General features: G+C 36.3%; 1 protein-coding gene across 1 annotated transcript; it reads left to right on the top strand.

Moving 5' to 3' along the window:
- Positions 1 to 2,751: 2,751 nt before the first annotated feature.
- tcerg1l (transcription elongation regulator 1 like) lies at positions 2,752 to 86,316 on the top strand. The gene is made up of 14 exons (XM_052571499.1): positions 2,752 to 3,279; positions 4,047 to 4,374; positions 8,150 to 8,296; positions 8,868 to 9,048; positions 26,791 to 26,967; positions 71,324 to 71,449; positions 75,890 to 75,972; positions 77,262 to 77,350; positions 79,391 to 79,542; positions 81,324 to 81,399; positions 82,636 to 82,744; positions 82,959 to 83,048; positions 83,379 to 83,497; positions 85,165 to 86,316. Exons 2-14 carry the CDS (start codon positions 4,117 to 4,119, stop codon positions 85,319 to 85,321), a joined length of 1,764 nt encoding a protein of 587 aa, XP_052427459.1. The 5' UTR covers positions 2,752 to 3,279; positions 4,047 to 4,116; the 3' UTR covers positions 85,322 to 86,316.
- Positions 86,317 to 123,844: the final 37,528 nt, after the last annotated feature.

The following is a 123,844-nucleotide window of genomic DNA, read 5'->3' as shown; positions in this document are numbered from 1 at the left end:
TCAGGCATTATAAACACCAAATAACAAAACAATAACAAAAACTCAACAATATACCCATTATACACCATTTCTTGTTTATCTGCTTGGTTGCAATTTTTGTATTTGTTTTAATGAACAAACTACACAATAATTATCTTTAAATAAATTAATTTACAGCTGCATTTTAATTAAATTATTTGAATATGATTTACTTTAAATAACTTTAATCATCTGTATAGGAGGCTCTCTTCTTTAAATAATTTGAATAATTAAAACTTTATCTACTGGAAGCTATTCAGCATGTTCTGTTGACACTGACACTTGTTTTTTTTTTAATGTTTGGAGTCATAGAGACCTCAATGCTATATTTCCAAAACATATTTTCCATCGATCCTTTCTTCCTTCCTTCCTTTAAACCTCTGTTATATTCTAGCAGACATGCATTTTATTTTTCATATATATGACTCAAATGCCTGACAGAAAAAACCTTAAAGGTTGACCCATAATACACTTTCTTGGTCTTATTGTGAACTTTTTTTTTTTAGATGATGTCATGAAGATAGTTTACGTTTAACCCCTTCTCTACCACGCCATATTCCACACCCACTTCAAGTCCCATCCTACATTTTTTTTTTCCTCATTGAACATTCTGTTTACCTAAACCAAAACAACACCAACAACAACAACAAAAACTCATGCTAGACTTATTTTGAGGCTAGACTTTTTATTTATTTATTTATTTAATGGAGAAGTATTGGGAAACCTGCTCAAAAACAGTTATTTTTCCAATTCCAGTTGGTGGCGTGGATTGCGCAGAAACGACACATTTCAGATTTTATTTTTACATATTTTGTGTAATCAGTAGCATTATTGACTGATTGATAAATGTCCACTAAACACATAAGCATTCTCAAGAGAATGTTCCGCTGTGCATTAAAGAATCTTAAATTGTACAAGAGTATGTAATCGGAGCCAGGGCATAAATACACCAGAATGACCCTGTAATTAACCTCGCCATGTGTTCTGTCTTAGCATAATCATTCGTCCAGCTGTGAGGGCATTACCATTCATGTTTTCTCTGAAACAAATAGCCCAAAGCCTTTTAATGTCAAGGCAATATGTTTCAATAGTCTCACGGGCCCTTACCAAGCCGATTCCTCTGGGTAAGACACCATTTACAATGGATTGTCTCTTTTTAATACTATTAAAATATAAATGAATGTCCATTCGTTTATAATTTTGTTATCAGCCTCTGCTGTTGTTCAGGTAACCAAGGTGGTGACTGTTGCACCTGCTTTCTAAATATTATTGTAATGCTCAAAATATTCTGACACGCTTACCCCACGCTCACAGAATCTAAAGTAAGACCGGCCTCAGGCATTAGACACACTGTGTGATTGAGAGTAAGGTTTTAACCAATCAGAAATGGATGGAAAATTTCATTTCTGCATCCAGATTTTCCCTTCAGAGAAATAGCGGCGGATGATCCAAACAACTCCTACGGCAGACCCCAAAACTGGAATATCTCAAAAGAACAGCCCCAGTCAAATAATCTCTATCACCACAGCTCTGGCAGGGCCATATTCTGTGCCACGGACAGCCGCGGGTATCCAGCCTCTCTCTCCAACCAATCTAGGAGGACGAATGAAAGGGGCAACAGTCCTTAATTATGAGCGCAGATCCATTTTTACAAGGACATGAAACAGAACTGCTGGAGAGCCTCGGGTGTGAGACCACACAGCTATGAAAATCAAGATTATTGTTGGAGAAAATGAAGAAGTCTTGGCCGAAGGGTTCCCTCAATGTCAAGTCAAATTGTTGAGTTCTCACTTACTCCAAGTTCTCGAGAACCTACCCCAAATAGAAATCGATTTGGACCATTTATCACCTTAAATGAAAAATAATTCACAAAAGCACCATTAGGAACCAAGGGTTATGTGCATACTTCAGGGACACAGTGGTTTGGTTCATACATTATAGACTGTGGAAACCAGTCCCTATCCGTGCGCCACTACACCATTTCACTCCAAACTAAGACTTGGCTGTCAGATCCACTTACAGTGTAATTTTTGTTTGCACACAGCGTTTTATGACATACACAGGAGTCTGGGTTGATCACTCACCAGGAGATGCCCAGTTGTGGGCAAAAGAGATAAAAAACTTTGTATAGCCTCAGTTTGCTTCTGTATGGCTGTTCAAACATCCCCCTTGGCGGTATAATACAAATATGATGACTTGTGCTTCAGAGTCGCCATAGAGGATTGATTGATAAGGAAAAAAGAAAAGAAAAGAAAAGCTCTTTGGCTCTGAGGCCCCTTTCATTGACCAAGGCAATATTCAAATGTAGACTAATATATTTCCTGCTGTAATGATGACAAAGCTGCTTGTGTTATGGCTTTTATGACCAGAAGCACTTACAATAGATAAAAATAAATAAATAACCATGATCATTTATTTATTTATTTTTAAGTTTTATTATTCAGCTTAATTAAGTATTTTGAAATACTAATAATATTATAATAGCCTTTATTAATTAATTAATTAATTTATTTGAATGCTAGCTTCAATATGTCATGAACTTTTCAGATATTTGACTGTTGTTCATTTTAAATAAGTTTATATATATTTAAAAAAAAAAAATCCAAATTGGTTTTAAACCAGGTAACTCGTGTCACTTAGCAGATTAAAACAGTTGTCGCAATATTCTAATCATCCCAAATCATCAGAGTGCGAGTTGCGCGTCCTGACGCACTGTGTTGTGCTGCGCACGGCGCCATCAGATCCGCTCAGAAAGCAAATGCACCCGGTCTGGACTGTCAGGAGGACTTTCAGCAGAGCAAAAACACAGTCGAATCTGTTCATCATCGAGGATTGTCTACATAACAGACACAAGTTCTACAAGCATGATGAGAAACAGGGGATTATAATGTAATGAGGGGTGATTTTGCGATGCTCTACGAGGCACCACTGCGGGAGGCTGGAGAATCATCGGCTTGACAGTGAACAGATTTCCACGAGATTCCCACGGAGCTCTTGTAAGCGAGATGAGCAACCCGCGGGTGTAATCGTGCACATGGAAAGCGCGATCCACGGCGCGTGAACGCACGCACGGTGATCCGTTTATTCTCTGCGCTTTGGACACTTAGGACACCTTTCTCACCGGATATTCTTAGAAATCTTCGACTGTAGATACGTTTCGATATTTAACTTATCTGTTTGTATTGTGCATCATTTATTTATTTTTATAAAGCGACAGATTATGTTGAACTAAAAGGATTTTCCAAACCCATCACACTATAGGTGAGTTTGCATGTTTGGTGCATCTTAAAAAAATAAAATAAAAGGGCCAGAATAACTTTTTTTTCTGTTTAAGTTACACAGCAAAGCTCTTGATTAATGTGTAAGTCCATGCACGTGCTGCAGAATTTTAGGAGGGGGGTCTGTTTATTAGATTTCGATGTACTTTTTAATTTGTATTTTATCAGATTCTGATTTCCGTGATAGCAGTTTGATGTTTAGGATTATCTGTGGAGAAAACAGGCAAGTTCTGCTTATGTGGTTATCATAATTTATGCATATGCGTTTTTGTGCTTTTGTTATGTGCTAAAATAAGCATAACTTTCAGAGACTTTTGGACAGTGCATTAGAAAAAAAAACAAAACACGTTGGTTTATTTTAGTGAACGAGCCAGAATAACTTTTCCATTTTCGCTTTTTTTTTTTTTTGATAATGCGTTTCGCATCCACCTGTTTTAGCCCTTGAGCACGCATGTGCTGCAGAATTTGGGAGGGGAGTCTGTTTATTATGTTTCAGTGAGCATATGTTTTATTCATATTCTGATTCTCAAAGTAGGCCTAACATAATGAGTTTTGCATGTTTACAGCAAGATTGTCTGTGACCAGTGCACACGTTCGCTTATACAGACTCTTACAGGATTCTCTTGAGTTTTTACCATGCATTTAAATAAATAAATAAATAAATAAATAAATCCGTCTATTTTTGTCGCTGGGGTGCGGCTAAATATACGATATCTAGTTATATTTCTGATTTTGTTTTTGTTTTTCCAGTGTCACTGCACAGACAGCTTTCTCGGTATCCATCCATCCTTTTTTTTGAGCTGTATATGATGCAGCAGTAATGATCCCGGTCCAGCGCGTTAAAGCTCAGCCTCAGCTGTGGCACGTGAGCGCCGAAGCTCCTCCGTGGCTATGGATGGTCCCAAACTCCTCCGGACTGTGTCGGGCGGCTCCTCCCGTGCTCATCTCCTCTCGCCCTCCTCCGGTGATTCAGACGGTCTCGGGATGGCAGATGTCCTGCGATCCGTTTGTGCCCGTGATGCGCGCGGCCGCCGCGGAACCCGCGACCATCAGTCAGTTCAGTCTGCCCAGTGTTCAGGTAACAGGGCTTGAAATAAAAGCCTCGCTTTCTCTACTCAACATTTATATGAAACTGAGCTGATACATATATAACAGTAACGATAATATGATATGATAATACAGATAGCAATATGTAGAATATAGACAGAATGTTCAGTCCCCCATGTTTTTGGAGACCATCATTACTTTTCAAAGACCTATGCCTTCAATTATTAATCTGAATCAAATTTTCAGAATATATGTAGATGTTTGATATGGTGTGCATGACACAATGAAAGTGAATGTTTAATAAATCACATGCATCAGAAACATTTGCTTCTATCAAATCAACTGAAAACTCAAAGGGACTTCATTTCACTATGACTTTGTTTTGTCTTAAAAGTTTTTGACTTTTACTCTGTTGCTGCGGGGTAAAGTTTGAGCACCTCTATGGAGTTATAAGATGTCAAATAAAACATACAGTATGCCTTTAATTTAAATTCTGTCAGCCAATGTCCTGAAAAGTAATGAGATTTTACCTGAACTTAATGTTTAGATACAGCACTATTCAACTTATTACACAATACCCCGTTGATTATTTGTATAAGTGAATATAAGTACTGAAATTGCTAACGAAACAAATTTTGCCTCTCTCATTAAAGGCTTTAAGATACCATCTTGATGCATTAAACACCCCGAGTACTATTTTCTTTTTTGGTGTTGATATGATGACGTGTGATTTGGTATTGAAACAGCAATCTGGGGTAAAAACTGAAGGACTCGTGCTTATTTTTAAATAGCCAGAAGCCTTTAGTTTGCATCACACCTTCGCTAATGATTAGCTTGCTGTTGAGATCTCAGAGAGAGAAAGATTCTTATTCTGGAAGCATTTTATTGGGGGAAATAAAGAAAATGTATACAGCCCTGTGGAAAAAGATGAGTCATACATATTTGTGGTCAATTTTCTAAGAAAACAGAATCAATTTTACATGTGTATATTTTGTTAACTTGTAGGAGAGCATTTGGAAGATCTCAGAGGAAACAAACAGACTGAAATCCACAAAACTTGCATTTTGATCTTAGTTTGTTGCTGCTGTCTTCACATGCTGTCTGGAAATTCTTATTTCTCACTTCTGAAGTCATAGGCGAAGTCAAGGGCTTTCTTGTTGGAAGGAATATGAATGGTGGAGGACACTAGGTTGATTTTTTAAACATATTTCATATACAATGGATTTTGAAAAAAAAAATCTTCAAAAAGTCATCACATTCACTGACAAACATATAAAGATCACCCACTCTATTGTAAATATTCACATCTAGATAGTAATCTAGTCATAAAGTTTCTGTAAAATAAGTGTTGTTTTTGCTGTGTAAAATACAAACAAAATTCATCAAATGGTTATTTATATATGTAAATATACATGACTGTAATGGCAAGAAAAATCAGTGAATATGTTGTTGGAAAAAATAACAAAATGTAATTCACTAAAGCAATAGTTATTTTAGTAAAAGTTTATGGTTCACCTAATTCACATATTCAAATTATGTCAGTTTCCCAGTTGTAAAGACAACTTGAGCGGCTGTTCATATTCAGTTTCCAACTGGGAAACTGGCATTTATGATAATAAAAATAAAATGTAAAGGCAGTATATCTGGCTTAGGTCGAAGATCATATGTCACCTATTAGTGTGTGCATGCGGTGAGTAATATTTTGCTATCTTAATCTATTTACTTTTCCTTTTTGTACTTTTTTTTTTTGTGGTCAAAAACATTACTTTTCTGTGGTATTAGACAGTGATCCTATAGTAATTTTTGCCTAAACATGATGTGCATCTGCCATTGTGCAGTAAATATAAATATACTGTAAATGGCTACTTTAAAATTTAACTTTCAAAATGAAATATCTTCATTTGAGCATTTAGAATTTCTGTTGTAATGAATTAGTCAAGGTGACAAGGTCAAGGTCTTGATAAAAACTTGAAACAGTAGTTCCCTTTTTTTTTCAGATGGAGTGGCAGCTGCTAGAATATGCCTATAGTAAAATGGCCAGGAAGGACTGAAATGTGCAGGACAATATTTGATTTTGATAACATCTGATCACTTTTTTTGAACTGATGCCACCCTTAAAGCAAAAAAATCCAAATACCTCCCTTCATCTCCACTGCTTCACCACTAGAGGTGCTGCGCTCAAGATGACCCTCACATCCGCAGTTGGTTCCCCCTCACGACTCAAACTCAGCGTGACATTTAATCTGTGTGCCGGGCAGAGGCATGATCACCACTGCTCCACAGCCCTGGCATTGAGCACTTTCACATCATTAAAGTACCGTTCAGAGGAGGTGGCAAGCATGAACTCAGTCGCACTGTACTGGAACCATAGAGAGAAAGAGAGAGAGAGAGAGACAGTGGGAAAGAGTATATTATTTAAACAGAGACTTCAGTTGCAGACAGCCTTCAGAAGCATTTGATTGACTGCTACTGCAGAGAGGCATTGACGCAGAGCCGAGCGTGATAGAACAGCTGAACGCAGAAGAATACAGCATAGTCTGCAGAGAACTTTCCTAGCTTCAAAGTCAACATGTTATTATGCCCACAACCCATTTTTCCTTGTGATATGATGTGTTTTTAGGTGTTACTTATGAAAGTACTGAATGAAAGGTGGTTTGGATCAGGATTGGGTATTAAAAGGCTAGTTTTGATTTCATATTGAAATAACTGTTGTGTGTTTAAACTGCGTTTGAAGGGCAGCCAAAAACAACAGTATCTGACAATGAAGATAATCTTGAATACATGGCCTTCAGATCATCACATTTCACATTCTTGAAAGTAAAAGTTGGCCATCAAAGTGGCTTATTTTCCACAAAGAAATTCAACAATTTATTTATTTGTTCTTTAGAAAAAACATCTCTAAACTGGTGATTTAATGAACCTTTTTTTAGGCCATTTTCTTTTTGCCAAACAAAAAAATGTTAAAAAAATGAATTTTTCAGTAAACGATCAATTAATGAAAATGTTTTTTTTTTTTTGTGTGTGATTTTTATGTATTTACCAGTACCATATTTTTTATGTAAAATATGCATATTTTTAAGTTATATTTAATATTTCTGATACTTTTAAAGTATAAATAAATAAATAAATGCTAATAATACTAATAAAAACCCAGTAAATTCGGACAGCCAAAACCTTAAATTTTTGGATGAGTTTGGTGACATCTGGTGACATATGATGGTATAAAAATATAAAAATATAAAAAATATCAATAGCCACTACAGTATATGGCTGTAGAACTCAATGTGTGTATGTATGTTTATTTGTGTGTTTGTCTGCATGCAAAGTGGCTCAGTTGCACACACACACAAAGCTATTTTTTCTTAGTATTAAGAACATTTAGAGGATATTTTTAGATCCTTTAATAAAAAGGTTTTGAAAGGTTCCATGGATGTTAAAGGTCCTTCATGGAACCACTGATGCCAGCAAATGAAGTGAATTTCCCAATCATCCCACAGTAAAGAACTACTAACAAGAGGTTTAGCGGATTCTCTGTTCCAGAAAAGTCTGCTGCCATAAATGTTATGAGCGAAAACCATTTCATGTTTTGTGCTGATACTTGGGAACTTCTCATTTCTTCTGTTGCTGTTGGTGAAGAACAGCAGGTGTTATTCCAAAAAGACTTCCAAAACATAAATGACTGAAGTGATTTCTTAACATCTTTCATTCCAGCCAGGCCCGATTCAGTTCTTCACTTCTTCTTAATGAGATGATTCAGAATAGATCTCAGCGGTAATTTGTTCTTCTCTTCTGCTTGGCTGTCCCAGTGGGAGATCCCGTCCAGGCCTCATGTGTTGGGTTTCCAACCTTCTGCAAGTGTGGATCTACTTCCAGTGTTTCCTCATGTATACCGGACGGTCCTGCCTCCACATTACGGCAAGGGCTGGGTGGAAAAACGTGTGCCTGACTACAAGGTAAAAAGAAGCATTCATGGGATTTGATTATATTTTGTGAATCTCACGAAACCTGTAAAGAATGCCATATTTCACCTCTAAATCAAAACAAAAAGTTGCATGGCATGCTATTTTTTTATGATTATTCAGAATATTTTCTCCTAATCTTACTGTTTTACTGATTATTGATGCAAAGAATCTCATCCTGTTTAATGCACAAAAAAAAGAAGAAGAAAAAAAGTATTTATTTATAAAGTATTTATTAAATGCATAGGTTTTGTATGTAATATAATGTATTGTTATATAATATGGGTGTGATTATAAATGTAATTATAGAAATTAATTGCAGATGTAATTACATACAAGTATTTAAAAATATATAAGTACAATGTAAAAGCATGCATGTAAACAATAAGTGCATTGTATGATTAATTTAAATGTAAGTACATAGCCACCTAATATAAAGTGAGTCCATGCAGTGTATATTTAATGGAAACCTCATATCCGCTCTTGGACACATAAGAACAACTCTTCTGGGGAAACTCCATTTTTTCATCATTCTGTAACTGATTTCTCTTTTTCTTATTGACAGTTTTATCTAAACAACACTTTAGCTCTTGAGACCACCTGGATCAGTCCGGAGGAAATGGGAATTTTCCAGCATCAGGAAAAGCCACTGCTGCGGACAAATCAAACAGCGTTGAGCATATGTAGGCCAGCTGCAGCGTCCAGGAATATCCACACTCTACTTTTGACACCCAGGCGCGTTTCAGGTAGGAGGGAGAATATATGATCCCAGCACCCATTTTCCTACCTTTGTGATTCTGGCTCGCAGTTTGGCTAACATTCATCAGAGGGCTTTATAAAAATGCTTTCTGTTTCCTGTTTAGTCCCTAGACTCTTTCAGGTTCTGCTTCTAGTGCATCTGCTTTTCCTTTGTAACTTTAATCTTCTTATTTAACTTGATATAACAATATCAGAGGATTGTCAGCTGAGATTTTACGGAGCAAATACCCGAAGCGAGGCTGTCACTCCCTCCGTCTGTGTGTTTGTGTGTGGGAAGAGAGGGGGTTTGATTTGAGCTTATGAAATGAATCCAAAATTAGTTCAAATTTCAGCTCTTTTTCAATCATAGTTTGGTTTAATCAACCAGAGCGTGCACTGAAGTCTGCTTAAGAGGGCTTAATGAAGACCCATAATGAGTATACAGTACAAGCGAATTATGCTATTTGATTCTGGTAATCTGACTAATGTATACTACACGCTTTATATACCAAGGATCTTAGGGTCATTCCTGTTTTGCAGAATCTTGTGAACTCTGAACCTTTGAAATATTTAATAATGCATGTGTTTAAACTAAAGTGTTTCTATAAATGAGTGTAGCTGACCCTTTTATCCCTCTGTGACTGTTAGTATGCATTATACATAAGTTTTAAGACATTTCCAGAGTGCAGAATTTGCAAAAAAATGCACTTACACATACATTTAATCACACAATGGAAAGAAAATGAAGAGAATGGAAACATAGAACTAAAGTTAATTGAACACAGTGATTTACCAGCACAATCCAATTCTAACTACTTTACATTTTGGAGGCTTGGGATTTGAATTCTATTCTTTTTTTTTTCTTTTCTTTTTTACGATTTCATTCAGCATTCGTTTTACAGCCCAGTGATGTTTTGATTAGCGGTGGACTTTTATGCTTAGATCGATAAACCCTGAACTAAGCAAGAAGCGCCATTTACATATTACACAAAAATGGTGGCGAATATATATATATAAAAAAAAAAAATTTGGGGTCCAATTCTCACTAATAATTAACCATTAACTATGACTTTTGCCTCAATTAACTCCTTATTTGCTGATTATTAATAGTTTATAAGTTAGTTGTTAAGTTTATGGTATTGGGTAGGATTATGGATGTAATGCATTATATGTACTTTATAAGCACTAATAAACAGCCAATATGTTAATAATAGACATGCTAATTAGCAACTAGGTATTAGTTTGAATTGGACCCTATACTAAAGTTTATAATGTCATAAATGAAGTTGCTTGGATATGCATTAATCAATGAATTTGCATTGCATTTTTGAATGCAAATAAGAGCATTTTGTGTTTATGAATTATATTTAGGCCATAACTTGCATAAAATATTTAGGCCATGACCATGTTCAATCATGGTGCCACCTATTGATTTTTGATTTGATTTGATTTGAAGAATTTATTTTACACACTTCATCATTTTTAAAGACAGAATTAACAATAGTTACAGAAAGGTTAATGTGTGTAAAAAGGGGAAACCCCAAAGAAGCTACTAAAATCTTGTAGGAGGGGTCCCAATAACACCATACGACATATAACATACAAGAACAAAAAGCTGTACTGGTGTACATGTAACAAAAACATTTAATTTACTTGAATGCATTGAGTTCAGAAGTGGGAAATTTCAACTCAGGTATTCTCATTAAAAACTCTCGGCTGTTTATAATAATAAAAAATAAATAAAAAGTAGAGATGTATGATTGGGGAAAGGAATCTGCTCAAACAGGTTAACAGTCTGAGAAACCCAAACCTCAACAAAAAGCAGCATTTATGTAATTCGCAAAGATAATGATGAATGAGTATAGTGCGATATCAAGTTTATAGTATGTTATGCTATAATGCTATAATAGTATATGCTTTAACAAACTATTTTAATAACTTTTTTCTAAACTATTTTAATACTACTGTTTTTTTTGCGATTCTTTTAAATTAAATTTAATAAAATGTTATTATTTTACAAAGTAATAACAAACTATTCTTTGAGAAATGAAATCTTTTGTTGAAAAAAAAAAAAAAAAATTAAAACAAGGTTATAAGCTTAGATTTACACCACATAAACTTTGCTCTTTACAAAAGAAACCTCATCATGGAAAAGTGTGTGAGCTCCGCAATCCAAAAATGAGCGAGCACGGGGATACTAGATCAGATCCATTGTGTGGAGATGCATTTATATGGCAAAGTGTGAAATCTACACACCCAGCAATCCAATCAATCAAAGAGCATGAAGTGACCCCTTAAAATATTACATTTACCCACAGTGAACAAGTTAAATTGAAAACAGACCAGGGATCCAGATGCAGCTGAGCGATGTTTCATATAGCGCTGAATTTAATTCCAACCACTCTTGCCCTCCAGCAGAGCGCCAGTCTGCTACACCTGTGCTCTTCCCTGATCACAAGTCTTTAGCTACAGACACTTTCAGGTAAGCAGTGATGAATTAGATTGCAGATGCACTCAAGTGCCGTTCAAAGATTAGTCCTTGTGAGATGAAAAGTTCACTCCTGTAGAGGGTTTTCTCTCTTTCAGATGGCAAAGTCTATAATGAGAGGAAGTGAATGGAATATCTTAGCAGCACAGTTCCTGCACAAGCTCTGTGAGACTGAGGCTGAACTGACGATAAAGATTTGACCTTTGCTTCTATGCCTTTACATGTTTAACACTTCAAGTGTGCTTTAGAATAGAGTGAAGTTTTGAAAAGTATTAATAAAGACAATAGATATTCTGAACAATGTTAATGTTCTCCTGGTATGCTTCAGTTCATCTTGACTTCTGAAATATAATCAATATCACTTGAAAAGCTCAACTTCTACTCAGCTGGAAAAACATGCTAATACTTCTTGCTGTGAAAAATTTTCATATCTTAATGCCTATACAATTATTTAGCAAACGAATGTGGCTGTCTTATGAAGAATATATGAATGCAGATACAAATTAGACGAAATATGACTGTTTATATTTTTATTATATATTTTATAATGTATTTATAAATGTTTAGTGGTCTGTTTAGACAGGATTTATTTAGCAAATTGTGCATATAATAATAACAATAATAATAAGTGCATAAATTAAATATTATTATATATCTATATGGTTATTTATAAATATTCTTTACATTAAGACATTGATTTTGAGGTTGAATATTATATTTAAAAAGAGTAGGCTTAGGGTTAAATGACCCTAACCCTAACTTATATAAAAAAAAAAAAAAAAAAAGCAGCAACAACAATATTAATAATAAACACATATATAATTATTGCAGACGTTAATTGTAAATATTTTTCAATCACGACATTGAGGTTTTTTTTTTTTTTAATAAATATTAATAATATTTTAAAAGAGAGTTATATAACCATAAAAATAAGTAAACAAATATACTTTCAAGTGAACATGCAATGATTATTCATTATATTTGAAAGCTTTTCATTATTTATCAGACATATTTCAATTTAATGTATTTTAATTCAGCTTATAAGACTGTAGTTATATCTCTTTAGAGTCCAATCTAAAGATGCAGTATTTTGTTTTGTCTTGTAAGAATGTCATTCACTCAAGGTTGTCTTGACTGTTGTTCTCGAGCTCTTTTGTCAGGGTAAGTTAAACTGTCTGAAAAGAGTTTCTCTCTAAATACTGTCTTAATTTCTCTGTCTCCGAACAGCTCGAATTTGTCTAGCCATTTGGACCGTAATTAAATTAGGTTAAGAAACTGTACATCAATGTTACCCTGCTGTAAATGTGCCTTCGATGCCTTAACTTGCAGTTTAGATAGGAAGCTCATTCAGGGAGCAGAACTACTGAGTAGTATGTGTTTCTGTAGTCCACCCAGCTATGTCCAATATAGTTTCATTCAGAGAGTTCTTAAGAGGCTATGAGAGATGTATTCCTGACAGTATGAGAGAGAGTATGTGTGTGTGTGTGTGTGTGTGTGTGTGTGTGTGTGTGTGTTTATAGAGGGGGTTGAGTCACGGTCAATATACTTTTTTAACACTGAAAAACACTGGTGCATCTCGACTAGCAACTGAGCTTTGACAAATGGTCTCTTTCTATAGCTGATGACAGTTGTTAGACGTATACCACCCTGAATAATCTCTCGCTCAAGTTCAGACTCTCTCCACAGGCGGAGCAGTAAACCAGTTTGAGTCTCTCCAACCTGGAATGTATATCTGTACCCTACAGTAACTGTATAAAGATGTAAAGCCATAGAAAACGCTGATTTAAAGTTTTCCTTCCGGTCAGACAGATGAATCATACTTTTGACTAGAATCAGATGCAGACTCTAACTCTAGAGCATTATAATGCTACAAATTCAGTTATCAAACTTCAAAATCAATCAAAATGAATTTGAAACTTCACTGTACTAAAATCTATGTCCATATTTGTGCTGTCATTGCATGTTTTAAAGGAGCAATGTACCAATTCTGTAAAAACATGCCAAAAATAATTTGTTATTTACGAAATCTCACTCTTATTTTGTCTATTTAGAATCATACTGAGTTAATACATTCAACAATTGGTGTAAATCTTCAATAATTTTGAATTTGAATGTGGACACAAATGTGATTTAAGGTCTTCCATAGAGCAAAAGATCAGATATATGATTAGATAATTAAAAAATCATTATCTTGCACTGCCACTCAAATGTTTGGGATTGGTGAGATTTTTGAGATCTTTTTTAACTATAGATGCTTATGCTCACCAAGATTGCATTTATTTGATTAATCTGATTTGATTTATTTTGAAATATTATTATAATTCAAAATAACGGTTTTCTATTTGAATATATGTTAAAATATTATTTATTCCTATGATCGAAGATTAATTTTCAGCATCATTACTCCAGTCTTCAATGTCACATAATCCTTCAGAAATCATTCTAATATGCTAAAATGTTGTGTAAGAAACATGTCTTTTTTTAAGCAGTTGTGCTTCTTTATATTCAAGAAGCAGCGTTTATGTAATTTGTTATTAAATATAATTTGATGAATACAAAGTTCAAAAGAAACCATGAATCTCTACACAGGGGCAGGTATTGGAGCTTCAGTGTAGCGTGCGCTCAACCGAAACCATCAAGGTTTATGTGGTTTTGAGGTAATAAAGAACATATTATGATGGAAATAACAGATGTGGGTGTGAAAGTAAAGTCTGCTGCCATCTGTCAAACACTTCTATGGTTTGTGGTTGCGTCTGTATGCTTCATAAACCAAAAATCATATCTCTACACCCCATCACCCAAAAAGCACCAGGAGCCTGTTTCTATGGCTGAAAAATGTTGAGATGGGAGGAAATTACTTGTTTCTTTTGCATATATCGATGTAAATCCGTTTGTTGTGACTGATGTTTTTGTGATGTATCTGGAGCATCTTATTTAGAGTTGTGCCTACTGGGTTAAAAATTGAGGTATATATTTAAAGTGAGATTTATGAGTAATGTTACATTATTGCATGCTATAAAGGTCACGAAACAGCTTACATTTTAAACTTCTATTTAATGGAATGGAAATTTTTCTGGAAGCCCATAAACTATTATTTTTACGTTCAGGAATAGGTTATGAACATCTACATGGAGTTTGACAGGCAGTGTGTGATTGAAATGTATGGAAACTTGTTTCCTCTACAGGATGAAAAAAAAAAAAAAGGTAATTTTGTTTATCTCACAATTCGGGGTTCTTTTCTGAGTTTGTGTGTGTGTGCGTTTACTCCACACACACAAAAAAAAAAAAAAAAAAAACGGAATTGCAGTTTACATCTTTTACATCTCACATTTACAATTCACAATTCTTACTTTATTTTTCTTTGAATTCTGAGTTTACATCTGGCAAATTCTAAATTTTTTCTAATAATTCTGGGTTTACAGTACATCTTGTAGTACTGACTTTTTAAATGAGAATTCTGTTTAAATGTAGCAAATTCTCAGAATTCAAAAAAGTCAGAATTCAGTTTACATAGCAATTCTTACTTTTCTTCAAAATTGTGACTTTGAATCTTGCAATTCTTACTTTCTCAGAATTATGAGATATAAACTCTACAGAGGCGCTAAAAAACGCTAAAAAACAAAACTGTTTTTAAATATGCAAAACTTTCCTTTTATGACTCTTTTGGGGAAAAAAATAAGCATTTACTCCATCTGTTGCCTGTCTTTTTCTGTAGGCCACAGGCAAGTTGCCTGAGAATTTAAAAGTTAATCTTTGATCTGGAGAATTACAAAATCATCTTTATATTTGTCTTCACCTTTGATGAGCTTATCTCGACATGAAGGTGAATGGATCAAACCATTTTCTTAAACACACCTCGGTGTCAGTTACAAGTGTAGTTATTCACCCTCAGCACAGCAAAGCTTTGGGAAAAATCTGAACTTCAGAAGTTAGATGTCTGTGTCCGGGGATCAGCTGTGGAGTTGTATTGAGAGTTGTTCTTACAAAGACATCCTCACGGGCTCGAACCGTTGATGAGCGTTAGCCGAGGCAGTAATTGGTGCCAGAGGGTGTGCGGCGTTCTCACAATCGAACAGTGTGAGGAAGTCCAATTTGTGTCCTCGTAGTCACACTGCCTTACCGCAGGGAGAAGGAAGTTCTTGACATCTGCAAACACATCCACACAGGTCAGCAGCAGTTAAAGAGCTTTTTCCCTGAGGTAACAGCTTACTTTATTAGGGGTGCTAGATATTCTCAAGATAAATGGATGCGGCACTTATAGCATTTCCCTGTCTAAAAAAAGGATTGTGTTGTTCCTGTCATAGTGCTGATGTCTGTCATAATGTGGTGTTTTCCTCAACTTTCTCGATTTTAATAAGCCTGCTTCTACAGTCTTAGTCTCACGTCACGCCCACAGTTCTTTAACAGATTGTCTGATGCACATTTCGTACAAAACTGCTAAATACAATTCAGTCGGAAGATGCGATCTGCTGTCTGGTATTGGGTTGATATGAATGCTCTGAAGAAGAACTAATCACTGGATTTACCAAAGTTAATAGATGTATCACATTTGGCAAAGATATCATTATTTTAAGATACTTAGCTGCAAGTAGAAACAAAAGTCCACAAGCAGAACTGTATATTATGCTTTTACTATCCAGATATAATCATGCTGAACTTTCTCATTATGATTCTCTTCTGGCTGTTTGACAGTTGGCTGATGTTTCACCTGAAAATACACATGCAAAAAGATAATTGGTAGACTTTTCAAAACAAATTTCCTATTAGCTAAACTGACACCTTTCACTCTAGTGTGACCACCTGACAATAGATATGTTGCGGGACAATAGATGTGATTTTGTGGGACAAAGCGGAATAAGATAAATTTACTACTGGTAAATACTGATTTACAGTGTAGGGCTGCCAACTCGCATTCGGCATGAAAATCACCCAATTGACACTTTTATCACCCTCTCACACTCACACCACACGTGTTTTCTCATGCAGTGAAAAGCACCCTCAGTTTAAAACTTTAATAATAGGATACTGGTGAAACAGATTTGGTAAACGCTCTAGTGGGCATTTGTGTTTGCGCTCTGGAAAGCGCCAAAAGATTGTATTCACAACGTGTTTTGTAGTACTGAGCACAGTCATAACTGAAAGAACATTTTCTTTTTTTGTTGCTATTATGATGCCTTGTGAAATATCTTTTACTTTACAGAATTATCCAGAACATGGGCAAGTTTGTTTTCTGACAGGGAACACAGGGAATCACCCGCTCCATATTTTGATTGACAGCCATCACAGCCTTTTAGTGGCCATGTTTACTCCCTTCTTTTCAACCATTGGATAGGATTTAAAAAAAAATATTTTGTATTTGTGTGAGGTGGGTTGCTTCTTCTGAATAATGTTGTTAAATATAGGTGAAACTACGTTGCAAAAAGAAGAAATAAAAAGCTTTCTTAAAAAGGCAAAAGAATACATGCATGCTTTCTTGATATGACAATTAAAAACCAACAGACTGATGAAAATGTGGGATATTTTCTCAATATGTGACATGTGGGACAAGGAGGCAAAGTGCTGTGCGGTATAACACAAAGTGGGACGGGTAGTCACCCTAATTAAAAAAAAGGATACAAATATTTTCCCCTTCAAAATTCGCCTGTATTAGGCAGTTGGCTTTTTTTTTTACCTGGAATTTTGCCTGAAAGAGATATTTATCTTATTTTTTCACCTGAAAATTCAGATGAAAGAGACCATTGGCTAAATCACATCATACTTTCCTGTAGCTTTGATTCCCAGGGGCTTGGATGAACTTAATGGTTAAACCTAAATGGTTCAAAATGTAACTATAAAAACAACACAAGTCCAATTTGGATAAAAGCATCTTCCAAATGTATAAACGCATAAGACAACACTTCACTCTTTAATACCTCTTGTGGCAGCAGTAAGAATTACATGTTCACCTACATTTTTTAATGAACTTCAGTTTGACATCTTGGAATGATGTACAAAATACTGTTTGCGTAGCTTGAAACATCTGTGTACACATACTCAGAGTATGTTACAGGCTTAAGGGATTAAAGTAAATAAAAATACAATTTGCTTGCATAATGTTATTGGAGGGAAATAGGTATTTGCCATGTGCTGTTCAGATGTAGCCTTTCATTTGCATGTAATATTAATTATAGGTTTTTTAATAATATTCTTTTTTTTTTTTTCAATAATGCAAAAGAAAATTAAAATGCTTTTAGATTCAATTTTGTTCTGAAAATGACTGGTGAAGCTGCAAGCCTGAAAACTCCAACATTAAATCGTAGCATAATGAAAACACAGCAAATCAATATCTGAAGCAAATAATTTCCTGAGATTCGGGCATTCTTCATCCACCCAACACAGAATCTGCCGCCAGCTATGCATTCCAGGTCCAGCATTAATAATCTGTGCTCTACAGTGTTTACATCCAACCAAAGGAAATAAGAAATATGTTCAGTACAAAATAGAAGCTGTAATAGCTCAGACTTATATTTCCATCTTCAGTGCAGTTTCATCCCCCGGGGCCAACTCCACCAAACTCCACCTTTCGAAGGTTCACATGTCTGTTCGGCGGAGTAAGCCATGTATCAATCCATAATATTACTCGTGCTGGCTGTCGTGTACCGATAAACCAATATTTTATGCTGATTTATTTGTCAAATGTTCATCCTTTTTTTATTCACATTAGCGTGAAAATCAACCCTAACCCTAACCCTAACCTAACCCCGTGCATTGTGAAAGTATTTAATCCCCTTCGATTTTTTTTTCTTCACATTTTGTTATGTTGCAGCCTTGTGTTAAACTGCTTTAAATTATTTTTATTCCACATTAATCTACACTCATACACCATAATAGCAAAGCAAAAACAGAACTCTCACAACTTTGTACATTTTTAAAAATGAAAATCTGAAATAAGTAAATTGATTAACCCATTACTTAGCTAAAGCACCATTACAGCCTCAAGTTTTTGGACTATAATGCATCAAGCTTTGCTCATCAGCATTTGACAATTGTCTGCCATTTTTCTTCTTCTCCTCTCAAGCGCTTTCAAGTTGGATGATTGCAGATGCACATGTTTAGGTATCTCCAGAAATATTTGATTTGGTTTGACATTCACAGAGTAGTCTATAAGCCACTCTTGCTGTGTGCTTAGGGTCACTGTCCTGTTGAAAGGTGAACTTTCTGCCAAGTCTGAAGTTCTCAATGCTCTGCACTGGGTTTCCAACAGGGCTATCTCTATATTTTGGTGCATTGAGCTTAACTTCTACTCTGATGAGTCCCTCAGTCCTTGCCGCTGTAAAACAGCCTCATAGAACAAGGCTGCTCCCAGGACACTTTATGATGTTCTTGTTAACAAGGTTCAGGAGGAGCACATCAGATACTTAGTCTAATCAACACAGGTGGACAACAATCTAGTAATCAATCCCACAATATAAATATTGCTGACTTACCTCTATCCATTGACGATTAATCAGTATTCGATTTGCTCTGTCTGTCATCCTATCACAGACCCAATCTTCCTTCTAACAAAGAGATCTGTACCGGGGATTTATCAGATCTACCACTTTTTCCAGACCCACGATCACTCGTGCCTCACCAAGCACTTGCTCGCCCCAAGCGAGTCTCATCCATCCGATGTCATGAGTATCGACCTCACGTCGGATGTCGCAAGATTCTCATTGTCGGTCAGCCCAAAAATCTTTTTATCTGCCAAACCGAGAGGACCTAGACGTCCGTCATCCTGAGTCTTAATTTCCAGTCAGAGGCTTCATGGGCTCTCTCGGTCAGCCATTTGTCCTTCGGCCTCTGAATAGCAGGTGCTTATCAGCCAGTAGGGCCCGTATGCCGACACCATGACCTATTCCACTCGAGGCAACCAGGGCCCTCCTGAACGGGCTATAAAACCACGCCGTTCCTCCTCATCGCCTTGTAGGACTCACCATTCCAACGCTGTGAGCCCCCATTGAGCATCGTTGTCAACCCCCCATTGGAGTACGTAGGCTCTTCTGGCCCGCCAATGAGATGACTTCTCAGAAAACAAAATCAGCCCCCACCAGAACTCAATGCTATTTTGGGGGGTGCTCTTAATCTGGCGGCTGTCCTCTTGTCCATTTGCTTTTTGGGGGGTACTCTAGGTTTGGATCATTCCCGAGCTCGGAGCCCTTCCCCGGACAGCACGCCAAATACGCATACCATACCTCAGCTAATTATATGTAAGCGTGAACTCTTGAAACTTTTGGGATGTTACTCTGCAGGTGATGAGCAGAACTGGTTTCCTTCATGTGATTCCTTTCCTTCACATGATGCTTGGAATCGAGGTTCATCAGACCAGAGAATCTTGTTTCTCTCAGTCAGAGGGTCCTTTAGGTGTTGTTTTTTTTTTCTTCTTTTTTTTTGCAAATTTAAAGTGTTTTTATGCATCTTCACTAAGGAGAGGATTGAGTATGGCCACACCACCATGAAGCCCAGATCGGTGGAGTGTTACAGTGATTTGTCCTTCTGTATATTTCTCCCATCTGTATATATGATCATGGAGGTCAACTAGAGTGACCACCAGCTTCTTGGCCACCAGTCTAATCAAGGCTCTTCTCCATCAATTGCTCAACGAAGAGTTCTGGTTGCTCCAAACATCTTCGATTATGGATAATGGAGACTACATGCTTCTGTGAACCTTCAATGCAGCAGATTTTTTTTCTTTCTTCTTAACTCTTTCCCAGATGTGTAGTTTGATGTTATCCTGTCTCTGAGATCTATAGGCAGTTTTTTTTTATGTTTGGACCTCAGGGTCAACATTTCAACAATCAAATTTAATATATGAGAAAGTATATTTTCACTTGTATGAGGATTTTATTATATTCTAAAATAAATAAATAAATAGTAAAATGTGTAAAAATGTATGAAACTATCAAATTAAAATAATAAAATTAGATAATTATATATCTATATACAGACCAGTTCGAGTCACTAACTCAAGATTTGATGTCAGTTTTGTGAATGTTTTTGATTTATTTTTTTATTGCAATCAAGAGAAATATGTGTTTTCTTTTTAGTGTCTGTATTTCTCAGTGGCCAGTCTTTTGTTGTTAATTTTGCTGAATCACTGCAGAGATTCTGTATAGATGCATAACACTGCTGAATAATGGTGCAGGAAACATTGAAATTTACATGAAAATTATTTGGTTCCTGTATTTATTATTATTATTATTATTATTATTATTATTATTACTATTATTATTCCTTAGACTAAGCAATCAATCCAAACAAAATACGTTTTGTAGCAATTCATGAATAAAAAAATTGGAAATTTGAAAAATGCCTCCAAAAAAAGGTGATTGAGGCTACCAGACTAGTTCAGGCTTTATTTTAGCTTGCTCGCTGTCATTCATTTATCATCTAATGGGTGGAAGCATTAAAATACTTCCTTAGGGCTTTCTGAAAAGGACTTGTTCTGTTGTGTGCATTTTCAGGATCTACAGTGTGGTTTCTAGGCCAGAAAGTCATTTTTACTTTAACCCACCATTCCTCTGCTTCACAGACCTGCTCTGAAATCTCATTTTTCATCTTCATGAATTTTAGCCTGGTCTTATTGACAGGACCTAATGGAACGTGAAAAGTCACTTTGGTTGCCTTGTCAAGAAATACGCAGCTTCTGGAAAATAGAGTTTAAAAGTTGAGCAGGCGATTTAGAAGAGCGCAGTGAAGCGTTTTGGCCCACCTTGAATGGATCACGCCGAAGCTCTCGTGGGAGCTTTAATGAGGCTTTAAACACCTTCACCTTCACTTAAACACCTGGAACGTTTCATGCTTTCATTTTGTGCCACAGTGAGATTCATAACCAAGACTTTAAATTTGAGAAATACTTCTATCTCATTAGAGATAAAGGCTGAAATCACTAACACCCCATTCATGCTAGCAGATCAAAATATGTAGGAAACAGAAAGCAACTCTGTTTACTTTATCTGTGCCAGAAGAATCCACCGCAGTGCAACAGTCACACGCTCCTTCGCATATGACTCCAGCTAGTTCAAACAGAATCCTTCCCATTTGAAATAAGAAACATTGATTTGTCTGACACACTTTCACTGCAGACTATGTGTGAATACTAATTATACACTGTGGAACTCTGTTGGTATATTCCAGGATGTGAATGAAAGAATGATTGTGAATGAAAATAAATGTCTACAAAATAGTTTTTAGGTCATTTTCAAGGACATAGCCTGTTGAGCGGTGTCTGAAGCAAACCCATAGGAATTGAACTGATAGTTTGCTCTTTTATATTTTAAGAGACATAATGGAGCTCTTAAAGTAGTTTTATTTAAGTATATCAACAGTTGTTTCTCTTTAAAATACTTGGAAGTAAAATAATGAAAATGTATATGCAGAGCATGCAGCAATACTTTTGCCCTCCATTAAGACAAATCAGCCAACCAACACAATTTCAAATCAACACATATTGGCACCTGTTCATATCCCGGCAATGCATTTTACCTCAGCCAAGACCCCTAACCCTTCCTGGGATTTAATTTTATTTCAAGTTTAGCACTTTTTATGACACAAATCATTGCACAGCAACTTTACAGAAAATTACGTTTCTACAAAACTTAGTTGGAAAATGTATTTAATTCGGGTCAAAAATGACCAGAACACAACATAAGGGATAGTGTGAAAATCAGGTTTGCCATCAGGGATTTTTAAGCCTCTATGTCAATGGAAAGATTAAAACACAGAGAAAGAGCTGATCAAACTGTCAGAGCTCAGCAGAAACAGTGGAGCGTTAGTTATGTATGAGCAGGGTTAGATGTTGGTTATTAGATTTCCCAGTATTACTGGTATTAGAGCTGTAGTCAGTGGTAAAAGACAGAGAAATGAACACGTGTTGGATTTGCCTGACTGAAAGACATTTCAGAGTTATTAGATTAGAAAGGCAAACGTTCTTTTTATTCTAACAAGGGCAGATTAACTGTACAAATTATGATCAAGAAAAATGAGCATTCAGTATTTATTTTCTTACACTTGTCTTTGTTGTGCTTCCACCAAACTTCTTACTCAACTAACTTTATAAACGACTGGTGCTCAGCATTATTATCTGGCCTCTGTGTTGCAGGAGGAGTCCGGGGAGACAGGTAGCATAATTCAGCAGAATAAGATGTTTTCAGGGAGAGGGTATGAAGTAGGTGGTTTGTTAACCAGTTAAATGAGGGAACAGTGGGAGGACAGCACAGCGAGAGAGACAGAAACCCCAACACTGAGCCTCTCTGTGAATCAAGATGATGGCACTGTACTGTGAAGCACACGTAAGTAGCCGAAAGTCTCACAAGTGCAATCACTCGCCATTTCAGCTCCGCAGCAGGACGGACATCTCTAGAGCGCTGAAGGCTCCCGCTACACTTACCCTCGTCTTGGCCTGAATCTTTATGCTCAATTTCTCTGAAACAAGACCCCCTGAGAGAGAGGGGAGAGACTGGTAGAAACATGTCACACTCAGACATGAACACACACACACAAATAAAAGGGTGTTTCTGCACCTTTTTGCAATTTTGGCCCTGTGGACTTTTAGAAAGTAACCTCTCTTAAAAGTTTGCAGGTTTTTCTTAAAACACTTTTTACACTCTCACTAGTTTATTTAATTTGTCTACTGACAAAGTCCAATAAATACATCCATAACAGGAGTATTCTGTCTTTTTTCTGCTACATTGTCATTTCCACACAGTCATTTTATGCTTATTTATATACTATTTTAGTATTTATTAATATTCTGAATTATCTTACATTTTTATATTTCAGTTTCATTTTCATTTTAGTGTAAGTTTTAGTAACTTTGTTTGTATATATTATCTTTATATATTTGTATATATATATATATATATATATATATATATATATATAGCTGTAATTTGCTTTAATTTCAGTTTGTAGTACTCCAGCTTCAACTTTTTATCCAATATTTACATTTAATAATTCAATTAATAGAAACAATTATTATTATTATTTAAAATAGAAATGTATTCATTATAAAAACAGCACAATTTCCACTGAATCCATAATTATGTATTAATTATGCTATGGTGAAAACTTAATTTGAAACATTTAAAGTTCATTAGGTTTTTATTAATTTAAGTATGTGTCTTATATTTTCACATGATATTGTATATTTTGATCTTTAATCTTTTTGTTGTCTTGATGCATGCTCCTTGTAGTTTTTGTACTTGTGCAAAGTTGATATAAATATGTATACACAAATATATTAAAATGGTTAACATGTTTATTGTTTTTTTTCACTTTCTGTTCAGATTATCATGTTTCATAAACATAGGCCTTCTAATTAATGTTAGATGACAGACATCAAATGTTACTATTTAAATATTACAACATTTGAAGTATCTGGGACAAGGCTTAAATCGTAAAATCTAAAGGCTCATATATATATATATATTCACATTTCTGGGACAACTCGTACTGTAGCTTGAAGGATCTCCATAGATATACTGTATATTATCATGAGGGGGATGTCAGAACAATCATTGGCTGTGGTTCAATGTTATTTGTTAAAGCATAAATTGTAAGGACTTGTTTTGGGCAGGTTTGAGGACACTTAAAGGAGCACAGCAATAATTGCTCCCCTGGAGACTGGAAAAAAATGGCCTCATTCCTGCAGCCTTTGGCCACAGCAGTATTTATAGTGTATCTCCCTCTTTGTTAAGGCAGAACCCAGCACCAAAATAAAGAAAGATGTTATATACTTTATTAATATACATATACATATAAATACCATGAGTGCTATTTATTGACCTCTGTGTTACTGTTTAGGATTTACCTCTGTTGAAGTCACATGGTGTGCTGGGCTGGCTTTCAAGAAAAGCTCCCGGTGGATGTGTAATTCAAGGTTTCTATTTCATGTCATGTCCGCAGAGAGCATCTCTTGATGAACGATGCATTGTTTATGTGATCTGTGCACCTGTCACTTCATCTCCAGCGGCTAGGTGTTTAAGTGAAGCGTTTAGATCCACATTTATCATTACTATCAAGCTAAAATGTTAGTAGAGTTTAATCTGCAGTCCCCATACCCTTTGCTTGGGCTGTCAGATGACAGACTATTCCTTCCCCCCAACCCTCAGTTGTTTTTCGCCTTCTAAAGCATTCTCGCAGTATGGGAGAGTCGATGTGCTGGAGCCGTTCCATATGATATATTCCCCAGTGGCCTGATTTCCAGTCCAGTACATGTACATGCTAACTGTTCTGGTTGGCTGTGATTCGCCCACTCAGTACCATTAGATAAAGTGTTTCTGCTGCTTATCGTGGAAGAAGCACCCGCCTGCTTACTCCAAAGATCTCTTCAAGGTTTCGTTAAATAGCATTTCCCTCGCTCAGGGAAGGCAGGAGCTGAAAACGGTGGAGATGAGACGGGCACATGTGTGTAAGCTCACCCAGGTGACTAATAATGGATCATCATCATGGTTTTGACAACACAGTGATGTTTGGTGCATTTAGAGCATGACTGTTACCATTTTTGAGCTGCCTTATTTTCCTATTTTTCTCCTTCTAATGCTTTTCAAAAAGATCTGCAATAACAAGCTACAGTATGAACCAATGCGGCTAGATAAATCACAATGAAATCTTCATCTATAGTGAAAATAGTGCAAACAATGCTGTTTCTTTGTCATTATTGTATTTGTGAAATTGACTGGTAATTTCTGAGTGAAAATTATTGAAAATAAATCACCACCATTTTTTTTTCAATGCACTTATTGTGCAATTTGAAAAGATGTGCACTCATTTAAAGCATGAACCAAAGCAACCAGATTAAACCTAAAAAAAGGGAAAAATCTTGAAAAAGTTATGTTTCAATGCACGAGCCCTTTCTCTAGATCTTTAGATCAAAAATCCATATGCTGAAAAACAAAATTGATGTAGAAACAATTTTCAGTCTGAAATTACTACTAAATTTAATATATTATTACAAACTGCAAGTGACACATTGATTTAATTTGAAATATTGAAATATTTGTATTAACAGTGTAGTTATTAAAACCATTTTACTTCTGCCTTGTACAGGATATAAGGAGATGGTAGAGCTTGCAGTAAGCAACAATAAGGTCATGGCTTTGATTCCCAGCAAGTGCACATACTGATAAAACACATAACTGGAATGCCATGTAACTTCATCCACATTACATTCATGCATTTGCTACAAACTATATCTGTCAAAAGCATAAATGCATTTTTGCTTGCAGTGTGTTCCTAACAATACTCAGTTACAAATCACATCTTTTCTAATGTGTCTAATGTGCATTTATAGAGTTTGTCTTGTTCATGCACTCACATATAGTAGATATTAGTGTGTGTGTGTGTGTGTCGGGGGGGATTGCATGCTCAGATTTGATAAGGCTTCGATGAAACACAAAGGCAAAAGCCCATGAAAATGTTTGGTAGCCAAGAACCAAGACATGCCTGCTCTTAGTATCCAGTGGGAAGAATACACATACTTTATGTTCAAATCTCCAATGATACAGATCATGGAATTATCTCTATTTATAGGACTCGTTTTTAGCATTTTTTTAAACTTTTTTTTTTTTTTTAGTTTTGTAGAGTTTAAAGCCAAAATTGACCCTCTTTAATTTCTCACAGTAACATATTATGTTTTTTAGGCATATTATAGATTATAATGATTAAAACTGATTAAAGTCACTTCAATATACCTAACATTAACACCTCCAAAAACATGTATTTAATGTCTGCGTAAGAGTTTGTGATCATCTTTTCATCCCTACAATGATGTATATGCAAGTGAAGTGAATTATTATTATTATTATTATTATTATTTTTTAAATGAGAAAAAAAAAAAGTATGGCGGGATTTGATTTTGTCCATTGCGAACTGAATGGACTGTTATTTGTTATTTGCTGTGCTCTGATATGATTATGCTCTGGTATAATTTGATTAAAGTTTATGAGGGCACATGAATTTAAAATAACAGTTATGTGCACACATAAATCCTAAACAATGCAATATTCCATTACAAAAAAAATTAAAAAAATAAATTCATTTAATGGTAACTTTAAATAGTCAGCATGATGGAATAAAAAAAATCCACATTGACTTTTTCCATCCTAGTTCCCAAGCGTAGCCAACAAAATAAATATTTCTCAGCACATTTCATTAGAAAAGTTCTAGCAGAAAATACTGTTAGGCATTGTTCTGCAAAGCACAGTAATGCACTTCTTTTATCAATCTTTATTTCTCTTTTCAGGTTGTCCCATGGCCATTAAGCGAGTAGGAAGTTCTAAACGGATCGCTCTGGCAGCAGCAGCCATGATGGCGATGGATTCTGACGTGACACAGGGACCATCTGTCTCTTCTGCTCACCCTCTCCACCTGCTCTCGCTCTCACCCCTCAATCTTCCCTTTCTAACGGCACCTCACACAGGTAGGAATACGAAAGAAAATGCTTTCATTAGTGTCCTTGTGCTTGTGAAAAAAAATCCCCAATGGTTGCCTATCAAACACTGCCGCTGTCCCAAAGGATTCTATAGCTGCGGTTCTGGGGAGTAACCAACTAAGAGTTGCAATCCTTTTAACGCAATAATGTTTTGCAAAGACAGAAGCTTGGCTTTTTTCAAATCTGTGAAGCTTTTCTAGTAACATATTGTGATATAACGGTACAGTCGCAATGATTGCGAATATTTTATTGTTCAGACGACTCGGGTGAGTGGACAATTCAATGACTTACTTGTAAGGACACATGTTTTGTAAACCGAAGTGAATTAGGGATTCAGTCACTTTTTGTTACCGACTGTGACATAATGATAAGACCAAAAGAAAGAATCACAAATAGAACAAATTTTTGTTTTTAATTAATGTACTCATGATTTTGCATAAACCAAAGATTACATAGATTGTCTTGACTAAATGATACCAGTAAATCTCTTTCCTCATCTTTGCTTCAGCTTTTTTTCTTCTGGATCAGGTTTAAACTAACTTGCTTTGTGTTGTTTTGTCTGACCCACTTGGTATGATTCTTGGGTTCATAATGAGGGCCTGCTTTCTCACAAAGCTTCTGATGTCCTAATTGGTGAATTGTAATTGCAAATGCCTTTCGTTATGCAAATATCACAGTTTTTTAGTCAGGGGTTGTCAGAAATAGTCTTTTTCCATCACTTTAAACTCAGCACGCATGAAAATCAAGGTTTTACAGTGCATTTCAGTAAAAACAGAGTTAGTGTGTTTGCGTACACTGCTTTGATGCAGAGATTTAGATGAAATTTGAGGGTTTTATGGTTGTCGATTTGGACTTCCCCAAGCAATTACAAGAAATGTTGCTGCTTGAGCACCTATCTTCTTGCTGAGTTTGTTGTGGTGTTGTTCTTACCATAACATTCCCATTTCTCTGAAAGGAGTAAGAGTTTCTCTTTGCTGAAGTGGACATGTTTAAATCAAGGGTCAGTGCATAATGACTGAACTGAATTCAAGTACAGCCGTGAAACAGACAGAGCGTATCCTTTTTATTTCCCCGTCTTTCTTTTTCTCACTTTCTCTGCCTTCATGCATATTGATTAACTGTTTCCTTCCTTTGTTGTTCAGTGAACTTGTTCAGTCCCTCTTGCGGCTGGATTGCCTGAGGTGAAAAACCATGCGCGGGTGTCAATAAGAGTGTGTGCATGAGTCTTGAGTGCAGATCTATATATTTTATGAGCAAATGTATTTATTTTTCAGCTCTGGTCTTGTACTGTATGTGGGTGTGAGGGATGAATTCTCTGCTGTGAATCAATAGGAAATGTGGCCGTGGTTGTCAACATACCCTGTATGGATGACAGGAATCCTCCCCTGGAATTACTTCCTTTTAGCCAGGCCTGAAAAGCAACATTAAAGCAAACAGGCCAACAAACCCCGAAGGGCTCTTAATTTAGCTCTAACGATGTATATGCATGTTTGTCTGATGTTGTGGCAACTGGATCACTCTTCATGTCTGGTCCACGCAGCATCAGCCCACTGCATGTGAACTCTAATGATGCTTTAAATTATTCTGATTGCAATGTAGTAGTTAAGGCAGAAATTATTATCGTACACTTTGTGTGAGGGGAGATAACGGAAGTGTATTTCTCTCTCTGGATGCAGGGTTTAAGGATGGTATCTTACATAAGACACAGAAGGGAGCGAGCTCAGTAGAAGGTCTTATTTATTTACCTACAGTACAATCCGGCTGAAATACCACTGCACAGTAATTACTTTTTATATTATCAATTCTCATGTATCATGTATTATATTATACAAATAATATGTACAATTATTTTACAATGTCTGTGAATTATGGAGCCAGAAGAGTCTCAATAAAGATAAATGCACACACTACAGTCACATATGCACACACAGGATTCATAGATGCACACACATGATTCATAAATACACACACAAGATGCACAAATGCGCACAAAATTCACAAATGCACACACAAAATTTAAAAAGCACAGAAGATTCACAAATGCATACAAAATTCAGAAATGCACACAAAAATCAGAAATACACACACAATTCAGAAATGCAAACAACATTTACAAATGCACTCAAGATTCACAAATGCACAGGACAACATTCACAAATACACAGGACAAGATTCAGAAATGTATTTCTGATGCACACACACATATATCTTGATTCACAAACTGCTTGCGGTCTGTGAACTTCACTGCATTTGTGTGTGAATTTTGAGACTCCCCTGACTCGGCTCGACACACAAATGCTTTTTTTTTAAACAGGGAATGATCAGCAACCAATCAGATATCTCCCTTCTTTTAGCCAATCACAAGAATGCACCCCACGTGGGGGGATTGTTTACTTATAAGCCAATCACATGAACGTGTTCACACAGCAATTGTATTAAATTGTATGAAAATACAGATGTTTAGATTACAATTCAGGTTTATTTTTTATTATTTTTTACTAAATATAAATTTAAAAATGTCTCAATACATATAGCCCAGTGACTGCAGAAAAAAAGTTAACCATGGATTCATAAATTTGCAATAGGCAATTATTTCATTTTATTGAAATATTTTAATGAAAGTAAAAAAAAAAAAAAAATGTTTAAACCTTTTTGAATATTTAAATATATCTAAATATTCTTTTGGATGCAATATAGAAGTCACTTTAATTATAATATTCAGTCCCTACATGAAGAGAGAGTCAGTGGTCCGCTGCGAGAGGAAAGTGGCTCTCTGGCTGCGAAAAGTGGGTCTCCGGCTGTCGTTCGCTTAGGAAAGTGAGTTGATCGCTGCGGGAGGAAAGTGAATCGTTCGCTCAACTTCGCTGCTTGAGGAAAGTGAATCGTTCGCTGAGGAAAGTGAGTCGCTCGCTGGGTGAGGAAAGTGAGTCGTTCGCTGCGTGACTCGTGAGGAAAGTGAATCGTTCGCTGAGGAAAGTGAGTCGCTCGCTGCGTGACTCGTGAGGAAAGTGAGTCGTTCGCTGCGTGACTCGTGAGGAAAGTGAGTCGTTCGCTGCGCAAAGTGGGTCGCTGGCTGCGCAAAGTGAGTCGCCGGCTGTGTGAGGTAAGTGAGTCGTTCGCTGAGGAAAGTGAGTCGTTCGCTGTGTGAGGAAAGTGAGTCGTTCGCTGATTGGCTTATAAGTAAACAATCCCCCACGTGGGGTGCATTCTTGTGATTGGCTAAAACAAGGGAGATATCTGATTGGTTGCATATCATTCCCTGTTTAAAAAAAGGCATTTGTGTGTCGAGCCGAGTCAAGGGAGTCTCAAAATTCACACACAAATGCAGTGAAGTTCACAGACCGCAAGCAGTTTGTAAATCAAGATATATGTGTGTGTGTGCATCAGAAATACATTTCTGAATCTTGTCCTGTGCATTTGTGAATCTTGAGTGCATTTGTGAATCTTGAGTGCATTTGTGAATCTTGAGTGCATTTGTAAATGTTGTTTGCATTTCTAAATTGTGTGTGTATTTCTGAATTTTGTGTGCATTTCTGAATTTTGTATGCATTTGTGAATCTTCTGTGCTTTTTAAATTTTGTGTGTGCATTTGTGAATTTTGTGTGCATTTGTGTATCCTGTGTGTGTATTTATGAATTATGTGTGTGCATGTATGAATCCTATGTGTGCATATGTGACTGTAGTGTGTGCATTTATCTTTATTGAGACTCTTCTGGCTCCATAGTGAATGGCTATATATTATGCACAAGTAAAAAAACATGTACTCTATAAAATATTTATTAACGTTTATGAAATAGAATTTTTTATGTTACACATTTGTAATGAATTTTTAAGTTTATCGTTCATTTTAAATTCATATATTTGAGCCACGATTCAGCCACATTGCAGATATCGTGCTGTCTACAGCCTACAGTTGACTTTTAAGTTAGCATCTTAATGGAAATGGAATCTCAAGTTTGTGCATCATACAAATAGCGGTACTCATGCTTTATCGATTTAACTAAACTGCATTTGATGAGAACAAAATCTGAATTGAAAATGGATAGTTACACTAACTTGCAAAATCCACACCATTATTAAATTGAATTGAAACAACTTTGAACTGACTTGAGGTGGCACTATCATTTTCTGTTCTGTATTTGTTTCATAACTGATGAACATTGACATGTTATTGAACTGAATTTTTACATTATTCTCTTCTGTAGAACTGCTTTATAGCTAAAAAAATATTTTTATAATTGATTCATTATAATACATTTATAACATTATTTTCCTGTTTATTAATGTGAAGCTGTGCTGAAACAATCTGTGTTACTATTTAAATAAATATGAAAAAAAAAACATGTTCCCAATCTAATGATGAAGCATAAAAATACACAGCACATTCAAATACAGTCATCTTTTAATCACGAGATGAATTTTATTAATATTTTTATTTTATTTTTTAATTCTTACAAACATATATCAAACGATTTCTCCACTTTGTCTGGCAACTAAAGTGCTATTATTTCCATCCTAGATGGCAAGCACAGTGCATGCTTTTCATGCAATGATAACTTTTAAAGCCAATCTGAAGGTATTTTAGAATAATATGCTGCCTACCTTTTGGAACAACCTTAATGATAGGAGCATGCTTATGATGCCTTAAGTTGTTGCAAATGTATGCAGCTCACTAGGTTTTGAAACAGAGCCAACAAGGAGTTTTGTGGATGCTGAACTATGTCATAATAGATGCATGATTTTGAAGCAGATGTTGATATTATATCAATATGAATGAGTTGAGTTTGATCTCCTTATTTGAGTTTATTATGGTCTCTGTCAGTGCCAACGCTGTGAGGAGTCTTTTAATGCCAATGGAGGCGGATTTGAGCTCCCTTCAAATGCCTGAATTATAGGAGTCCTACACATCTGTGCTGAGAGATTAGGCTTTCAACCGATGCCCTGAATGCGACGCCATTGTTGCCAAACCAATTTTTTCCCTGCAAGTAAATGATAGAGGAATAGTATTGTATGGCCAAAATCATGTATCACAGTGTGAAAAGTTTTTGAGCAGGATAACAGTATCAGCATGAAGTTGAGTAAATAGAGACAGAACTATTTCTGTGTTTGTGTCAGAGGCTTTTTGTCTATTTATGTCGAGATGTTGCAAAATAAGTTGAACTAATATGTTGTCTGCCAAATTCCCAAAGCTCATGATGTCTAGATGCCTTGCACTGATGTGGGAGAAGTTGTTCTTGGCTCAGACAAAAAGATGTGTTTCTGCAGTGATAAAAACGAAAAGAAACAAAATATCTGAGTCATAATTACAGCACATTACATCATATACAGCTGTGATCAAAATTATTCACACCCAAGGTAAATATGATCAAAATAGGTTTTGAAAACAGATCTGCATCGTTAATCCTTTTGATCTTTGATAAAAAATATATATTTTTTAATAATTTCAAAATATTTTAGAATCAGAAATGTTTCTTGAGCAGCAAATCAGAATGTAAAAATGTTTTCTGAATGATCATGTAAACATAGAAAAAAGTAATTTGAAATTGTAATGATTTCATAATATTACTGGTTTTACTATGTTTTGGATTGTATAATAGTGTTAGTTTAAAAACTTTTAAACGATGATGTAATTCTGTCTCTGACTTAGAAATGTGGATGAAGTTTTGAGTCTGTGTTATGCAAATGCCACTCGTGGAGTTTTTATGACTTACACAAGGTGTGACCCACCAAAAGCCAAAGGCCGAAATTTAAACAAGCTGGACTGCTGAATGAGGGGACAATTATGCAAATTACATTATGTCTGATAACAGCAGCATTAGTAGGTCATGATTTACATAAGAAGGGTATTCACTGCTTGGGAGATAACACTTTAGAGATTAATTTGGAGTTTTCTGAGAACACCTTCAACTGATAAATCATTACTGTGAACGACAGAGATAGAGGGGAGGAGTCTATGCTCTCTCTCTCTCTCTCTCTCTCTCTCTCCTGCTAATTTCCTAATTACAAACTTAACTCAGAACAGTAGTTGGTCAGTCCAGAGGGTCAAGATGTTTAAATACCATAACTACAACATTCTGCAGACAAAACATGTGACATTATATTTATATGCATATTTTAGGGGTGTAATGGTTCACAGAATTCACGGTTCGGTTCGATACAATACAGTGGTACATTTTCAATATGGAGGTGGGGGGATACATCGCAATGTTGGAAATATTTCATTCCAACATTCACCAACATAAACATTATGGTTTAAAGACGTTTGGAATGTCTTAATCTCAGTCAATTCGCTATACAGAAAGTGAAAGAAAAAAAATGGAATGAAAGAGTAATGACAGTGTAATGCTTTCGGCATCTGAAACCACATATTCTCTTACGATGACGAAAGATTAATCTACTTCATTACAGTAGGCTATATGATTAACTGTTTTAATTTATTCTCTTAATATTTCTCTTGTGGCCTGTACATAGTGAAAACAATTATAATTTGTATAATAGACTTGTTATAAAAGACCTTAAAAGAAAAAATTAATTGAGGTGTAATAGCCTAATCGTTTGTTATCCTTGCAGGAAGTCAATTAATAGTAGTAAGTAATAATTATTGTGTGGCAAATTAATTGCAATGTTAATTTAATAATAAAAGTAACTTCATAATATTAATAGGCCTAATAATAATAATAATAATAATAATAATAGTAATAATAATAAAGAATGTAACAGGTCTACATTAATTGGAAATGCCAAATGATACAATGCTACAAGATCACCGTCTTTTGAGGCAGTGGCACTGAGAATATTCTATTTCACACACTTTAAACATGTTTGTTGTGAAATTACCTGATAAAAGTTGACTATGACTATAAAAGTTGACTATGGCGTGCTAATATTTACTTGAACTAGATTTACAACACTTTTAAGACATAAAAAAGTAGCTTCTTATTACATAATAAAAGTTGTGCATGGATGTAGATGATTAATAAAAAATATTTTATATATATAGAAAAAAGAAACGAATCACATTTTTTTCTGAAATAAATCACAATTCATTGCAATAATTTTACTTTAAATCTTCAAATTTACGTACAAAGGACATAAAGACAATATGTTTTTAATATTTGTTTAATGTCATCTTTTTTTATGACTGAAGGCCAGTAACACTCATACCAATACTACTGATCTCTCTATAAAATAGTTTTCCCCCTAATGTTTAACCATATAGCCATTCAGCATTTAAGTATAATTGAGCCATCAATTGTAACTTTTTTGTTTTACTTAAAAAATGGCTTCTAATTTAATTTAACTTAAAACCATTTTCATATAAACGGATTATAAGAAATGTCATATAACCGGTGAATTTCAGCAGAAATATACAGAAATTTACATTTAAGTTATAAAACACTAATTTCTACATTAAATATAGATGAATCCTAAGCTTTAAAAGTTATTGATTTGTTCCTTGTTTTTCTCTTTTTGATGAACAGCCTTCCAGCAGCTGGTTATTAGCTTGTTTTGGCTGCTATTTCTTTAAGAGCTGCCGCTGCTGAACGTGACACGGGTCTGAAGCGCATCGTATTTTCTCTCAACTATCTTTACATTTTCTCACTCACTCACATCTCTACTAATGAACTGACGAGTTAAATCAGGTGTGTAATATGAGGGCGACAGTGCAAGGCTGCTCCAGGACAGTTTTGAAAACCATTTCAGAGCCATGTTCTTAAATGTGATTCATGTGAATTATATTACACGCGTGCACAGTTTTAAGGTACTTTTAAACACCTTTTTGGTAACTTGAATTAACTGACCATGACATGGCATGCACGTAGTTTAATGCGTGCTTTGATATGAAATGATAAAGACTACAGCGCGCATCAGCGCCTTTGTGCTTGAAATGGAAGATCACGCGCTGTGAGCACAGTACCGTTTCCACACTAGTTTGAATAGTGCCTGTCACGAATGAAGTGGAGAGTGTCTGTATGTGTATATATATATATATTCATAGAAATGCATGGCTAAAGTAGTTGCATAAACATATAACTTCGCCAAATGATTTCAGTTATTTAAAAGGTCCGTCCAGCCTACAACAACAAAATAACCAAAATCCATAACAAAACTGATTAAGCAACCATTTTCATTATAAGGAACCTTTTATGCAATAAAAAGATTCTATGAACGTTAAAGGTTCTTCAAAACTCTTAAAGTGAAGCATGGACTTATATTTTAGATAAGAGCATCTGCTAAATGAATAAAATTACATATTTTTAAGCAGTGCAAAATGTTATTAAAACTGTTTCTTGAGCAGCAAATCATATTGCAATGATTTCTGAAGGATCTTGTGACACTGAAAACTGTAGTAATGATGCTGAAAATTTAGCTTTACCATCACAGCAATAAATAACATTAAATATACTAAATATACTAAAATAGAAAAGTTTAAATGGTTATAATAAATGAAAATGTTTTTTTTTTAAAAAGTAGAGAATCCAATCTTTTGAATGGTAGTATATATATATATATATATATAAACACACTGTATATATGGTAAAGGGGTAAAGGCTTTTGCTCAGCTGCAGCTCTCAGCTCTCCCAGCTCATGGACTTGTGGACTGCTTGTGCTACTCTTGTTCACACTGATCAGGTCAGCCTTACAGCTTTAATTGATTGAAAAGGTCACCGGAGAGTGATAAAGAGCGAGAGAGGGAGGATGATTAAAGTGGAGAGGTCTCTAGCAGAGCTTTCATTAATATTACGCACTCAGACCGAACTAAGAGAGATTCACTAATGACTCTGAGGATGCTTGCTATGAATTTGGTACCACATTTAGATGAGCGCTTTGCCCCCTGGAAATTCCCTGCATGGAGTCCTGATTTAGCAAATCTATCAGGCTTGCATGACACCTTACAATTGCTCTAATCTTAAATACTTCCTGCTGTTCCAGTTACATTTACATAGACTATAATAAAACAATTATAGGTTGATTTCAATAATAGTAATAATTATTATTATTTTTATTAGTATTATTACTAGTATTAGTGGTATATAGTAAAATGCAGTTGTCCTCAGGAAAATAATGTGTAGTAATAGTAGAAGTAGTAGTAATAATAAAAAAATAACCTGATGATAACAATGATGATAAACAACATGTTGTTATTACTAATACTTTATTTGTATTTAAATTATCATTAGTAATAGTAAATAGCAAGTGAAGATATTGTGAAGCAAGGGTAGCTGTGTATTGATTTATTTATTTGTGTTCTTTTTACAGACATCTTTTAAAATTACAAAAAGTTTAATTATATTTTTTAATGAATCTTTTTTATTATACTTTTATTATAATTTTTATTGAACAATAATGTGGCATAAGGCATGATTTTGATGCTTGTATACTGCAAGGCAACAAAGGTGTATTGTTGTCTATCAAATGATATATTATTAGTATATGTGAGATATTTATTTCCCGGTCTGCCTATGACATCTTTGAATAGTAATGCTAAGGGTGCAAAGGTACAGTGCCCGTAAAGTAACTTGTTTGGTTTACTTAGTTTTGTTGTAGCCACGAGATATGAATTTGTGGGAACGTCATATTAACTCGTGGGAACGTCGTGGCCTTGAGATGCTATGTTGAGGGAACGACATCCAATCAAAATAAAATATTAATGATTCCATCTCTGATAATTCTGGGTTGCTATGGTCACACAGGTTTGTTGTTGCATTAAACTCGTGGGCACGAGAAAAACATGACGTTCCCACAGTTATTATGTCATGGCCATGACAAAACTAAGTAAACCAAACAAGTCGCTTTATGGCTACCGTACAATGGAGTTTTATTGTTTTTTGTTTTGTTTGTTTTTTTCTCCAGATTATTGACAGCGTGAGCATCATTCACCACCAGACTGAGAAGAGATGAGGTGCAAATGGCACATTTGAATGTGTGCCAGTCAGTTTTTCACAGTGTCGCTCGGTTGTAATTTGGGTATTTTGGCATCACACACACTCACGGCTTCATTACCTGTGATTTGTTTCTGAGCAGCTGCACATTTGTGTCACTCTGGCTTCAACACGTTTTGTGTTTTATTAATAATTGAAGACCGGATTGAACTGCTAATTTCACAGGTAATGTGATTCACTTAAACAGAATGAACATAGACAGATAAACTATTGAATCCTTATGTCATATTCAGGATGTTCTTTTTTTGACAATCATGTCTAGAAATGGTACACTAGTTATTATCCAAGCCCTGGTTTGCCGTCCTATTAAAATCAAGGGTCTGATGTATTTGCAGACTCTTTTCACGAGATGTATGCCACTGAGCCTTTGATATATGAAATCTTCATCATTAGCTTCATTCGGTTTGCAGAGTAGGAGCCATTCTTATTCCAGGACAGTGGCTGTACTGTCGAAAAGACTAGATCAGTACAGTGATAGAGTGATTATGTGACAGAAAGAAAGAAAGAAAGAAAGAAAGTCTGTTTAGCAGTTCTGAAATTGTCACAAAACTGTTTTTGCACTGATGCCATTAATATGAATCATCTTATCCCTCTAATTTGCATCCAAAATAATCAAGTGAGTTGAAGTTAAATTCATGTGTGAAGTTTTAATTTAATGAATTATCCAATGAAATAGGCATTTCCAAATCATGGTTAATACTAACCCAGTTTTTATCTATTGATTTATTTATTGATTGGTTGATTGATTGATTGATGTCAATTAGTAGCCAAGGCAGTATTTCTAATTTCAATTTAAGTAAAAAAAAAAAAAAAAAAAAAAAAAAATCATTTAATGTTTAATTTATAAGTCCACTGAGGTATGAGGTATGAAAGGCCAAACGATGTGGAATATTATTTATTTATTTATTGGCATGAAAAGTAAGTTTCTTTTTTGACAATGTCTGCTTTATTTTTGCATCCAAAATAATCAAACGAGAAATGAAGTTTTAATTAACTGGACAATCCAAAAATGAGCCATTCTTACTTGGTCATTTAATACTGAAACTTTTTCAAATCTATTTTCAAAGAAAATTGAAGCAAAAATAACTACTATTTTTCATTTTGCTTTAGTCATTTTGTCATGTCCTTTTGTATTTCTATTAAAATTTTTGATTAAGTTTTAGTTGTAGCCATTTAATTACTTCAGCTTGGCTATTAAATGTTTCACATTTTTTTTTATAATTTTTTTTTCTTCACATTTTCATGCAAAAACAATTATATTGTCATAAAATGACTCCTACAATGGAATCAGATTTTGGTCGTTTAGGTGTTTGGATCTTCTAAATGGCTGGTCATCATGTTTGATGATATGTTATTTTCTAAACACAGCACCAGATTGTCTTCCAACAGAGCCGATAATTACAGTTTTCTCTGAAGGAATATTTTATTGCTTAATTGACAATTCAAGAAAACCCTCCTGTAGATCACTGGGACATTGATTCTCACATTGCTATGCTGAACAGTTGGAGATTTTGCAGATTTACTGTCTGCAAACCAGTTTCCCATAGCACAGAGAATTACTCACCAACACCGAAATCAATTTAGCCTGTCAAGTTCCCTGCTTCCCTGAGCCGCTGAATAAAACTCTTATCGTTTTCCCATTCCTACTGTCTCCCTGTTTTAATATGGGCTCATATCTTATCAGGATAGATGCCCCCACAATTTCTAAAATGAGTGAACTTCACCAGTATCCTATCGTTTGGATGGAGAAAAGAAAGCTATTACCAGTGGCTCCTGGACGGCTGAAAGAGTTCTGAACTCTTCCTCAAGACTTCTGAAGAGGGTCACTCCTTTCCTCTGTATCTGTCCCTTTGTAAGCCTCCACATTAAAATTCCCTTTCAAATTTTTATCATCAAAAGGTAGGGAAAAAACTCTCAAGTCTTCAAGCTGTGCTTCTGATTGGTTGTCAGAGTAGATGAGGGTCTAATCTCTGTGGGTGATGTCCTAATCTCTGACCTCTGTTTAGCTTTCACTCGGGTCCCTCGGCGGAATATACTCAAGTCCGCTTCAAGGAGAGTCTTGAGCCCACCGCGTCATGACCCATCGGAAAGTAAAATCAAGAATGATGTTTTAATAGCTCAGTTGTTAGTCCTAGACAGCAATGGGTTCCCTGATTAGGTCTCCTGAATTTTTTTTTTTCAGAATAGTTCCCATCATAGTCCACAATCCAAAGTCAAAGATTTCAATATAAAACTTTTTTTTTTTTTTTATTGTAAGTTATTTGAAAATGCTTCCTTTATTTTTGTGTATATGATAAATACAGTAGGACAAAATTTTTTGCATTATTTATAGACTAGTTAATAGTATGCTTTCATTTTTATAAAATAAAATTAATTAATTTTATGTGCTTTTTGTTATTTTATATTAAGATTCCTTTCTTTTTAGCTTTTATTTTTATTTCAATTTTAGTTTTAGCCATTTTTTTTTTCACTTCAATTTAAACTAACTTTATTTCAGTTAGTTGCCAAGCGAATACTTATCATTTTCATTTAAAATCCAGTTTTTCATATAATAATATTTATAAGTTCTCTGATGTATAAAATATCAAGTTTTTTTCTGCAGGGATTTTTGTGATATGTATATCATAAATACAGTGAGCAGTTTCTTTGTATTATTTATGTACTGTTATAGTATTTGTCATTTTATTCATGTTTGTTGTTGTTCTAGTTAGATCTTGTTAAAATCAAAATACAAGATTTATTAATTAATTAATTATTTTTTTGTTCCCCCAGGTAATTGCTAAGGCAGATATTTCTGATTTCTGCTTTTCGTGAAATGTATATATTTTATTTAAGCTTTATTTATAAACATAAATGAGTTTGAAGTTTTAATTAATGATAACAACACTGCAGTAAATTCCAAATCTGTGACCATATTGATGATATTATTATTATTATTATTATTTATTCAAGCCTGTAAATAACAGAACATTTTAGGATTACAAGAAAGTTGTGAGATAAAGTTTGTGAGTTAAAGACCTTTTTTTTAGGTCAGTAATCAAATGTAAGTAAATTTGGGACACTAGTCATGTGGCCTTAATCAGATTTATTTGCTGCCATTGAAGCACAGGAGACAAACCATTGACTAAAGCATTTTCAAATGCTACTTTTCAATTCAACATTTCACACAGTTTGTTTTTGTGCCAATAATTTATAAAAACAGGAGGAAAAAATATTTGCAAAACAGTAGCATTCTCATTTGTGGTCTCACGCTTTTTGGATCCCATGCACTATATATGCATTTATGCTATATTCTGTGCTCATATTTTAAAGGCAGGATCATGAATAAAAACAAGCAGGCACAGAAAGAGTTGGAGTTAATAGCAGAGTAGATGTTATATTCAGGAATGGACCTTTATCTTTACATAATGTGTATGTCATTTTATTCAAATAAAGCACCATAAAACACTACTGTGATCAAGTAGAAGTGTTGAATAATGTATTAAATGCCTGCCATACTCTAGAAAGAACCGACACACATTGCTTTGGAGGCTTGAGTTCTCACTAGGAGTCTGTGCTGATGGTGAATATGAAATCTCATGCAACCAGAATATGAATAGTTAAAAAAAAAAAAAAAAAAATCATCTGTAATCAGATTACTGTCATTTAAATCAGGCTGGTTTTTCCTCACACCATTAGCGTCAACCCTCACCCTAGTTCTGTGCAATTAAGTGGGGAGCTGAAGGCAGACTAATTATATTAATTTTAATTATGTAATATGTCATAATTATTATATTTTAATATTTGTTTCATCGTACTTGATAAGTAGATTGGGTGTGCTGATTATGACAGACAGGATGCTTGGTGTGGCACTGCTTTCTCTCCAGAAAAGGCCAGCTTGAATTCCCAATGCTGGTTTATGCAGGTTAGCGCTGGTTTATTGAACCAGAACCAAATTTAAATAGTTAAAGGAGGGATTTAATTAGGATTTCTGAATTCTGGTGCCCTTGGCAGGAAACGGCAGTTCTGAGTGTCATTCTGGGTAATTCTTACCGCTGGCTGTAAGATACTTTTTTACTACACATAAAATGTCCTTGCAGCTGACAGATATCACTGAAATAAGTGTCCTGAGAAATCACACCTGTCTCTGTGACAGAACCAGATTCTGTTAACAGCAAACAGAAGAGTCAGGGGAACAGCCCACACTTTTTTAACCAATCAGAAACACTTACTGCCTGTTGAATCATTTTGTGCATTGGAGCTTCTGACGTCTGACATGTCAGTTATCAGACTGGAGGAAATTAGTAAAGCGGCACAAATTGCTTTCAGCATGGTAGTCCGGCCTGCTGTTTTTTGTTTTTTTTGATATAGTATTATTTAGAACAAACTGCAGTATGTTTGTGTCTTTGAATATGAGTATTATGGCAGCTGTTCACTGCTGTATGTGATGACCATTTTCATTGTAGTCCATTTTAATTTTCATGTTTTACAATTCAAAAATTTTACATTTATTTGTGGATCGTAATCTATTTATTTGGAATTAAGCAACAATTCTATCTCCACAGAAATATGCCCTACACCAAACTCAACCCTAAACCTACCCGGTAGTGTTAACAAAAGCAAAACTGATATAAAACACATTTGTTGATGCTTCCGTGCCATTTGAACTTCCTTATATGCAGAGTTTTACTGCCTCTAGTGTTAATTTCTTTTGGAAAGTAGTAAGCTTTTAAAAGAGCCAGTAAGATGAAAATTCTAAGCTTCCTATCACTGTTTATAAGTCCTGTACAATAGGTTTAAATCCATCCAAGGTTAAAAAACATTGTCATTTTGTCAAAATATAATTTTAAAATTACCTAAATTCTCAGAGATCCCCAAACGGTTCGCGCGAAGATGTTCAAAAGATTCAGTTTCCTTAAACCCCACCTTTCGGTAGCATACTGTGTTCTGATTGGTCAACTAACATAGTCAGTTTTGATTGGTTGTTCCGCACACAACGTCATGGTAAACAATGCGTTAGCATTTTTTTGGGGTGAATTATGTCTTATTTCTCTCATCGCGAAGCAAACAGTAAAATAAAAAACTTTAACAGTCTCGCTGCTTTTTCTTCTGTGTGTATTCAAGCTGCGCGCTTCAGTTTGAGTCTAAATAGAGCGTTCAGCGCGGGGGCGTGGTCACATTAGATATAATGAAGGGAGACGTGAAAAACAGACATCGCGTTGTTTTCATATGGATTACTTTATCACAGAATATCTGTTAGCAGCAATTGTTACACTACATTTTAATGACGTGTTTGTAAATAAAGACCAGCACAGACAAAGTCTGCAGACAGCACACATACTGATAAGACGCTCGGGAGAAAACAAACACATAACTTCATAATCATACTTCGCATTGTGATTCGGAGATGCTCATTGTTCTAAATAAATTTGGTAATGAACCCTCTTTTATAGCCAAACACTTTGAAAAACCCGCTGTACTCACCAAGATTAGAAAAGCAGTCATCAGTGAAATGTTGTGAACACAACAAAAGGGATTTGTTGTGCTGCTCTGTTATTGTGGTAAAAATGAATTTTAGCCATTGGTTCTTCTGATCTTCATTCTTTGGCAGTGAAAATAAAACAAACTTGCCTTTACAATTAAAAACACACTGATCTCCTCGACATGATGCTCTCACACCAACCAGAGCCTCTGTGTGTGGGGGGTGGGGCAGGTCAGAGTTCCGTTTCTCCCAAGACGGTAGGCGGAGATTATTATGCAAAGTGCTCCTAGTGACGTACATAGAGATGGGCAAAAGATTTGAAATCTATAACGACTTGTTTCAGCGATTCAGAGTCGACGCCTTACTTTAGAAGCCAATAACTTTATAAATCGTGTACTTCTTGGTTTAATTATTTTGCACATTGTTTACACTGATGGACAGCTACATCACACACTGTAATACAGGTAATTTTTGATTTCCCATCTGTGTGGCTCTTTAATGTATAAATTACAATGCATTAAAGTCAACACAAAAAAGCTATAATACGTTACTTCAGTGACATCACTGAATTCAATGATGTATGCCTTTAATGCCTTTAACAATGCCTTTAACTGTCATTTTGCATTATTGACACACTGTTTTTCTAATGAATGTTGTTCAGTTGCTTTGAAACCATGTATTTTATTTAAAGCGCTATATAAATAAAGGTGACTTGACTTGACGTTACAATATTCATGTATTATAGGTCAAATTTTAAGTGCAACTCTGTTCTATGTAATATCTAACTGCTTTGTTTTTCTGTCCACCAAGGTCGAAAGCAAGCAGTGTCCATCAAATCCTTTTTATGCTCTTCTTTTTTAGGCTCCTGCAGTTTCTCCATGAATAGCAACACTCATTCATATGTAGTTTGGTCCCAAGAGTCACTTTGCCGTTTTTATTTTGGCTGTTTTTAGAAACTATTTCCACTCCGGCTCGTGAATGGAGCAGCCAGCGGTGACGCACATTATGTTTAATTCACAGAGCAGTCAGACACAAAGTGCTGAGATAGTGCTCCCACTGAATTCTGTTTTGATACCAAATGTATCACAGCTTTTCTGGCAGGCCTATTGTAAGTCTCTGAAATGCCGGTGAAGTCCTGCAGCCCTCATAAATGGATATTCAGAGGTATGCACAGAAACGGCTGTATTACACGTCTTTGTGTGTTATGCATTCGATTGATCTGTTCTACATAGGTCTATTTGCAGAGCCACAGAAGACTGGTGTTGTTCTGAAGAGATAGGCTTTTGTGGGCTCTGATAAACAGCACTATGTATATCTGCTTCTGAACCCACGCCAACCCTGGTGCTCCGTATCAGACAGGATGTCCTGATTTGTATCTGCTCGCTGTGAGTGCTTCTTTAGTTGGCCAGGTGAATGACAGCTCTGCTATGCTCTGAAGCGACAGCTGTTTTTAGACCTGTGCTGGGAAGAGCTCATTTTTTCCACAGTTAAGTTTGAATGGAAGAACGATAGAGAGACATAAGGAGAATCACAGCTAAACAGAGAGGCTTTTAACTGATAAGTCATGCGTCTCACACTCTGGGGTTCGTGAAAAGTGCGTGTTGGGTCACGGAGCAGAAACGCCATCCCAGGTGCATTATGAAAAGGTCTTCTGCAAATCTGTGTTCGTGTGGTGGGAAACAACCTCAACTGACCTTTTGCTTTGAAAGAAGCTGAGGTTAGCATGTAGTCTCATTGCTACAATATGTCTGCGCTGGATTGAATAGCTTGTGGATTTTATGATTGATGGATTCATGTGGTTAGGGCACTTTTTTGAGAATGCCTAGTTATACACAGAGTACCTTTCTAAGTTTGCGGTAAGATTTTTTTAAATATATTTAATTGATCAAAAATACAGTACAAACAGTATTATGAAATGTTATTACAGTTGGTTACTGTGCTGAATTTTCAGCATTATTTCTAGTCTTCAGTGTCACAATATTCTTCAAAATAATCATTCTAACATGCTGATTTTGTGCTCAATAAAATGAATGAATGAATAAAATAAATAAATACTTTTGAACACAGTGAACATTATGTGCTTTATAAGTACTGATAAATGGCCAGTATGCTAGTATTATGCATGATAATAAGCAACTAGTTAATATTGAGAATTTTTCCTTAAAATAAAGTGTAACCAACATTCTAAATGTCTTAACTGTCATTTTTAATATAATGTGTGAATAAGTATTAATTTCGAAAAATTAAATACTGATTGCTGATGTCTGGATGTATGTGTATATATTCACTTATATTTTTATATATTCAGTCATTCAGACAGTAACTTCTATTTTCTGAATGAATCTACAGTATGTTTGTGAATAAATTAGCTGAGTCAGTGTATGATTCTTTGTCTCATACAGACATGGATTATTATGGTTATTGCTGGTAAAGCTATTTAGAAAGCTAAATGTCTACCAAACCACAACATACGATCGTGACCAGACCGACATGCTTTTAAATGTACATCATGTCACTACATACAGTATTCAACTGTATTATGTACTCTACTTCCAACCCTGTTTCATAAAACATGCCTCACAGTGGACTCTGTACGGCCTCCAGCCAAACCCACCAGCTCGTTTCATCCATTTTTCTAGGCCGAGATCATTCCGTCCGCCACATGGGCATGCTCCTGAATTTCTCAATCAAACTCGGGTCTGATAGTCCCTCCGTTAGCATGACTGCAGATGGATGACTATGCCACGAGAGCCAGCCATTGGTCCATGATGGAGTTTGAATAATTTAATGGTTGGTTTAAGGTCAGGCTGGACTGGGCTTCAGGGCTTACTGTTACATATAATAAGGCCACTGTTGCATTATATTATTGAATATTGCAGAATCTTCCTTTTGAATAACTGCCAGCGCTGGGTTGATTTAGCACAGATGCTATAATTCAGACAAAACACTCAGGATTTGAGAGCGAGTTAGTGTTAGCATTAGGCTGTGGAACTGTGCCATGAATGAAAGCTTAGGGGGCTCATGTAACACAGCAGATGTGCTCAGTTGAAGAACCAGTGAAAGTTCAAAATTCTGAAGGTTGCTGCTGAATGAGACTTTGGAGGATGATTACTATGAATTTTAGCTATAAATACATGGGATATTTCTGTAATGGTATACTGCCATACTATAACATGATGCAAAGTACACTTTGTTTAATACGGTATCCCATATAGTGCACCTGAATTCACCTGGCATTTGGTGATCAAATACTTTTTAAAATGTTGCTCAAAATTGGAATATATGCAAAACAGTGAAGTCATGTGAGTAAAATATACAATACAACAATCTTAGCGCCGGTTTTACTAATGTCTGGATTTACTAAAGATGACCAGTGACAAATTAGTGCTGAAAAAGCATTTGTATGACTTAAGATACATAATTTATGGGATGAGATTAATTAAATGAATCATGCAACAGTAGCTGAAAAGTATCTGGATGGCTTACTACTTCAAGCAAGATTCTGAAATGCGCATTTGATGAACACTTTACAGTCCCATGAGGCCATGCAATGCAGTAATGCAAAAGCAATACAACTGGCACTGGTACGTCACATGACAGTAACAACATGCCTGATGTACGGTAGTACATCCAAATTTCATTCATACTACATAAAACATTTATTTATTTTTTAACAGTCACAAAACAAGTTTCAAACCAAATGTAGTGCATAGACAGTAGTCTACTTTGGGCACAGCCTTTTTGTTTAAGTAGTAGAATGCATAGTGTGTTTTACATGGTATTTTTAGAATGCAATACACTAGTATTTCTATTTCAAGCATAGCCAACACACTGAAGCCAGTGTAAATATGTGTACGAGTATGTGGGCGCATAATTGGCATACAGCCCTTAAGTAAACTCAAGTAAAATACATTTTTTAACAAATGTTGCTGCATTATGTAAGATGAAGAGTGAGAACTCATGTTAGAATGCACAGTACAATCTCAGAGACAGATACAATGTGATCAAGATCTTCTAAAAGGGATAGATCACGTAATATTATAATTCTGATGTGATTTACTCAAACCATTTATATATGTATTTCTATTGTGGAACATTTGGTCTGATTCATTCCTCACACAAAGCTATCACATGGCTTCGGAAGACTTCGAAAAACATGTCATGTTATATTTTACTGGATTTAAATCAGAAAAAAAACTGCAATTACAGTAACACTTTTTTGGCATTACAGTAATCGAAAAATTAGTTCATGCAATGCAAAGAAAGTCACATGTGGATGTTGATAACAGAATTTGGATGTTTTGGGTGTTGGGTGAACTATTTCTTTAAGAAAGATCCCCCCCCCCCCATTTCTGGAGAGGAAGTCAGCCACCGCCATCTGAACACCCGGCCTGTGGACCACCTTGAATTTAAAAGGCTGAAGAGCTAGATACCAACGAGTGATCCGCGCGTTGGTATCCTTCATGCGGTGGAGCCACTGCAGCGGAGCGTGGTCCGAACAGAGGGTGAACTCCCGTCCCAGGAGATAATAGCGGAGGGTGAGGACGGCCCACCTGATGGCCAGGCACTCTTTTTCAATGGTGCTGTACTTAGCCTCTCTCTTTGAGAGCTTGCGACTAATGTACAGCACCGGCCGTTCCTCCCCCTCTATCTCCTGGGACAGGACCGCCCCCAGCCCCCTGTCCGACGCGTCTGTCTGCAACAGAAAAGGGAGAGAAAAGTCAGGAGAGTGTAATAACGGCCCGCCACATAGAGCAGCCTTGACCTGGGTAAAAGCCTGCTGACACGGCTCCGTCCACTGGACCGTATCTGGCACCTCCTTTTTAGTGAGGTCAGTCAAGGGGCTGGTGAGGTCCGAATAATTAGGAATAAACCGCCTATAATATCCCGCCAGCCCCAAGAACTGCCTCACCTCCTTTTTGGTCTTGGGACGTGGGCAGGTCGCAATAGCGGCTGTCTTATCAATTTGGGGACGCACCTGTCCATGCCCCAAGTGGAAGCCCAGATACCTTACTTCCACTCGCCCAATCGCACACTTCTTTGGGTTGGCCGTGAGGCCCGCTCCTCTCAGCGACCTCAGAACAGCCCTCAGATGCTGCATATGCCGCTGCCAATCATTACTGAATATAATGATATCATCCAGGTAGGCAGCCGCATATGCCGCATGGGGCCGCAAGATTCTATCCATGAGGCGCTGAAAGGTTGCAGGCGCCCCGAACAAGCCAAAGGGAAGGGTAACAAATTGGTGTAAACCAAACGGCGTTGTGAAAGCTGTTTTTTCTCGGGATAATGGAGACAAGGGGATCTGCCAATAACCCTTCGTTAAGTCCAATGTCGAATAAAAGCGAGCCGTGCCTAACCGATCAAGCAACTCGTCAACCCGCGGCATTGGATACGCGTCGAACTTCGACACAGCATTCACCTTGCGATAATCCACACAGAACCGGACTGAGCCGTCCGTTTTCGGAACTAAAACTATCGGGCTCGCCCAGTTACTGTTGGACTCTTCTATTACCCCCATGTCAAGCATAGCGCCTAATTCAGCCTGAACTACTTTTTTCTTGTGCTCAGGTAAGCGATACGGCCGGCTGCGAACTACCACGCCCGGCTCGGTCTCGATATGGTGCTGAATTAGGTTAGTACGGCCCGGTAGGGGCGAAAAGACATCGGCAAAATCTGCCTGTAACTTCGTTAAATCAGTGAGTTGGCACGGCGAGAGGTGATCTCCACCTGGAGCCAGGGCGAGGGATTGTGGTTTGAGATTCGCCTCTGGCCCGAGATCATCCTCCCCCCCAATCACCGTTGCCAACATCACTGATTCCGCCTCATTCCATTTTTTAAGGAGATTGAGATGGTAAACCTGATGCGACCCGTTCCTATCGGACCGTATTACCTCATAATCGAGATCCCCGACTTGGCGTGCGACCTCAAACGGCCCCTGCCACTTAGCCAATAATTTAGAGCTCGACGTTGGGAGTAATACAAGTACTTTCTCTCCCGGTGCAAATTTGCGTAACCTAGTTCCCTTGTTATACAGCAGACTCTGGCGGTCCTGGGCTTGTAACAAATTCTCCCTTGATAGCCGCCCCAATGTGTGGAGTTTTGTTCTCAAGTCCAGTACGTATTGAATTTCGTTTTTGCCCTGAGATGGTCCCTCCTCCCAAGTTTCTCTCAGAACGTCAAGCACCCCCCGGGGCTGGCGTCCATAGAGAAGCTCGAAGGGGGAAAACCCCGTGGAGGCTTGTGGGACCTCTCGCACAGCGAATAACAAGGGCTCTAGCCACCGATCCCAATTTTTGGCGTCTTCCTGAACGAACTTACGGATCATGGATTTAAGAGTGCGATTAAATCGTTCGACCAGGCCGTCCGTTTGTGGGTGATAGACGCTCGTTCGAATCGACTTAATGCCCAACAATACGTATAGTTCGCGTAGCGTACGTGACATAAACGCCGTGCCTTGATCAGTAAGGATTTCTTTCGGAACCCCCACCCGGGAGATAAGACGAAACAGGGCATCCGCAACACTTTTAGCGGAAATGTTGCGGAGGGCCACTGCTTCAGGATATCGTGTTGCATAATCAACTATGACTAATGCAAAGCGATGTCCCCGTGCCGATCGCTCTAATGGCCCGATGAGGTCCATACCAATTCTTTCGAAGGGGGCCTGCATTAATGGGAGAGGGCGCAACGGCGCTTTTCCGGACAAGACGCGCACCACCTGCGCACGTTGTCATGAATGCCCGGCCAGAAGAATCGGGTCATGAGGCGATTTAGAGTGGCTGCCTGTTCCAAATGGCCCGCCATAGGATTAGAATGAGCCGCATGGAAAAGCATTTCCCTGCGGCTCTTTGGAACTAACAACTGGGTTGTATTTACTTTTGTCTGAGCGTCTTGGGTCACTCGATACAACCGGTCTTTTAAAATGGCAAAATAGGGATAGGAGAGCGGAAGGGCCGGTCGGAGAGGCTGGCCATCGATGGTGCGGACCTGTTGGAACGCATGTTTTAGCGTCTCATCCTGAGACTGCTCCAGGGGAAAGTCATCGTGCTCCGAGAGAGTTAGTCTCCCGATTCCGCTCGGTTCCCCTGAAGCCGGCCCCAGCGGTCCTGGCTCAGTTTCCCCCACCTGCACCCGCGCGGTCTCCTTCCGTGCCTTATTTCCCCAAGAGGCATCCGCACATAACGACCCCAATAAAACCGTAAACGCGGGCCAATTCGTCCCCAAAATTACTGGATGCCGGAGGTGGGGACTAACCGCCACCTCCACACTATGTTTTTGTCCCCGAAATTGAATCCAAATTGGGACGACCGGATATTCCACCACATCCCCGTGTACACACCGCACCTTAACCACGCGGCTTGTATCCAACGCCCCCGGTTGAACCAGGCTTTGATGGATTGAGGTTTGGTTACATCCTGAATCCACCAAGGCCGGATATGTACCCCCCTTGATACTCACGGGTATTTGGTACTCGCCAGCCTGACCGGGGGTGGCCCGTGGGTCGTCCGGGACCCGGACCATCATCTCCACCTCCATCACTGGACACCTGTCCACGAAATGCTCCGGGTCCCCGCAACGCCAACAGGCCAGCCCAGACCTACCCGCCGCCCCAATGGCAGGGAGTGGAGAGGGGAATTGGCGTGGAGAGAGCGGAGAGACGGAAGTACTGTCCCCTCCCGCAGCCCCGAGGCCCGCCCCCCTGGGCGGGTCCCTTGTATTCGCGAAACGGCCTTGGTCCGTCCCGCTCCGCCCCCGGGGCGGGACACGAGGAGGGCCAGGTGGACGGGACCTAGGGAGAGGGACAGGGCGAGAGAGAGAAGGGGGAGAGAGAGAAGGGGAGAGAGAGTTAGTAGGTGGGGGTGTGCCGACCCCTGGGCACGCCACCATGTGGTCCTCCGCCAGGTGGATGGCCGATTCCAGCGACGCGGGGCGGTGGCACTGGACCCACTCGGCCGTCTTCTTGGGGAGCCGAGTGATGAACTGCTCCAGCACCACCAGATCGACGACACGCTCCACGTCGCTTCCCTCGGCCAGTAGCCACTTGCGGCAGGAGTCCCGGAGCTGTTGGGCCAACGCGAAGGGTCGGCCGGCCTCGCCCAAGTCCAGGGAGCGGAAGCGTTGTCGGTGCTGTTCGGGCGATCGGCCGACCCGCTGAAGGATGGCCCTCTTCAGGTCGTCGAAGACCAGGAGGTTCGCCACTGGAAGTTGTTGTGCGGCCACCTGGGCCTCGCCGGAGAGCAGGGGAATGAGGCGCACCGGCCACTGCTCACGGGGCCACCCGCAGGCCTCGGCTGCCTTCTCAAAAAGTTCCAGGAAGGCCTCCGGATCATCCTGGGCCCCCATCTTGTGCAGTGGCAGGTGCATGGCGGGCGGCCCGGCGGCCTCAGCGCGAACCTCCCGATCGAACCAGCCCCGGAACCTCTCGCGGTCCTCCTGCTGGGCCTGGACGATGGCCTGGAACCGTCGCTCCTGATCGGTCCTCAGATCCAGCAGCGCCTGGTGTTGCTCGCGGTGGAGGACCGCGAGGGAAGAGATGATGTCCGCAAGCGGCGTGGAGGACGGGCTTTGCATGGCGGCGGCGTCGGTCCGTCTTCCTTCCCGGGTTTCGGCACCAGTGTTGTGAGTTCGTGTGGGTAAGGAAGAGGACAAGGGGTCGGCTGGACTGCTGACGTTAATTTATTAACAAAAATAAAACAAACGTTTTCTAACACCATATGGTGACTTCTATTTTGCTGCGTTCACTCGGAGCTTTCGCTTTCCGGCTTCCGGTTTCGGCTTCCGCCAGCAGTCCCACTCTCTCTCTCTTGCTTCCGTCTCTCCTGGCGTTTTATACCCTCTCCACGCCAATTACTAGAACAAGAAACAGGTGATAATAATTTCTGCCCAAACCACTCACTTACCGCTCGTCTCCTGATCCTCTCTCCCGCTGCAGACTTCGCTAAACCACGCCCCCCCTGCCACAGTTTCTAACTAAAATGGCCTTGTTCCTGCAACATTCCTTCTGTAGACCTCAGGTAAATAATTAATGATATTGTAAAATGTGATTTTTTTGATGCAGTCAACAGAAACGCAGGCCTTTTAATGGCAAATCCATCGCCACATGTGAGAACAAGCCCTCTGTGCTCTTAAACCTGATTGGTTATAAAATTTTAATTGCACTGAACCAAACATCTTTATCATGCCATTGTTTGTTTAGATGGGAAGCTGATTACTAGCTGAGGTCTGAGTGTGGGGAAATTAGCAGGCACTAGAGGCTCTGTGCACAGATTGCACTCCGTATATTGAAAATGTGCTGCACGCTTTCATTGCACACAGTTCAGACATCTCCGGCTCATTTTTCATGTCATTATTTTCATACAATGCAGTGTTGCTTCCTAGAGAGCAGAACTTATTCTGTGTCATTCTCTCTACAAAACAATAAGGAAATAACAGCAAAGAATCACTAGAGGTAGAAAAGCAGGAGGCACTGAAAGACAGTGTGGATTGAATGTATTTTAGTAAACAGAGAGCATAGCTTATTGGAGTGACTCAAAGTAGAGACAAACTTATCATGCTTAATAATGCCATCTCTCTCTCTCTCTCTCTCTCTCTCTCTCTCTCTATCTTTGGAATGCAGTAATTAAAATCAACAAGAAATGTTTTTAGGCTATTTAAATATATACATAAAAAATAAGTCTATTTCTAAAGTTTAGATTGGTTAAATATGATGATAATAATAATAATAATAATAATAGTTTACATTTATATAGTGCTTTTCTGGGTATAGTGCTTTACTTGTAACGGGATGGGGAGGGGGGTTTCTCCTCAAACACCACCAGTGACATTAATGACTGTCTTGCACTCACAGCAGACTTTAGTTGATCAAAAATAATAGATTGGAGGTAGTATATAGGAAGTTTAAATAGTTATAAATAATTATAAAAACATATTATTATTAAGAATTATTTATAAAATAAGTATTTACTAATTCAATGCACTGTATTCTGTAAATAACTTTTGAGAAGTGCATTAAAAACAAAGGAAATTGCATTAAGAATAAATGAATAAATAGGGGTGTTTATTTATTTATTTGGTCCCACTTTATATTAGGTGGTCTTAACTACTATGTACTTACATAAAAAAATAAGTACAATGTACTTATTGAGTTCATATTGTATTGTAAAACACTTTTGCTGCTATTGAGGTGGGATGGGGTAAGGTTAGGGAGAGGGTTGGAGGTATGGGTAAGTTTAAGGGTGGATTAAGGTGTAAAGTATGGGTCAACTGTGTAATTATAAATGTAATTACAGAAATTAAATACAGATGTAATTACATGTAGGTTTTTTTTTTATATAAGTACAATGTAAAAACATGTTTGTACACAATAAGTACATTGTACTAAATTATTAATTAAAATGTAAGTACATAGTAGTTAAGGCCACTTAATATAAAGTGGGTCCCTTTATTTTATTTCGTGTTTATCGTAATCCGATCTTGCAATAATTCCAGCATGTTTGCAACTAACTGAGAAAAAACTACAAATATTCCCTGAGAAACTACATGATACGGTGGCCTGTCAGCCTGGCTGTAAATGACAGGTAATTAAGGCAGAGGAAGTCATTCGTATCTATCTCAGTTCCTTCTCTTCTCCTTCAGATCTAGATTACAGTGTGACTGTCTGTGTTTGACGGACACTCCCACACTCAGAAGTCTAGATGAGAACCGCAGGCGTGTGTGTGTGTGTGTGTTTTTTTCAACTGATTTGAGATATATTGCATTTCTGGAATGGATAAGGATCCTTTCTGAGTGAAAAGCCATTCGACAGACTTACACTTGCTTGAAGCTGATCTGTTTTCTGCTCAGGAGCGCTGCCAGCATCACATGAAAACCTATAAGAGAGAGTGCGAGGGAGAGAGAGAGAGAGGGAGAGAGAGAGAGAGAGAGAGAGAGAGAGAGAGAGAGAGAGAGAGAGAGAGAGAGAGAGAGAGAGAGAGAGGAATCAAGAGACAGTGATAGCAGGAGGTTGAAAGAGGACAGATTTGAATAATTTGTTATTGTAAAAGAGATTCTAAATTTGCTCTGAAGTGAAAGCAATGTGACATTGAATTGCAAAGCCTGCCAAAGCCTTTTTCCTTGTTTTTTAGAGGTAAATTTCAGGGAGCCTTAACCTGGTACAGACTTTTCAGGCTGTGACAAAAGAAAGGACTGTATCACAGCTGAGCTTTCCCATATAAAAAATGAATTTGTTCTAAAGTCTCCTTGATACAGCGACTCTCTTAAGAAGACAAATGAGAGGAGATGAATGAAATGTCGCTGCATAATGTCCTGAATTGATGCAACTAGTTGACACTAGTCTCATGGTTTTATTCAGACCCTCTCTGGGCTCTTTTCAAATGAAAATTAGAAATCTGTTCTGCCTGTTCTCCATCATCTGTAACAATAGATGGGTCTCTGCATTAGAGCGACTAAAGCTTCCTATTTCTGCCATTAATATGACACTTTAACTAACTCAGACAAACAGACATCCCCCAGACTTTACCCGTTGTGCTCTCCAGCCTAGTGGCTTTGACAAAACTCTTTTGTTTGGACCCCAAATCAACATACTCCTGAGGCAGTTGCTTCAGTAATTAGATGAAGCTAGAAGGATTGATCAAGGTTTGTAAGGCCAGGATCAAAATGAAAACATTTAATCAAAGGGATGCTCTGGAAATCAGGTTGGGAAACTGCAACTTTTCTCATGAGCAGCAAAGACTGCTTTAAAAGTGTTTTTGTCAGGATGCAAGCACACAATCATAATTCAAAGTAGTCAAAGAGCTAGTTGTCATGTTATACCCAAGAAATTGTGGGTAAAATTCACTATAAAATACAAAGAAACAGCAAGTAAGACATTATATTAAATGGGAAATTTTGATGGAAAAAGACTTTATATCTTTATTTTTAAAATGTAATCTAATGATCTTTAGATTATATTGTTATATTATGTTATATTTACAACAAGGACTAAAAGTGGAATATTATAATGTAAAATTACATTTTTAAATATATTATAATCATTATTTAATCATGTGATGCATGATGCATTCTATATAAAATTGTACTATTCAAACGTTTGGGGTCCCAACGTGTGTAATACTTTTATTCAGCAAGGATGAATAAATAAAAAATCTAAAGTGTCAGTAAAGAGCTTGATTATGCTACAAAATATTTTGGTTTCAAATAAATGCTGTTATTTTAAACTTTAAATTGAATAATAATGAAAAATGTGATGATGAAATATTTGTTGAGCAGTCAATCTGCATATCAGAATGATTTCTGAAGGATCATGACTCTGAAGACTGGAGTAATGATGCTATAATTTCATCTTTATATCACATGAATAAATTAGTACATTTTAAAATGTATTCAAATATAAAAGTTATTTTAAATTGTAATAATATTTAGATTTTACTGTATTTTCTTGATCAAATAAATGCAGCCCTTTTCATGAAAAAAATATCTTACCATCCCAAAAACCTTCAAACGGTAGTATATGTATATAAAATATGGCCGTGCTTATGATGCCTTAAAATACTGTCTTCGTAAGCAGCTGACTAGGTTTTGGACAAGAGCCATTGTCTGTCTTCTCTCATCCCTCGATTCCACCGCTGCCTTTCATAGATTCCACAGACACCCGCAGCAGAAAGTTCCTGCTTTATTTTTAATGAATCCTGGTTCAAAGTTGCCCTCCTGTACTCTCACCATGAAGTCTGTTCCCCTCGTAGCACTTGAATCCTCCCACATTTACCTCAGTGCTACACAAACTCTCTCTCTCTCTCACTGTATCTTGACCTCGCTCTCCATCCTACATATTTTCATACATATTATTAGACCTCATTTTCCAACAAACTCTCTCTCTCTGTACTCTACTGTAAATTATCACACTCTCTCCTCAAGCTGCTCATCTCTCTGCTCTCCTTCACTCCGCTACTTCATATGTATTTCATGTCAGAATCATCTCTGGTTGAACGGCTTCTAAAACAAAACGTTTTTTCTCTCCAGTTAATTTTATGATTTTTACCAAAATAATTGTTATGATAATCTTTAAAGTACTTAATCTTTCAGATGTACTTATGGCTTTGAATGAATCAGTTGAGTAAATGACTCCTTATGAAAAGTGAATCATTATCAAAACAATCAGTTCAAAAAGAGAACATTTATTTTAAATTGTAATTAAAGTTCACAATATTACTCTTTCTGCTGTATTTGTGATCCAATAAAGGCAACCTTAGGATGCATAAGAGATTTCTGTATATAAAGATTTTAGAGTGTATTTTATTACAGTACTCTCTCTTTCCAGCTAAATCAAGTAAAACCCAGACATTGACTTATGAAACAGTTAGTTTTGCCACATTGAAAAGTATTTATATAGTAAACAGAAGAGGCAGAATCACAGTTTTTCGCAGGCCTTGTGTATAATTGTTTCAAAGTCAGAAAGTCAAAATACACCCACACTATTTGTGAGAAAATGACTGTGTACAATGTACTTGACATTTATGTAAATGATTCTATATCACATCCAGTGTCTAAATAGCACCTGTCAGCGCAAACATCACACTCCCACATAAAGTTGTTTTATGTGCATTAGAGGCTGTATTTATAGACTTCCTAGATCCTGACTTGCACTGAACACATCTTATTCCGGCCAAGAAACACCCACAAGAAGAGGCTGTCTGTTGACATGTAAAGTGACTATTCACTATAAAGTGATGCACTATTCATTTTTTTTAAGTGTTGTAGTTGCTGCTCACTTAAAAATAAAGGTTATTTATTGGCATTTATGTTCTTAATGAACATCCACCTTTAAATGTTCCTTATATTATTTAACTGCTCTTTACACTAAGACACGTGGTATTTTTTAAGAAATGTTCACTGAAAGATTCTTTAGAAACCAAAAATGGTTCTTATGGATCACAGTGGATAAAATATATGGAGTGTTTTCTGTCTGTTCTGCATCTAAACACTTTCTGAAACACATACATATGCTTCAGTGTTCTTTCTGATTTGTGTGTGAGTTCACGAGTTTGTGTCAAGCATGTTAATGCAAGGCTCAGGGCATGTTGAACGGTGAGGCTGATGCAAAGTAATTAGGCCTTCAGAGATGTCAATTAGGCCTTTAGAGAAATCAAGACTTGAGTCTGAGGCTTCACCTGGTCACTGCTTGAAAGAGGCTGGGTGTAAATCAGCTCAAGAAACCTTTTTCAGTATGTGTGTCAGGTAGACTCAAAGAGGCATTAATGTGTCAAGCTAAATCTATTTGGTAATGGTCACTGGGATGGCCATACACATCACAAAGGCTTTACATCATAACCAAATGTGACATGCATGTATGGAATGAGAACAGTGAGCTGTGGGGAGATTTTCAGCGAATAACCTACATAAAATTATGACATTTTCCTTACACAAATCTATTATCATTTCATAAGTCTTGGAATATAGAGCATGAGTCATATGAACTGCTTTAATGCATTTAAATAAGATATTAAGATATTAAATTAGAACATTTAATTTAATATTTTGTTCCTCATTTGTAAGCTGCTTTGGAAAAAAGAGTCTGCTTAATGCATAAATATAAGTAGTATAATATTATGATATTTTAACACAATAGTGGCATTATGTAAAGTGACTTGTTTAAAATTAAACTTGTTGTTAAACTTGTTGTTAAACTTGTTTAATTAAACTACACCAGTCTTCCTAATAGAATAATTATTGTTTGTTTCTTGGGGTCATTCATTTCTTTTTTAATTACTAAAATTCTATAAATATTTTCAGAAAGTCTCCTACCTGGGAGTTCAGTTTGAATGATTGTATTTTCTTCAAATTAAAAGTTTTAGGACCCGTCAGGCTGCCTACAGGAGGAAATTAATGAGCATATCAGAATGAGCTTTGGCATATTTATGGATCTCATAGGCCTGACAGATGGAGAGACGGGGGATGTTTGGAGAGTCTGTTATGGATTGTGCTTATCCCGCCTGCAAACAGAGAAAAACAGCAGGATCTGGATGGATCAAATACACTGGTACTGTTATTATAGATCAGCAAGTTTGGTGTGAAATGGGAAAATTTGGGATGGAGGAAATGGAAAAATCTGTCAAACATTGTGCCTTCACACTCTGAATTCTCATACCAGTTTCATGTCAAATTCATTTCTGAAATGAATTTGAATCTGAAGAAATTAATTTTTAATACCAAATTTTGATCTACCCTTGTTTTATGTAGATCAATTTACATTCACGTCTAACATACTGAGCAATATAACCCAGCCAAGAGCTCTGGTAAAAGATGTGTCGTTGGGAATATTTCAGTACAGCAAACCTATAGAGTTTAATAAAAGTTACTTTTCAAAGAGTTTTTATAGTGCAGGATGTTCAAGGACTAAAGGCTGAGGACTATTGATTATGAAGGTACTGCATCTGCTTACCAATAATGCAAGTCTTGCTCCATAGACAAAGCATTGCTAAGAGAAGTGATATTGCTTTATCAGAGGGAATATTGTGCCACTCGATCTGTCAAAAATGGCCTTTCAGTATATATATAAATCAGGTCTGGGGGCGGGGCCAGTGCATTAAATGCATTAAAATATTTTAACCATGTGATTTTCTAGACATTCAAAGCGCTTACATAGTCAGGGGGTATCTACTCATCCACCACCATGAACTTATGAACTTAATGAACTTTGCAATTTATTAAATTTAAATATAATATTTAATATCTCACTAGAGTTAAAATTATGATCAAATACTTCAGATGTACTTATGTAGGTAGTTCAACACATTGTAATAGGTGTAGTTGTTTAATGCATGGCCAAACAATTATAAACAACATAACGACTTTAAATGTACTTTAAAGTAAAACTTTTAATTTGACAATGTTACTGTATAGGTGTACTCAAGAAACGTTTAAATGCACTTAAGTGGCCTTGTATTAGAATTTAGTTTTATTATCTGCAAGTAGAGTTTTCTAAAGATTTGAAATACTTTTTAAAGTACACATCCAATACATTTAAGCACTTCTTCTTTTCAAGAGTAAAAAAATAGCAGATCATCAGCTGTGATATGAACTATAACATCTATTGGCTATTTTAAAAAGAAAACTGTTCCAATCAAGCCATTTCAAGGAGTTACTGTTGTATCTCTGTTAGAAGTATACATGTCTATGATCTGAAAGAGTATGTCAGTATTGCCAGTATCTTGCACGCTGGCACTACAACAGTCGTCACGTAAATGGAGGATATTTGTTTTCTCAACATGCCAACCTTACAGAGTATTACATCATGACATTGTCCTGATCTCAGTCTCTTTGATTTAATTTTCCACTCATCTCTGAGAACGGTACATCAGACGCTCTTCAGGATGTCTCTCTTGCTCAGTCTTTGTTCCCACTTAAGTGGAATATGTGTTTAGAAACAAGGCCAGGGTTGCAGACAACAGTAACAGTCCTAACTCAGTAGTGTGTTCATTTAACCTCTGTGTCCGTCACTAAATGGCTAACACTTATAAAATTTTCCGCAAAGTACCTGTGAATCCTTAAACGTCCAGTTGAGTGCTTATAAACCCAACAAAAGTAAAATGTGTTTCAAGTGACAGTTCATGCTTAAAGGAACGGCTTAGATCGACACAAACTTCTATGCAGTTCAAGGTTGGTCTGGTTTTCTCTTTTTATAATCACAATTTTAAGTTTATCTTGCAGTTCTGACTGAGTCTTACAATTATTTGTTCTGCTTCCACCACATAATGTAAAAAAGTAATTGAGGATTTTAATCTCATAACTCAATTTTTTTTTCTCAAAATTTCACAGTTCTGACTTTTCTTCTTAGAATTTTAAGTTTATATCTTGCAACTGACTTATTTTGCAGAATTGCAAGATAGAAACTCAGAATAGTGAAATATAAATTCTGAATTCAGATTTATAAAATAAAAAGTTGTAATTTCATTCATTCATTCACTCAACTGAGTTTATTCTTAAAACAAACCAAACATTAAAAATGCTTGTCTATGTTGCATGTGAACCTAATCTCTGGTTTCTGTCTAGTTTTAAACAAGTGACAGATGGATTTGCACTGAAATAATGGTTTGGTTAAATGCAAATCTAAAAAAAATAAATAAAAATAAAAATAATTGTATTCAGCATTGTTTTTGAGAAAAACTGATTTAGATCCTTTAGACATTTAATTGAATTCAGACATGACTTTACTGAAGAAAAAAAAAAAAAAAAAAAAACGTACACAGCAAAGTAAATTACTGTTTAGTCATTTATGTTGGCTTGTAATTTCTCCTACCCATAAATGCTGCAAGAACGTAGACGTCCAGGAGCAAGATTGAACACCTGTCTAAAGATCCTAAGTGACCTTTAAAGCAGGAGATGTTCTTCACAGATGGAAAATGGCTGGCATTTAGTATAATTGACTTACTTCACTCTTGTAATCTCTATTGATCCAGCACTTCCCAGGGACAAGAGTACATCCATGTCCTCTTATCTAGATCTCAAATTAAATCCAAATTCATTAGTAAGACAAACAGAACAGGGCACATAACGAAGAGCAAGCAAACAGTCATATCACAGAAATGACTTTGAATGAAGGTCTTTGCAGACTATTTTTTGCTCATTTATACCACATAGTTTGGTTCTCTAACAAAACATGCTGTAATGAAATAAATTATTTAAAAAAGTGTAGTCCTGACCACATGGTGAGAACTCACTTGGCACGAACATTTCCATCCATATTTCTCTTGTACTTCTTTGCCTCTTTCGACATAACAATTTAGGAAACAATCAGGGATTGCCTCCTCTCAGATGTCTTGCTAAACTCTAATTGTTCAAGGATTTCCCAGAAGTTAAACCTCTTTACAGTCACAAAGACTGGGGATCATTGTGGGAGTTTTGTGCATGAGTATTTGAATTGAGTCAAAGCTTCTGGGGTTTCCTAAGCACCCTGTACCATTGTCAGTCCATGTCTGTAAAATCGAATACATGAAGTGCTTATCAAGAATAAAAATAAATAAATAAATAAATAAAAAATCATTATCATATACCACACAAATATTTAAGAAACACTATCATGCACCATTAAATTCATGCAGTGTGTAGTTGGGCCAGAGCTGGAAGTGAAACTTTCTATGCAGAGCAGCCTGGTTTCAATTCCCATGCTGTAATAAATGCCCCCCTCCCACCCCCCACCCACTTTATTTAATAAATCAAGTAATCAAGTAAAATTGCAAATATATTCCAGTGGATGTATTAACAGAAGGAGGATATCATTTGGTTTAGTTCTAGTTAGTGACTTGATTAACAACCTGAAAGCAGTGATGAACACATTTTCAAAGACTAACATTACTACAGCAGGTACTCGTAGGTCTATGGATAAAATGAAATTGGCATTGTGGCCGGTAAACTGTATGTATGTATGTATTATTATAATAATAGTTTTTGAAAGGAATTTCCTTTGCTCACTTCAATGCTGCATTTATTTATTTTTGTATTATTATTCATGTATTGAACAAAGCAAAATATTCTTTATCATTATAGTAATATGTGTATGAAAAATCATAAGTTGAATTTTCTAACTGTTCACATACTTAAATTACCTATTTCTGTTTACAGTACCATCTGTGCTGAAAAAAAGGAATATATATATATATATACAGTATTGTTCAAAATAATAGCAGTACAATGTGACTAACCAGAATAATCAAGGTTTTTCGTATATTTTTTTATTGCTACGTGGCAAACAAGTTACCAGTAGGTTCAGTAGATTCTCAGAAAACAAATGAGACCCAGCATTCATGATATGCACGCTCTTAAGGCTGTGCAATTGGGCAATTAGTTGAATTAGTTGAAAGGGATGTGTTCAAAAAAATAGCAGTGTGGCATTCAATCACTGAGGTCATCAATTTTGTGAAGAAACAGGTGTGAATCAGGTGGCCCCTATTTAAGGATGAAGCCAACACTTGTTGAACATGCATTTGAAAGCTGAGGAAATGGGTCGTTCAAGACATTGTTCAGAAGAACAGCGTACTTTGATTAAAAAGTTGATTAGAGAGGGGAAAACCTATAAAGAGGTGCAAAAAATGATAGGCTGTTCAGCTAAAATGATCTCCAATGCCTTAAAATGGAGAGCAAAACCAGAGAGACGTGGAAGAAAACGGAAGACAACCATCAAAATGGATAGAAGAATAACCAGAATGGCAAAGGCTCAGCCAATGATCACCTCCAGGATGATCAAAGACAGTCTGGAGTTACCTGTAAGTACTGTGACAGTTAGAAGACGTCTGTGTGAAGCTAATCTATTTTCAAGAATCCCCCGCAAAGTCCCTCTGTTAAAAAAAAGGCATGTGCAGAAGAGGTTACAATTTGCCAAAGAACACATCAACTGGCCTAAAGAGAAATGGAGGAACATTTTGTGGACTGATGAGAGTAAAATTGTTCTTTTTGGGTCCAAGGGCCACAGGCAGTTTGTGAGACGACCCCCAAACTCTGAATTCAAGCCACAGTACACAGTGAAGACAGTGAAGCATGGAGGTGCAAGCATCATGATATGGGCATGTTTCTCCTACTATGGTGTTGGGCCTATTTATCGCATACCAGGGATCATTGATCAGTTTGCATATGTTAAAATACTTGAAGAGGTCATGTTGCCCTATGCTGAAGAGGACATGCCCTTGAAATGGTTGTTTCAACAAGACAATGACCCAAAACACACTAGTAAACGGGCAAAGTCTTGGTTCCAAACCAACAAAATTAATGTTATGGAGTGGCCAGCCCAATCTCCAGACCTTAATCCAATTGAGAACTTGTGGGGTGATATCAAAAATGCTGTTTCTGAAGCAAAACCAAGAAATGTGAATTAATTGTGGAATGTTGTTAAAGAATCATGGAGTGGAATAACAGCTGAGAGGTGCCACAAGTTGGTTGACTCCATGCCACACAGATGTCAAGCAGTTTTAAAAAACTGTGGTCATACAACTAAATATTAGTTTAGTGATTCACAGGATTGCTAAATCCCAGAAAAAAAAAATGTTTGTACAAAATAGTTTTGAGTTTGTACAGTCAAAGGTAGACACTGCTATTTTTTTGAACACACCCCTTTCAACTAATTGCCCAATTGCACAGCCTTAAGAGCGTGCATATCATGAATGCTGGGTCTTGTTTGTTTTCTGACAATCTACTGAACCTACTGGTAACTTGTTTGCCACGTAGCAATAAAAAATATACTAAAAACCTTGATTATTCTGGTTAGTCACATTGTACTGCTATTATTTTGAACAAAACTGTATATATATATATATATATATATATATATATATATATATATATATATATATATATATATTAGTGCTGTCAAAATTAGCGCGTTAACGCATTCGATTAATTTGAAATATTTAACGCGTTAAAAAAAAATAACGCAATTAACGCGGTTGCAGTTTTTTTTATTTCCAGTTGTGGCATATGTGTGTTCAACGTGCAAAGAAATATGGATAAGACCAAGGAAGGACTTTTAGACGGAAAGTTTCAGTATAAAACTCTGCCGGATTACTCTTCAGTCTGCCACAAGAAACATTACTCTTCATTTAGTCTGCCACAAGAAACAGCAACATTAAAATCATGAACTCAAATGTCATTGTTTAAAAAAACAAAAAAAACAATGACTGTAACAGTGCGTAAATCAGACCTTTCTGTAACGCTAACGTTAATAAGCTTAAACGAAAATAACGAAATAATTGTGTAGCGGAGTATTTTTTGTACACAGTGCCGCGAACTATCAATCACTCCTGTACGCGTGCATCACTGTCCTCCTCAGCTGCAGCAACTTGCGCTCTCTCTCTTCATCAAGCTTTAAAACAAAAAGGGGACAAAAAGATCATATTGTCTTTGTGCATAGGCTATAGATTAATTAGATAAATGAATATCTAAATTTGTGCCTTGCCGTCTACGGTATTTTTTTAGAACTTAGAAAAAAGATGCTGCAGCCAATGAACAGCCAGCGGTGGCTGCAGGACGACTCAACCTCCGGAGACAGTTTTTAATGTTTATCAGACAATAAATACTCAAGATTTTGCTTTAGTATAACTCACAACGAGTTTCACACACCTTCTCCGGCCACGTTGAGTTGTTGACACTTAACAGTGGGAAAAGCGACACATGCGCTATTCACGTGTGTAACTTAAGGGTGAATGGGTAATGTAGTTTCTGCTCTGGGTGAGATGAATTAGGAAGCTTGCATTGTGAAGGGCGCTCTGAAAATCGGCAGTGCAGGTAAAAGATTATAACCTCTATTAAAACAGATGTCCAAATGAGTGTACCGGTACGCTACAAGCACGTTCTGGGCGCACGGAGAGGTGGCGGTACGCTCAAGAGCTATATTTGGAAGTGGCGGTACTGAGTACAGGTGCATACCGGCCCACTTAAAGCACTGTCAATGACTATACTTTGGAATTTTTTTGCAGTCCAGTATTCAACATGGAAATCATTTTTGTTTTTTATTGGCATTGATTGTTTTGAAATTCAAATGGTACTTACATGCCTGTGTTTTTATTTCTGTAATAAATATGGCTTTCAAGCCAACAGTTAATTTGGAGGATATTGATGGTTTATTGCAGGTATGTTGTTTACATGAGAAAATCTGTGTTACAAGTTAAACAAAAATTCCAATAAACAATCATATTTTGAATTTAAATAGTTTCTTTGTCTTGAGTTTACATTAATTATTTACATTTTACATTTACATATCCAAAAAGTTTCAGTCTTTTAATTGCGATTAATCGCGATTAATTTTAAAAAATTGTGCGATTAATTAGTTAATTTTTTTTAATCGATTGACAGCACTAATATATATATAATATGTGCATTCTGCATTAATTAAATGCATGTGCTTGACCAACAATGAGATGATGCATTGTTCCCCTACTCTTACTGTTGTTTTGATGCTCTTACCAGTCTTTTTAACCAATGTTTTGATTTTTAAATTGTCTTTTGAAGCATTGAGCTTCATTGTTTGCCCATTATTGCCCAAGTGAAGTGCCCTAATGACACTTGAACTTTTGTTCTAGTGGGTTATCAGAATCAAACAGTAAGTATTGATTTGTGTTTCTTGCAGACTTCGATGTCCAGCATCCTACCCTCTTTTATTTAAACTGCCAAAAAGTCCAAAAAGGCCAATTTGTCTCTTCCACATCCTCACATATACACTTAATGTATTTGTCCGCTTAGCTGATGCAGCCTAAACTGGTTTGCACTCCTTTGCCTGATCTTAACCAAGGTATCATCCATCTCTCTGAACCAATACATCGATAACCTCATAACCAAAGGAATAATTCACCCCAATATTAAAGAGTAGTGAGATCACTGACTTTTATTACGTATGCCCAATTTTTATGTCTATTATGTAAGTCATATAGTTTTGGATTGGCATTAGGGTGAGTAAATGATGACAGAATTTTCAATTTGGGGTGAACTATCCTTTTAAGATGTAAAAGCAGGAGTCCCTGCATAAGGAACAACTGATTTAGAATTTTTGGAATTTTGAATTAGAGCTTTTGTTAATATGGAATTCAAATGTCAATATTCAAACTGCCTGGATTTTGTTGAGTTCCTCACTGTTCCCTGTCTCTGTGAGTTTGTGCAGTCCTGCTGATGCATGTAATTCCCAAATTAATGTCACGCATCTGAGGATGTTTGTTTACCTGATCTTTAGACGGATCTGTTCGGGGAGATTAGCAAGGACAGGGATGGCAACCTTGACGCGACAGGTCTGACTGTCCTCCCACAATGCACTGCTGAGGCGTGACATCCTTCAAAAAGAGAGAATGGCAGATCAGTATCAGAAGGCATAGGTCGACAAGTCTGTGTACATGTGCATCCATGTGCCTATGTGCAATTTTGTGACTGTATATATATAATAGTCCCCTATAATCCCAAATATAGAAAAAAGACTGATTAAAGTGCCACTCGATGGAAAAATTACACTGAGAGATATTGAGCGCAGGCAATGCCAGAGTGCAGCAATGACGAGAGCTTGTGAAATTGTGTTGTCATTTTTATATGACAGGGCGATATTACAAACAGGAACTCATCTTCAAAGTTTTGGAGACATGACAGCTTAAAAGGGGTAAGAGTCTCACTTTTGGCCACCATGACAAACTAGATATTTGAAACCAGGATTGACAGTATAGGCTGCATAGCCACAACTTCAGAGAGCACACATCTCAGAAGCCTTCAGAAGCTGTATCTGATAGCGTATATCAATTTCATGGATATTATAACTGGGATTAGTTTTGGCAACAATAATGAATGCACTGATACTTCAGAGTGAAACCCATTATCCAGTCAAAGGATCATAGGCTGATGTTGTAAAATATAAAACTCATTTTGTTTTTAGCGGGCTCACACCCAGATAACCTAAATCTCTCAGGCACTAAACTCCAACCCACACTGGGCTTTTCATAATTATTCCCAGAATTAATTAAAGGAAGAGTTTAAGCACAGCTTTTAACATTCAACTCATCTCTCCCAAAACACTCTCACCCTTGGGCCACTGCGTTTAGCTCGCAAGAGGGAGTTCTTGATGCCTCCACAAAGGAAGCCTTCGGTTCGGTTGCGTCTTAAGGCCAACAGGAGTCTCCGGAGTTGAAATGCTCGTGATTCTTGGCAGATGCGCAGCACGTCTTCGCTCATTGATTCTGATGTGCGTTTGATGTGCCGTGGGACTCAACTAGGTCACATTTTATTCCTTTGTTTCTTTGAAACGAGAGGTTTTGGCAGGGCGAGGCAGCCAGCTCTCGGAGACTCTGAGTTTGTCGTAAATAATATGACTCACAAAATGGATTATGAAGCACAGAGTTTTGAAGCCGTAGGTTTAATTATCTCACAGAATGTGATATTATTACACATTATACGTGAATAAAAGCAGCATCATTGTTCCCTGGAGTTTGAGAAAGCAAGAAGCAGAAAGGTGATTTATACGGTTTATTGCTGTGCAGCACATCAATACTTATTAAAACCACATTGATATCAGAGCTAGAAGTTCAAATGACCCAAAAGGTGTTTTGAGTCCAGAAAACTTTAAACTCAAGTGACTTGATTGATCTCTTCATGTGCTGTTGGGAAAAACAATTGGACCACTGAGAGATTTGGTTTATTCAAAATAATTTTAATTGATTCAGACAACATTTTCTCTAGACAGTATGTTTTCTAATTGTTCAGATTTTAATTTCTAACTTTAATTTACACAAAATGTCTGGTTCCTGGATGATGAAACTATTTTTAACATTTTTACACTGATTTCAAGACGAATGTGGTTTTAGGTCAGGTATATACACCTTTTTTTTTCTGTAGTATAGTAGTTAAATAGACTTCAGACAGATATTGAAAAAAAAAATATATAATAATAAATAAATAAATAAAATTACTGCCTGAAATCTGAAAGTGAGTGTTATGATTCATGTGTAAATGAAATTAGGGCTGCATGATTATGACAAAAATCATAATTGTCCATTATCCCCTTGAAATTGTAATTGCGATTAGTAATTACGATTATCAGAATTGACATTGAAACATGTTTATACCATTGTTTGATGCAACTACATGCTGTATTTCTATATGAAAATATGCTGAAACACTCTAACTGAAAAACCTTTAGTGCGTTTCTATAGCATTATGCGTCAAATGTCAAATAAACATTGGATTGGTTTCTTTTTAAAATTATTAAAAAAAGGTAAAATATGAATGGTGTTATAATGTTAGACTAAAATTAAAACAATGGAAAAACACTTAAGATCACACGTTAAAAAAAACTTTGAGTGATTAATTGCCACTTTGAACGATTATGTAATTGTGGCATTCATAATTGTAATCGCGATTAGAAATTCGAATGATTGTGCAGCCCTAAATGAAATGCTAATTTAATGAAACAGATTTGATGTTTTTCAGTAAATTTCATAACATGATGATTATTTACCCTGACTTACAATGATGTAATGCGTGGTATTTCCCTTATAACTTGAGTCACATTTGTTTGTTCATTTTCAGGATAATTAGTTAGCTCCTTTATGGTGGTGATCTGGTGATGTAATAAAAGGTCCACAAAAATTGATCAGCTACCCAGCTCTGAATGAATATAATCAGAAGTTACAGAAGCATGTCTGATGGTAAGGCCAGTGAATCGTCTGGTTGAGCAGATACCATCAGGTAAGGGGCTTCAGTCAAGGTCCAGTGTCAGCAGCAGCAGTACATTCTCATTCATAATGAAGAGGCTGATCTGATTCCCAAATAAATAAACATTTATTATTCTCTTGGTCGCATGAGCATGACAGGAATTGTAAATTGATACAAATTACTGGGATACACAATGGGTGCATTAAAGTTTCCCTCTTTCTTTATGACAAATGCATCTAATAAAAGACGTGGTCCGCTCATAAATAGACTATGCTAATATTTTGAAATGTATACACATACCTGTGTGCAACTCATAAGCTGGCATGTCTGGAAGCCAGGATTGTAATGGATCTTCACTGCAATAAGCTGAATGCTTTTCACACGTAATTATTTCAGTTATTATTTCAGCATGGATGAGACTATCTGTACTTTTTCTTTTTCTGAAGCCCCTAGTTTCATGCTGATTTCCTTAACATATCGCCAACAGGATTAGTGCATTGGGTTTTGAATTATTCCATAAAAGAAGCTCTATGACCAATACAAGTATTGATTCTTATACGTTTTGTTCATCATTTGTTCACAAAAACATATGAATTTTGAACCAAAAATACAATGGCCAGGAGTAACAAACTAAAAATTTTTTTTTTTTTTTTATGTACAAGTTGGAAAGTTCATGTTGGAAAAGTTTGCAAGACTGCAAGTATAAAGCGGATGAGTTTTCTGGTTCAGTGCGATGATGTTTAATGTCTCTGACAACCTCGGTAGTCCAATTCAGCCACTTAACCCTCCATTTTCAAGACATTAAAAAAAGTCAGCTATTACTAGTGTATTTTATATCCTAGAATAAAACATGAACCATAGACCGTATTTCAAGCATTTAACCAAATCCTCATTTAAAAATCCCATTGACTTGACAATGGAATGGCAAATGTTTCACAAGTCTACAAATGTAAAAAGGTCACTCAATGCAGTTTTGCCCACTATTTGTGTGAGCTGTGCATTTTTATGCATCATTAGCATAGCGACATGCTAATGCCAAACTCTATTTGGAATCAATTATGAGTCAAGTCTCCCATGCAGAATTGCTGCCTATGTAGAACGCTCACAATTGGTACATGAGGTTTTAATTTCTGTTTAAATGCTGCCTATACAAGCTGTAGTCTTAGACTAGCCAAAAACATTAGTCTAAAACACCAAACCAAATAACGAACAGTGAGCAACAGAATGCACAGATTTAAACCTTGGGTTTTAACCTCAAACATTCACCATGCATCACGTCGGATGTAAAGGTCTCCTCTGTCTCTCACCACTAGCAACCATTTGTCTCATACAGGTCATTCCGAAAGCTTTCACTGCCTCTGTCTGATGCCTTCATAACAACAGATTACAGATAATGTCCTCTTGTCACCCCCTGTCCCATCAGTCCTGACATCAAAACATATCAAAGTCTCTTAACCTTCCCAAGAGTAATATCAACCGATCGACCCTGTTCTGATTCGCTCGGTTCAGGGTGAAGACGGGACGCATCTAAACCTTTATTAGCAAATTCATCCGTTTTTATCCTCAAAGCAAAAAAAAAAGTAAAGGGACAGCTCACCCAAAAATGAAAATTGAGATTGTTTGCTCAAGCTCATGCCATGGGAAAAGCGGTATTAGAGCAGAGGCAGAGAACGCTACGCTCTCGTTGATTTTAGTAGCTTTAATCAGTTTTCAGGTTTTTGATCATGCACTTTTAATTATTTAATGACTATGCTGGAAGATGTCTTTTTACTAAAGCCTGCATGGGTGTTACTCAGCAATCTCATCTTTTTATGTAAGACAAGCAGCTAATTCAAGATTGATGAGATATGTGTGAGACACGTCCTCAAAGAGTGTGGGCCTCACAACATATGAAACTTTGAGTGAAATAAATGAAAACGAATGCCCAGTAATCTAGAGACAAGCCAGATATCATGAGGGTATAGTAATGATCAGTATCTACCCAAGGTTATCAATTCAGCATCTCTCTCTCTCTCTCTCTCTCTCTCTCTCTCTCTCTCTCTCTCTCTCTCTCTGTGTGTGTGTGTGTGTGTGTGTGTGTGTGTGTGTGTCGGTGTGTCTCCCAGATCTGAAAGTAATAGCAAGAAAAGCCATATTGTTTCAGTGAACAGATGCAAATCATGAGTTCATGCATCATTAAATGTTTTAATGAGCAGATCTCATCATCTCCCTCTTCATTTAACTCTCATAATGCACAATACATCTTTTCAAAAAAGTAACTGACAGGACACAACATTGACTGATATTCTTGTATAATGAACTGAGGCTCGAGAGGCAGAAATAATAACAAATGCAATGATTTAACGTCACATTTAAAGTTCAATTTTGAGAAGAACTTCATATCATATGGACAAAATATGCAAATGATACATTGATACATATATTCAATACATATTTTCAATATTAAATTAAATTAAAAATTTAAATTAAATTTATGCATTTAGCAGACGCTTTTATCCAAAGCGACTTACCGTGCATTCAGGCTATTAATTTTTACATATCATGTGTTCCCTGGGAATCGAACCCCCAACCTTGCGCTTGCTTGCTTGCTAGCACAGTGCTCTACCAGTTGAGCTACAGGAACACTTTATAAATATATATAGTTTGCCACGGTGTTAGAATTTTACACACATGTATTAATAAAAACAATACTAGTATCTCAATGGTACTAAAATAAAACTATGACAGTATTACTGAAAAAAATATATTTTTGTATATTTTATTGTTTCTATATTGTATTTTTTTCGTTTTCAAGTTTAATTTCTTTCAATTTAAGCCCTTTAACGTCATTTTTTACGCTGTGGCTTAAAAGGGCAACAACTAAAAGAGAAAGGGCAATGTCACTTATAATCCAGAAAGCTTGATAACTTCAGCCGTTTTTGTGAAGCATAACATCACAAATGCTTTAAAAATGCATCTGCTTTCTGCGCTCGTGGAAATGGCACATACATATTCAACCTGACAATCTGTCAACCCCTCTGGATTTCAGCAATGCCCAGCCCAGAGCTGAAGCCAAATGTAATTAACCTTTATGAACAAGCGGAGTCTGTTGAGCAGAATTTGGACAGACGCTAGAAAATTAAAGGTTAAATATGGCCCGGTTGATGAGAAAAAGCCTCAAGCCTCTTCCAGCATTTTCAGTGTTTAATCATTCAGACGAACTTTTGATTGAAGCTTTGATCAGTTTAATAAGTTTAGAGAGGAAAATGAAATGCTCTTTTGATTCCCAATGATGAAAGCAACATTTATGTCGATCTAGGGAATTATTTTGCTGATTGTCCTCCTGTAGGTTTGTTCATGCGGGTTTGAGATTTGGGAGTTTAATCCATAGCCTTATTGGCTTGTGGAAAATGGACAGCCAGACTGATTTGTAATGCATAATGTTTGTGTATTTTGCAGTGTGTCCTTGGCATCATCTCTAATAGCATTACTTTTCACAGTTTGTCACAGTTAATAAGAAAGAACATGATTTAATGCAATCCCAGCTGTAAAAAGAAAGAGATGGAGAGAGAAAAAAGCTTATTTCAGCTGAAACAGATCCAGTGTTTTTTTTTTTTTTTTTTGGGGGGGGGGTGTATGAATGTATGCATGTATGTATGTATACACACACACACAAACCAACTTTTTAGGGCTTACCATTCAGTTTAATCGGTAATTCTCTGTCTTTCTCTCTCAGTAGGTCTCTGTGCTTCATGCATATTAAATTCTCCTTCTATGTTCTCTCTGTGGCATACAGGAACACGGAGGAGCTGGGAAGGCTTGCTGGGACCCATCCTGCCCTCTCGGATCACCGCAGTAACATCACTCACTGCTCCTGGAGTGACCCTACTTACTGGAAACTGGAAAAAGCAAATAGTAACAGGTGTGATAGCATACATGAAATATAATACAATCTTAAGTGGCATTCTCACAATATAGTTTCAAAAATATTTCACCATATTACTGTTTTAACTGTGTTTTTGATCAAACAAATGCAGCCACTGTACAGTATGTGTATTTTTTAATAAAAAAAATACCTATGCAAAGAAATGAGATCAACTGGTTGAGAAGCAAGTTTTAAACATTATTATTCCTGTTAATTATTATAATGGACAGAGACTTTATCAAGTTATATTTGTTAAGAATAATGTAGTGTTATCAAATGATTAATCGCGATTAATCACCTCCAAAATAAAAGTTTTTGTTTACATAATATAATCTATGTATTTGTACTGTGCATATTTATTATGTATATATAAATACACACACATGCTTGTATATATTTCAGAAAAACATGTTATTTTTATATATTAAATATATTTATTTGCAATATAAATTGTTAATAAAAAATATAGACGTGAATACACGATTGATAAAAAAAAAAAACGATTAAAAGCACTAGAATAAAGATAAACTTCTTTTATTTTTTCAGCCCAGGCCATGTTTACTTAACGGAGTTATTATTGTGCCATGTTTGAAGTGAGGAATGTTTTTGAAATTGCATCAATTTTTAGTGATTTATTCGACAAGATTTTATTTTACAAAAATAAATAAATAACAACCCTGCAGGCACTTCTAAAGGAGGCTTTAATTAAAGGACATCTGCTATATAGCCTTTCACATTTATTACTGATAAAGGGATCATAGAGAAAAGGATGAAAACCATTTTTCACTTGCTTTTCCAGTCATCAATTCATTGCATTTTTAGATAGATCTGATAGATCTGAGTCTGCACACTTTAGCTAAACAGATATAACTTGTCCAGCAATGTTCAACAGTCACACTCCTTCCTTCCTTCCACATTATGGTGTAGTTCCATATTCCCTATTTGACACATATTTTGGACAGCAGCCTTGTGTTTATCACGGCATAAACAGCTTGTGATTCAACTAGTCGCCACACAGATTTTCCTCTCCATTGTCTTCCGTCTACATAAGACCTCAGAGTGGAAGCGTGCCATGGAAGTGTCTGCACTGACAGAAACAGATGAATGGTTTGTGTAGGCGTGGATGAGAGGTTTTCCATCAACGCTTCCAGCTCTGTGATGATGACTGATATAAATCAAACAGAAGCTTCATTCAGCCTTTATTGCAAAGCAGTTGCTTGTTGTTACACAAAGATGTGCTATGGGGCCAGAACAGTTTCATCTAAGTTTAATCAGGATGTGTCAGTGCTAGTTGTTTTATAAGTAATCTATTACTTGCTGTTCCCATCATGCCCCCTTTAACTGTATACATAATACTTCTGTTCAAAAATTTGAGCTTTTTTTTTTTTTGAAGAAGAAGAATCTGGATCAAGTTTGACACACTTTGGTATAGGCTTGCCTGAAATTTAAATTAACATGTAAAAGCTTGAAGTGTGGAGGTTATACTTAGCCTGAAAATGCCAGACAGGCCAATAAAAACTCAGATCTTGGATTACTTCAGACCCTATCAGAGCACTAAACCACAAAAGACCACAAGACCTTTAAAAGTTTCTTATGTTTTTTGTTTTTTTTATCATGATTCATAATGTTGGTAGATATTTTAGCAAAGTTGCTAGCATGGCATGTTTTATTATGCTGTTTACATATATACACATTGTTTATCATATTTTAGCAAGTTGTTTTAGCACATTGTTGGCATGTTTTCACAAATTGTTCACATTGTTAACATGATCAAACACATTGCTAGCATATTTCAAACACAAGTTAGCATGTTTTAATAAGTTGATAGCACAGCATGTTTTATCATCTTAGCATATTTTTCATGATTGTAGCATATGTTATCAATTTGCAAGCATTTTGTAACACATTGTTTGCGTGTTTTAGTAAATTGTTCACATTGGGGGGGTGAAATGCTCGTTTTCACTAAATATCCTGCTAATCTTGAGTATCTATAGAAGTAGTACTGCATCCTTCATGCCTTCAAAAAGTCTTTAGTTTTATTATATTTATAAGAGAAAGATAGTCTGTACCATTTTTTCCCGGAAAAAACACGACCGGCTGGAGGCGTGACGTGTGGGCGGAGCTAAAGAATCACGAGCGCGAGTAAGCTTTTGAGTTGAGAGCGTCTGGAAACTGTGACATTACCGTGAGGAAAAAACATCATCCAAAACAAACCATGGCTAATAGTCAGATTCAGCCGTATATTTATGATCCAGAATCAGATCCAGAGGCTGAAATTTAACAAGAGCAGCAGCAGCAACGACTACAGCAGGACGTCTCTATGTGGTATGTTTTGAAACTGTATATATTTGCTTAGCGGTTTTGGAAAATGACTAAATTCCACTTAATGTCATCTTTTTTTTTTTTTTTTTTTTAAGGTGTACATGTGGAAAGTGCAGTTTGATGACAACATCGCATGTTGTTTACTTGATGTGCTTATGCGCCGATAGCTAAGTTAACAACACAGAGATATTTGAAGCAGTTTTACTCACCGCCTGCGGTTCCAACACACAATCGTGACCCTTTTTCGTTGGGACTGCATTATCCTTAAGAAATAAACGATGTGCAAATCCTGCGTCAAACTGGGCCTTGTTTGTAAAACAAGCATCTTCGAAATGCAGGGAACAAACACAAACACTTGCACAACTCCGTTGATGCTCTGTAAAAATAAACTCCATCCACTGGTCCCTTAATGCTGTTTTTTTTTTTGGTAATCTGTGCAGGTTGTCTTGCCCTAGCGCGCGCTCTTCCGGCAGAAGTGCCCTTAGGACCCATATAAGGAAATTCTGCTCCATCTAACATCACACAGACCCATACCCAAAACATGTGACAAACCGGAAGGAGTATTTTTGGAACAAAAATACTCCTTCAAATGTACAACTTAATTTTTGAAACTTTGTCCATGTTTAGCAGGGGAATCTAACTCTTTAACAGTGTAAAAAAAACTCAGTATGCATGAAATAGCATTTCACCCCCCCTTTAAGAAACAAGTCTATATGACTGATGCACTAAATCCAAGTCCTCTGAAGTCATTTGTCTACTTTGTATGAGGAAAAGACTGAAATGTATAAGTTGACCATTTGTATTTCCTGTCAGAATTAATTGTTTGCATGCCTTGTGTTTAATTTTACAGTATATGTAGAATCAAGGCAACCTTCAGCAAACGTCATTCTCACCTCTGAGCAAGAGCTTTTCTTCATGATGCTTCTTTGTTGTTTTTAAAGCTGCTGAATTCAGTGTGCAGCCTGTTTGAGTTTAATTTCATGCAGGACAAAAGATCAAGCAGCGCATTTGATTTCCACTCCACCTTATGCTTGCCACATCTAATTTCATACCTTTCCGTGGCGATAAAGTGAAAATATTTTGGACTAGACTGAGTTTGAGTGTGTTCAAACTATTTAAAGTGACTAACGGCGTAGTACATAAAGGTTTCTACCATTACTGACAGCCTCAGTGTGTTCTTTTCTTATTGATTCCCCTTCCAGCTGTTAGGTGGTTGTTATTAGAAGGTTTTACTCTTATCAATTGATGTTCAGAATATGTTGAAATGTATTTTGATAACTTTTTGATGTTGCTTGTAATGTTTTTATTTTTTATATTACATATAATACATTATTGATCTTCTGAATATTCTGTCAATATTCATAAAGAGCAAATGGCATTTCATTGTTTGTACTCAATGTAATACGCTGTGTATCTGTGTGTGAAAAAGAAAATTATGTACTGTAGAAACAATTTTCATTCAGAAATTGCTAGTAAATAAGTAGCACATTGAATTAAACTAAATGTTGGAAGTAAGTTTGGACTTAGTAAGATATTCAGTATTTTAAAAGAAGTGTATTCTGCTCTAACATTGTTAAGTCTTATTACATGTTATTATAACTGTTTTAATATATTTAAAAAAAAGTCATTTATTTCTTTGATCAAAGCTGAATTTTCCTCATCAATACTCCAGTCTCCAGTGTCACATGACTCTTATGAAATAATTGTAATATGCTGATACTTTTAACTGTTACATTTAAGTTGTTTATACAGTATGTCTGATCTAAAATATTATTTCAACTGAAAATAACTGCTTTCTATTTTATATTTTAAAACATAATTTATTGTTGCTTTCAAAGCTAAATTTTCAGCATCATTATAATGCAGAAAGATTTTCTTTTCAAGATTTTTTAATGAATAGAAAGTTAAATAAATATACACACATACGTATGTGTGTGTAGCTCTCAGTATAAACTGATTTGCAGTCTTTTCATTAATTTCATTGATTAATTTGATGCCACTGACATTTGATTTGTAGATGAAGTGAATATGGGAGTTTAATGAGGTGCTGATTTCTTGAAGAAACAATGTGGATTTTGGCGTTGGGGGATACTGAGCTTTTATCTCTGTCCTCAGATAAGATTTTGGAATTGAAGAAGCCATCCTGCACAGATGCCTTAGTGCTCCGCCGAAATCCAAACCCAGAGGCTAAAGCTGAGGTTTGCATTCCTCATCATTCTCTCATCAGTCCTGATATCGTTCTCTCATTAGCTGTATTTGATTCTTAAAACCATTTTAGAGGAAACATTGACATAATTGCCATTGCCATACTGTTAATTCGCTGCTAGACCTTGGTCTTTGTGAAAATTGTTCTGGATTGTCTTAGAGGCAGAAAGAATATCGAACTGATTTATAGAAAAGGTCAGACTGTGGGCACGATCAGATTTGGAGTCCAATTAAGAATGAGTTAATAATCTCTTTTGTTGAAGAGCGCTGTACCACAGTGTCCCCATAGGTGACGGCTTTTAAAATCTTCTCAGCCAGATTAATTAGCCAAATTCCCCTAGAACGGTAATTCATTTGACCGTTAAAAGTGTGCAAGCCTGCTGGCCGACCTTATGCAGAGAATCAGTAATCTGCATCATTCGGTCGTGCAGGCAATGGATAATTTGTTGTTTTCTGAGTCTGTGTTCAAGGCTGAACACATCTACACTATTTATCAGATTGATGATCAACACTATATTTGATAATTAGCCTTGTGACCTGTGTTTGGGGTGAGATAATTGAGGTTCACTTTGCCTGCATAATAACAGAGTAGAAAACAACATATGTGCTGTTTTAAAGCCTCGCAGTCTGCTGCCGAACATAACTAACTGATTCAATTTCTGATGTGATTTGGAATGATCTGTATATACAGTATTTCTATAATAAAAAATAAGATACTCAAAAAAAAAAAGTATGAAAATACATACATCATATAAGTATTGACTAAAAGAATACATTTTTACTTAGAACTATTTTGACTGATACTTTTCAATTCTGATTCATTATTTAATCTTAAATTTTATGATTGCCCATGTACTGTTTTTCTTCATTAAACTGTTCTATTATCAGTGTTACTTTAGCATTATTTATAAAGTATTTTATGAACACTTTGTTTTTTAGATTGTTAGTTATTATTTTTAAGTTTAGGTATTTTTTTATACAGTATATGAATAGGTTATTTGCAAAAACAGATTACTTTTTATGTTAGTTAGCTGTATTTTTACTATTTTTTTTTCCACTTAATTAAAAATAAAAAAAAAACAACAACAACTGCAATTGGAATTTAATTAATTGGAATGCACAATGCAAAAAATTATTTTTGAGAATTTTTAAAAACATAGTTATCTGTTTTTGCAAATTAACTCTTTATATTTCTATTTAAGATTTCAATTTTAGTAATTTAATATCTTTCTCTCTCTCTATAAATTTAAATGTCAAGCTAATATTATTTTTGTGTGTGCAGGATGGGCCTTTTAAAGTCAGTATGGATGAGGACAGCTCGCTCAAAGACAAGCGGCCAGTTGCATCTACACCTATACCTGGATCACCATGGTAATGACCTGTTTTGTCCACATAAATATGATTGTATGGCTCGCCATCAATTTGATGCATCTTTATTGCTAATAAATGACTGTATGCATGCAAGATAATGACCAATCGATCGTGATCTCACAGTCATCTCTGTGTCAACCTACACTTTGAAATGCCACTGTTGTAAGTGTGCTGTTTTCTCCTCTGTTTTGGAATGCTTTAATAGCCAATTTGTTTTTCTATAGTGACAAAGATGTTTGTTTTATCTCCTCTCATTCTGTCATAAATGTCAGCAGCTTTAGCACCATTTAAATGATGCATGCCGCTTTATAAGTGTTTGATGACAGTAAAACATGCTTGAATAAAATACAGCAGTGCACATGGCAAACGTCCAGTGCTAAACAGATGCACTGACACCCAATCGAAAACCTGCATTAGGACGACGTGTTATGCAAGTCTTCCATTTTTCTCTGCCAAAGCAGTGTGGGCTTTCCTTCACTGCAAACAAATACTCACACACACATTTTCTAAGCCCAGGAGGTGTCATGGCTTATCGCGTTCAGCTTTTGTTGACTCACACAAACTGGCTTCACTGTTAAATGCATTTAACATGTGGCTGATGACACCAGAACTGGAGCTGTTGTGTGATCATCCAGATATTGATGTTGGTTAGATTCCTGTGTTAAAAACCCATTTTAGAATGTAACCCAAAGGAAGGCTCATATGGGATCTCTTTAGTGTCTCAAATGTGTCAAAAGTGAGATTGAATGGAGGACAAACTGAGAGTATTGCTTTATTGCTTACTGTTGTCAACTTGTTGGATATTTCTTTTATTTATAGTTCAAGAAGATACCTCAATAATGTCTCAAATTATATCAGGACAGATAATTTGTGAATGTGTGTTTTTTTTTTCTGGTTCATCTGATTCATTTGAGCAAAGTTAATGTATAGATGTATATTTTATTTAGTTAGCTAATTCTGTAAATTGCATGGGAAACCTTGGAATATTAGTTATATCAGTTCATAAGAGTTGTTTGGGATTACACATACATGTGCTGTATGTTTTGATCCTGATTTGTTCTGCACAGGCTGTACAATACATATTTATTCCCTAAAAATTACCAGCTGTTCTGAATGTTTTCAGTTCATTAAAAAAATGTAAGGTGATAGGAGCCATTTGCTTGTGGATTGGACTATGATAGTGTTTTGCATTTGTCAAGGCATCTGACGTAAGAATAGCTTATAGTTGCTCTGCATAGTAAGCTGTGATGAAACAAAGGCATAAAAAAGTATTGTATTTTAGCATGAAACAAAATGCACTACTTTGCATCTTCTGAGCCATAAAAGAACAACCCCAAGCAATAAAATGGTTCTTAGAGCTCTTGCTTCAAGAGTTAATTTTATAGTTATTGTTTTATATGGAGGTTGCATAGAAATGTTTTAAATCCCTGCAATATTAATGGAAAGACAAACGAAGCATGTGTCTAGTGCTAACCATATGTTTGCACTATGAATAACTGCAAATGAGCAGAGCGGGTGCTGCGCTTCAAAGATTTTTTTTTATATCACTGGGTCAGTTTTATGGTATAGGAAGGCACTGCCGATCTCCTTGATGCGATGGGGTTCCAAAATGAAATGTCAGGAATGGTTTGTCATGGTTGGCATGAGGTTGTATCAAATTACCTCACAGACTACTGCAGAATCCATGAATACTTTATCCGACATGCCCTGAATGAAGCCTGAAATGGGTCTTAAACATGCGGAACATCTGAGAAATTGGTTGCTTTTGGATTTGTGACATAAAACTTAAATGTTTAATAGGCTTGTAGATACTTGATGCTGGACATATTGTGGATTTATCCATTTGACAATCTTCTGAACCTGATGAAGACTGGCGTTTGTGACCCAGAATCCTCTCTCTGGGTCACTTTGGTGCTGCTTGGACTGTTTTTCGTCATCGGGATTTCTTAGTCACGTAGTGAGAATACCACAAACAGCCTGTTGGATTGTTTCTGTGTGTGTATATGAATGTATCAATGCATCTCTCCTTCTCTTCTGTAGGTGTGTAGTGTGGACAGGTGACGACAGGGTGTTTTTCTTCAATCCCACCATGCATTTGTCAGTATGGGAGAAACCAATTGATCTAAAAGACCGTGGAGACCTCAATCGAATCATTGAGGACCCGCCACATAAACGCAAGAAAGACTCTTTAGGTAAGATTTTGGCTGGAAAAAATAGATTATTCAGGCATATTTAACACAATCTTTAAGCATACCATATGATTCAGGACAATTTTAGATGCCATTTAGGATGAATAGTCTACAAATTGGTATGCAGGCAATGTGTTTTCTGACCCATTTAATGGCAAATTTATTTATAAATGAAATCCAGATGGCACAGAGTGAAACAATTTATGTAACATCAAAAGTTTAGCGAGTATGAATTATAATTGAAACATCATCATATTTAGACAAAAACTGTGATGCAAGATTCAGTAAATGTGTTAACTGTGTAAAAAAAAAAAAAAAAATGTGATGCCATAAAACATATTTTATCTAATTTCTATCTAAACATATCAACCTGTGATTTCACTGCATATTCTAAGAACCTGACATAAGATAAGATTAATTAATTCATTCATTGAAAAAAAGTCTCCTATGCTCACAAAGGCTGCATTTATCTGACTGAAAATACAGTAAAAACATTAATGATGTGAAATGTTTTTACAATTCAAATAAATGCTTGGTAGCACTTTATTTTACAGTTCTATTCCTCGTGTACATACTATGTACTTATTATAGTAATAACAATAACTATTTAATAACTAGGTACTAACCCTGAACCTACCCCTAAACCTAACACTACCCCATGTAGTTACCTTGTGTTACCAGAACTTTCTTAGATAAATACACTGTAAGTACACTATAAGTACATGTTAGTACACGTACTGTAAAATAAAGTGCAACCAAATGCTTTATTTGTAAAAAAAAAACTGCTTAAGCAAATATAAACCGGAATAAATGAGTAATTTGTTACTGTAATGGCAAAACTCAATTTTCAGCAGTCTTTAGTATCACATGATCTTTCAGAAATAATTATAATATGTTGCTTTGCTGCTCAAGAAACATTTATTGTTTATTAGTAATGTTGAAAACAGTTGTGCGGCTTAACAATTTTGTGGAAATCATTATTTTCAGGATTATTTGATAAATAGAGAACAGTATTTTCTTGTGAATAGAAATATTTTGTAACATTATAAATGTCTTTACTGTCACTTTTGATAATTTCTTAAAAAAAAAAAAAAAAAAAACTTCTGACCCCACACTTTTGAACAGTAGCATAATACTAATGAGATCAGGTTGGCAAGCCCTACTGTAGCCTCAAGGTAAAACTCATTTATGTTCAGATTAAGTTGCTGAATCAGTGAAGTGTAACTCATGACTTTATGATATGAAATACAGGAGCAGAGTCTGTATAAAGGCATGAAGTTGACAGAAAGTTTAATCCTCACAGTGTGATGACGCTCAAGCAAAAGTTTTAGTACACCCTCTGACTGCAGAACTGGTGTTCTCGTGGATTAACTAAAAGCAGTAATCCAATGAATTGGCTCTGCAAATATTGAATTAGTCTGGATCTTGTCTGGAAGTTATTACACGATTGGCTTGATTTCCCAGTAGGTTTTTTATCTTTATTGATTTAGCTTTATTGCCATTTCGTGGAGATTATCTATTGATGACCTTAATCTATCCAGCGTCTATAATTTAAATATGTCCGTTCGTGTGAATGTGTTCTTATTGCACTTCTCGGATTAACAACCTGGCTGGGTATATCAATACAGATCAGCTTTGAGTTGTGTGCATAAAATAATTTACAAGCTTCTCGCATACTTTTACTAATTTATCTCTCATTTCTTTTGATATTCTGTTTACAATGTTAAATCCAAGTACAATGTATCACATGTAGTGATCTACTGCCTGATTTGTTCCATCAACAGACGATGGCTCAAATGCTGATGCTGATGATGAGGATGATGATGAAGAGGAACATAGTTTAAAGACTAAACGTTACAAGTAAGTAGGGTCGAGCCATGTAAAATATATGACAGCAGATCTGAGTCTGTTTTAACTGATGAGGAGGATCTTGAATCAGATGTGTTGTATGTCACTCACCTTAATAATCGCAGCTCAACAGGAAGTCTCCGGTTTTTGTTGGGCAACATCTGCACTCACAGCTTGATGTGAATTTCTCAATCTGTCTCTCTTGGAGATGATTTAAATTGAACAGTCAGATGTTTGAAGTACACCCAAATGTCTGCGTAGAGACAAGAAAACATTTTACATTTCAAGAAAATATTGAAGAGATTTTTTTTATGTTGTATATTTCATTTCCAGCTGTTTGGATTCGTTTTGGATTTTTTCCTTGAAGTTAATACTGGTTGGATGATATGTTTTTGTACTAAATACGTATTGAAAAAAAGTAATAAAAAATGTTGTTTTAAAATAAGTAAAAAATGTATACATAGTCATGATTTCAATTTGTCTTCCAAACTTCATAAGCAAAAACAACTCATAAACAAAGATCATAAGCCTTTAGATCAATAAGTTCTGAAGATCAAGAGAAACAAAGTGTGTCCAAACTGTGCAGTGTGTGATAAAAATTAATAATAGCAAAAGAGGCACAGTCAGAATTGCTGAAATTACATGAATATTTAATTTACATAATATTTACTGCAAAATATTTGAAGACATTTGCGTGAGTTATCCATTTACAAGTCTTTGGGAAACACTTCTGTTAATCAGCTAAGTGTGCTTTTCTTGATAGGTTGGGCAGAATCAATACACTGTAAAAATGATGTTTTAAAGTTATAAACATTATATGTATTACAAGAAAATACTTGCTACTTGCCATTTCTTTGCTTGTGAAATGAAAGCTGCAGTAAAAGTGATTTCTGATGTTATGCCCACGGTGGGGGCGTAGAAAACACTGAGAAATGCTGCTGAAAGTTTATCGAACCGTGCACCAAATCACACTTGTAGCCAATCAGCTGTAAAGGGCGTGTACACTTATGATCGGGAAATTACATGCGTTGTGAACCATGTTCATTCATTTGGGGGTGAGCTATATATCCTATCCTTTTGGGTAGGGGTGCATTTGTTTTGGTGATTTCAAATATCAACAGTGTCTCAGAAATCACTTAATGCACCTTTAACTGCAAAATTGTTTCTGCACCAAATTTTTACATTGCATTTGAGAAAAATATGAACAGAATTACACATCAAAGCTGTTGTATTTCCATTCCTTTGAAGACTGGACCATCCTGTTGAGTGTGAAGGAAAAAATGGATCATCTCTTCGGATGGTTCTGCCGCTGGAGCACCGGATCAGCCACTTCAGAGACATGCTTCTGGAAAGAGGGGTGAGAAAACCAGTGATGATAATGAAACTTCAGCCTTAAAGAAATAAATGAGATAAACATTAATCAGGTTATTCACCGAAAAGTTACAATTCTGCCATTATTTGACCCACCAAAAATCTTACAGACTTTGTATATTTGCACACACTGTGAATCTTAAAACGAAAAGGCATAATTATTCTGGATGAGCATTATTCAACCTGTGTGTAATAAACAGGTGTCCGCGTTCTCCACCTGGGAGAAAGAACTGCATAAAATTGTATTTGATCCGCGGTACCTGCTGCTAAGTCCAGAGGAACGAAAACAGGTATGACACAAAGGTTTCACATCAACCTCAAACAGTAATAAAACTTCAAACTTCATTAACTCTACATTTCCACAGACCTACTGTGGTTTTGAAAGTAGTAGGTGGTGGTGAGAACAAATGTCTTCCATCAAGGTAACTGTATACTGCTTATCACATCATTGAGGATTCATACATCAAAAATGAATTAATATTAAACTAATTCATTTTTATTTTTTATATTTTTGAAATAAATATTGCAATAAAAATAAATAATCTTAAATCCATTTATTTGTAAATGTTATAAAATAATTGACATTTATTTTATGTATTTATTTATTTATTTTCCATCAGATTTATGATCAGTTTGTCAAAGCAAGAATGGAAGAGGAGCACAAAGAGAAAAAGTGCAAACTCCAGCAAGCGAAAGAAGAGTACAGAAAACTGCTAGAAGAATCAAAAGTCACATCCAGGTGAGCTTATGAAATTAGTGTGACTGCTTTAGCTGATGCATTAATAAAATCCTTCTCTAGAGCGGATTATTTATTCAGCAAAGGTGTTAATAACTGATGGTCTTTGCCGTTCGGGTCCTCATTTCCTTTGATTCTGTGTATTTGATGATAACCTTGTTTCTTGTTAAAGGTCTCACACAGAAGTAAATTCAAACACACCACAGGAATTGACACTAAGTATCACGTTTCCTCTTTGCAGGAGAACTTATTTAATTAATTTCTGTTCTTTACATGATTAATTTATTGTGAAATTGTAACTAAGAGACATGAATTGGTGCACTGTTATTAACACATTCACAAATCCTGTCCTTGAAGCAAAACAACATATTTTTAAGAAGTGATCATCTTAAATCACTGAATACTGAGTAGATGGAAATATGATATAGATGCATATGTTTGCATTAAAGTAAAACGCCATCGATTTTTCCATATTTCACTAAGTTCTTCCCTCAACCAACTCAGTGCATGCACTTAATCGCTGTAGTGTAGCACCACTATGCTAGCGTGGATAGCTTAGCACCATTCAATCCTTAGGATCTAAACAGGGATCAATTTAGAAGCCACCAAACTCCTATTTAATTAAAGACGGTTACATGTGTAGATTCACAAGTAAGTATGGTGGCACAAAATAAAACGTGGTGATTTTCTAAGTGGATAAAAAAGAAGAAAGAACACTTCGCAGCTCTTCGACCTCGACCTCTTCGACCTTCAACCTCGCAGTGGTATCACTTCAAACTCTCCCAAACTGCTACCAATAGTGCAGGAGTGCAGTGAGAGGGAGAGGGGAGGTGGAATTTTCAGGAGTGATGATGATATTACTAGTCTTGCTATTTCTTTGCTTGTGAATATATCCCCTTATATCCGGGTCATGGCACCAATGTAACCCACCCGCTCGCTCTAAGTGTGTTTTCCAAAAGCACCGTTAGATAACTATGATTGGAAGGTCCATTGAACTCTGTGGATAACGATGGAACTTGTGGCTATAGTTGCTTTTGGAAAATGCACCCCTTAGCAGAACTTGAACCAGTTTCCAGCATGTGAGCAAGGCGCACTGACAAGGATGCTAAAGACAGTATCCTCTATTGTCAGTCACTAGTGCAACTCTTGAGATCAGGGGAATAAGGTTCACCTGCATATCTCTTACAAACTGTCCTCATTTACATCAGCATGCTCTTATTGCAAGTTCTCACAAGGAAACAAAACTTGAGTGGGATTTTTCTAGTAAGGTTTTTGAAAACCCCTAATGCTAATATTAAACTTGCGTAACTCTTAACCCTTATAAACAGCCAGAACACCATATCTATGTATTTAAAACACCCTAGATAAATCATAGCAGTATCCTTGCAACCAGTTTGCAACCCCCCAAAAAAATATTTCAGTTAAGATTTCAGTAGATAACAAATGCATCAAAATTAGGGATGTTTCTTTGTGAAATTGTGCTCTGCTGCTTTATTGTGCTTTGCTGCTTTATTGCTCTGGGCAGGTTTCAAAGTCTAGCAATAAAAAAAAAAAATAATAATAATAATAATCAGACCTCTTACAGCTGAACAATAGTGGACCATTACACTGATGATGTAAAACATCTGATGACTGTCAAGGATCTCATTCTGATTTTCTCTTTTGAGTAGGTCGACGTTCAAAGAATTTTCAGAAAAGTGTGGAAAAGATCCGCGATTCAAACAGGTTCTGAAGAGGAAAGACCAGGAGCTGTTTTTCACCCAGTTCATCAATGTGTTAAAGAAGCGGGACAAGGAGAACAGAATTCGTCTGAGGAAGATGAGATGAGTGTTTGCAGACAGGGCTGTGAACTCTTTACAGTACTGTGAACTGAGTTCCTGTGACTGTTTATCACAGTGTATACCGAGATACCATCTGCCCATGTTTCTTACCAAACCTCAGGGCAGTTTGCTTTTCAATGACTTGACTTTCCAACAAACCGAACAAAGGCAGAACCAGCTGAGTATAAGCAGCAGTTTGGAAATGAACTCTGTATATCTGAATGTGTTTCATATTGAAGCTCTTAATCTCCGGAGTATTACAAGGTTCTGCAATCACAACTCTGAACACGAATACAGAGTTTGACTCACTGGAAGTATCTAAAGCCATTGACCTGTGCACACAGGTGGAAAATGATTTTTATATTAATTGTACATAAGTGTTGACTTGCCTGGCGCTGTGCTAAAAGTGACCGTTGAAGTGAAATCATTTTGTCAGAGTGTGACACAGATTCTCCACAGCATCGGTGAGAATCAGTAAGTGGTGTTGTGTATCCATAGAATTTTTCAAATGCTCTTTAACGGTTTGTTGTAATAACATTTGTCATGATATCGTAAAAATTAAAGTGATACTTTTTACTGAAAATTCATGTACAGTTATATGAAATGTTGTAATACTTCACCCAAAATGAACATTTGCTGAAAATGTACTAACCCTGAGGCCATCCAAGTTTCTTCAACCAAACATCCAAACTATAGGGTCATCTGTAGTGAATGGGTGCCGTCAGAATGAGAGTTCAAACAGCTGATAAAAAAACATCACATAATGCTCATTTTCTCCTAATCTGTTTTGATGAAACTCATCTACATCTTGGATGGCCTGATGGAGAATACATTTTCAGCATATTTTAATTTTTGGGTGAACTATGTCTTTAAAACAGAGCAAGTGGATTCGGTTTACAGAAAATTAGAAATTTTATGGAAAGGACTGTTTAGACTTGTTTGGATACATTCAATTCATGTAGCTATTTATAAGTATGAATAAATACATTCTTTTATTTTGTATTTGTATGGTTGAAATGCAATTTTACTTTTTTTTTTTCTGTCAGCTTTTATACACACCACAAATCGAGCTCAAAACAGGGTTCAACAATATACAGATTTCCCCAAAAGGTTCCAGTTATTTCACTGCACTGATCTTAAATAGAAAACCATTACAAATGATTTTACCCGCGAAAGATGTGACCTTTTATCTATTAGTTTTTTATCTTCTAAATACTAAATTCAAGTTAGAATTCTAAATTCAAGATCAACTGTGAGATATAAAAAAGGTCAAAACTGCAATGTATAAACTTAACAGTTCTGAGGGGGGAAAAAGTAAAGATTGCAAGGTGTTAACTTGTAATTGCAAGAAAGAAATAGGAACTGTGAGATAAGAGGTCATATATATATATATATATATATATATATATATATATTTCATGGCAGGTGGGAAAACAAAACAAAAGAAGCTGATGTAAACTGCAGAAAATGTAAACTGGGACCTGCAAGAAAAAAAAAAAAAAAAAAAAAAAGAGATAATATTTCTCAGTTTACATCTCGCAATTCTTAGACTATAGCTTGCATTTCTGAATAAAGTCCAAATTTTAAGATAAAAACATGATAGTAATTCAATTAATTATTATAATTGTATTTATGTATGTGTTTTATTCAGTGAAGGAAATGGGCTTCTATTGCATACAATTGCAAGTTTCAATATTTAGAAGATGCATTTGAAGAACACTGCAAATCTTTCTCAGTTTCAACAAATCACTTATTTTAGCAAGAGAGATAACAATAATGTTCAAAACATCCAAGATACTTCAAATGTGAAGTGGTTTCAGCACAGAAACTCTCTCTGAACCCAGGCCTTCATCCTTGTTGTTGATCCTTGTTTTTGTTACCATGTAACAAGTACATATGTTATCATATTATATTTATTACAGTTACATTTTATTTAATTTGTATATTATTTTTGTCATTGTTACTGTAATACCTCAGTTAAGAGCTTTCAATCTGCAAACAGTTTATTTATAATATTTTTTTGTTGCTATTCAAATAAAAGTTGTATTGTGGAAGATTAAATAAAAAGTGGTTTTCAAATAAGCAAATGTTTTATTATACTTGTAATAAACATGCAAATGGTCACACAATGTTCCAGGCCACAGAAAACATTAACACTTCCTTTATTAACTTTGACACTCCAGAAGAAATGCATGCATAATATTCAGTTTCGTGTGTTTCTAGATGTTTCAGTCAAAATTAGAATTTGATGTGACTAATTAAATGTGGATAAATAGTTGTTGCAGTGCACACATTTGTCACATTAACAAAAACGATTTCTCAGGCATCAAATTTAAAACATGATTACTGTTTTGTATATACACTCTGAGTGACATTTCTTGTTTGGATTGCTATCTTTATACTGTTTTTTTTTTTGGAAAGAACATTAGGCGTCTTCTGTGAAGCACTTAGGTTTAACGTTGTGGCCTGTTTTCAGCTGTATTGCTTGCAAACACAAAACTCAAATAACCAACAACAAAGGCTGTGTGTCATCAGCAGCACCCTTATTATTTTAAAACCAGAGACGGTAAGACAAAAAAGGCTGAATATTTAACGAACATGATACTAAGGCTGAAAATAAACTTGCATTTTTTAGCCATTTAAACCCTTTTCACAGTCATGCACTAGAGATGCTGGAGAGACATCTTCATATATTTAGTCATTGTTCATTCTTTCTTCAATAGATGTGGTTAAGGAAATCAAGAGGCCAATGACATCCGCAGCTGTCCAGATCCACAAAAATGGGAACCAGCAGCCAGCAGGGTACAAGTCATGACATTTAACAGTGAATTAGAGAGGACACGTTAAAAAACTGTTTTGGGGATATTTTACCTTTAAATGAAAATTCATTCAAAACTGTATGACTTCAGAAGACTTAAATTAACTTGGATTTCTATGGACTACTTTTATGGTGCTCTTTGTCAGCATCAAAGTCATGGTAAAAAAATAAAACTTTTGACAATTCTTATGAAACCACTTCTTATGTGTTCCAAAGATTAAATAACAGCATACAGTTACAAAGTGATGGTGAGTAAAAAGTGATGGTAATTAAATATTGGGGTCAACTGTTAATATAGGCTCATTAATAACCTGAAAGAAAACTGCAGTGACTTACACTTTGTTTAAGCTTAAATCAAAGTTTGAAGAAAGAAACAACACTCCATTTTCAAGGACACTGACAGTGAAGAATGAAAAATACATACAACCTTGTCCAGTCATCTTTTACAGCCTGTTTATTGACGTCATATAATAAAATAGCAAATTAAAAAGTACCACAACAACTACTGAAACATAACACACGCGTTATTAGTCATTTTCTCTTGATAACCCCGAAAAGCACTTAAATTGGGTCAGTTTCACACGGAATGTCAAAAATGTCACCAAGAAACTGTTATTCCCATTAAAATATCATCAACCATCTACATTCAAAAAAATATTTCCTCGCATATCGTGTCAATTCAAAATTCGTCGACCTTAAGAGAAAATCGTACTTGGATAAACTGCCACCAAACAAATGTATTTCTCTCTTGCAGCCATGCAGACATGGGGAATGATGGAGAATTTGGCTAGTGGCATTGAGGTCCAGTGCTCGTTTACTGGGTGACGGGGCCGGAGTGTGTTCACGCCGTCAGCAGAGCCACATTCCCTCTGCGCCTCACACAGGCTGATTGAACTGACTCACTGGTGAGGAAAAGTCAACAGCCCTTCTCCATCAGTGTCACCTCAATGAAACACAGCTATAAATAAGCACAGGGACAGCAGACAGTGTGCTGGCAAACTGTTTTATGGGGGAGTAAACTCCATTATGGCTCCATGGGACATCCATGCTCTCTGGCTTCACTCCAAGCATGCGTCTACTCCCATCCATTAATGAAACGGTGGGTGACTCTGGTGCAGGATCATGGAGGGAACGTTTAGGGTGAGAGATCACTATACAGTACCCAACCAGACTGGAAGGGCATTGCTGTAGAGGTTTACCACATGAATATGTGTGTCCCAGGAAAAGTAAGAACCATTGTGGTGGATCTGTGAGTTGACAACTGGAACAAATGGTTCAACTGAAAAGAAACAGGCTTCCTTAGAAATGGCATAAGTGTCAGTCAAAATGACAAGTATCAGTAATTTGCTAGTCTTTATTAGAATCAGAGAGAATTTATACACGGAAGCCGATTCTTGCACTTTATTTAACTTAACATTTTATATACACTTGATATTCAGTAACAAATCTATTATCTAATCCTAATGAGGACATCATGCAAAAAATAATTTCCTTTGCTCTTGAACTAAAAGTGTTTGATTTACTAACATTTAAAACACCATTGATGGAAACAGCTGCAAAATCTGAATTATTATTATTTATTTTTTTCTGAAAGCATCATTATATTACAACCTTGAGCACTTTAACATTCACAGATCAACACCTATTTGGTATGCAAAGAGGATAGCCAATAAGAACAGAGGCCATTTGTAAATCTAAGTCTTACAAAAGTAGCAAACAGGGTCTGAAAGTGGGAGAAACATACTGTAAGTTTCAAGAGATTATGGCCTTTTGAAGTCATTAAATGCTCAAGACAAAAATCATTAAACAGCATTTACTAAGTTTTATCAAGAAGAATCAAAGTTCCCTTGATCTTTTCAAGTCACAAGAGTTCATTGTACCAAGAAGAAATAGTGTAACTTTCAAAACTCGAAACTTTCTCCTGCAGTGAAAAACACTGTTTGAAATTAAGCTGTAAAAATGGCTCACCCAGTCAATAGACATCAATGGTTAAACTATATAATGAAATCTTTACAAAGAGGCTTTCAATGTAGGATGGGGAATTATAAAACTATTGCATATTGCAACAAACAGCAAACATGATGCCTGCAAATATCTCGTTTAACATGCAAAGAGAGTATACCAGCAGCTAATAATAGCCTATTTAATTCTACAGGTGAGAAAGGGGGTGGGAAATGGTCTAAAAATCTAACAATGACTTACTAACTGAAATATAAATAAAAATCAATGTTATGTTCCCTACTTTGTATAAACATCATTTGAGGTCAAACACAAACCAAACAATCCTGCTTTAGAATAAATCAAATGGGTGGCTCAGTGGAGGAAATGCATAGGAGATAGATTAGACAGGGCATCATCTGTGACCCGTCTGGAGTGCTGACGCAATCTCTCTTGAAAACAGAGGAAAATGAGCACTTTAGAATCAAACCCATACAGAAAAGGAGGAAAGGACCAAAGAAGAGGTTCAAAAGAGAGTTTGTTGGTTTGAGCGAGCACAGGTGCAGCACTTTTGTGGTAATGCATCACAATCAATATTGATCAAGATGTGTAAATCAGACATCTACTGTAAACTAACTGATGACAGGATTTCTGGAAATGCAGACATAATTTTTCAATTTGCCACTTTTACATTAAAATGTAAATGATGCAGACAGAGTCTCATCTGTTTTAAAGTAAATCCAGTTGCTTAGAAAGACAACAGCACACTTCCTCTTCAACAAGCATTTCTGACATATCATAGAAGGAATAGTTCTCCTAAAAACAAAAATGTGCCTAAATTGCCATCCAAGATGATTTTTCTTCATCTGAACAGATTTGGAGAAATGTAACATTATCATGTGCTCACCTATGGATCCTCTGTATAGTGCATGGGTGCCGTCAGAATGAGAGTCCAAACAGCTGAAAAAACATCATACTAATCTACAGCTAATCAACATGTCTCCAGTCCATCAATTAATGTCTTATAAAGAGAAAAGCTGTATGTTTATAGTAAACAAATCCATCGTTCAGACATTTTAAGCTTCAAACAAGTCCTCTATCCATAATGTTGCTTTCTCCAGTCAAAATTCTTCAGTCTCACTTGAATCAGAAGAGAAAAATGCACAGATCAATTGAAAACACTCCAAACATATTCTAAAGAAATATACCAGTGTATTTTGTTCCATTTTGATGGCACCCATTCACTGCAGAGGATCCACTGGTGAGCAAGTGATGTCATGCTAAACAACAAACTCATCTACACCTTGGATGGCCAGAGGGTGAGTCGTGAACCTTTCCTTTTATGTCTGTTACATGTGATGTATTATTCACCTTTGCTCATTAGTAAGTACTGATGAAAAGAGTGGTGATGCAATATTTTTGAGCAATAATTATGCTTTCAAGGACTAAAAATACACATCTTTGAATCATAAGACTGTGAAGAAATTATAGTGAGAAATTCACTGTTATAAAAATTGTACCAAGTTGTTACTGTCCACATGTGGTGATCCCAAAACAATTTCCCATGCAACATTCATGAGAGTGCAGTATCGCTAGCTTGTTAGTGGCTGTGGGAGAATCGTCCTGCTTTGGCCAGCAGACGTGTTTAGGCTGTGGACCCCTGGTGCCGCTCCTTCCACTAAACAAACTCTTTGAAGTTTTGGTGTGCAAGTTCCCTTGTTATAAAAATCCACACAACTTAAAGAGAAGGAAGACAACGTGTCCCTCAGTGCTATCTGATGTCCTCTTTCTGCCAAGGGGTTTTTTATTTCAACATATTTTGTGCTGTTGTGTTATAATACCCAATATGTTTTTATGTATCTTGTACTGCATGTGGAGAACTGAAGTCATCCGCACCAGCATGGTAAGGTCACGGCATTTTTGGCCTTTTTCAGTTTAATTATTCATGGATTTCAACTCTGAACTATATCAGGCATCATTATCTGTATATATTAGGGGTGTAACGATACGCGTATTCGTATTGAACCGTTCGGTACGAGGCTTTCGGTTCGGTACGCGGTACGCATTATGTACCGAACGGTTCGTTGGACTAATTAATTAAATTTGGAAAATAAAAAAGGTGTGTGAAATATAATGTTATGCGTTCAACGAGGTAGCCCAATAACCCAAACGACGTAACAGGCAACGCCCCTGACACCCCCGAAGAAAAAAAAAACACACTTATATGTTTATGTTAGGCTACTCAGTCAGGCGCTCGCTCACTCAGTACGCGCTGAAGGCTCGGTACCACGGAGCCCCGCACGTCACCTGTAGGAGAGAAAAAAATCAATCCGTGGCGACGGTTTTGCAATCCGTCCCCTCAGTTTATAAACCATCCTCATGAATTAATAAACTGTTCACTCGGTTTAACAAATCGTACCCACGGATTAACAAACCGTGCCCACGAATTCCCAATGCGTGCGCTCAGATTGTGTAAACCGTACCCTCGGTTTTTGAATCCGTACCCACGAATTCATAATCCGTGCGCACGCTTTCGCAATCCGTTCCCTCGGATTTGAAAACTGACACGCATTTTACACTTAACAGTGAAACATGCATCTAACTCCGGCAGGTGGGGTGAGGTGGGTGGAGCTTAGTATAATAAAATCACAAAAATAAGTCTTCATGTTAAGAAAGAATTGTACACAAGCATTTCCAAAACTGTCAAAGGTTATTTAAAAATAAAGCAATTCACAAATTATTTTATGACAAACATTTTTACTGTCTTGTACTCATTTATTTAGCCTACAAATTAAAATTATAAAAAATAACTTTATTTTTATTTGTATCATTATTATATATTATTAAACAGGTTATGCATAAGAATCTTTTATCCAAAATAACTTACAAAAGAGGAAAAAATTACTCCAGAGTCAGTCACAATGCCAGGTTTATTGCACAATAATAATCAAGTGCTATTATAGATTATCAGCAATTGAACAAGATTTTAATGCGCATCTTTCTTATTAAATCTTTGTATTCCACCTCGTACTACACTTGATAGAGAATCACTTAAGGCACTTTGCTGTAAACCTATTCCACATAATAATATTCAATAAAACTGTATGTTAACACGTAGGAGTTTGCTGCATGAATCCGTGAGTACGGTTTACAAATCCGAGGGAACGGATTGCGAAAGCGTGCGCACGGATTATGAATTCGTGAGTACGGATTCAAAAACCGAGGGTACGGTTTACAAAATCTGAGTGCACGGATTGGAAATTCGTGGGCACGATTTGTTAAATCGAGTGAACAGTTTATGAATTCGTGAGTACGGTTTATAAACTGAGGGGACGGATTGCAAAACCGTCGCCACGGATTGATTTTTTTTCTCCTACAGGTGATGTCCTGGGCTCCGTATACGGACATCACCGCAGCGAATGGTGCATTTACGTTATAGCCGCGGATATGAGACCTTACTCTGTAGTGGAAAACGCAGGTTTTAAGAACATGCTTAATGTAATTGAGCCCCATTACAATATTCCTTCACGAGCCCATTTCAGCCAGACCGTAATTCCTGCTTTGTTCCAAAAAACATAAGCCCAAATAGAGAACCAACTGAGTAAAAACACACTCAATATAAAGAGTTATAGAGTTCAATATAAAAAGAGTTACATCTTTGTATTTGTTCATAACTACTACAACAATATTACATTTAATTTGTAAAAAAATTTTATAAGGAGCTATTTTTGTTTTATACAGTATGCTGCTAAGAAAACACCATAGAAGATGGGTAAAGAATAGCTCCATCATTGTTCAATGTAAAAAAAAAAAAAAAAAAAAAAAACACATACTTTGTTAGTTTTAATAAATAAAACATTTAAATAAAAATCAAGGAAATTTATCTGCCAATTTTTTCTTTTTGCTGTATCTAAAACGTACCGAACCGTACCGAACCGAACCGTGACATCAGTGTATCGAACCGAACCGAACCGTGAATTTTGTGAACCGTTACACCCCTAGTATATATATATATATATATATACAAAATATTGAAATTGACAGAGACACAAAACCATAAAATAAACATAAAAACAACCACATGAAGTGATATATGCAAAGCTTCTAAAATCTGCAGATTTCAATGTTTTGATTGTGAGCAAATGCATCTGCACCTGTGGCCATTTTTATGAAGCATCTGATGTCTTATGTAGCTAGCATTTAGTGAAAGTGAAAAAGTGAAAGTGAAAGTGAAGTGACATTCAGCCAAGTATGGTGACCCATACTCAGAATTTGTGCTCTGCATTTAACCCATCCGAAATGCACACACACAGAGCAGTGAACACACACACACACACACTGTGAGCACACACCCGGAGCAGTGGGCAGCCATTTATGCTGCGGCGCCCGGGGAGCAGTTGGGGGTTCGATGCCTTGCTCAAGGACACCTAAGTCGTGGTATTGAAGGTGGAGAGAGAGCTGTTCATGCACTACCCCACCCACAATTCCGTCCGGACCGAGACTAGAACCCACAACCCTTCGATTGGGAGTCCAACCCTCTAACCATTAGGCCACGACTTCCCCAAATTTACACCGATCCCTGTCACAAAAAGCTCCACTTTAGCCCTATGTCTCCATGAAACCATGAATTCTAACATGCAAATACAGCTCTGCTCTCTCCAGATGCTCTGTCATGCCAAAAAGACTTTGGATACAGTGTGTGTGTGTATATATATATATATATACACTCTGTATCCAAAGATTGATGAAGACTGCAAAGTAAAGATGATTGCGGTAGCGTACAGGAGTCATACAGTTCAGTAAGCACTTGTGAGTCCATTATATTAATGCATGTATATTTGTGCTCTTGACGCACTGATCATACATTGTACTTATGCACAGCACAGACATTTCCATATATTCACGTTGTTTCCACACATTCACGGTAGTGTTTTGATTTGTCAAATTGTCATTTCTGAATGGATCTGTGTACTCTAGTAGATATATCCAGTAGATATATGCAGTAAGACATCGGTTGGTTTATTTTTTATTTTTTTGTGCATCTCCTTGTTGTACTGTTCGGTATCACAACTTGACTTCTCAAAAATGTTAAAAAAAAAATCTTGGTGTTACACTGTAGATATATTTAATTCTGAAGGGTTTTTTTTTCTTCTTCTTTTTTGTGCTTATATGGGTTCCTTGCATCATTTGGTTCTTTGGTGTCCTTTTGGAGATTCTAAGAGCCCTTTTTTTGGAAAGACATTGAAATTAATCTTGAAAAAAAAAAAAGCAGAAAATACAGATTTATGAGAATCACCCTTTAATCTTTTGGTTTACTTTGCTAGATATAGCAAATGATGGCAAAATAAACATTTGAAACAAAATTAATGGTCTAGGCTTAATTTCATGAAGTGTGCGATAAATCGCGATTAATCACAAAAAATATGTGATTAATTAGATTAAACATTTTAATCGATGGACAGCCCCAATTGACAGTCCTTATATTACATGCAGACAGTTTTACAGCTCAAAAAAAAATCAAATCAGATTTGTTTGTAAACTGTAAATTAAAGATGACAATTATGCTTCTTCATCCTGCACTTTAAAAATTTTAACATCACATCAAACAATCCAAATCGCCCGTTCTGTGTTTCCAAATTCTGATAAATCTTTAACAAGCTGCGGTTTGATAGAGCAGACTCTGTTAGGGCTAATTTCAGTTTGCTCAATGCTAATTAGTGGACATCCAGTAATCAATATCAGAGAGAATACAGATGGTATTGAATGAACAGCAAGCACTGTGATGTCAGTAGGTTTCTATAGATGACACATCTCATCCAATAAATCTGATTATAACCTTATAATTGTATCTTTAAAATAGGCAGGGTGCTTTAATGATAACAGTGGGAAAAAAAAATGACCCAGTTTTAACAGATAATCATGGTTTCACAGTGGCTGACATCACCAGTATGAGGAATTTGTCCTCATTTACTCTCAAATCATTCCAACTCTCATTTTTTCTCTTCCATGAATCACAAAATACAAACGCTATCTGCAGATTTCAAATATGCTGTTTTCCAGGGTAAGTGGATGGTGATACATACTGTAAAGATCCAATGCCACTTTTTGTCATAACCTATAGGGAATCTACAATTATTTTACAATTATTATTATTATTATACATTTATTTATTTAAGCTTTTCTTATTTATTTTATCTATGTATTTTGACCGTGCACTATCATTTCCGGAGTGTTGCATGGAGGTTTTTGTAATAACCAAAAAAAAATGTTATAGAGAAGTTTCTCTAATGTTAATATTTATAGGTTCTATTTGTATAACTATAATCTATGCTCCCCAGAACATTTAGGAAACTAACATTTTTTTACTTTGATTTTAGGATGCCACAAATATATAACTGGCATGGAAAGAGGCAGCTCATACCTCATTCATTAATGATTTTCATATGCATTCATGCTGTGCATTACTAAATGTATTTCACTCAGTTTTGCCAGCGGGTTTAACTAGACAGTATCTAACCATTCTAATTCAGTGAACACTTAGAATGTGAATCGTTTCCACCGATGATTATTTTGTTGCATTCTTATATATCTGAATATTTACAACAGTCTAACGAATCCAAACCCCCAGCCTTCACGTGCCTCATTATACGGAGATAAATTAAAAACCTAAGACTTAATGTCCCTTAAAATGAAGAGGCTTTGTGGGGCTGACTGCTGGTATTATTCTAGCTGACAGTGCATTGGTCATTTAGCAGACTGAGCTTTTGCTGTTTCGTGTCTGTGTGCAGCTCTTGCCAGATGCCAATTCATCATCCAACTATTTGCATATGCAGAACAAGCAAGACAATCTGTCCCAGACCATTTTATAGTTTAATGGTGAAACACAGCCGCTAATGAAACACTGTTCAATCTAATTTTAACAGTTCAAGAAATAATCCAAATGAGACAATAGTCCACTTCATGGGGCAGTAGTCAGCACATGTGCTCTTGATCAAGTACCCTTCTCCTGTTTAATACATTTTCTGTCATTTGAGGCTAAACACTGAAGTTGCATGCCCCCAGTTGTTCTGAACGACTTTTCACTTTCTTCTGCCTTGGAGACCCAGTGGGAGTCTTTGGTAGACCATAGATATGGATGGTGCAATGTGAAGTTTGGCACATTGATTGAACCCTTCAGTCTAGAAGCATTATTTTTCATGCAGAGTACTTATATAATCATTTATGTACTGGCCCAGTGTGTGTGTGCTGGTTGAAGCTCAAGTGAATGCACTCTGTCATTCTCTCAGAAAAGCACACATAATATGTAAGCTGACAAAAACATTCATGTAACCATTTGTTTTTCTATTGCTGCTCAACTTAATGGACCTGATTCCAGTCCAATGGGCGAATCAACCACTACATTGCTGTCTACTGTCTGCAAAGACTATCTACAGTCTGTAATGGTCCATAAAACATCCCAATTCACCAAAAAACATTTCCAAGCAGCAATCGCCCAAGATACATAAATGACATACCATGGACAAAGAGATACACAATGGATCAATGGACAGCAGCCCCTCTTTGCCGACAAATGGACAGTCAGGAAGCTGTTAGACAGCTGGAAAATCACTGGAAATTGAGTGAGAAAGAATCCCGGCAAGCACTATACCTCTAACTGGAGCTTCACAACTGCACTGTTACATATGTGTTGGGCAGAACAAGACAATATTGCAAAATTATATATAGTGGGATCTAAAGACATGAGACCAAAAACAGAGATTTTATCATTTTGAAAACGGTTTATGCTGTAAATAACTTTAATAACTAAATACCAATTTATACCAAACTTCATTCACGTGAAAGTCATCTGAGAGTTGTTAAGGGATAAAACAAGAAGACTTCACCTTAAAAATGGGTGTCAAAAGCAAAAAATATATGAATTGCACATCACAGTGACAAGCTAGGGCAAAAGAGACACTATTTTGGAATCAGCTCCTCAAAATGAGTAAGCAGCAAATATTGGAATTTATTTAGCAAATATGATGCAGGGCCACATAATCAGCATTTCCCAATAACTTGTAAATGTGGCTCAACCAATCAGAATTAAGAGTCAGAACCATCCATAATCATCTAATAAAAACAACAGGCCACTTGAGTCAATCTGAAAAAAAAAAAATAATAATAAATAAATCTCTCTGATTCAAGTGGAAGGAATTCCATGTCAAAACTGATCGTTTCTTAATCGAATACACATTTTAAATGCCTCAAGTGAACGCTAGAGGAATTCTAAGAATTTCAGACCTACACTTTCATATCAGACAGCAGCTCTTTTGACAAATTGTTTTGTGTGCGGTTTATGATTCATATGACTAAACTCATTTCTCATCTGAAATTCCACATGTGCTTTCTGTAGCGAAAATTGTACTGTTATTTCCCCCGCAAGGCACTGAAATATTTGTCTGCAGCGATTTGTGTGGAGACATCAGCAAATCACATACTGAGTTTTGAGAAATGAGTGGGGTTAAACAAAGGTTACACTCACATAAGCCGCCCGACCGCATGTTGTCTGGTAATCTAACAGAAGAACAAGGGTTCGTTGTTGCTTTTAAACATGTTATCCTCACTCTTCCCTTCTGCATACCCGTGTGAGGTAAAAAGGTCTCTGGCTTCTCTGAATATCTTAGCTGTGGTCTGTAATGGCCAATCTGGCAGGGTGGCAAATGGCTCCCTGACTCTTGAAATATTCACCAAATCCCCAATTAGAGCTTCGTGTCACCTCTCCCATTTGTCAGTGCCTCATTTGGCTGGGGTTTTGCTCTCTCTAGCAGAAGATGTGCCACTTTCGATGACTAATTAATCAAATCTTGGCACTTTTTCAGGCGGAGAGGAAAAGTAATCTTCTGTCTATAGGGAATGCGTGTAAAATGTTTATTCCATACGCTGCTTTAATCTATCATTTACAGGTGATTCGCACAAGGACGAGGCTGACCATACGCTGCTTTCTCAAGGGGCTCATTAAGAACTAAAACAAAGAGCGTGCTTCATTTATTTAAATATTTATTAGCAATATTTACTAGAAAATGCAACATATCTATGTTCCAGAAAAGCCTTTATTTTAGCACAGACTTAAATTAGTATATAAAGTCTGAGACCACTATAGTGAAAATAATTTATTTTATTCTTTATTTTTGAATATATTTTTTCATGTATTGTCTACATAACAATGAGAGTAGAAATAATATACTGTATTGTTTGTGTAATTTTTAATGTTTTTGAAAAAAGTTTCTAATGCTCACCACGTGCTCAGTGTTTATTTGATCAAAATACAGTAAAAACTGTAAAATTGTGAAATGCACCAATTAAAAAAATAAAAAAAACATTTTGATTTGATTTTGGATGAGTAGAAACTTCAAAATAAAATTTTGTTTGAAATAGAACTCTTTTGCAGCATTATAAATGTTTTACACACTTTTGATAAATTGTGCCTTGCTGAAAAGAATAAATAAATACTCCAAGCTTTTTGACCCCAAACACACACAGTAATAATGTACACTGTAACACTGGTACTGTAAGTCAAGCTCATTTCTACAGTGCTTGCAGACGTATTTCCTTATGCAAACAGGTTCAGTTCAGACTTCACAAGCATATTGGATTTGCATGAAAGTTTGCTCTGTGACGCTCTATCAAATATTCATTTCAACCCTGACATGTCCTACATTGACTTGTGTGAGTTCCACCTCGAAGATAAACTGAGCAAATTGGAAAAGCATATATCCGATTGCTACAGGTTTCATTTAGAGCTCTTTGATCATGGCAAGGTGCTGGGATTGTGAATATTGAATGAGACACCTGGGAGTCAATAAGCTGTCACATAATTATTGCATCTAAATTCAGGTGCTTCAACATATACAGCTACTTGTAAGTGGTCGCTCTTCTAAAGCAACATGACACCTGAAGTCCTCCGTCTTTAAATGCAGACGTGATAAAGATTTGTCTTTTTTAATGTTAAAACGCTAGAAGTTTAATTGCAACTGTGGGAATTTAAATGGGCTACAAAATAACAAGCAGTAAAATAAACAGATCGTGCAGTCCCATGAGATTATTGACTGCTCATTCAATATGCAAAACAACTATTTTATCATTGCATAACTAAGTTTATTTTTAGTGTCTGTGTCTGCACCTCTTTCTTTTCAATGCAACATTAGCGAAAGCAGTGAGTCAGATTTATTGCAGTGAAAAAGCATTAGAAAATAGTCAGTTAAGTGCATAATTAGCACTAGTACGCCATGTTTATGTCGCTGACTAAATGACAGATACTGCAGAAGACAGTATTTAACACTGTATAGTTCTGAAATGACTAACTCAGCATTTAAAAAGCCATTCATCTGAAAATGAACTTTGTGCCCTTGTTTTTTGTGGATATCTTCATGGATCTCATTTCCATACATTGGGTGAAATACTGGCTATTGAAAATGTTTTAAAATGCAAACTGACAGCATTCAAAGCATATAGAGTTCACGTCTCATTGGCAAGTAATCATTCTGACTTCATTCACCTCACTGACCAAGTTTAGAGGACTAAACAGAGCTACATTAATCTCAGGTTGGATGTGACATCCCAAGATTGATAGTTTAAGAAACTAGTGGTATGTTTTTCATCTCAGCAAAATTGCCATGTTGTAGCAATTCATGTCACAGGCATAAAGCAGAATGCATTTCCTTTGTGGCAGAGAGATTCAATAATAATTACCAGTGCAGCAACAAGAGGGTAAAAATGTGTTGCATATTGTTTGACGTGAAGAAAAATGTTGTCAGTCAGAAGAGGAAAAATGCAGTTACATTTATCGTAGAGCTTTTGGAAGCTCACCGCCAAATGCCAACATATATTCACACAAAGCAGTTATCAACAGATGATAAAAAGCTTTTCATTATAGACAGAATGAAAGCTATTCAGTAGTGCTAGAAATGATTTAAATTATTATTAATCATTTCTAAAGCTTGACTTTAAGGCCAAAATTAGTAACTAAGTGAGAAAATACTTTCAACTGATAACTACGCAAGAAAGATTGTTACTGTAAAAAAATAATTGTGAATATGGCAGAATATGTCAACTTCCATTTACTGTTCTCTCTTTGATTTCACAAGATGCTAAAGAAAATTCTGCTATTAAATATGACTGTGAATCTGATGATCTTTATACATTTCTAAACAGGTAATTGTACGAGGCTGTTTTTTAACACAGATGAACAAGCTTATGAAAAACTAGGAGATAGATGAAAATATGACTGCTGGATGGATGCAGGCTGCAAGGTTCTGGACAGAATGGTGCAGAAAATAATTAAGCCTTTTTCAGCTAGACTGCTTCAGAGAATGCTTGGCAGATTTCAATATGGGGCCCTGCAGGAGAAATATGGAAATGAATCCAAAGAGGAGCCGTGTTGAAGGAAGCTGGGAATTTAAATCAGCCTGCAATGATCTAGGATACATACATCATTGAGGGAAGAAATCATGCTACGACCAAGAAATGATGTCTCACACAATACGTGCCAAGAGCTTTTTTTGTCACGTAACCCAGACTGTCAAACCTCAGTGAGATGGTAATAATTCACAGCACTTAAAAAAAAAAAAAACCTTTTTCTTTAGATGACAATGTACAACATTAAATGAATAGTCCGGAAAAAAGAAAATACTACATGTTTACTCACCTACATGTCATTCCAAACACAAAAGATCATAATCTGAAGAGTGTCAGGTTTTATTTTTATAAAAAAAAATTATATGCAATTAAAATGAATAAAGCTTTCAATCTCCAAAAATTATCCAAAAGCACCATTTAAAAAAAAGGTCATCCACAAGAAGTGTGCACTATATTTCAATACTTCTAAAGTTATACGATAAATTTATACAAAGAACAAAACTAAACCGTAATTGAAATCAGTGAACTGTTTTGCATCATTTTTGTTTTTGTATTTTTGAATGAATGAATCGTTCAGATTAGTGAAATGAAATCAGTTTGTTCTTTTAAAAGAACGGACTCAACTAAGATGGATATCAAGCTATTGTGGATGTCAACATTTTTGGTGACTAATGACTTTAATTATGGACTTTCTTATTAGCCAAATAACTTGAATGAAACACATTTACAACAATTTGATGATGCTTATGTGAGCTTTTTAAAGTTTAAAAACTCTAGGCCTAGTTGTGATTAACTCTAACTGCATGTAAAAAAAAAAAAAAAAAAAAAAAAAAAAAAGGCAATTCATCAAAATCAAATAAAAAAATGTGTTTTTAAACTCTGAGGAAAAAGGAAAGCCATGCGAGTTTGGATTGACATGTGGGTGAGAAAATATCAAAATGTTAATTTTTTAGTGAAATATTTCTTTAATGCTCTCATGAAATCTGACCTCCATGGTCCTCGCGTCTTCTTCGTGCTTCTCCTTTTTTCGCCCTTGAAGTTTCTTGCACCCCATGTTGTGATTCTCCAACTCTGGAAGGGAAATGTACAACATCAAAAAGGTTTGACACTTGACAGATCTTCTCATTTCATTCTTCAATGAATTTGTGTCATTTCTCCATGCTGAGGCACTTCTGACAGACATCGAGCTTCTGGGCATCAAATTCACAGCACCAACATCTCAGCCTTGAGCAGAGAGGATTGTTTAAGAAGAAATGACTGTTTAAAGTGTCACACACAGCTTTCCACTTCAAAAGATGTTAACTGATGGACTGGAGTGGTGTGAATTACTTTGGAATTATCATGCTTTCATCAGCTGTGTGGACTCTCATTCTGACGGCACCCATTCACTGCAGAGGACCCATTACTGAGCAAGTGATGTCATGTTACATTTCTCCAAATCTGCTCCCATGAAAAAAAAAAAATATATATATATATAAAATATAAATATATATATATATATATATATATATACATCTACATCTACATCTTTGATATCTTTGATGACCTGAGGGTGAAAACATTTTCAGTATAAATCATGTTTTCCATAATATAAGAGAGTAATCTGTTTACATTCGCAGTAACAGAACAGTCCTTTGACCAGATATTTATGATCAGCCATGTACACAGTGAATACAATTTCCCCGCAATCTGCATATACAATGCCTCCTCGTTGCTCTCTTGCCTTGTTTTCTTGCACTGCAGCATGTTGCATCAGGGCGAATTGATGTTTTGAATTTACTAATGGCCGAATCAATGTCTAACATCCAACACGGCCTACTTGATTTACATGCATGAAAGACAAATAACCTTATAACCCCTCATGCTCAGTGTCATTATGTTCTCATAGCTTTTCAAATCACCTACTGGTTGACAAATGATTATTCACAATTGGAGAAAAGACTATTGGAACCACCAAGGGATTGTATCATTAACATTGATTTATACAAATCTAAAGCTAGACAGCCTAGAACAAAATACAATAAAATAAAACTATAAGGCACAAATTTTGTCTGAAACGTAAGTTAATTGATTGTTTATTGAAGTGTGACCTCACTCAGGATGAATCGCTGCTGACATTCGGTAAACAAACAGCACTCTTTCTCGTGTGATATTGCTTCAACAACACCTCTGTGGTTGACAAAAGATAATAAACTCTGTTTGTCCTGCCTGTCTCCTCAGCATCGTGACCTTGCTCGGCTCTGTGCTCTTGGGTTCACTCACTGGCCACTTTCATTTGTAACAGATCTTGCCAAGACCAGTCCGGCAGCTGTGGGGGCATTATGGGAAATGTTCCATCAGTTGCTCTGTGTCTGAGAGCAAAAGGTCACTCGCAAGAACAGATTTGGCACTTTGGGGACAGGAGGTTATTATGACGAAGGTGTAAAGTTTGAAGGACTTTAAAGTATGTTTCTGAAATAAAGAAAAAAATATAGAAAAAATATATATACAATAATGTAGAATACAATTTAATAATAAATTAAATATTTTTACTATTTAAAATAACTGTTTTCAATTTTCTTTTTCAATTTAATCCTGTAATTAATTTTTCATCATCAGTGTTGCATGATCTGCTGCTCAAGAAACATTTTCTATTATTATCTATGTTTAAAATAGTTACGGAGAACTTAAAGGGGTCACGTGACGCAATTTAAACTTCCCTTCATCTTTTGAGTGTTACAAGCTGTTTGTGCATGGATAAGATCCGTAAAGTTGAAAGAGATATTCAAAACTTAAAGAGATTTTCTTACTAAAAATTAAAACTCAACCACACCTTTCTAAAACGCCTTATTCAAACATGCCCCCAACAAATCTACGTCACTGTGTTGGAAGATTTGCATAATACCTGCCCAAATATATACGCAAGAAAGAAGGCATAACTTTATTTTCCCTGTAGTATTATTGCCGCCACCATCATGTCGTGGAGACGCTGTTTGTTTCCAAATATGGTAAGGGGTTTAACATTTCCATCACACGCTTGAGGTAATCGCCCAATCACTACACACTGGATAGCTGGCCAATCAGAGCACATCACGCTTTTCAGAACAATGAGCTTTGTAAAAATCGACGCGTTTAAAAAAAGTGGGGCAGAGGGGAGCAGCAATAATGTACAGTACGTGGAAAATAACGTGCATCGTCATATGACCCCTTTAAATTCAAAATTTGCACAACCCTGATCTGGAGCTGTTTAAATGAGATTTGCAAAAGTACTAAATATACAAATAAGAATTTTTCCAAAACCTGAACACTAAATTACAGCTCATAAGATGTTTTGGGAAGTTCACAGCACAAAGTCGTAAGTGTGAAAGTCCAAAACAAGCATAATTTTCTCCTTGTTCTTCAGGTATGTCCCCTGGACGATGCATGATGCTTCAGTCTTGATGATTAATGTTGCTGTTCTCTCATCTTTAACTCCAGAGCGAGACCAGCTTTGGACTAATGGCATTCAGCCCAGGCAGACAGATTACTATAGGAGAAGAGAACTAAATAGTACTTCCTAATTACCTGCTCAAGAAAAGGCAGATTTGGCACCATTGTTACATTGGCTTGCCCAGGTTGCTCTTTTCAGGACGACATGACAGATAACAGAAATGGTGTGACCTGCACAGAGACACTCACTAAATGAAATTTCCTGGGGTTACTGAATTTGAATTCCTGCTTAATGTGCTCTACTTTTTTTGCTTAAGACAAAGAGGGAATTCACTAAGATTAAATTGTGTCCATTTTATTTAGCACCCAATTCACTAATGGATTTATGTAAATCAAGGTGCAATTCTCCACCTTAACCAGAAAATTAAAGTGAGCATTGCCCACCCACACAGGGTGGCGATGCTTACTATAGTGTTTGGGACAAAGGAGTTTTAATTTGGCACTCATTTTCAAACTGAGAGGAACAGAAACAAAACACTTGTGAAGTTTGTCCGTCTGTAGTGTGGACAGCTTGTTTTAGGAGACTGCCAAATAATATAAAAAATCTGAACAATTGGAAATCTAATCAGAGATGAGGCAATTAGCTTCTTTTGGACAATATTCTGTGGAGGAATATATATATAGACTTGTACTCAAGCTGATTAGCATTTTAATGTTTGAACCTTAAAGTGGTTTCATCCCACATGTTTAAAAGCTGCTTTTTTGATGTTAAAAAGTTATTTTATTCTAGGTTAATATGCAAAGTAGACCTATAAAGAAGCTGTTAGCTGACTGCATCACAACCAGAACATCACAACAGTGGCTTCTGTTTGGCTAAACAAAGGCAGAGAGTTCATTAAAAACTTCATTATAAGTGAAAACAATCATAATTATCTTGCTACTGGTGCAGAAGTTAGACACTTCAGCTTTACGCAACTCTGAGATGCAAACATTTCTGTCTCCAGATACTGAGAACAAACAACGCGGGCATCTTTCAAATCAAATCTTGAAAGACCACAGCTGCCAGATACATGTACAAAGCCGCATTCTGTCCAGTAGAACAAATTGTTCTCACCCACACAAGCCAATATGATAATACACACGTTCTCTTTGATGCTTTCAGTGTGTGAACAGAGAGACGGAGCGTGTATTCCTGCTTGGTGTCAGTCTCAGTTTCAGATCGGGATGATTCATTCTGAGCTCTTCACTTTAATTACAAATCGCCTGCAGCATGAACCTTCACTACCAACAAAATTAACTATTTACTACTTGATTGCCACAGGCGTGTAGTTAGCAAAGACAGCCCACACTTCTGCAGGGATAATCTGAGCCTCACAGATGTTCCCTGTCATAGTAAAAAACCAAACAAGTAGACTTCCATGTGCATTGCAAGATGACCTTCAGCCAAAGTTAGAGAGAAAGAATGCTGACTTGCTTTGGGGACAGTAAAGAAAATATATGTTTATCTACCATTTGTATCAATATTGCAGTTCAAATCATAAATTTTTAACAAAGATGGCATGTTTTCATGGTGTTTACTTCACTACTATAAACCACGCTGGATCAGTGTCTTAGATAAACACTCACAGTGGGCTTGTTTTGCTTTGGCAAGTAGATCCCAAGGGCTCTAAAATTCTATCTTTACTTCTTTGAGGAATAGTTCACCCACAAATTGGCATCATGTACTCATCATCATGATGTTCCCGACTTGCTTTCTTCTGCAGAACATAAAAGGAAAGTCAATATAATGTAGTTGAAATGGGGATCCTTGGTATTGAGCTCCAAAAGCTCCAAAAAAAACATATCAAAGGCAGTCTACTTGTGCACTCAATTCTTCTGAGAAAAGAGATTTGTATAATAAAAAGGTATGGATGCATGTACATTATGTCCTTGGTGTATTACATTTAAAAGTTAAAATAGACAGAACACACACAGCTTAGAAGTTAAATGTATTGCAAAAAATATATGCTGGTAGAGGACAAAAAAAGTGTGTTAACCTCTTTCATAAAAACACCATCCAGCAGCCTCAGGTGTCCACTTTTTTTAAAAGGTCAACTCAGCTAAACTGTTTTGCAGTACAAAGCAGCAGTTTGTTCCATAAAGAGCGCTATTTAATAAAAGCAGGTTTTTAATAAAAGCAACCTTTTAATAAAAAACAACCTTTTGTGGATTTCAGAAAGCATGCAAAGCAACAGTGTGATCTTTGTGTCTAACAAGAAGTTTAGCGTCAGGGAGGAACTTATATGTTCTCTCTTTCATTTTGTCAATGTTAGAGCAATTGCTGACATTACATTAGAACAATAACCTTGTATATCCATATTGTATAGATTGATATAATATTCATTACTGCTGTACTGATGGTTTCAAAGCATTATATATTTAATTTGTTCTCGATAAGAAGGAAATTCGAACATGCATCCAGCTGGAATCTCTGATAGTGCTCTCAGCCATCTGCGTGACCCTTTCCTCAAATTTGTTTTAATGGAAACGGCTTTCATTGTCCTTGAGCAAAGACAAATGTTTTTGGTCCCTGTAGATTGCATTAATCATACACTATTTACAGTATAATACACTATAATGAATATGATAATTAAATAAAAATAAAATGTATTAATAAAGAAAATTAACATTGTGAAAAAAAATGATATTATAGAAGTTCATGCATGCTCTTCTGTTTGAGCTAAAAGAATGCTCCAGAATATGCATCATAATATAATATAATATAATATATCATAATATAATATAATATAATATAATATAATATAATATAATATAATATAATATAATATAATATTCACTCACTATATAGACACACTCAAGATAACTATATATGATTCTAATCATTTATTTAATTCTAAATTGCATTATTTTGTAGAAGAAGTTTTTGTCTTGTGCATTTTAATGAAGGCCTTGTTAGGAAGTGCTCTGTTTACTTGCATGTCTTTGAAAATGTTATTAACAGTTTATTTTTTTCTGTGTGGCAGTCACACTGTGGACAATTGGTCTGAATGAAATATTTAACTGAAATATCAGTTTGGATTATGTCTCATCGCTAAAGGTTGAATAACCGATGAAACCATAGCGCATGATATGGTCCTCCAATCCAATCTCTCAATTCGAATTGTAATTCCATCTCTGCTTTAGAAGGACAATTTGCTCATGCTAGTGCATTAGCATATTTGCACTCTCACACTGCCTGCGGCAAATGTTATTTGATCTAATCTGATTTGTGTAGATGCCCATATAAATAAGCCAAAAGACACAAACCCTCCAGCAAAATATCTCCATTCAGGTTGTAATAAACTCATCCCTCTGTAATAGATCGTACTGTTGCTCAGGTTGTTTTGGTGACATTGGCCACAAGACAAACCGGGATCATAATATACAGAGAACATCAGGCGGAGATGTAGCTGTTACTCTCCAAAAACACGATAATGTTTATTGCAGCACAGTGAATACATACTTATGGAATGCTGACCATGCTTATTTGAAGTACCACTAAAAGTTAAATTAAAGATATTATCTTGTAGAAATGTTAAGTGCTACTGATAGCACTTAAATTACTAAATTAAATTGTGTTCCAAGAGTCCTGGATAGCCATTATGTTAAGACTGTGTCTTCAGAACTTGTCGACCAAACAGCAGTTAGCCAAAAGGCAATCATCTTACTTTTAATTATCAAATCAGACCAATCTAATTTTTTATTCAACTGACTAAAGTTTTCCCAGTCTAATAGAAAACATTTTGATGACTAACGCAGAGCTGTTTTCTGTGAATGCGCGACAAAGTAACAAAAAAGATAAAAACTATAGGCCATGTGCTACAAACCAGTAGGCCTATGTTAATAAAAATAACTACATGTTTTTACTCAGTGGTATAAGTGTACTTTATAAACTGTTTACATGCAATTTTCTTAAATGTCACACTGTGTGTTTTGCCTACTGCTTCTGAAGGTTCCTTGCCTACCCGGGAGGCAGCAACACAACAGTTCTCCGCTGTTTAATTCCTACTTTTTGTCATTGATGCCGCTCGGCTTCTCAGATTACTAGGCTCATTGTTTGTACAAGACGTAATTATTGATCTGCGGGCAATCTGTTTGGCCTTGAAGGTTTTTTCAGCTCTCGTCTCAGCCCAGCTGTTGCTCTCGTCCCGTGTGGTTAACAAGTGGACTTCAGGTTTTTAAAAACTAGAGGCAAACTGGTTTAGATTACTAATTACTTTTAGCTCTCTCCCTGAGCAGTTATATAGTGGATAATGATTTATGATTTTATGGCTGTATAATAAAAGGCGATTTTATGCTTTATTGTATAAACTCGCATTGTTGCTCACAAATACATTTCAGATAGTTACCTGCTAAATAGAGGCCAATGCTAATTCTCAAAATGTGCTCCACAGAAAAAGATCTGCAGTGCTGAAGTCATTTGTTTGTGCAGCTTATTTCCCATGATGCTCAGCACACAGGAGCAAGCATATTGAACCAGTTTGTGTCCCTATGTCAATAAATCCATGGACAGCACCTCAGAAAACACTATAATTACCTTTGAGTGAAGACGCTATTATTAGCTCCGAGTGTATTCTTATAGAAGATAAAACTGACAGCAGAAACTGATAGCAGGAGAAAATCCTATTGAAAGCATTTACACTGGCACAGATGTGCTCGTTTTCACATTGCCAATATTTCTATTCAATGGGACCTAAACAGCATTGTGTAATGAGGTTCATAAAACCAGTGGACTGGTTAGTCGAAAACCACCTCACGCTTCTTCATACATCCGGCTGAACAACTGCAATTCATATGAATTTATACCATGCAAGCAGCCAAAACAGTGCCTGGCAATGTTTATTCCCACCATCCTCAGTCATCTGTCTCGGAGGTGGAGAAAAACAGACTGTTTATGAGCTGTTGGTAAACTCACTGCTTTACACTGAAGCTCCTTATATTAATATCATAAATATATATATCAATTCAGTCTCAACTCAGCTTGTGTTGAATGTGTTGATTCTCTTGGGAAGAGCAATTCATTTTTGTCCACTAAAGAGGATATTTATTTTTAGGGAGGTTGTTTTCCACATGCGCAGTTCATAGCTACCAAACTTTATTAGTTTGCTTTTGTGGAAATACAATGAAATAACTAATAATAATTTGTAAGCACCCATCTGAAAGCACCAAGAAGAACAAGAACGATTGAGTTGTTTTTGCATGTCAGGTTTAATAATTGAAAATATAAATACTCAGTATTGTTAGTTGTTTATATGGTCTATGTCTGGGAGAAATATCACACTGCATATCCCAGCTGTGTCTGTTGGGTATCAACAGCATTACACATTTTTGGACCTTTTTCCAGCTTACTGGCTCTAACCGGTCACTTGCATATTACTAATTATTTCCTCTAGATGCTATTTTCATCTCTTTAGCACCTACATGGTGCATGTCTTCCTGCTTTCTCCAGTAAACTGCCTTTTAAATCTGACCTATATCTAGTGGGTAGATAGTTGGTGGTTTTATCTTCACCAGCATGAGCTGAAGGCTGTGCTTGACTTAAATTATTCATTGTTTTGGACCAACTATGTCTTTCTGTTACAAATATAAAAAAGCCTGCTGTATGCAAGTGATTTTGGAATAAAGTCAACACATCTCTCCTATCTTGGCCTCACTCAGAAGCCTACCAATGGGTTTCAGGATCAAATATAAGGTTCTGTAGTTTGTGTTCAAGGGAGTGCATAGAATGGCTCCTGCTTATGTGTCTGAGATGACAGCTATCTAGGTCTTTAAGATCAACAAATAAATAGTTTCTTACTGTCCCACGAACTCATTTAAAGCGGAAAGGGGATCAGGCCTTGCTGTTGCAGGTCCAAGGTTTTGGAATAGCATACCATATGAGATTAGAGAGATTACATCCATAAATGTTTTCAAAAATGGGATTAAAAATTCTTTCTTATTATAAGCTTTTTAGGAGTTGGGCTGTGTTTTTATTTGGATTGTATGTGTTTTATGTTTTGTATGTAGCTGTGTGTTGATTGTACAGCACTTTGGTCTGCAGGTGCAGTTATAGAAATCAATTATTATTGTAATCATTACTTACAGGCCAATTAGAAGAAACAAATATATTTTAATATGTCTTTAAAACCCTGTGTTAATAAGCTTTAATTCCTTAAAAATTACATTTTAAAAATGTAATTGTTTATTTGTAAATAGCTGTCATTAAACACTACAGTTCTTTTGGATTGGGCCAATGGCCAAGCAATTTGTCAATTAAACATTTTAAATGCTTAATGTTAGTTCAAAATTATTGATAAAATTAAACGCTGTCAATAGAGCAATGCACTGCAGAACATCTGACCGTGTCTCACTGTGATCCTGTGTGCTCTTCCTCCTCTGTTATTTGTCACGCTGTGATGGATGGGCTGTTAGTTTGAGTGTCTTGATTCATATTCTGATCACACTCTCCAAGCTTTGGTGTGTTATGTCACAAACTGGGAGTTTGGTCAGTAGGGGACAAAAGGTCAGGTGATATGTCAGGTCCCTGCAGATAGAAATCTAATACCTATAAAGTATTGTTAATCCAGTCCACATACAAAACCCAAGACTGGAACAAGTGGTTAATCAAATTGTTTGAAATGACTCGTCCAAACATCATTGAATAATTAAAAAAAAAAAAAATCTTGATTTATTCAAGAAACAACAAAACGAGGCACATTTTATTACAGAAAAATCACAATTTCTATAGTGCAAATAAATAAACAGTTAAAAATCTAATAAAATATATAAACAAACTGTATATATTAGTGTTTTTGTGCTGATGAAAAGTCAAAGTATTTGAATAAATCAGAGTATGCCAGCTCAAGACCGATAAATGGTTTTGTGTTAAAGACAAAAAAACTCAATGAAAAGGCAAATAGCTTAGACAGCTGAATATATATATGGCTTAACTAGAAATAATTACCCAGTCATATATAACTGTACTCCTAACGGATTCCCCATTGAATATGTCAAGCTGTCGTAGAATTATGAGTTACATTGTTTCATAACCACTCCACTGTATTGTGAATATTATATTTCCTCTCTGTCATTACTCGCTGTGTGGAAGTCTCTTATGAAAACACTGACATGACATGAATGAATGTTTTTACAGTTGGTTATACAACAAAGTTTCCACAAGGTCCTGATTTATTTCTTATTTTGAACAGATTGTAATGTTAAATTCCAGTGAGTTTCACAGTGTGTGATGATGCTTTTAGGAACCACCCGCTTCGAGTGTTATCACTCGATTGAATGGGCATTATCAGTAGTTATCAGCTCAAAGATATGGGCCATATGTGGAAATGTGGAAAAAGTCCATACATTTACTCTATTTTTACCATAGTAACTTTCGCTCTACCATGTCATGTGTAGTCAATGCACAGTAACCATAAAATATACCATGCTTCTCCTACCGTATTTGTTCATGTCTTGCAGGATTTCTCACAGATTACTTTAGTCATTCTCCATCACCAAAGACTTTCCATATTAATTTATTTGAATTCATTTTAATTTATTTACTGGTCTATTTGTGAACATGAAATGCTAGACACAGAAGCCCCATTCTCATTATAATCTACTATACTAAAGGCACCTTCCTACTGCAAGGCAATGAAGCAAGCCTGAACTGATTTGAGGAGATTTCCCCTCTGCTAACAGCCAGAGCAGAGAAGGAGAGAAACTGCACAGACTCTGAGGAGGAAGACCCAGTGAATCCTTCACCTTTACCACCTTTACAAATCAAACATCAGCTGAGAGACAGTTTAGCCCTACACTGAATTCAGAGAACAGACTCAGGCCAAACTATCAGACACACACAACACAAACATTTACATCCAGGAGCTCAAAGATCAACTCCAGCAGCTGAAGAAAAAACACCAGCTCCTCCATCGCCGAAATCACAAGAGCTCTCAGAGAACTACAAGAAGAAAACTGAACTCTCCGCTTACAGCTATGCAAACTAGGACACAGAGAAACGAAGATGGGAACTTCTCCAGACAGCTACAGGAAATGAGAGAACAGTTACAGAAAAACACAATAGACAATATACAGTACTTCACTACAGTACAGCTCCAGACAAACCAAACTACACAGAATGTGTGCCGATGACAAATACACAAACACAGGCCTCACCTGCCCAGCCTCCAGATCCTGATCCAGATGTTCACCTCCTCATGACTCTAGTGAAAAAATCCCTGACCCTCAGAAACTCTTTCTACACCAAAAAGTCACGGCAAATAAAAATATTCAAATAAATAAGAAATTCAGATGGGGGGGGGGGGGTAATTTCAAAATCACACAAGGTCCCAAGATTATACCAATCCCATGCGAATATGGCTATAGACTGTACTAAAACATCGATGTAGTGTCTGTGGCGTCACCCAAAGGTTTCCGAACAGCCGGCTCTTGACTCCCTTTTGCAGACAGCCTCAAGCGGCTAGTTGATAAATTACAGTTTAAGTCTCTTCTGTACAGGCTTCACGAGAGAGAGCACGAGGTTGTCGCTTGGTTGTGAATGATTATTTTGGTCCACCCATATAGTGCAATAAACAGAGGAAAGAGGATTGAGGCATGGCTGTAGCCTGAGTTAGCAGTGCAGCCCATGGACTTACTCTACAAGACGAACATCGAGCTTTTGCTGAACGCAGATGATCTGGTGCTGCTGTCATCCAGACCACGGGGTCTAAAGCAGCACCTAGACCTGCTGGACAACTACTGCCAGAACTGAGCCCTGGTAGTAAACCTCAAAAAGACCAACATTATGGTCTTTCAGAAAAAGCTCAGATGTCACGAACACAGATACCAGTTCAGTCTAGGCAGCACCGCTCTAGAACACCCGATGCAGTACACTTACCTCGGCCTGATCATCACTGCATCGGGGAGTTTCAGTATGGTAGTGAATGCTCTCAAAGATAAAGCTTGAAGAGCTATATTTGCAAAATTGAAAATTCCAAAATATTGAATTACCAATTCCTATAGCTAATGGAAGTCAGGTATGGGGTCCACTCAATGATCAGAGCTACACTAGATGGGACAGACATCCAGTAGAAGCCTTACACAAAAAATCAGTCTGCAAAACGATTCTAAAATTACAAAGGAGAACACCCAATAATGCATGTAAGGCAGAATTAGGCTATTAGACTCCAATTGAACATTAATATACAAAAAAAAGATCCCTCAAATTCTGGATGCATCTTAAATAAAAACCCAAAGAACTGCTACATTTTAAAGCGCTACAAACCAAACAACTGAACCCGGACAAAAATCCCCTAAGTGGTTCTGGTTCTGGGCTATATTGCTGGTATTTGGTCCGTGTGCAGTTGTTGGCATTGGGGAAACAATCAGGAACATGCCTTTGAGTCTACATTTTGAATGAAAGACTTTCAAGAAAAACAAAAACAAAAAAACAACACAGTCTGATTTTTTGGTTGATACTTGAAGAAAGAAAGAAGAAAGATTTAACTGAATGCTTGCTGAATTATTTTAATCTCTGCCAAAATATGGCAGGATGATAAAAAGAATCTTCAAAGCCACTCTAAATGAAATAGGCCCCCTTCACACCGGTTTTCTGACGGACAGAATAATTGGACTTCAGTATGATGAGTTTAAACAGTCCAAGAGGAGATTCTGACTCTGTAATTGACCATTAGATCAACAGAAGATGAAGAAATCTTTCTGATGGTCTGCTTGCTCTCAAACAAACACAATATCAACAGTTATTGGCAAGATAAAATTAGACAAATATTTTGCAGGGAATTCATGCACATTACATTTTCAATAACAACATGGAAGGTTATTGGTAATGACATGTAAAAGCTGCAATATAACAAAAACCCATCCAGATGGAACATTAAATGAAATGGAAACTCTTGGTATCATTCACCTTCATTTGCATTCAAGGTTGTAAACTGAATTATTCATGAACTCAGAGGGGGTATAAAGGTCTCATCAAGATGCTTTGATTCAAAAACATTCCACACCATTATGCATTAAAGCATCACATGGGAATATTGCACAACTTAGAAGCCTTTAAGTACACTTTCAAAAGCACAAACGCTTATGTGTTGTCTATATTAATCTGGCTGAATGAATGTATATTAAAATTGAAATATATATATATATATATATATATATATATATATATATATATATATATATATATATATATATATATATATATATATATATATATATAATTACTTCAAAAGTGTTTGGCTATGTAGGCATATAATTCAAAGTCATTTTAAAATTATTTAAAAACAAAAAAGCTCCCCAAAATAAATGTTGACAATGGTGTCTTGAATGTAATATTCAGAGATCTTACATGGAAGTTTTCCAAAAACACAGTCTTTAAAAATCCAATTAAAATTGGATTATCTCTTTTTCTTGCATTATGGGTATTCCAAAAAGCAATTTTAGATTTGTGGTTTGTATTATTGTATTATTCTATATTATGCATATACATCAGAGAACATGCCAAATATTGCTTCTGGATGTAATGTTTCCCATGCTGTGGTTTTGTAGCATACCAATTTTCACAAAGCAAAAATAAAACAACTAAACTGGTTCAATAATCTAGCTCTATAAACATAATGGAAAATTCTTTGGAGAAGCAAATTAAATCCTATTGCAATCAATAGAGCTGATAAATGTCACAGCAATTACAACAGGTGGACTCCTGCAACTGCTTGCTCTGTGGAGCTCTTACAGCCCTTCCCATAATGCAATGTTTTGGAAAACTTCCATGCTGGTATTTTTGTCAGTGGAACCCAAAAGTGTAAACATACATTTAGATTTTTTTGGCCAAATTATTCTTTTAGGAAAGTGTCTTTAAGCAGATAGCAAAATTCATCTACTCTGCATTAATAATTTATTCAGTATTAAATTAATTGTGGATCCGGTAAGCACCTATCAACCATCCAATGATTTATGGGCTCTATTACTGAACAAAATATGGAGAAACTAAATGTAAAAATGGTGGCTCTTAATGCATCTCATCTCGCATCTACATGCATACTGCATATTATTCTGTACAATAAAAACCTATACGTTACAAAGCAGTTTAAACTGTAGTATGTTGAATGGATACTACAAATGGCCTAAAAACACTCCTGCTCTGCCATTGAGATGAAATTAGAGTTTCGGATCAATGCACATCATTTGACACAGGCAACACACTTTGTCAGCAGTGTTTAAGACAGTGCTAACATCTTTCCTCTGACAGTTTCATCTCGGTTGTGTGTAGTGACGTGTGAAGAGATTTAGATGCCAGCTAAACCTACCATCACGGCACTGCTGAAATTGTCCGGATGAGCAGCAAAACTTCTCACACACAAAAAAAAAATCCTGGTCACAAAAAATCCCTTCAAGTAAAAAAATATAAAAAATAAATAAATAAATAAAAATCTTAGTCTTAGCTTCAGACAGCACTCAACAAAACACAAAACCAATCACTGTTCACACACACACACACACACACACACAAACAAATACCAATGAAAATGAGTATAATGATATACATTTTTATATTTTGCACAACCAAAACTAAAATGTTTGGCTGAAATAAAATTGATTAAACCGAATGAATATGGCATAATACTAAACACTGACTAACTAATGACATTTGATTCAAGACCAACAAAACTGTTTAAAAGCAACAGCAGTAAGACAAGTCTCATTAAGACATTAACATATTAATAATAAAAACAATTGTTCTACCAAGTAGCATAATTCATTAGGCTAATTGCAGGCTGTTTACAGTTGGGACACAGGAAGAATATATAATGTGCGTTCACAGGTGGGCAGGTTTCAGACGTCTGATCTTTCTGTTTTATAAAAGTAATCGAACCGAAGGGACTCGGTGTGCTCCATGTCTCAGTCTCTAAACCTCCGGCTCTCTATATTTTCTGGGCAGCGTGCCGGTTTTGAATGGCACTTCAGGGGAGCTGAGCCCCGTCTGTAGCACATGTTCCTTCCCAACTTCACACTGCTCAACACTCCTGCCTAATTCCTGCCTTCCTCTTCTGGCCCCAACCCCCTTACAGACGTCCTTTCTTGTCTTTTCTCCTCTATCTCTTTATCTCCCGCTCATTTGACTATCCTTGCACAGATGATTTGTATTCATGCTGAAGTGAGCTCCTGCTCCCCGTGCTCTCAGAAGCCTTACTAGGATGGCTGGAGAACTGTTGGATTTGCGTAATACCTCCCCACGGCTTCCTCTTAGCAATCTCATATGCCACATTAACAATCCCATTGGCTCTCCCGTCAGTCATTGTTGTTTCAACAGGGCAGCGTTGTGTGCGCAGCCTACCAATGCTTCTGCCATGGACGTTTTCCAGTCGTGTTGTCCTGCCAAGGCCTCCCTCAGGCTGGCTCCTCAGGGGTTACATTAACACACTGCGCCACTTTTATTATGAAAAGATGGAAGGGGAAAAGGCTGTTTGTGTCACCTAGACATCACTTAAACATCTCTAGAGTAACTTTATCCTCTCAGGTAGGGCTAGCAGACATACTAGAAGGAAACATGGCTACTTTGGTTGTGTAAGTCTGTCAGGAAGCTTTAAGAGTAATTATATTTAGACAAGCAGACAAACTAGCATCTTGAAAGCCTTGTATTATGGGCTAAGAGGCTGGCGATTTAGTAGTTTTTTAGTTTAAAGGCCTATTCACACTCAAAATGTTAAGTATAATGATAACTAAATTATGATTTGTTTATTATAAACACACCCTGCAGTTCTGTGGTCAGCTGGAGCTATTTAAAGCAGGATGGTTTCTGATTGGCTGTTGATCTTTTTTTATCGTTCATTGGCTGGAAAGGTTTTTTTTTTTTTTTTGAGCGAGTCCAACAATATTGTTCCTCTGTATCATTATACAGGTGCTGTGATGTGGACTCTGCTATTCTTTTAAAATTAAGAACTATTTTTTTTTTAATTCAAATTACATTGTTATCTGTATTGTTATCCTCCTTTGTGTGAACAGGCCTTAACTGGTGCAGATTTAATAAACCGAAAAAAAGTTTTTTTCAATTAAATTTAATAGGTTGTTTCATATCTGAATAGTTGCTGCTCAAGAGACTTGCAAAATCTTTGCTGACATATATATATATATATATTGAAATAATTATTTATTTCAATATATATATATGCTTTAAATGCAGATGCAGTTTGTGGACATTAACATTTTCCTCTTGCATTAACACTGCACAGATGAAGAGCATAAATAGCATGCAATCATTGTGATTTATGACTATTCAATACAAACCCAATGCCTCAACTAATGAACTAGTCTGTGCAACCCCAGTCTACTGTGGACTGTATTCATGTAGCACCGAGAGGGTAAAGGAGGTATTGTTACAACCGTTCGATTTTTGTTTTTTCCAATCCACCACACTTGCAATCAATATCTTCTTTACCCCTTTTAAAAAAAGAAGACTATTGCACTCCCTTTAGAAGTTAAAATGGCTAATAATACGGTGTTGCATTCCTCAAAGATTTGCACCTTGAATGAGTTTTAAAACAAAACAAATGGCTCATACTGAAACAGCGGCATTCAGCCAGCAAGAAGAGGATCCGCTCGAGAAAAAATGTGTTTTATATTCCCATGCATCCTTGACTGACGGATTGCATTCAGCAGGATATCCACAGCTCTTCCTCTGGAGCTTCTCGCCATCCGTCACTTTCATTTAATTATTGCATCCATTAACCATGTGACACCACAGGTTACACCATGCTAAGGCTCACCTTGCGAGATCACATTTTTCCGCAATTAAGCCAATCATATGCATGTCTTTTTAATAATGTGGGTCGCACCCAGAGTCGTTTGTGCCCCGGTGTAGATTGAACAGCAGCTAATTCCCGCTCAAAATGAGCAACCGAGGAAATAACGGGTCAGTTTGGCTCCCACCTCATGTTTTATTCCCAGCGGCCTGGGTGAGAGATTGATCTGGCCTTATACTGCTTCTGTCTGGGTCCGTAAATAACGAATGCAGGGCAGTGCTGGCTTATTTGTGCATTGGTGTGTGAAGATGATTAGCTAATTAGACTGTCAAGCCCTTCCCTCATTCCGAGTTCAGATGGACCCTCATTACTGGCCATTACAGACCGTGAACCATGGGACCATTGGTTTAGAATAGAAACACTACTAAGTACATTTACAACACGGCCACATGGTCACAGCGGCTCAATGTCCTTGACTGAAACGCTGTTCTGTAGACAGCCGTATGAAATATGGAGCAGATTATAGACCTACTTATGCTCAATTTTTTAACGTCTGAACTATAAATATTACATTTAGCGATTTGTCTTAAGGGTTGCATTGACATAATGTACTCCTGAAGTAGGACAGAAATGGAGAGTGGGATAAAACTCCAGTCGTGTCTAATGGATAGTACATGTCTGATGGATACATTATAAATTTGGACTCTAATCATAACTTTTTCCACATCGTGCACCCGCTATATCGTGTAGTATATTAGAGCTTTGATTAGTTTCATAGAATGTCCCATAAAAGAGTTCTGTATAAACTATAATAAATTATATCCACTTGGGCGATTGAAACCAAACTTGTGTGTATATACAATACAGACCAAAAGTTTGGACACACCTTCTCATTAGAAGAGTTTTCTTTATTTTCATGACTATGTAAATTGTAGAGTCACACTGAAGGCATCAAGGGCTATTTGACCAAGAAGGAGAGTGATGGGGTGCTGCGCCAGATGACATGGCCTCCACAGTCACCGGACCTGAACCCAATCCAGATGGTTTAGGGGTGAGCTGGACCGCAGACAGAAGGCAAAAGGGCCAACAAGTGCTAAGCATCTCTCGGGAACTCCTTCAAGACTGTTGGAAGACCATTTCAGGTGACTACCTCTTGAAGCTCATCAAGAGAATGCCAAGAGTGTGCAAAGCAGTAATCAAAGCAAAAGGTGGCTACTTTGAAGAACTTAGAATATGACATATTTTCAGTTGTTTCACACTTTTTTGTTATGTATATAATTCCATATATAATTCCACATGTGTTAATTCATAGATTTGATGCCTTCAGTGTGAATCTACAATTTTCATAGTCATGAAAATAAAGAAAACTCTTTGAATGAGAAGGTGTGTCCAAACTTTTGGTCTGTACTGTATATAAGTGTGTGTTTATACACAGTTGATTTGATTTATCATTATTATTATATCATTATTATATCAAGTAATTCATCTACCTACAATTCAACTGATTGACGACCATTCCATTTCTCTACTTAAAATTGGCATTTTTTCATATTTGATTTTTCTTAAATTTAAAGGTGCAATGTGTAATATTTACAATTATCTATTTACAGAAATGCAATATAATATATATATATATATATATATATATATATATATATATATATATATATATATATATGTGTGTGTGTGTGTGTGTGTGTGTGTGTGTGTGTGTGTGTGTTCAGAGGTGTATAAAGACCTTTCTTAATGAACCGTTATGTTTTTATTACCTTAGATTGAGCTATTTCTTTCTACATACACCGCGGGTCCCCTAACATGGAAGTCACCACCATGTTTGTGCTCTACAGAGCGCGTTTCATCACTTTGTACATTTTTGCAAATAAAACACTGACACAATGATGAACAAGTACATTAACATTCGCAATAACATTGATTTATTGAATAATTAAGTTAATATAATTCCTTGTAAACAAATCTCATTGCTCTCTGCTGTCTCTACCGATGACATCTTTACCTGTGTCGGCCACCGTAGCTTCTCTAAAGGGAGGGGTGAGCGGTGGACTGAGCTGTTGGTTGCAATTCAAAACCTCACCGCTAAATGCAACTAAAAAATACACAGTGCACCTTTAAGGAAGAAGCAATCAGTGCCAATCATTGGAGTCAGTGTGTGCTCACCTCACCGCACGCTCTCTCCACCTGCGCTCGGTTAACAGGCTGTATATTACACACGTCAGTGACCAGAGCTCATCCACCTGTCGGTTTCCTCCAGCCCTGGCAGAACACCTGTCACCCGCAGGATTAGCATCAAGCTACGGCTGTTTAAGATGGAGGTCACAAAGGTGGACTACACTGGCAGAAAGCCCAGCTGCCCTTCCACAGCACTCTGTAAGCTTCTTTCCAGAAGTTGATTTTGTTTCCCTAGACATGGCGTTCCTGCATTGATCCAGACCCTCGTCCAAATAGCTATAGATCTCAGACCTTGCTCTAGGGGCCAGTAAGAGTGAACGTGCTTGTAAAGACATTTACAGACACGCAAATTGTGACACATGCCATAAACTCAGTGAGCCTGCCATCAACATTCAGTTTATATGTTTTACTGTCTTTAATTGAGATTATGAATATGAAGTGATATTTTTTGAATTCATACAAATTTGCATATCTATCTCAAGAGACTTAATGGAATAAGATATTTTTTATGATTAATATTTTAAATGTTATGTAGATGTATATATTATATGTTAAAAACAATTACAAATATTTTAAACATGCAATTACATAATAAATATTTTAATTTCTTACTATTCTACTAAAATCTTACTATTATTTATGTTGAAAACAGTTTTTAATTGTTGTTGTTTTTTTTTTTTTTGCCTTTTTTTGGAAACCATTTTTTATTTTATTTTTAAATTGAAACATTTGCTGTAACAATGTCAAAGTTATTACTGTCACATTTGATCAGTCTTGTTAAACACAATTCTAAACATGGCTGAATTGAGTAACTGAATAATAATAAAAAAAAAATGAATTCTGAATACCCAAATACAATATTAAACGCTAAATACAGTTTTCAGTAATAACAAAAAACAACAACATTCAGCCTACTTTCTGATTAAATATTTTGCAAAGCATGAGAAAGCTACTGTTTATTCTCAGTTGATTATTCATGGAATCCCAAATATGCAATCATCATAATCCGAAAATGTTGCAAGCCAGACTCAAACTCAAATGGCACATGTACTTGAGTGTCATTCTCATTGTGTCGAAGCAACTGCTAGTTTTAATTGCCAGTAACTATTCATTTACTAGCATTTTATGGATGCAAACATACCTTGCATAATAATATGCATAAATATTATAAAATCATATCCATGCTTCTCAGTAATCTGGTATAACATTGGTATGAATCACTGGACCAAGCATGTCCTGTAATGTAAAACTGGATACACTCATGTAATCTCACATACATCAGTGTGTGACAATCTTGAGGACATAAACATTGCCTGACTGACGATGCCTTCTGAGCTCCTACATAAATATGGAATCCAATCTCTGGAAAGCGTCCTTATCAGTTGTAAAATGACAACAAGTGTTTGTTTTCAGTGTGTTTTGGTGTATTGAGCGAAACGTTTCATTGCCTGACAGTAAGAACAGAAGCAGAGCTTCAGGCGAGATTAGTTTAATCAAAAGCAATCCGCAAACGTGTCGTCATGTCCCACGCACTGCTTATGTCTACAGGACTGCAGGAGACACTGCGCTTTATCTGAACTGAATGATGGAGACACACAAACACAGGAACAGGCTCGATTTTGAACATCAGTCACACAGTAACTGTGTTTTTTGTTGTTCTTCGGTTCTTTCTCTTATCTCATCAAATTCCTCCATTTCTGCCTGTGTGTGGGTTAATGTAGGTTTATGACGGCTTGCTCTTGATTTTGACCTGACAATAGCTCAACGTTAAGAGGTTTGGAGCATTTTTCTGCTCTGTGTTCAAGACAGTCCTGTGCTGTGTCTGAGACCCTCAAGACATTTTCAACCACAGAGAGTTTTGTTCTCCACAACTGCAGATGTTAATATTAATACACACACACACACACACACATATGATATTTCAGACATGTTAATCTTATTTATTATTATTATTATTATTATTATCATTATTTATGTACTGTTATTTATTTTTCTGGCTGATTATGTGTACCAGCTTTTTTCAGAGACAGGAGAAGCAACACACACACACACACACAATGCCAAAATAACCTCACATTTTAATTGAATTTACAATATGTTATATAATCTGTAAAATGTTTTCATTATTAACAGTTTAATTAATAATGAATTTATATATATATATATATATATATATATATATATATATATATATATTGTTTTAATTATATCTATTAATGCCTAATATCTGAAATGTTAAAATTTTTAACAGTTAAGTAATGATTATTTTTATTAAAATATCTTATATATATATATATATATATGTCTGAAAATGTTTAACATATATTAGATTATGATATAATTGTATTAAGGTGTTTTTTTTTTGTTTGTTTTTTTTCATAAAATCAACTACTCCACATAACCATTTTCCACTGTACTGAAACTGAAAACATGTTAAAAAAATAAATAAAATAAAATTATCATGTTAAAAATCATGGATGGATGGATGGACAAAAGCAATACTACTGAACTAATTATACAGTCTTTGGTTATTTCTGAAAGACTCAAACTAAAAGAAATGCACATTTTAAATTGTAAATGTGACGACTGCAGAGTAGTGCCCCTGTGTGATGGTGTGTGTTTTGAAAGGCATCAACAGCATATGGGGCTTTGTGGGAGAAAGTAATTAAATTTGGTCTAATCCCTCATCCTCCTCCGTAAGATGCCAATATAGCAGCGATGAATTCGGAGGCAGAACGTGCGTCACGGCAGCAGGGTGAAGAAGTGAGTGACACATTATGATCAGGCCTGCAGGCAGCCATGTGTCAGCTCTATTGATCCCACAGCCGGCTCCAGTCAATGACCATGTGATTATCATCAAGCATGTCGACACCTCTCACACACTCCTGCCAGTACAGGGGCTTCCTCTTCCTATTGACTCATTTCACATTGAGATGTCAGAATACCTACTGTCTCCATCTGCCACGCCAGAGAAACTGGAGGAGATTTCATTCCATGCGGAAATATCCCATGT

This window comes from Carassius gibelio, chromosome B12 (assembly GCF_023724105.1).
Source record: "Carassius gibelio isolate Cgi1373 ecotype wild population from Czech Republic chromosome B12, carGib1.2-hapl.c, whole genome shotgun sequence".
NCBI lineage: Eukaryota > Metazoa > Chordata > Actinopteri > Cypriniformes > Cyprinidae > Carassius > Carassius gibelio.
The sequence above is the reverse complement of the archived record's forward strand: the minus strand, read 5'-3'. Positions and strand labels throughout refer to the sequence as shown.

Bases quoted from the DNA above. Each gene is read 5' to 3' on its own strand.
- tcerg1l (XM_052571499.1), top strand. From the start codon at position 4,117: ATGATCCCGGTCCAGCGCGTTAAAGCTCAGCCTCAGCTGTGGCACGTG. The intron at 26,968-71,323 runs GTAGGAATACGA...TGTGGCATACAG, and splicing joins TCTAACGGCACCTCACACAG to GAACACGGAGGAGCTGGGAA. The intron at 75,973-77,261 runs GTTTGCATTCCT...TTGTGTGTGCAG, and splicing joins ACCCAGAGGCTAAAGCTGAG to GATGGGCCTTTTAAAGTCAG.